General features: G+C 44.4%; 4 protein-coding genes across 9 annotated transcripts; 3 read left to right on the plus strand and 1 right to left on the minus strand.

Annotated features, from left to right (window-relative positions):
• The first annotated feature begins 3,345 nt into the window (after positions 1-3,345).
• LOC104378433 (ubiquitin-conjugating enzyme E2 E1) lies at positions 3,346-48,391 on the plus strand. 2 transcript variants are annotated; one of them, XM_086614483.1, is made up of 5 exons: positions 3,346-3,512; positions 5,662-5,712; positions 39,395-39,527; positions 47,058-47,205; positions 48,215-48,391. In XM_086614483.1, the coding sequence occupies exons 1-5, from the start codon at positions 3,361-3,363 to the stop codon at positions 48,310-48,312; spliced, it is 582 nt and encodes a 193-aa protein (XP_086470609.1). In that variant the 5' UTR covers positions 3,346-3,360; the 3' UTR covers positions 48,313-48,391. The 2 variants fall into 2 exon arrangements, with proteins under 2 accessions (XP_086470609.1, XP_086470610.1); XM_086614484.1 differs by lacking the exon at positions 5,662-5,712 and having other exon boundaries at positions 3,361-3,512.
• Positions 48,392-52,327: 3,936 nt separating this feature from the next.
• Positions 52,328-63,540, minus strand: NKIRAS1 (NFKB inhibitor interacting Ras like 1). Its single transcript, XM_009987428.2, has 3 exons — positions 63,406-63,540; positions 56,209-56,450; positions 52,328-53,407 (listed from the first exon to the last, which is right to left on the minus strand). The coding sequence occupies exons 1-3, from the start codon at positions 63,497-63,499 to the stop codon at positions 53,168-53,170; spliced, it is 576 nt and encodes a 191-aa protein (XP_009985730.1). The 5' UTR covers positions 63,500-63,540; the 3' UTR covers positions 52,328-53,167.
• A 1,874-nt stretch (positions 63,541-65,414) lies between these two features.
• RPL15 (ribosomal protein L15) lies at positions 65,415-70,280 on the plus strand. 2 transcript variants are annotated; one of them, XM_086614540.1, is made up of 4 exons: positions 65,415-65,451; positions 66,428-66,612; positions 67,647-67,783; positions 69,929-70,280. In XM_086614540.1, the coding sequence occupies exons 2-4, from the start codon at positions 66,441-66,443 to the stop codon at positions 70,232-70,234; spliced, it is 615 nt and encodes a 204-aa protein (XP_086470666.1). In that variant the 5' UTR covers positions 65,415-65,451; positions 66,428-66,440; the 3' UTR covers positions 70,235-70,280. The 2 variants fall into 2 exon arrangements, with proteins under 2 accessions (XP_086470666.1, XP_086470667.1); XM_086614541.1 differs by having other exon boundaries at positions 66,431-66,612.
• Positions 70,281-86,902: 16,622 nt separating this feature from the next.
• On the plus strand, positions 86,903-112,397 carry NR1D2 (nuclear receptor subfamily 1 group D member 2). Of its 4 annotated transcripts, none has more exons than XM_086614314.1 (8): positions 86,903-86,949; positions 90,097-90,357; positions 92,310-92,398; positions 93,345-93,489; positions 95,082-95,698; positions 99,253-99,438; positions 103,353-103,563; positions 112,364-112,397. In XM_086614314.1, exons 1-8 carry the CDS (start codon positions 86,934-86,936, stop codon positions 112,366-112,368), a joined length of 1,530 nt encoding a protein of 509 aa, XP_086470440.1. In that variant the 5' UTR covers positions 86,903-86,933; the 3' UTR covers positions 112,369-112,397. The 4 variants fall into 4 exon arrangements, with proteins under 4 accessions (XP_086470440.1, XP_086470437.1, XP_086470439.1 ...); XM_086614311.1 differs by lacking the exon at positions 112,364-112,397 and adding an exon at positions 108,005-111,039 and having other exon boundaries at positions 92,229-92,398; XM_086614313.1 differs by lacking the exon at positions 112,364-112,397 and adding an exon at positions 108,005-111,039.
• The last annotated feature ends 23,316 nt before the right edge of the window (positions 112,398-135,713 follow it).

Here is a 135,713-nt window from a genome sequence, read left to right on the forward strand (position 1 = left end):
GGGCAGGGGGCCGGGTGGGCCCACGAGAGCCCGAGGGCAGCACCCGGGCAAGGCTTCCCCCGGCCGGAGCCGGGCTCGCCGCCCGCCCAGCCCCTCGGGGCGCCCAGCCGCCCACCCTGCCGCCCGCTGGGGCCATGTCGGCGCGCGGGGCCGGAGGGAGCGCCCGCTCCAGGCCTCGCGGCGCCGCCCGGGAACGGGCAGCGCCCGGCAGCGTAGGGCGGGCAGCCGGGGCCTCGGGAGGAGCCAGGCTCGGCTGCCCCCCGCAGTCGCTACGGAGCGGAGGTGTCCAGCCCCGGGATGTGCCCCGGGGTGCGGGGCCGTGTCCCGCCTCCGTTCCCCGCCGCTCCGCCGGTCTCGGTTTTGTAGTTGAGCCCCCGGGACTCGCGGGGCGTCATGTCGCAACAGCGCTCTGTCGCGGCAGCTGCCGCGCGTGCCTGCGGACCACCTCGAGGTCCTCCCGCGGGAGGAAGGGTGACAATACAAACTCCTATTCATTATCGTGACGCGCGGTGGTGACAGTCATTGTATTTTCGGCCACTGAAGATGCCAAGTAACTCGATAGGCGATCCCTCGATAGGCTGTGGAAACTGGCGGCACCGAGCCAAATTCGCCTCGGGTGAGGTCGGTGGCAATGCTGGTCCCTATTGTCCCTTCACGAGTGGGTCCGGCACCTCCAGGAAGAGCCGCGGCAGCCCACGGGGACGGCGGGCTGCTCCCTGGGCTGGGGGCGGCGGGTCGCTCCAGCCAAATTACTTTTCTTCGTTGGGTGGACAGGGAGCGAAAGCAAAGATTTCGGGGAGATGAGTGAAACGCCTCGCAAATACAACACGCCAGCAGCCCAGGCGGCTGAACGCCGCTGCGCCTTTCCCGCAGACGGGCTCCCCATCAGGGCACTCGGGGAAGAAAAGAGGGGAAAAAAAAAAAAAGAAATCCCTAATACTTTTACCTTTGGAAAACTGAAGGGAGGTTTTTCGTGCTGTCGCTGCCAAGCCCAGGATTTTGTTTTCTCTCCCAGCATGCGTTGATGACATCACGAAGTGCCCCTTCTTTGTGTGTCAGTGATGTCACCAAGTGCAGTGTGGGGGACAATGGAATCCTGAACTCCGGGCGAGGGCGAGAGGGAAGCGGCTGCTCCTGCTGCTGGTTCGGGGCTGAGCCGGGGAGGGAAGGGAGGACACAGCTGCTGCTTTAGGGCTGAAACAGGTGAGAGACGGGAAAGCTGCCGGGGATCCCTTTTGGCTCGCTTGGGGGGGGGGGGGGACTTTGGGCTGGGCTCTTCCCCCCTTCTCCCCCCCCTTATTGCTTTACAACTGAGACAGGTGAGAAGTTGCTGCTGCTGCCGAAGGGACAAAGCAGGTGAGAAGCTTTGGGCTTGAAACAGTTGTAAGAATAGAAGGAAAGCAAGCAGCACACCCGCTAAGCCTAATAACCCCCTCTCAGCCTTAAAAAAACAGCCCCGGGAGCTTGCCCCCTCTCCCAGCCACCTGCCTCGACCGTGTCCCTGTGGGGCTCCGGCACGGAAGCAGAAGCGGAGCCGAGGAGGGCGTTTATCCCTCCCCCCCTTGACACCCCCGCAGAGTACTTTCCAGAGGGTCTCCATTAAAAACTCACGTTCCTCCCCGAGCGCCCCTTTCTTCCTTCCCCAGCTCCCGCCGGAGGCGGAGTGGGGGGACACGCGACACTGGGGACTGTGGCTGCCGGGATCCCCCCTCCAGCCCCGGAGCGGGGGCTCCGCCGCCCGCCCCCCACCCCCCCGGGCCCCGCTCCGCGCGAGGCGGCGGCGGCGGGTGGCGCACCGGCCCCGCCGCCCCCCAGCCCCGCTCGGCGGTGGGGGAGGCAGCCAGGGAAGCCATTGCCTGTTTAATAGTTGCTGTTGCAGCACTTCCGCTTCTCTCCCAGCGAGAGAGACACGAGTGGCCAGGCCCAGCCGCACCGAGGAGGAGCAGCCAGACACAAAGGGAGAGGTAGGGGGACGGGGCACCCCCCCCGCCGCCCTCCCCGCCGGCCCCGGGGGCAGGGGCGAGGGGCAGGGCCGGCCGCGGCCCGGCAGTGGGGCGGGAGGCGGCGGAGCCGGGGGGGCAGGGAGATCGCGCCCGGCGCTGTCAGGTACCGGCTGTCCCCCCGGCCCCTCGCCGCCCAGCCCTGCGGGCCCGCGGCCGGGGTAGCTCGGCCGGGCCCCCCTGCCGCTGGCTCCTGCCGGGCGGAGGGGTGGCGGCGGGGGTGGCCCGGCGGGGGCAGCGGAGCTCCCCGGGCGCCGGTGGCCCTGCGAGGGAGGCGGCCGTGTGCCGGCACCCCGGCCCGCTGCTGCCCGGCCGCCGCTCGCCCCGGCCCCGCGCTGCCCCCCTTGCTCCCACCCTGACTGCCCGGGGGTGCCCTGCCTGCCCTCCCGCCCCTCCCGACGGCTTCTCGCGCCTCTCGGGTGCGGACCTGCCCTCGGTAGCCCGCCGTGCTCGCCCTCCTGTCCCGTGCCCCCGAGGTGCCCGCACAGAAGCGGGCTGCCTCCCCCCAGCACCCTGCTGTGCCCCTCTCGCTTTCCCCGGCCTCCCCGGGCCCCTCCGCTCTCATCTCTTGTAGGCCGTGGCCCTTCTTCTTCTCTCTCCCCCCGCACCCCCCCAGCACAGCCCCTCTGTGCCCTGTCCCCTTTGCTGGCATGTCTCTCGGTACAGTGGGCCTCGGTGGGTCCCCTTCGTGCACCCCACTTCCCATTTAGCTGCTCCCCTTCATTCCCTCCCTCCTAACCCCCCCCCCCCCCCCCCCCCCCCCCCCCCCCCCCCTTCCCGCTCCCAACACCCGATCCAGCAGGCAGGGGTTTGCCCACCGCAGGTCACAGATCCTCCTTCGGGGCCTCCCCCCTGTTGCCAGTGATGCCCCACTTCCATTTTAGTGCTGGAGATGGTCATCCCCCCAGCCCTGTCCCTTCCTGCCTCCCCCACGTGCCTCCCGGGAACCCAAGGGACCCGAGTTGTTCCATTTTTATCTCCTACACCCCTAGGCTGGGTAGTGGTGGGTGGTGATGGCTCCTTCTATGTGTGCAGTTTGGGGGAGATTAGAAGGAATTGCTTTGAGCTTCCCTGATCCTTGCAGTCGTCCTCATTCCAGTCTCTTCTCTCGTTTCGCACTTGCTTTCTGAGAGGAAGCTTTAAAAGTCCCTTTTCCTCTGCTCCTTGGCATTACTAGTGCCTCGACTGTAGGGCCTGGAGAGGAAGGTGAGACACGAGGACCGTTTAAAAGGAACATGACCCAAACACAGAGCGAGATTGTCAGTGGCCTTTCTCTGTGTGTGTTTGTGTTCACTGTTTGTTCCCCACGCCCCCCATGGTGTCTCCTCTCCAGGTTGGGGTGTGTGGTGGGGGGGTCGCTATGTCGGATGACGATTCGAGGGCCAGCACCAGCTCCTCCTCATCTTCATCCTCCAACCAACAGACAGAAAAAGAGACAAGCACGCCTAAGAAGAAGGAGAGCAAAGTCAGCATGAGTAAAAACTCTAAGCTGCTATCTACCAGTGCCAAGAGGTGAGGCTGCAGTCCGTTTTCTCACTGATTCAATGCATCTTCTCTTCTTCCTCATTTTATTTTACTCTGTTCCTCCGCTGCTCTTCTGTTACTCCCATTCCTCATCTCTGGCCTTTATGCTCAACCTTTCCACGTGAAGCTGCCATTATCTCACTTTTTTCAGCGCCTCTGTGCAGCAAGTGTCTGCCCAACTTCACTGCGCTCTGCTATCCCTTCCTGCGTCTTCCTCTGTTCCATCCCAGATGTTTCCCTGCCTCTTCTTTCTTCGGGCTGTTATTCTGTTCCTCAGTTATTTCCACTGTCTTTTCCTTTTTCCTTATTAGCATCAGTTATAGGGATGGGGTAGAATGAGTATGTAGGACTTTAATTCTTTCTCTGCTACTGGAAGCTATATAGTCCTGAGTAAGGCATTCAATTTCAATGTCAGTTTCCCTCGCTGTAGGATGGGATTGATCTAGAGTGGCTTTTTTCTTTCCAGGACTGCTTTGGGGATTAATTAATGTTTGTGAAGAGTTTTGAGTTTGCTTGCACTGGGGGAGTGCGCTTCGTGCAAGTGGTGTGATATAGCCCCAAATCTTCTCCACCAAATGTATTACTGTTTTTTCTGTCTGCTCATCACTTACATTGAATTTACAGTGTATGGTTGGATATTGACTAGAATAAATAATCTTCAGCAGGTCCACTTGTGGATATTCTACTCTAAAATAGATTTTGCTCACAGCGGAGAGTGAGTTGGGTTTTTTGAGAGCGAAATTATTTTTATTCCATAACAATGTCTACATGGGGGAGGGATGCCTGCATAGAATAGTAATTCCAGAACAGCTACGTCAGTTAGTTTTCTTCACCTGGACAAACTCTCAGAGCCACTCAGCTTTACAAAAAAATTAAATAAATTGTTACCCTTTCTTACTTATTCTGTATTTCACCTAAATTCAGCACCATGCTGCTCCAGTGAGCTAAGCTGACAAGTGGAAGTTTTCAAGCAAACTTGCAGTACTTCCGTAAGAATAATAAACCATCTTGCTGAACAGCTTTGCCAGGCAGCGCAGAGAGGTTGTATCTGTAGGTGTCAAAAGTGACTGGGGTTTTATGCAAATGCCTTGTCATTGCAACTAAGTTCTCTGTGGCTTTGTAGAATTTAGGCATTTTGGTTATTCCAGATCTCCGCTCAGCAGGTTTCCATGGCGAACTGACATGGATAGTGGCGAGCGGTGCTTATGTGTCATGCCCTTAACTGTTTTAAAAAGGTTGTAGACAGCCTAATGTGAGAAGGCTGTGGTTCTCCTGTATGACAAGTGGAAGAGAGGCAGAAGGTGCTGGCTGAGTTTAAAGGAGAAGAGAGGCAGACTGAGTGCTGGGTGGGGAAATCTGGAGGGGAAGCCTGAGTGACAGCAATGGGACTCGAGGGAAGGGGATGATAGCTGGTTGGGCGTTTTGTGGCAAAAGCAGTGTGAGCCCAGAATAGTCTGGGCAGGGAGAACAGGGTGTTGTCTGAACATGGTGAAGAGAGGGAGCGTCTGGAGTCCTGAGGGAGGGGACATGGAGCTGTTGTGTGGCTCTTGGTGAAGAGAGGGGAGAATTGAAGGTGGCAGGAATGTGCAGGAGCCTTGGACATAGATATTCACCTTCCTTTAAGTGTCCTTGGGAATGGCGCAGTTACTCACTTCCTTGGCGCTGGTGTTTTTCCTCAGGCTGGTGATGGGAAGCTGGCGGGAGAGGTGGAGAGAGCCAATTTGGCAATGACTGTTTCTCTCAATCCAGCAAGACATTTCTTTTTCAGGCTGCAGTGTCCTCCCAGCACTTGGTGCATCACATTTGCAAAGGGTTTCCCTCGTTTCCAGGCTGGTTGGCAGAGTAAAGCGGACAGTCTTTTCCACAGCCCCTGTGTGGTTGGCATCTTTATGGGAGCATACAACAATGCACCTGTCTGGGTTCAGTGCATGGTGGCTGACTGCTTTTCTATCCATCCCTGTAACAGGGCACCTGTCCTGCTTAGCGTGCTTGGCCTGGGGGAAGGCGGCAGCTCAGAGTACCTTTCTCTTATGTAGTGCTGCAAACTCACGGTGACAGTACGTCTGTAAGGCATACATGTTGACTGCTATCCTGCACGGTGACTTACCTTTGTTCCTTCTTGCTTTTATTGCCACAGGATTCAGAAGGAATTGGCTGACATCACCTTAGATCCACCTCCCAACTGCAGGTTGGTGTCCGTTCCTTCCCTGAAGAGGGTGGGGGAAGGTGAGGGGCTGAAGCATGCCTGTGCGTGTTGTAGCTGTCCTCAGAGGCCCTGGACAGAGCAGAGAACTGGCTGTTTAGGTGGCCGACAGTGCTTTTGTGAATGCTTGGATGACATTAAATAGTTTCCAGGTATGGGGGCCTCCAGGGATTATATGCGTTTTGATACGAGTTTTCTGTTTGTCTTTGGGATTGTTCTGTTTTGGGGTTTTTTAACAATTGCATTTCAATCTGTTATACTGCTTTGTGTGTATGTTTCTGAAGCTGGCCTATAAAGAAGAGTGTGAAAACTTTCTTCTTGTTTGTTTTTTTTCTGGTTTATAAATCTATTGCCTGACTGCACTAATCTTATATAAACAAGAGTCCTGCCAAGGAAGCACAGAATAGTAAAACGCTACGAGGTTTTTAGCTCAGAGTTGTGTTGTGAACAGTAACAGTGGAAGAGAAGTGCGAATTCGTCACTCAGTGGGTGCCCAAGAGGAGCACACATGTCAGCTGATGAAATAACAAGCAGGGATATTCTGTTGCCCTTTATAGAGCAGCTTGTTTTTAAGTATGTTTTAGAAACTTGTACCGCTTATTTAAAACATCTAGCAGGTTGATTTGGTTCATTGCATGGTGGCCTGAGCCTCTTCGTGTTTGGAGAGGAGACTGTAGTAGTGTAACGTCTTTGTTTGTGCTTGTTCATTGGAGAGGAAAGTGGCCTTTGGTTTGGTCTGTGGTCACTGTAGTTGCCAAAGCACACCTGTGTTCCTGTCTTCTTGCTGTGGCTGAGGTTGGAGGCCTTTTGATATTGGCAATAGGAGCAATCAGAATTCCGTCTACAAATAATTGTTGAAGTTGGTCTTTTTAGTATTGGGTTGTCACCCACAAATGCACGTGAACCTTTTTATTGAAGCTTTTTGCTGCCGTTAGTCTGCAAGGAGGCATTAGCGGAAGAGTTAGCCTACCAGGTCCAGAGCTACTCTTTCAGTACCTGTACCAGTCTCAAGGATCATAATTAATGAAACAAGAGGTGGGAGGAGGCATGTGAGTAGAGGTCTAGGCTGATACTAAGATTTTTGTGCCGTTCAGAAGATAACCGATGAGCTTGGAAATCTTTAACTGTGACAATATTGTTTTAGTGACAATAATGACTATCTGAATATTATGAGAGCTTGCAGCTCTTGGGCTGGAGATTTCTGTCCTGTCTGCATCCTGGGTCTGTGTCACGATGCATCAAGTCCACATGCTTTCGCCTCCTCCTTCCGCTATAACCTGGTTTTCATGGGAAAGAAACCCAGAAGCACGGCTCACAAAGGCACTGTGGCTTGCTCTGTGTATAACTGAGTCTGGATGATCAAGGTGCTGGCACTGCAGTCTGAACTTTGCAAACCTATCCAAAAGTTGTGGTAGTATACGAGTATGTCAGATTGCAGGCTTCATGCGAAGGTTTGTGTAAACAATATTCGAACCCTGATTTGTCCTTATTTCAATTGGCATCATTCACAGGTAAAAGACAAGCTTGACTACGTGTCAAAATGGTATATGGTTGTGGGTATTTTTGTTGGTGTTTTTGCTGTTGTTTTTTTTTTTTTTTAAATACATAGACCACTGAGGATAATGCACTTCAAGGCCCACATAGTTAAGTTTGTGTTGTTTCAGACTTTATAAATATTTCTAATGGTAAAAATTAGTTCATAGAACAAGTAGTGATGATTAATCTTCACCCATAATGCAATTACAAGTATTCTGCAATCCTTCCGACCTTCAAATGAGTGACAGTGAAGGCTGGCAACTCTTGTAAATAATACATGAAACTGCTGTAATTGTTACTGTCGCTTAATATGTTGCTAGGTAGGAAAACGTGAATGGAGGGGTTTGTGTGTGTGTGGGGTGTGTGTGACCAAAGGAGTTTTGGTATTGCTCATTTTGGGGTGAAGTCATCCTACTGCAGTAAAGATAGGGCTGAGAGTGAAGGCACACAGCTCTGCTTATGGCTAACGAGGTTCCAGTTGCGGAGTCAAGCGCTGGGAGTTTGCCTCTGTAGCAGCTGGTTTGTAGCAGGGTAGGCAGGTGCCGATTGCCACAGCAGCCAGACGAGTTTCAGCTATCGGAGTTACGGGGAAAGTTCACCTCTTGTGGAAAAAGAAATAGTCAATTTGTGAGTGTGAGGAGATTAAGCAAGTGAGAAACTCATGATGTGCAAGGTTGCCAAAATTTGCTCTGGGGAAGCCTGCTAACAGTGTCACTGCTTTCCTTTATTTATTTTTTTTTCCCTTCGTACGAACGTTATTAGCATGCTGTGAGGGAGGTATTAAATGAACTATGAAATACATAGTTCCAGAACTTAGTTTCAATTTCCTGCCTTCATGACTTTGCTTATCCTCACCTTTCCTCTGACCTCCAGGCCCTCATCTCTCTGCTGCCTTTGTGGCTCTACAAACTTTTTTCAGGTGTCACTGGAGAGGAGGGCAGTCCTCTCCTTTTAGACATCTCACTCTCTCCTGCAAGACTAATCTCAAAACTTACGTATTCAGGGAGCTGTGTACGATACCAGATAGTACCTGTTCTGCTGTCAACTTTAGGTGTGCTGAAGTCTCACAAGTCACATTTGAAAATGTGTGTCTGAAACTGTATCCTGTGCTGTGTTGGAAACGTCATATTCTTTTTTTCCACTGGATGTTTGTTCTTCCACCCCTCACCATCATCTTTGTATTTTCCCCTGTTCTGTGCTGTGCCTGATGTTTGATAGCAGTTTGTTGTTGGCCATGCTTTAATTTTTGGCCGCATTGCAAGTGCTGTTCTTCTTCCAGTCTTATTACAGTAATGGGAGTTCAAGATATTTAACACATCCCAGAGCAGCCCTGCATATTGAAAGGAAAAGCTTTAGGTTGTAAATGATTTTTAGTAAGAACTGTTTTATTTTTCTTCTTATAAAACAGCACATATAAGATGCAATTACAAATAATGAAAACCATTTGATATTTCAAACAAAATAGCTTAAAACCAAATGAGTTTCATTTTTATTTTGTAGCTTGCAGTGATCGTATTTTCATGTGTGTAACCCACAGATCAGCTGTTTAAAAAAAAAAAGAACAAAAAATAAACAAAAAAAACCCAAACCCCAAACACACTCAACACCCTGTGATTGAGCAGCTGTGTGGGTTTTACACATGTGTAGGCAATAGGAAGGGAAGTTTATCCCAGAACTACTTCTCCCCTCAGTAGTTTCCTTATTTCTGTTTTTCCATAGCTTGCCTGTATCCCCAAAACGCTTACCTGTGCTCATCTCTCATTGACTGCTTCATCATCTTTTGTAGTCCCTTTGCTCCTCGTGTCTCCCTTCCCAGCCTGGGATTTTGATTTTAAGGCAGGATAGTATAGTTACTTGTACAGAGATGCAAAATATGTGCATGGAAATGCAGTGTATGTTTGGCCTGCATTCAAAAAATAGATTTTTGGATTTGAAGACATTTTCTAAAAAGACCTATTTAATACACTTTACAAATGTGTGGATTCCTGATGTAGTCAATGCTGTCCTCATAAGTGTCCTAATGTGGTATATGCGTAGCATTTGGCTACTTCTGAGTGGTTCTTACCCTCTTCATCCTTTTCGGTAGGCTGGTGCTCTATAGGTCTTTAACTTTCTGTTGTCTGCAAGGTGATTTGACTTCTGATATTAATACTGAATTATGAAAGTTAAAGTTAAAAAGTTTTCAAGTTCAAAAGGTGGTTAGTGTGAATTGGAAAATAACTTTTTGGACCTGAAGTATTTCACATCTTTTAAGAGCGTACCTGATGATTTCTTCTCGTACTTTCTATTATATTAGGAAGTTGTAACTCTTTGTTTTAGAACTCCAAGAAGATACCTAGAGACTTTGGACTTTTGGTCTTCTGTATATGTTGGTGATAGACGAGTGTGTCATGTCTGGGCATTGGAAGTCTGCATTCACAACTGCAGATGTTCAAAATACAGTTCCATCTTGCTACGTAGGCAGACCTGATCTTTGTTTGTAGATAACACTTTTATTGTGCCAAAGCTTTCCTTCTGTCACTGTGACAAGGTTTCTAAAGCTTTAACAGAAGTTAATTAAAGCTCTAAGTACTGTTCATTCTCTTTATGTCATTTTTTTGACCTCTGTATGTAAGCATCTCCTGATAGTAAATCTGCTAATTGCTGTGAGGTTATGAAAGAAATGTTTTTCCTCATTTTCAGGATGGGGAGTTGCAGCACACAAAAAACAAGTGACTTGTCCAAGGTCACTGAGGAAGTCTGTGGCAAAGTGGAGAAATGAATGTAAATCTCCTTTGTTTCAGGCTAACTTGCAGCTGAGCTGTTCTCCTGGAACTGAGTGCGTTGGGTGCATTATGAGCAGGGCTTTGAGTTTGTGCTTTATTGGGTGTCTGGTATTGACTGTATGTAAGCATGGTAATTTAATGTTATTTTTCCCATCTGTGTAGAGGGACCAAAATGGATATTAACTAGAATTAATGTTTTTTAATCTTTCTTACCCAAACTGAAACAAGTTTGTCTCCACATGGCTCATTTAAGTCCATATAGGCAAGACCAGCTGTTACTTAAACAAAAATAATGTTCAGATCTTTACTGAAGGAGGCATTTGCCTGCAAGGCTTACTGTTGCTTCAGAGTGAAATGCTATCGCAAATTCATTATTTAAATAATAATAAAATACAGTTGTGTTTCCTGGCTCCTTCAGCCCAGTTTTTGTAAATTCACAGAATAAGGACCAGATCTCCCTGAGAGTCTTGTGAAAGTTAACTGTCAGCACTTAATAAATACATGTCACAGTATAAATGGTGGAGAGAAGTGTTCTTCACTATAATGTGTGGAATATTCATAGTTCTCAAAACTTTGCAGTGTGGAATTAGGATTTCTTGGCTAGAGAGAAGTCTCCAGAAAATGTGTGGCTCAAAGGCAGTTTTGAACTCAATAGTTTCATATTATAATTAATATATTTCATCTACATACCAAGAAAGTCTGGCATTTGTTTTGATTACGTTTGGTTTTATGGTGCTTGTAATCTTTTGCAAATGTATTTTCTCAATAACTCCAACTCCAATAATGCTTTAAGTGCTTTGCTTTTAAATCTAGTGTATTATCTAAGGATGGATTTTCATTGCTAAATTATAATATCAGTGTTGGTTTTATTATTTTCATGCTTGGAATAGTCCTTCCTGAACATAGCCATATTCTTTCTGGTCTTACATTCTGTAACTAAAAATCTGCATTTCAGTGAGGCAGTTTTTTTAATGTGCACACTCCAATTATTAGATCAAGAATGACACAAATGCTGGGGTTTCCTTCATTGTGGAAAAAAAAAATTAAAAATTGCAGATCATGTTTATTGAAAATTATTGCTTGCAAAAGTGATTTTAACACTTTTTTTTTCTTTCCCCCCCTCCGCCCCCCCCGCCGTTGTTTCTCTGAAATGGGAATGTTTTCTGTGAGAAGTTTCCAGCCGTAGGATAGGAAGGACCTTCATAATTGGTACTGCGTGTAGTTGAAAAATATCTTTTGTCATATAAACTACCAGTGGTTCAGCATTCCCTCCCCCCTTTGTTTGGCACATGATCCCTGGAGAAATAACTCTTCCTTTTGAAACGGTGTATTAACTAATTTAGAGATCCTCCGCAGCTGTGTATGGTCTGGCTTGCAAACCGTAAAAATAATACCATTTCTACACTCGGTGAATTTGAAGTATGTGTAGGTAGCAGTCCTGCAGGCGAAGTCCTCTGCCTGACATACTCAGACAATAGCTGCACAGGAGCAGCTGCTTTACTGTGGATGGATTAGTTACTGTTACAGGAATTCACCTTTCTGAAGATACTCCTGGTTTTATTTATTGGCTCCCTGTAAAAATCAGAAACGTTTTGATGGCCAAGCTGCTCGGACGCTGTGGCAGGAGCTGGCTGATGCTGTGGTAGATTTTGTTTGGCACATTCTGGCTCAGTAATTCCCAAATGAACTGCATTCTGTGCTCTTGCATGCCAAACATCCAACCGATGAATCTTGAGAGCGGCTGTGAAATTGTATCATGGCTAAGAACAAAGAGGATTGAAATCCCTTCTGTGCACACTCTCTTGTATACCACTTAATTTTATTATTTGACTTTCAGCTTTGCTGCCCTTGGAGGGCACTGTGTAACTGTGTTTATGATGCTGCGTATATGTTTTATCTGACAAATTCTAATATTTCCTCTTGGTTATGCAGTCTTTAATTTGGTTTCGTTTCTGTTGTATTTCAGCTCTGCTTGCCTAGGTTTTTGTGTCGGATATGCGCATAGCAGCAGGTTGTACGTCTGGTTTTGTCTGGAGAAATATTCATGATATGTATATGGTACTTTATAGACATAAATAGGAAACACTGTGTGTGGAGTATTTATACTTGGAGGGCTTGAATCTATCTTGTCTTTTTATATGAAGACAAAATTATCCATGGAGTACTGGCTAGTCTAGGGGCCTGAGAAAATGATAGGAAGATGATAGGAGATGGTTTTGTGTTTGAGGATTTCAACAAGGGCAGGTCGCTAGTGACTGGGAACTTGGTGGTTTCTGAAGAATAGGTTGGTCTTGAGAGCTGATAAGATGCCATCTGACAAGATGTTAACTTTGGCCCTCGCTGTTGAAGAGTGTTGTGCTGGGAACGGAGACAGAGCTCACCTGCACCAGTACAAGTTATGTTGGTGGATTAAGGTTATTGATGAGCTTGTGTGTAACGAGACTTCTGCAGCCTCTGCCTGAACTCTTCTGTAATGGTACATGACAGACCAGCCTTCCACATAGCACCTCTTTACAAGTGTTTAATCTGCTAAAGAAAAAGAAGATATCGTTTTATGTGAATGGGTTAAGAGATTATTGCACACTTGTGCAGACTTGCACACCACATATAAAGTTAAGGGCAATGGTTTCTCCACCAAGGAAAGTGCTTTAAACTAAGTTAATGATGTGATTTAGTCATTATAGTAGCATCTTGCCAATCTGTACATTTATTTGAATGAAATAAGTTTATACTTATTTTTCCCTCTGAGGCTTAACACTGGAGGTCTAAATAGCATCTTCATTATTTTACAGAATGAACTAGAGAACGTGTATTGTCAAGTACTATAAATAAACTAAAACTGTCAGAATAAACACTGTACGCTCTGGAATTCAGAGGGGTTTTCTCGTTTCTCTTGCCAATTTGCAAATTTCAGTAACATGCAATTGGTCTTCCAAGGCATTTGTGGAAAGTATAATGGTTGCTACAGTGCATTTAATACATATTTTCTGTGCATGAGGGGCTAATTGACGTTACCAGGAGAACATATCGCAGATCTGTATGCTTAACTTGCAACGTCCAATATGCCATGTTCTTTTCTTTATAAACCTGGACTCCCTGGAATGGGAGGTGGGGGAGAAAAGGAGAGTGGGGCATGCAGATTGTAGCTCAGGGCAGATGTAGTGTTTGATTCCTCACACTCCCTCCAGTCTCTTCCGTGTTTCCACAACTGAAAATATAGATCAGGTAAGATTAGGTTGAGCTGTTCTGAGAACTGGGTCCGGGCCAAGTTTTTGCAGTTCAGTTGTTTAAGAGAAAACACAAAGTAATTGGATTAAAGAGACTGTGCAATTAATGATGTAGAGTCCTGTTAAATTTCTTTGCTTCTGTATTTCTGTGAATCAGTGCAGAATTGAGGGCTTGATTCCTCCAAGGGCTTCACCTTTTAGAGTCAAAAGTGAGTGTAAACCAAATCATCATCTTAGATGTATTTTGCACTTTCTTTGTGTTAGTGTAATGATTATTTAAGAGATTAGAGAACTGCATTTCTCATCTTTCCCTGAGTAGCTGCTGGACTTGCTGGAAGCACAGAGAATCTTGAACTGGTACTGAGAATTGTAAAGGCAGTAGTAAATGCTGTGGGCTAGAGAGGAGACTCTTCCTGAGGCAGGTGGACTTTAGTGCTACTTCTGCTATGGGTATCTGAGCAATAGTTTTTTGCCATTGAAGCTAATTCCAGTGTCTATTAAGGAGAAATCAGGAGAGGGGTCTTGGGGTGTTTTTTCTTTCCTTCTTTTGATGGCTAGGATCCTACGGAGAGTTGCACACAGAGGTGAAAAGATGCACAACATTAAAAATTAATTCTGAAGTTGAAGATGTCTTTTCACAATAAATGAATTGATGAAAAGAAAAATACTTCTGGTGAGGACTCAGAACTTTGTCAGAGTTTTTGGAGACAACAAACAGCAAAGCCTTAGGGCGGTAATGATCATTATACAAGGAATCCTGTCAAGGTAACCGTCTCAAAGGTTTTGCGTGCAGTTTGAATATCTTTGCTGAAACTTTAAGGTGCTAATTTAGATGATAACTGTTAAGGATATGTCATATGTTTGAAATTTTCAAGTGGACAACTACTAGAAAGTCTCAGTATGTTATTTAGTATTGTAAACAAGTGTATACTGCTCTGAGGAGTTGCTTATAAATGATGGAGGAAGTGTAATATATTTAATTAAAGCAGCATTTAACCATTGCAGATGGTTTTGAAAGATTGCTAAAATACACACTGATGCAGTAACATAATTTGGAAGCCATTATATCAATACCGTACTATACCACAAAAGGTCATTTCATCTGAAGTTTCTGATCAATCAAGCTGATTGTTGTAATACTGTATTTGCACTTTGTTTCCTGTATGTCTTTGTAACCTTTTTAAAGGAGATAAATTAGGTGATGCATGCAAGCATTTATAGTTGGTGTCCTCCTTGGCTTCTTTGTAAGTAGTTTATCAGTAAGAATTGTCTAGTTTGGGTTTTGATGGGGTAGTTCTCAGTTTGAGAATCTCAACATATTTTGTAGTACTTTGACTTCTGATAAAAGTATTTATGCCTACTTACACTTGGGGATCTGTGGGAGAGAGGGAGAAGACTGAAGGCTTTAAATAGCTGTGCCAAATAAAATCTCAAAATACCATGAATTGACTGGTGTTCTTCATTGCATTAAAGTTGTGGCTATACTTTCCTTCCCACTTCAAATCAAACTTCAATAGCACCGTCATGATCTAGGAAATTGGACAAGAATTTGTGTAGTAGCAACAAGATTAAGCTAGGAGACCTAGGTAACTAGTGTCAGGCCTTCAGCTGCCCTGCTGCTTGTCTCTTGGTTGCATCCCAGGACTGAAGCCTCTAATGAAATTTTAATACTTTCTTTAGAGTAGTGTTTTTTCCAATTTTTTCCATCCCCTCACTCTGATTATGAGGTTAATCAGATTGCAGGCATTGGTAAGACTGAGAGAATGAATGAGTTGCAGGTGAGGAATGGAAAAGGACATAAAACCTCTCAAGGCAGAAGGGTGTTGTGCTCTATGGAGAACAAGATCATGCAAGGCATTAACGGTGAACGTAAGGGGCAGCAGAGAGAGATGGCCCATCAGGGTGGCTGAGACAATTTTGCGCTGGGTGCTGAAACAGTTGCAGCCAAGGTGGAAGTGGAGACAGACTGATTCTTTGTCTGCTCCAGCAGTTTAACTCCACTTTCTTACTGCATTCTATATGGAGCAGAAGAAACGGGGCATCCTCCTGTTGAATGAAAGGAGAGGACCATCCGTGGGTTAACCTCTTCTTGAGCATGAGTGAATTTTTAAAACAGGCAAGCATGCAAGCTGCAACAATAGTTTTTTGGTGTGCTGCTTGTATTACTCTCCTCCTGGGAGGCAAAATAGTCATATAGCAATAAAGTCAACGTGTTTATACAGTCTTACACTGTTTATAATGCTCTGTAAATCAAAAAGGCACAACCTACTATACCTTGAAGAATACATGTAACAGATGCCCAACAGCATTTTTGCAGGTTTCCTTGAACCATTGCGTGAGCCTCATGCAGCTCTTGACCCATGGATTGTCCTCCTATATCTTTAGAAGTGCATGAGCAAGATGTGAAGAGTGGGAGAAGAAAATTGGGGAAGTGATAGCAAGAAAGGAGCAGAGGGAGAGAAAGGCAGAGGTGTAGAAAGGGAGGGAGGAGGCAGACAAGGGAGAGAGAAACAAGTAAGCAAATAAAAAAGGGTAGGAAAGTTCAAAAATCACTTGAAACTCAGTCAATCCCAATCAAGTAGACAGATATTAAAGATAGGAAGTTGCAAATTTAATTTGTTGAAGGCCCTGTGAACCTATGTTTTCCAAAGAAGCATGCTTTGCTTTTGTAGCAACTGGAAGAGAAGCATGAGAAGAACTGTTATTCAGTAAATTCCATAATACTAGAAACAGAAATATTCACTGAAACTGTTAAGAGAGTTTCTGAACAGATTAAGTCCTTCTACTCAGTATGCAGTGGAGTTCTGGAAGCTGCTCTTGCATGAGGTTGTGGAGGCAGATAGTATCAGCACACTCGAAAATGATCTGAACAAATTCATGGGTAACAGGTCTATAAACAGACTGCAAGAGAAAAGTCAGGGATGTACCTACCCTTTAGTGTCCCTAATCCAGTGTCTGTGAATGCTGAGGGAGTACAAGGGGAATGGATTGTTTCCTTGATCCATTTGACATCGCTTTTAGCCACATAAAATGTTCAATTTCTGCCCTTTATGGAACAGTTCTCACCTTTCTTCTTTTTATGCTTTGCCATTTAAAGCGAGCTCTTGTTTCCTGTCACTCAGCCACTTCTCCTTGCTTTTGTGAAGGGTTAATCTTCATGCGTTTGTCTTGCTGAATTTAGACTGTAAAATTTTGAGGGCAAAGGACTTTTCATTTTTGTCTGTGTTTGCAAAGTGGTATGTAAATTTCCAGCTATGTTTAAATAATAATAGAGTAGGTTTAGTCCTTGGACTTGTAGATGTCTCCTTATCCCCCCTTCCCCAAAAAATGAAGTTCTGCTTATGTTGTGACATTGCGTTATTTTTTTTTCTTATCTGATTGAGGTAAATAGCAAGTTGTTTTATTCAGCAGCTATTGTATTATCTTGAATATGTGATTTGGTTGTTTTCCGGTTTTATGCACATCAAGGTTATCACAGCTGTTACTTTGTGATACTACTACACTGTAATAGGATAATGTGTTTGGAGATATATTAGTGTCGGGTTGTAGGGTTTTTTTTCCTGGATAGTAGCAGAGAAATAATAAAGGTGTCCAACAGCTAATATCTTTGCTGTCTTTGTGCTCCTACTTCACCTTCCACCTCAATAACTAGGAGGACTGTAACTATTTGTTAGGGAAATATTAGTTAAATTGCAGAGCTATTACAGGTGCCGAGACATTCCAATTTAAAGTACTTAGTATTCAGTGTGTGTACTTAATTCCTAATGACTATAAATGTTATGTTACATTTGAGGTTTTGTAATGTACCAGGTATGTCTTGTACATTGTTTTTTCCACAGAAAATGCAAATTTTCTAACCCATAGATCGTGCAAGCTGTACTTTCTACATTGCTTTACAAGGATTTTTCCTTTACTTTTCATAGTAGTGTCTTATTTATGAGGAGATGTAAAGTTCAGACGAATAATTTAGCATCAAGATTGTTCAGGTTCATGCTTCTCTGCAGTGCTAAGTACTGAACTAGCCATTTAGGACATATTTAATAACTAGTTCTGCATTTTGTCAGGAAAGTCTGAAAACTAGGGATTGGATAGCAGAGCTGTTTTATGGTAACACTTTGCAGTGGGGGTGCGATGAACTGGCAGGGTCCAGCCGTACCCTGTAGCAGCAGAGTAAAGGGCTGGGATTAAGTGGGGATGTGCTGTGACCCCTCCTATGGCTGGCTGAACAGCTGGATGGGATATGTTAGTGGTTCACAGCTTGGCTTAAAGAGAGATAGGAAGGAGTGCTGATTGGGAAGGAGACTTGTCTGTTACCTAGTGAAGTTGGTTCTATTTGCAGTGGTCTTCATTGATTCAGAACGAATGGGGGGAAAAAGGATGGAGCTAGAATTGATGGCTGAACTATGACACACTAGGAAAGAGTGAAAATATAGGATGGGGTTAGATGTAACCCTTAAAAGCATAGAGCAACAGGGAAAAAAATGCATTTTGCCAGATCCCTTTCCAGTAGTAAACCTGTCAGTCTCTCGCACGATTCTCAGCTTCCTCTGCACTTCTTTTCCAGGCTTTCTCTCCATTACAGTCTAAGGCGTCCCAAGTCACTGATGTGGTGTAAGTTCTGCCAAAGAGACCTTGTCTGCCTTTTCTGGCCTGTGGAGCTGGGCCTCTTTCTGCAAAACACCACAGGCTTGTAGGGAACGGTGCTGGTGTCTTCTGCCTCCTTATCCTGCTGAGCTGAGCAGGTTCTGGCCCCTTCTCTTTCCTGATGACTGTACTGGTTCTTCAGCACTAAAAAAATTACATCTGTCAAAGTCTGCAGCCAGTGCCTGCAGGGAGCTGAAGAGGCAAGGTTGTCCTGTTGACAGAAAGAAGATATGTATGGGGAATTAAAAAATAAACAGACAAAACTGTTCTTGTTTTATTAATTTACTTGCAAGTGAAGTAGCAGTGATCAGCTAAACTACTGAATGTGTATATAGATATTTATTTTTTTATAACTGCTTAAGTATTCAGATCACAAATCAGAGCAGCTTCATGAAAGGGAAAGTGTTTTTAAAGTACTTAAGTGGGCAATTGGGATACTCCTGAGTGCAAGGCATACATAAGAATTAACGTTTGTCGTCTTTCTTTATGTGGTACTCTTTGGTCATTGGAAAAGTGTATTTCATTATTTCGAAAGGTTTCTAGTCAAGAGGATGCATCTAAACTTCACTTTGGGATTATGAGGGCATTTGACATGTGCAGTAGGTGAGCCTGTATCAGCGTTTACACAGGAGACAGCTGTACACCAGGCAAATGCAAGATTCTTTGGTCGGTATTTTTACTAATCTTTCTCTCGTGTACACATTGAGTGACGCATCTGGAAAGTCTTCTAGTTGCTGTTTTAGTAAATGGTTCCTTTTCAGAGGGAGAATCTCATTTTCTGGATATTAAAATAGTAATGGAACTGTGATGTTTGCTTAGTTTGGCTTTCCTGGAAGACAATGTGTCATATCCTAGTGACACACCAGGTGAAGTGCTAAATTTCAGACTTGCTGAAGACAGTGAATGAACTGTGTCCAGAAATAAGTGGTTTTGTATGTTCCTGTTCGTATTTCTAGAGTTCAAGGTCACTAGAAGAGTTGCGGATTTTAATGTACAATATGTAGTATTTACCCATTTTTTCTTAAAAAGTGTCAAACTTTTTACTGAACTACATGAGCACCTTACTGTTTCATGTATAGCCAGTGATTTGCTTTTTCTCAGCTTGTACAGAAAGAGAGTAAGCCTTTTTTATCCTTCCTTTTTCTGTTTATTAATTATGCTGAGGCGGCTGAATGGAAGAGCGCATCTTGCTTTTGGCTTCTGAAGGAAAGATCTCTCCTTTTTTTTTTGTTTAATGTGCTGGGGTTTATATAGGATTATTCTCTAGTAGGGATTATATAATATGATTATGCAGTTATTCTCTCTTCCAAAGAGTCGTATATGTGATCTCTGGTCAGTGGGGAGAAACTCACACTTTCAACCTTTCTATCTTTTTGGACCCATTAGCTCTTGGACATAGTGATGCTTCTAAAATTGCTCAGTTGTTCCAAAGAGATCATTTGTGCTTTCTCCATTATTGCCATTTGATGCTATGTCTCTACACACTGCCAAAACCCCATGGTATATTACATTTTTATTGTTATGTAAAGCAGCTGTAAAACAAACAGTGTGGTTGCGTAAGTGTATTTGAAATCTTTGCTATTGGCTACCTCATTTTTTCCCTTGATGTGTCTAACTTTTGTGTTTATAGTTTTACCACCACAGGGAGCTAATGAAAAGCAAACATATAGAGTGTTTGTTTAATAATAATAATGCAATGCACAGATTCATGATGCTTCCTTATTCATATTTATTATCTTTTTTCACCATATAAGAAAGGCTAGGGCATACTGTGCTGCTTTTTCTTTTTTTTTTTTTTCAGCAGGATTGTTTTTTTTTCTCTTTGTGCACTGGTTTCACTGTTACAGTCCTATGACTCTAAAACGTCGACAATTGTAAAGCAAGGGAACACAGAGCAAGCAAAGAAAGGAAAAAGATAAACGCCTGTGCGGTAAGACATCGATGTAGATGAGGGCAGGTCTGTTGAACTGTTTTGCATTTTTTAATACTTGCATGCCTGTAGGGAATCAGTCCCATGTGCATCCTTAGCACACTCACAGGATTATGAAAGGTGATTTGTTTTATGTGTTCAAGTTTCTCTTTACAAGTAGTACTGAAGAAAACAAGGGTTTAAATTATCCTATATTTTTGATTCTTTATGTACCTCTTTTGGTGTGTAGTAGAACTGCATGTCTTGGGAGTAAAATTATTAAATGCATGTATTTGTTAAAAGGTCTGACTTTCAACACTGGCTGTTTACAGTAAAAGTACTTGTTGAGATGATGAGTCTCTTGATCATTCTTCACCCTAGTGAGAAAAGTGTGTAAAAAGGCTGCCACTGGGCAGCCTCTCACAACTTTTCATCCCCGTTGGTCGCAGCTGCTAAGACATTTTTAATAGCTAGGTTTTTCTTAGTTTAAGCTATTTTTCTGATTTAATTGAAGCTTGCATAGCTTAGATCCTGCTTTCCACTCTATTCAGAACAATACCTGAACTCAGTCGCCACTGAGCCAGAGCTGCCTTCCTTCTGTAGCCTGTGCTGGGAGACACATGCACTTGTTGGGGGTCTGCTCTACTTGGATAAAAGAGCAGAAACAAACTATAAAGATTAAAAGATGCTCAGGAGGAGAGTGTGTACTTGGATTTTGCCAGCAGTTAAAGGTAAATCCTTTACAGTAAGGAAGGTTCTAAATAGCACCTCTTGATATGTGTTTTGCAGTAGGTGAATTGTTCAAGAAGAGTGAGAATATAATATAGCTGCCAGACTTCAAGTTTGAAATAAATGAAGTAAATTTTAGCTTGGCTTATATTTTGCCCACTATTTCATTTTGCAATTTATAAGGTAATTAATAATAATAATTTACAAATTTTAAAACCACTAGGTATTATCTGTACCACAGCTCTAAGGGAACCGTGTTTGCATCAGATCTGCTTTTTGTTAGTGGTGTGCTTAGAGCATGCGTGTGTGTGCAAATAGCCCTTTTGCATTCACCTACCAGAGTGCAGTTGTATTTCTAAGAACTAGTAAAGGGTTGTTTTCTCTACTTTTCGCATCCCAAATGCACAAATATAGCTGTATGGAAAAGAATTACTGTAAGATCAACTTTCCTTTTCTTCAGCATTTAACTTGACTTGCAAAAGTTGACCAAAATGCATATTTTCCTAAACTCTGAACATTGCATCACCCAGGAGAAGCACACACGGGAAAGTCTCTTAAGTGCAGGCAAAACAGACTGCAAAGATAACGCTGATTTGCCACAGTTAATCCCAGAGGTATAAAGGGTAAGGCCAAATTTCTTGTTGTGACTGAGCAAGAAAGGTGTTAGCTGCGGTCAGTGCTGCAATATTGTATTTTCTTGTCATCATTTTGTAGCAAAAACAATTTTCTACAAAATAATAATATAATTCTAGATCTGCCATTATGGAAGACTGTAAAAGTCTGTGTGATCTGAACCAATATCTAAGCAAAAGAGTTGAAGTGGGCTAATTCTATTTTATTAGTCCTAGTCTTTCTGCAGTTCTATAGTGTTATTATGGTAGCAGTAGCTATTTGTTTTAACCGCCACTGAACTGAGTTAGCACGCCTATGGAGACATACAGATTTTGTGTGTGTGTACACGTTTGCATGTTTATACACACATGCATATATACTCAGATTTGATATATGAAATAGTGTGCATATGATCAGAATTAGATATAACTGTACCTTTATCACCCATATTTGTTAAAAGATGTATGACATTTAAAAAAAAAATCGTATCTGAATGTCATCACACTCAGTTAGGGCACCTCATTTTGTACTTCGCCCACCTGGGTTTCCTTTTTCCATCCAAACATTCTGTCAGCAAGTAAGAACTAATTGTGCTCTTGTGCCCTTGCCTAATCATAGCAGACTGGTGGCTTTCTCCCAGTTTTGCAGGGCTTTGACTTGGAAAAATGAACAACTTCACTGTGTAAGAACACTTTATTTGTTTTGCAAACTGTTAAATTGTTGAAAATATACCATTAAAAAAAAATAATCTAATCCAAATTACGTGTATTGTCAACAAAAGTTTCTCTGCTCCAGAAATTTGTTTTCAAGTCCTGAAAGCTGGTGGCAGGTAGCTGATGCCTTTTCACATATAACTAATGTATATGAGTGATGCTGGTGCAAAGATCAAGGATCCTGTGATACTGCAAAATGAAGCATTGTGATGTAAGCATTTCCTCAAGTACAGCATTGTTTCCATTAAACGGAAGAACAACCAGATTCTTCAAAATGAAGAGACTGTAGTTCTCATTTAAGTAGCACAACATAAAAGGACTGTGATCTTGGACTTCTCAGATCTGTTGGGTTTGTATTTGTCCTTCTGAATTACTGTCGTCTTGCGATTTTCAGTGCCTAGCCTGGGAGAGAGCTTGAGCCAAAGTGATGCAAATATCTTTCAAGCATGCTCTATGCATACTTGACAGGTAGCTAGGATATCATACAGAAACTGCCAGACTTCTGAAGTCAATTTTTTCGTGCATTCTGTGGTTTTATTTGGATGATTTGACGCTAGTTTGGATGCAGCTATCTGCAGCAGTGTCTCAGTCATCAGAAGGTGAGGGAATTTGGAATTGTGCTCAGTAAGCCACAGTGCAGACTGGTGTTGGATCCGAGGGTAGGTAACCTTTATATTTAGGGATCAGTTCTATAGCCAAGATAATGCAAAAGCTCGGTAATATCTCCGAATTGTCCTTTTCTGCCCTGCAATAAATAAATCGAGCAAGGTTTCCACTGAAATTGTAACAGTCTGTAATCTGGTGAAGTCCCTCTGAAATCTACTTCCACTGCTTTTATAAATTTAATGCCTCTACATAGAGATCCCTATTTTATGAAATATCCCTGTTTTATGAAACGTATTGGTCGAAGTCATGCTTGTGTTAGGTGCAGCTTTCACCCGGACAATGGTAGTTACATACAAATACCCTTCTTACAAGCACCCAGAAACATCATTGCAAAACTGTGGCATCGATCCCTTTTAAGCCATTCATCCGTGACGCTGATGATGGTACCTGAGAACTTGCTTGTGTCCACAAAATAAGTTGGAACTGTTGGCTGTAACTGCTTCTACAATGAGGTTTAAAATGGCATGCTGAGTATGTGTGATATCAGAGGTTCAGGTGACATTACGTGGCAGGTTCTCTTCTTCTGCTTTTTTATTGTCACTCTCCCTCACTAGCGTCTTCAGGCATACTTGCTATGTTTCATTTGGTTACAGTTTGTGGTTTGTTTGGTGGGTTTCTTTCCTTCTTCAAATATAAGTGTACCGATATTGATTAGGGGATGAATTTTTAACGCTTGTAGTGTTTGTTTTCTCATTTCCCTCATAAGCCTCTTGCTCAAGAGTTCATAAGTTTCAGTTTCTTTACTTCCTTTACTTGTTCATCTTTCTCTGATTCTCCTAGTAGGCAGGCAAGTTTACTCTGTCTGTAAGAACACAGTCAGGATGAAATATTTCAGTCATTTATTTAACTGTTAACTTCATGCTGCACTAGTGTAAAAGAAAATAAATTGGAAACATCTGTTTTCTTTTTCTCATAACAGAAAAATGAAGAGATATGTTCTATTGAAATCAAAGGTGGCAAATAGAGGATTAATAAAAGGAAGGTATTATATGTGTCTTTCACATGTATAATTAGTCTATGGAACTTACTGTCACAGGAAATTATTGAAGCCAAGAACCTAACAGAATTTGAAATAGCCACATGCCTGCCCAATTTTATCATGAATGTTCAGAGTCAGTCTTATTAATTAGAGTGGGTTTGGGTTAATGTTAAACCCATGCTCCTAGGATTAAGCAAGTTTATCTTGAGATGTTGCATCAGAAGAGTGTGCTTTTTTCTGTTCTTTCAAATTAGACTTGCCTATAGACTAAAATTTACTGGAATTCCGAGCACTGCATGGAAACCCTGTTGTCTAATCCTGGCTTGTACATGTGCAAGCATTTTTCTCCCTCTCTGCTTCCACATATTAACGTACACACCTGTGTTATATCATTTGGGGACTGGATATCCTCCTCATGTATTTTCTTTGTCCCTTTACCTGTCCCTTTTCCACATCTCTTTGTATATCGTCTCATCCCAGGAATGACCGTGATGCATCATATCTGATCAGGTTGCACAGGAATGCCTACGGAATTGACCTACAAAGTGAGCAATAGAATCTGAAGACTTATGAATGATTAATACCTACACAGAGCAAGAGCTGCAACGTTGATTAAACTTGAGCGTGCTGTGATGAGTGAAATCACTGTATTTCTGTAAAGGAAGTGATGATGGTAGCAGGCTCTTTACCATGTCTTAGTTTTTTAATAAGTGGCACTTCAAGTTATGGAATTAATTCCACAGAGTGGAAAAATATCAGGAGTGAAGTAATAAATATGTTAAAAGGCTTGACTACTGTAGTTGACATTTGTGCCTGCAAATCTCAGCAGGACTTTTAACCACACAGTTCCTACACGCTGGGGCCAGGGAGGAGAAATATCTCCTTGATATGCTAAAGCTTTTTTTTTTTTTTAAACAAACCAATGAAACCAACCAAAAAAACAACAAACCCATGTCTGCAGTATCAGAAAGAAAAGAAAATAAAAAAGTAGTTGAGTAAAAGCATAATAGAAACAACAATTAGAAATCCCTGAGCATTAGCCAAAATATTCCTGGTCTTCATATTCTCTTATTGGGAATTCAGGAAAGGCAACTTGAATAAATCATGTGGCTTTAAAGGAAAGAACCTTAAAATGTCCCCTGTAGAGGAGTTCAGGTCTCTGTAGAGCTGCGTGTGTTCCTTTATAAGGTTGTATTCTTCTGTAATTATCTAAAAACTACAGGCAAATTAATGACAGAAGCAAAGGTTGTTGCTTATCTCTAAGATGCTCTGCAGCAGCATTGATTGGTAACAAACTCTCAGAGTTTATTCTTCCATAAGGAATACAATATTCTGTCTTTTTACAGGATGCAGAAGCAACAGAGATGCTTTTGAAAGTGTTCTTTGCTGACAATAAGTGTGAGAATGAGGAATGCCATAATTACTGGGCTACGTGTGATGAAGTAAACCCCTAATCAAAGTGCTTTAGAGCAATCTGGCTTTTGCAGTCACTACTGTTTTTTTCCAGGTTCCCAAAAGAGATTTCTCTGTCTTGCATTGCATATGAATTTGTTCTGATGAATTGGATAAAAGTTTTATCATTTACTTCAGCTGGCCCAGACTGGTACAGAAATACTGGCTTCCAGAAAGACAACTTGACAACTGTGTGTGCTAACAAGACAGAACTTTAGCAACACATGATCTGCTGCAAACTTCTTACTTTGAAAGTATGGGAGAAACTTACTCTTTACTGGCCTGGGGCTCATTAAGGTCTTACCTATGGTGATAAGTCTTCTCATTTTGAAAGAGGAAGGGCAGGAGGTTTTTCTGGCATGTGAAGGAGAAAAAGTCTTGATATAAATACGAAGGAATGTCTTGTCCATCAACTTGTGTGTAATGCAGTCCACTTTATCTCAAAAAGAATATTGAAAAAGTAGATGGATTTTGGACAGGGAAGATGGAAATTATTAAAAAAGAAACTGAAAGAGAACTCTTGTGAAGATGCTGGGATTGTTTCCTTCAGAAAATAGACTGAATATTTTCCTTATTTTTATTCTCTAGAGAAAATAGGCGGGAAGCTTATTTTCCTCTGTCTTCTAATACAAGAACAAAGACATATGGAATGAGATTAAAAGATAAATTTAATTTATTTAATTCTTACAGAATGAAATTAGACAGAGGGATTCCATGCTGTATTCCGTTGCTGAAGCCAGGAATTTAGCAAGCTTCAAAAAGACTCAGACTTCTATGGAGGGCAAGCCCAAACAGAATTACTGCAGCTTATTCATAATACTGATTTCAGAAGGCAACCATAGATGCCAGTTTTTGAGGCTCAATCAGTTAGCACTGAAGATGTTACCATGGTAGAGGAAAGCAGAAGACGTAGCAGTAGGCTTCCGATGCCCATTTCTGCCCCGTTTGACACTGGAAACCAGAGACAGGGCGTTGGAATAGGTGGCCTTCAGATCAGATTCAGCCTGGTGATTTCCTGTATTTCTTTTGATAAACTAGTAGAGGAACAAAGTTCTGTGACAAAATTTTCATTTGACCATTTGTCTTTGCAATAATACTACTTCTATTATGCTAATGGGTGGACTGAGCTTAATTTTAACATCCTTTTATAGGGGAACACTGTGTTTGAAAGAAAATCTTTGTAAGTGGTGTTATAGAAACGTTTATGTGTTATGAAACACACATCCCCCCCATATGTATCTATAGATATGTGTGTGACAAAAGCACCTCTAAGAGTAATTTCCAAAAGTATTTCCCATAATGTTTTTGTCAAATTAATATCTCTCTCAGAGAACTGAGTCTTAAAGCTGAAAATGGGTGCACACATACTGTGATGTCTTACTGCAATACTTAATCTTACTTAATCTTGACTTTGCCTGGTCAAATTTCAAGTTTGTTGTAATGGCTTGAAAGTTACATGTGTGACATGTAGTTTTATGTATATTTATACAAAGTGAATTAAAAAAATAATTTTAGTATTAGTTAGTTTGATCCTCTATTAATGATAACTACCATTGGGATGATTTTCTGTTTTGCTCTTCTGTAGCAGGCACAAGCTCAGCAGAAGAGAATTACTTTCAGTTAGTTTGCCTTAGTTGAAAAAAAGGAGTCTCATCATAACTTTTAGTTACATTTGATTAAAAACCCAGTATAAAATAAAAAAATATTAGAAGTCTTTTTTAATGATGGAGTGTCAGCTGCCTTTAGAATTTGTCTATTCTTACTGATTTATAAGATGATGATTTGTGTGTACTCTAGGGCTTTTATTTACTGGCCTTTCTGAACTGAGATCTTGACACAGAACCTTAAATGAAAAAATATCTCTTCATTATTTTATCTTGAAATTTCAGATGGGATTGCCTAGACTGGCTGAGGAATTTTCTAACATAGTGTAAATAGTGTAAATGTATTTACATTGCAAACATATTGCTGTTTGAACATCTTTATTTCACTTAAAGGAGTATTTGAAATGCCTTTTAGTGAGAAAATCAAGTGAATGAAGCTGTAGTGACTGAAAACAAGTGATTTTTCTTGGTTCTTACAGTGCTTTTCCCTACCTTCATACCCCACATCCCTGCGATTTGTAACTAATGATAGATGTATCTCTCTTCTTATGTTGATATGTTTGTAAAATTACATCAAGCATGGGTATTAAGGCTGTCAGTTCTTCCAGGTGTTCTGCCATACTAATGTAAGCTATTACGCCAATTTCATATTTGTGCCTAATTATACGTAATGTGTTCAGTTTTTCTTCGGCAAATTAATGGTGTAAAATGAGGTGCAAACTGTACATCTGTCTGTGTCAGTGTTACGGTTTTGTAGGCGTGCCTCTGTGTTGCCATCGCTGTCTCCCTGGAATTGGTTACAGCGTAACAAAACCGCTGCACAGCTCTGCAAACGGACCCAGGAACTCTCTTCTCATCTCCTCACTCTTGCTGTGAGGTGTTACTTGTAGCAACGCTCAGGTTAAAAGGTTGGAAAATGTAACCCGTTGTCTCTATGGCACTTGCGTGTGTCTGTGCAGTGCGCTTTCCTCCTCCTGCCTGTGTTCTTGAAATGCAGCAGAAAATGTCATGCTAGCGTTACTACCAGTTATTAACACTATCCAATAACGAAATGTCAATTTGTACTAAATGCCACTAAAGGTCCTTCTCTGGGAACTTCATGAGTTGCATGGGAAATTTGAGGAAAATATGTCTTCTTTTTGATGACTATGAAAGCCTTCGGATCGTGGGAACATAGCTGAAGTATTATTTAACATCAGTGTTTTCATCTAAATACAGTGTCAACTTAGCATGATTTTTTTTTTTTTCAACACAGCGAAAGTTCGAAACGTAGTTTAATCTGTTAGTGATCAGCTGAAGAAGCAAAGTTTCTGAGATGTATGAGACCAGGAGTGGTGATGAGGTGGACGCCTGGACTACTTGTGCTCTCTGTCAATGAATGACTACCTACCTGCTGCAGACCTCTGTCAGCAGAACCTAACTGCTACCCGTGGGTGTTGTCTTTCCACCTTATTAAATGGTTGCTAAGTCTTCTGTCTTTGGTGGAAATCAGGGAAGAGCAGACAGCCGTGCTGGCTTTTATGTGTGTGAATGTGATGTGCTTTTCATAAAAGGTGTAAGTGATGTAATGCCGTAAGTTGAAACTCTTATTGCATGGCACTTCATTGTCTTTAAGGTTTCCTTACGTTCAAGAGGTGCTTCCAGACAAAAATGTCATGAAGTAAAAGCATTGGGAAGTTTGAAAGTCAATGATGTAGATTTTTTTTTTGCTTTGGGGGAAAGTTATTTAACTTCAATTGCCAAATAGGGTTCTGGAGAAGAAAGATAATTTGTGAAGGACTGTATCTGTCCAATTTAAGGCATGCAAGTTGGCCTTGAAACTGTATACATTATTTAAGAGCACTGCTTAGTCCTCTTGTGGCTCCTAATGTGGATTAAATTTAATGTTCCTAATATTTGGAAAACAAAAAAATAAACAAAACTTTAGAAAGCTACCACAAATGCCTATTCAGGCTATCCTTATGCATGTGAATATGCTATAAAAAAATCAAAAGCCTGTTCCTGTTTGTAAATCCCATGAAAGATTTTTATTTTTATTTTTCAAGCTTTTGCCCTCATGTCAGCTTCAGAACCATATTTATGTCTGCATCTGCTACAATAAATTGTGACTGGCTTGTGTTTGCAACTGTTATTAATGAGAACAACTTGCAGTGGTATATAAACACTTTTTAGTGACTGCTATGTAATTGGCTGGCAGCTGTGCTGTGTTGAGGTGTAGGTATAATCTTGTTTTACTTAAAAAATAGTAAACTCTCATCTTAGATCTCAGATAAAATTTCTAGACTGTGCACATCAGTTTCAAAACTCTGAGGCAGTGTTTTCAAATGACTTTTCTGCTAGGCAACTTTGATGGTACTTTAGAGTTGTGAAAATCAGCAAAAAGATGCTCTGGGTAGTGAAGCATAATTGAAAATATTTTGTTGTTGTTTTGAGAAGAGTAGCCAAATTTTGTTTTGATATTGAGTGGCTTGTGTAATTTTGCTGTTATCACCTGCAGTGAAATAAGTTAATCCAAATGCAGTGATCTTGATTTATTTAGTGATTGGCAAGGAAAGAAATTTAATGTAGAGTTTGATGTAGGTAAAGGAGAAGGGGAAGATATCGAAATTAGATTTTTTTTTTTTCTTTTCGGGTTTCAAGTATCATGAAGATACGTCCTTCAAAACATAAGATATTTTGATTAGCAACATAATGTTATCCATATCAGCCTTGGTGTGCTGATGGGAAGCAATATAATGATGTAAAGCCAAGATAATGAGATGACCTGGTTCTTTAGTTAAGTGATGTTGACTTTACCTATCCTTGATCTGATGGGAAAGGTACTCAGTTTGTGTTAATTGACTGATGGATTTGTTTTAATTTGTAGCATGTTTTTAGGGCAAGTTGGTAGGTAGGTAGGTGGTGGGACAGGCAGATCAGTTTTGGAGCATGTGATACATGAGCAGATTTTTTTTCTTAGGTTGTGTTCTCTTGATAACTTAAAGTGGCATATAAACTAGCAGTCTTAAAATACTGCATCATCTGTTCCGAGCACAGACTTTAAACAGAATTCCCGTAGTTCAGTGCAGGAGGGATGGTAGTGTAGCTCTAGTCTGGCAATGCATTGACTGCCCTCTTTAAAGCAGCCCTTTTCCTCCCCATGGAAGTGAGAGAGCTAGCTCAAGGAGACAGTTGGGTGAAGCCACGAGAACCATGTCCTTATTAGTTTGAGGAAGTTTAAGAGTCTTGTCTGCTTTCAATTTTCAGCATAGCAGGGACGTCTTGCCAAGTGTTACACATAATTTTTAACTTTAAATTCTGTTTAATATCTTTGTCAATTATCTGGATGAGGGGATTGAGTGCACCATCAGTAAGTTTGCAGTCTACAAAGTTTGCCCGCACGTTGGGCAGGACCATTGATCTACTTGAGGGTAGGAAGGCTCTACAGAGGGATCTGATCAGTCTGGATCCATGGGTCGATTGTATGACATTCAAAAAGGCTGAGTGTCAGGTCCTGCACTTGAGTCACAACAACCCCATACAATGCTGCTGACATGTAGAAGAGCATCTGGAAAGCTGCCTGGTGGAAAAGGACCTGGGGGTGTTGGTCGACAGCCAGCTGAATATGAGCCGGTAGTGTGCCCAGGTGGCCAAGAAGGCCAATAGCACCCTGGTCTATATCAGAAATAGTGTGACCAGCAGGACTTGGGAAGTGATTTTCCCCCTGAACTCAGCACTGGTGAGGCTGCACCTGGAATATTGTGTTCAGTTTTGGGCCCCTCACTACAAGTAAGACGTTGAGATGCTGGAGCATGTCCAAAGAAAAGCTACAAAGCTGGTGAAGGGTCTGGAGAACAAGTCTTATGTGGAGTGGCTGAGGGACCTGGGGTTCTTGAGCCTGAAGAAAGGGAGGCTGAGAAGAGACCTTATCGCTCTCTACAACTGCCTTAAAGGAGGTTGTAGTGAGATGGGTGTCGGTCTCTTCTCCCAAGTAACAAGCAACAGAACAAGAGGAAACAGCCTCAAGTCATGCCAGGAGAGGTTTAGATTGGATATTAGGAAAAATTTCCTCACTGAAAGGGTTGTCAAGCACTGGAACAGGCTGCCCAGGGAAGTGGTTGAATCACTATCCCTGGAGGTATTTAAAAACGCGTATAGATGCAGTGCTTAGGGACACGGTTTAGTGGTGACCTTAGCAGTGTTATGTTAATGGTTGGACTCGATGATCATAGAATCATGGAATGGTTTGGGTTGGAAGGGACCATAGAGATCATCTAGTTCCAAACCCCATGCCATGGGCAGGGAAATCTTCCACTACACCAGGTTATCCAACCTGGCTTTAAACACTTTCAGAGATGAGGCATCCACAACTTCTCTGGGCGACCTGTTCCAATGCCTCACTACCCTTCAAGGTCCCTTCCAATCTAAACGATTCTGTGATTCTGGGGCAAGTTTTTCCAAGCCGGTTTGTAGCTGCTGTTGCCCTTTTGATCTCAGGTGTGGAGCATAAGCATTTCTTGATTTACAGAATTACTAGTTATAATGAAATCAGTAGAGCAGACTGATGATAAAGTCCAAGGTAACTTGTCCACTATGTTATTTCAATGCTGGATAGGTAGACTCATGAAATAGGAGGGATCCTTTCCCCCACTCCCTGCCCTCTCAGGCAGGGCAAGTGACTTTTGAAGAGACAGAAACCGCCAGATCATGTGGGTCAAAACTTAGCAGTTTTAAAATTGATGTACTACAGGGTGCCTAAATATTTATGATGTGCTGGGGTTTTTTAATCCGTTTATTGAGACCACCTTTCATATTCCCGCACTGATACAGACAGAACAGGAGATAGGCATGGAGGACAGAAACACAGATGTGGGCCCCAGCTTGATTCTGGAATGGCAGGTTAATTGTAGTGGATAAAACATGGTATTGAGGGGAGAGCCATCTGATCATTTTAATGTAGCACAGTTAGGGCTGCTTATGGGGGAAAAGGGGACATTACTGAACTGTTTTCTTGTCAGAGGGGGTAGTTTCTTTTCTATGTGTGAAGAACCTACTGTATCCCAATAAGTGCCAGGAGGCAGCAGAGCTTTTATTTTCTTTGAAGATCAGTGACACAAGAACTTTCATGTTTATTAATAGTATTGATTCTCTTTTATTGTCTTTAAATACAGAACTCCCAATTTGATCAATTTGATGCTGGGCAACCGCTTTAAGAGTATGTTTGCTTTACAAAAGCATTAAAGTTACAGAAACAAATAGATTTACTAGTTGTATTTCTATACCAACTTCCAAAAACCTGTTGGAACATGAGGAAGCTCAGACCAAATGGCATAGCTGCAAAAATGCTGCATTTGTGAAAATGCCTAGTTTTGCTTACCAATTGTAAATTACACATCTGTGTCATAAATACTAAATTTGGAAATGAGGTCTGATGATGTGAAGGAATTTCTGTCCCCATGTTGGCAGCTAATAGTCCGGTTGACAAATGGCAGGAAGTAAACTGATGTAAAAATAACACAAGGTTAAGTTGGCAGAGCACAGTTTCTACCATCACATCTTCTTGTCATTTTAAATAAGCCATTGCTAATTGTTAGGCAAGTCAGATTCTCTTCTACTCTTTCCCAATTTGTTTTATTGTTTCTTGTGTGGGGTATAATTTAATGGGAGATGCAAGGTCAAACGTAAGCCAGTACATTTTAATTTATTTAATTTTTGGCCACAGTGTCAAGCTATAACTATGAGGAGAAAAGGAAAACAGATTTGCATACAATGAGAATAATTTCATCGGCTACTTAGTTTGGCATTTTCTGTGTTTGCGTACTGTACACACTAACACCACAGACCTGCAGAACAGCCTCTCTGCAGTCATGTTGGACACTGAAAATGGTGCCACATGTAGTGGGACAAACTTCCAGTGCTTTGAGATGGAGAAGGCTAGCAAGAAGCCGCTGCAAAGGAAAATGGAAGCCCTTGAGAGCTGAGCAGGCTGGATTTATTTTCAATTTTGGAACCAAAGCTAAATGGATTAATTTCTCTTGAACCTTTTTATGAGGACTTGCTCCTAAGTTGAAGTGATTATTGTTAAACTAAATAGAGCTGCAGCACACTCCTGAGAGTATCGTAAGTCTCCTTTTGACCTCCCTGTTAACAGAGATTTTATTTTAAATCTTTGAAGCCTGGTTTAAAAATCAAACTCTGCAGTGAAATTATTCAAGAGGGTTGGCCTTTTCACCAAGTAGTTTAGTAGTATCGTCACAGTAATATTTTGCAGAGATTGAAATATTTCAGGTAAAGGTCCTAAATTTGCAAGTACTCCTGGGCATTTCTCTTCCCATTGTAATTGAAAAGAGTGAGATCTTGACAACGATAAAGCTCGTGGTTGTTGTATGATCTTATTGCCAAGTATTTTTTTATATAAACTGGAAAACCTGGTCCTCTTTTTTTTTTTTCTTCCCACAAAGAAATCCTCCTGAAACAGTTTTCCTTGAAGTCTCATAAATCCCTGCATAACACCTTATCAGCTCCATTATCAGAGCTATTTAGTTCCTTTTTTAACCTCGTAAGAATGTAATTCGCTGCACCGTTTATCCTCCAGTTTAAGCCTTGTGCAATTTATGTGCAATTTTTCAACCCCCTCCCCGATTTTACATTAGTCGGATACTTAAGGGAAAAGCTTTCCCAGATGCTAAAACAGAAATTTTGTGCATGCTCTTCTCTGTTAGAAGTGTGGTGGGATTTCGAAGGTACTTACCCTTATGCAATAATATTGTGACTGCCATTTTAAATTTAAGGCAGAAAATACAGTACCTTCAATGAGTTACAAGAAAAATAATAGTATTTACTGCTTTGTACTTGAAAACCATGCCCCTGAACATGTGTTAGAAGGAGAATTAAGTTTTGTTATCACAATTTTATGACTTGGATTGCTGCAGCAATATAATGTTCCATCTTTGCTCCCTTACCTCTCCTTTCCCTCCTTTGCTCCCTTCTTATTTTTAATTAAAGCTAGCTGCAACTTTTTCCTATTGCTGTCTTTTTCCCTGTGTCTCTCATTGAGCTCGCAGGCATTTCACCCAGGGTCAATCCATCATTTTTAGCTAATGTTAACACAGAGGAGCAGCTTGGCTGTGTATAATGACAGCGGGCAAAAAATATTACTCTGATTCACATAGTCACGTGGTAATCCAGTATGCTACCTTTAACTTTCCATGGTTGCCCAGGAGGGGTTTTGTTGTGTTGTGATTTATTTATTTTTTTTTAACTTTCTTTTCCTTTCATTTCTGTTCCTTGACTAAAAATGGGAGGAAAAAAAATTATATCCCACTTTTAAACTACTTGAACAAAAAATGGTAATTAAATGGGTGGCCCAGGGTATCCTTTTAACTACTTCTGTCTTGCCTGGTTGAATTTCTTCCTAATAGCTGTGTAATGTTGTAACTCAAAAACCTGTGTGTGTCAGTTGTGCACACGAGTCTTTGGATTGCATCGTAGCATGCTTAGCATAGCGGGGTCCTGTCTGTGAATGGAATGTCTCGATGCTATAGTAATAAAAATAATAATACATTTTGGTAGCGGCAGCATGTGCAGAAGGTGACAATTTATTTCTAAAATTAGAGCTGTGCATTAATACCAAGTTTTTGAAGTGACATTGTGGCCAAAGGATTAGCTGCTTTTTTGTTTGGTTAACACTGTTCTTTGACATTCCCATTTTTAACACAGCTTGCTTAAAGATCTGTAGAGCAGAATTTATTTGTATAAGGGATTTTGTAAGTGTGTGGTTTTGAATGGCTAAGCTAGATGAGCTGTCCTGCTTCTTTGTAGACCCTGCGCCTACCTCCCCCAGTGATTTAGGACTTCTGGGGTACTTTTGCAACTTCTGCACCAGATTAAGCCTAACAATGTGGGTGAGCAAGTTCAGCGTGGACCCACTTGGTGGACTACCAGAAAAGAAAGATATTTACCCTGAGGTCAGGAATGGGGTGGATTAGGAGGGAAAATGAATGTGCACCAGAAATTCATATGAGAATGATATGCTGCTTCTCTGTCAGTCAAAATTTCTAATGCATTTTGGCCTTGCATCTTTAAAAAAAAAAAATAAAAAAGGAAAGAAAAAGGGAGAAAAAAGAAACCTCCTAATAGTCAACTAAATATTTCTTAAAGCTGCATAGTAAGGTGATGTGTACATGTCCAAGACGCAATTCCATGTTCAGTCATTCACTGTTTCTTACTAAAAAATAAAGAAACAAAAAATTGACATTGCTATCAGTTTGTAATGGTGAGGCTTTATACTGGAGATCACTAGATTCTCTGCCACCTTGGAATTCCCATGTGCCGTTGGTATGTTGTTGCTTTCCGATTTGAGCTATGTCCCTTGGAAAAGGTCATGTCTACAGTGTTTTTGGAAATGATATTTGTTTTCCACAAGTGTGCAACTTTAAAACAGCTTAGCTACTTGCATCAAACTCTTCCTGTGCAGGGCAAAATAGCCTCAAAAATAGAATCTAGGGATATGGAGTAGTTGGAGTATGAGTTCATGGCTTTGTTACTTGAGGTTTTAACTGAAACATACTGTAGTTTTTCATTAGCTGTTATTTACTTCAACATACCATGAAATTGCCCTTCTTCTCACCACCCTGGCAGATAGCCATCTCTGGCATTTTTCAACTACTCTGCTAAATTAGTTAGCTTTTGATAGGAATAATATGCCTTTTTGGTATAGCTGGGTATTAACCTAGTGTCTGTAGCATCAACTAATTCTTGATTCATTTATCACTGCAGTGACCTGCTATCGCATCCTTTCCATATCTCAAAGAAGAGGAACTGAAGTATTCACTGGGCTATATTTTCACTAGAGGAAATGCTTATGTTATCATTTGGTCAACTCCTAGAAAGGACCAGGTAGTTTCCAAATGTACTAGCAGTGGACTCTGAGTCATTCTCCTGGAAAGTACCAGCAGTGTGTTCCCAGGGATTTTCATATGTTAGCTCTATGTGGTGAATGCCAAAAAATCCTGCCTTCCCTCTGTGGCACAGGCATACTTTGAGTGATTTGCCCAGGGGTGCCCGGGCAGAAGAGGGAACTGAGTTTGTGCACCAAAACTATCAGAGTGGTACCACGTAACGTATGCCTGAGGTGGAGGTTGTGTCTGGCTGGCTTAAAATGAAAAAGCCACAGGCTGGCATGGCTGTTCTTGCAGACTGTCTGTCATTTCAGCCTTTTCAATACATGAAAAGGGGTGTGTGTGTCTTCTGTATGAACACTTAATCTCTCAGACAGTCCTACGTTTACAATTGCTCAGTACTGCAAAGCATCTGAGCATGCAGGGGGTTTACCTGGGCATCACTCTGCTCCCCAGCCTCTGCTGCGGGTGTTTCTAATTTACCAATTTGACTTTTAAATCGAGAAAGAATTTGACGCCTTCCAGTAAAGAGAGGCAGGACAAGATGAGGTTTTCCAAAGCAACACTAAGCTGGTTGGGACTTGGCCCAGGCAGAACTTTGAGCTTGGTCTCGCCTGTGCTCAGACTTTCTCTCTGCCTTGCCTTTGCCAGCACGATTCTGACTGCTGCTTCTAGACTGGGAAAGGTAGGGAGCCTGTGAACTAAACTGCCTTGGTACTGGGTGTTACTGTCATAACATCTGCCCAGAGGATAAGCTAGCAGCAACTTGGGAGTTATCAGAAGCAGTTATTACAGTGAGTGCAATGCATCTTCACTGAGTATAGCACTCTTTTTCCAGAGAAGAGAGATCTCAGTTGGCACTGCTGTGTAACACATGCAGCCTGATGTGATAATGATGGGTTGGGTTTTCTTTTGGTTTCAGTTTTCTTTTGGATGTCATCTTTCACTCTGCATTACTGGTCTTTTGTCTCATTTCTTTCTTTGGAAGTGAAGAGAATGTGGGCTATTGAGTTCAATACAGAAAGCTGTTACTCTCATACTCTTGTCTTGCAGTGGAAACAATTTCTATTTAATTGGTTAAAATTGTCTTCCCAGTGGTCATATATTGCTTGAAAATGTTGTGTTAGTAGATCTAGATACTGTGAGCAGTGGTGACACACATCAGGCAAGGTGGCAACTGTGCCTGTGAGCCCTGTGTCTCTGAATCAATGAATTTCTTTTTGAAGCAGATAATTGCAAGGATTTAAAACAAATAGTGAACGTTTAACCTTTGACAGTTTTTGTATCTCCACCAAAAGTTCATGCTGCTGCACTTACGCTGTCGTCTAGTATCGTCGCTTTTCTATTAAGCGCTAGGTCTTCTTGAGCTGCTTGATATTACCTAATCCTAATTTAAATCTGAGCGATATTGCATTCTGAAGCTGGCTTGCATCTTCCTCTTCCGGTCTTTCCTTTATAAGAAATCAATGTTAATGTGTAAACATTGGACATCTGCATTTATTTCACTGTTAATTGAACTATGGAAAGCTTAAAAGGTAAGCTAGTGCATCACTGTTAAAGTCTACTGACATCTTACAAAGATATTGCACTCTTTTAATATAGAGGTCTAGCAGTATATTATTTGCATGCAGTGATAGCTCTAATTGGAAACCTAATAGGATACAAGAGATTTCTAAGACTATTACAAATAATAATATATTGGTTTTTAAGTCTGTGGGATTTTTTTATTGTCAGTCCTTTGGGTTGAAGCTGGAAATAAAATGCAAAATGTTGAAATATTTCTCGTTGGTTCAGAGGGCTGTATTCAGTGCTAATCGCACATCACATTTCTTGAGTGCTGAAGTGCTCCCAGTGGGCAGTTCTCTTGATATAAATTCCAACAGTAAATCGGTGCTAACAAAGCTCAAGTACCTGTTCCATTCAGTAGCTCCATCTTTAGGGGAGGATGATCGCCAGTGCACCTTGCAGTAATGACAGTGTGTCAGTAGGTTGCTAATACGTACATAAAGAGGCGATTCCTTGGAGTGGTGGCTAAGGGTGCCCCAGAGAGTCCTTTTCAGTAAGTTTGCACAGTTAAGCTGGTGTCTTTCAAGAGGTAGAGCTTCCTGTCGAAATATAGCGCTCTTCCAGTCTAGTGCACAAGCGGTAGCTGGAGACTACTGAGTGCCCAAATATATAGACCTGCATAGGACAGGGACAAGTCATTAAGGTGGAGCGGGATGCCAGGAGTGTTCAGGATGGAATGGCTTTTACTTTAATTTAATACTGATCTTGAGCTGTGTGGGCTTTTGTGTTCTGAGGAGAGAAATCTTTCCCTGGTGGCTGGTGCATGGCTTTGCAGAGAACCCGTCTCCCTTTACTACCTTCTTACATGCTTTCCTTCCCCTGGAAGCAGGCTTTTAGTCATAGCTTTGCTATTGTTGAGCTATTTGGCACCAATATACTGTGAACTTTTTATTTTTAGTTTAATCTGAAAATAAAATTTTAGATTTGATAACAGAACTAACTCCTTTCTCTCTCCTGATTCCTCTGCTGTCACCAGTTCTACCTGTTCACCAGTACTACAGAGCAGGGGAAAAAATCATGTCTCTGATCACTGTTGTTACGTTGAGAATTTATATTTTCATAATTGTATTTCTATTTGTAACACCATTACTAACACCTAGCAATTGCCCTGATTCCCTTCACATTCATCAAATGCATATAGTCATGCATATATTAAATTTATTGTATTGCCTTCCCTCTCAAGTAATACTGCTCCACAATTGTTATAATATGAAAAGAGCCTTTTTTTATCTTTGTTTTATATTAGCCTTGTTAAAACAATGGGGAAAGAAGAGTAAGGCTGGTTTTCATTGTATTAGGAATGTTAACATCCAGCCCCTTACGGAACAAGGGAAGAAGAGATTTTCAAAGTCATGGCACATCCATGATGGAAAAAGCTGTGTCAGCACCTCCCTTTATGCAAAGGGAATTTTCAGCTCTGGTCTTACAGATAAAATGCTACCATAGCAGCACAGAAAGAGAGAGGTAGCAATGGAATCCTGAACCATTAATGGCTTTATAGGTTGAGCTGCACTTAGAAACACTCAGTAACATATGGCACGCTACAGAATACAAGTGTCTAAGGATCTCAGTAGAACTACTTTTCAGCAAGCAGACATTTGTGTTCTCCAACACCTTTAGTTTGTACTGCTCTTGGTGAGCTGCTGGCAGGTCAGGGAGAATCCAGAATTAGACAAAGCTGATTTGAGAAAGCATTGTTTTAATTTGACGCAGTGACTTTAGTTCCCTTTATGAAAGCAGTTCCACAATACAAACGATATCGATGAGATGAGTTCATGCGGCTTTGTTGTAGAAATCAGTGTAGCAAAATTATGAAAGTGTAGAAAATCTTCACATCTAAGAATATCATCGTGTATTTGACTTCCTTCGATTATACCATGAGCCTTGGTTTAGCAATAGTACAGGAATATATTTTAATTTTAAAGAACATACAAGATTAATAAAATCAACGTAAGTCAATTTATTTAGTATGGTCTTTGGTGTGGTACAGTTTTATTAAGGCTGAGTTGGAAGAGCCATTTTTTAAATACAGTAGGCATTTGTTCTTTGAAACTTCAATTTTCTGTTGCGTTGAGATCGTGTAGCATGTTTAGGAGTAGCTCTGGGCAATGCTGCTCCTATAAACATCAGGAGAGGGAAGCTGAAAACCATACGCCACCTCTAGTTTCTCAGCTTTGCTAAGCAGTCTGGAACACTGATAAGTCTGAGTAAGATCTCTGAGATTTTGGAAGCACTCGATTTGTTATTAATCCCTGTCTTTACTTCAGGTGTTATAAGAAGTATAACACTGGGAAATTTATTCCATATCATACTCGAAGAATGTAAGAGGTCGTATTTATTTGAACTGTGGTAATATTCCTAAACCAGTTGTTTTCTTATCTCTTAGTGCTGGCCCCAAAGGTGATAATATCTATGAATGGAGATCAACCATTCTAGGACCTCCAGGCTCGGTCTATGAGGGAGGTGTTTTCTTCCTTGACATCACATTTACACCAGAATATCCTTTCAAGCCTCCAAAGGTAAGAGACCTGTAGCTGATGTCTTAAGTCACGATTGCTCAACAACCATCAAGTAACAAGCAATGTTAATGGTATGCAGCCCATTTGAAAGCCATTCCCTTTAAGAACAAGCTTAGGCTCCTTTCAGACGTTACATTGGTTTCTATTAGTTAATGTTAGCAGCTTTTCCAATCCTCTTGCTACTTTTAGAGTTTGTTTTCTTTTTCCCTGCTTCTGTTTATAAGAGGTCCTAAGCAATTAGTGGGAGCACCGGCACAGGACTGAGAAACTGAAAAGTAAATAAACTTGGGGAGGGGAGAAAGGATACAAATACTTATTTCCCAAACCACTCAGTTTACCATAAGCATGACAGTTATGTGTGTTTTGGCCACTAAAATACTATTTAATTTTTCAGTTTTGTTGGATATGTTGTGATGTTCCCTTACTTGTACACTAACAAACTTTTCTGTAGGTGTGTTATATTTGTGAAGCTCTCACCCCGCCAGGGTGGTTGTGTTCCAATGCTACAAGGCAAATACCAGTGCAAGTGAATGTTATCTTGTGGTTCACATATTTGGCCAGAGGAAGAGAGTTGGGTTAGAAGAGGTGGTTATATATACACTTCCTGTTTGCCTTGTATCTGAAAGCATTTCTGTGCATGTTTAACCTTCTAGTTAAAAGTTATTGCATTGATGAGATAAATGCCAATGACTGCCCCATCTTTAGACTTTAGTCTAGTCCGCAGTAGAAAGGACTAGTTGCCATAGTTGAGGCCATCAGTCCATCTCAGAGGAGACAATGCTAATTGGTCATACCAGACAAATTAATACAAGCTTCCCAAATTAAGGAAACTGTTTGACTGTTCTTGCTAGCATAATTTCAGGGTTTCTGGTTGTCGTGGTTTAGCCCAGTTGGCAGCTAAGCTACCAGGCGGTCGCTCACTCACTCCTCCCCCTTGGCGAGGTGGAGAAAATTGTCACAGAAGGCCTGAGGGTAAAGGTGAGAACAGGGAGGGATCACCCACCAGCCATGGCCCCAGGCAAAACAGACTTGTCTTGGGGACAAATCAATTTGATTCATTAACAGTTCATTCAGAGAGGATAACAAAGCCAGATCTTAAAAACACCTCCACCCCATCCCTCCCTTCTTCCCAGCTCTACCTCCTCCCCCAGCAGCAGGGGGACAGGGAATGGGGAGGGGTTCCAATCAGTTCGTCACATGTTATTGCTGCTGATCCTTTCCTAAAGGGAGAGGGCTTCTTGCACTCTTTCCGCTGCTACCATTGTAGTCTCTCATCACGGGACATAGCCCACAGACTTCTCCAATGTGAGTCCTTCCTGCAGGATGCAATTCTTACCCATCAGATTGCTCCAGCACGGGCTTTTTGCACAGAGTCATGGCTTCTTAGGGCACAGCCACCCGTTCTGGCATGGGGTCCCCCACTGACTTAAGATACCTCTCTGCCTTGTCATCAGTATCCAGCAGCATGGGGTCGTTCCCACGGAGACAATCTACGACTTCCCTTAGGCACAGGCATCTCTGCTCTAGTGTGGGCTTCTCCACGGGCTCTGGGTGGGTCTCTGCTTCACCATTAATCTCCACGGGCAGCAGGGGGGCCGCCTGCCATCTCACCATGGGCTGTAGGGGAATCTCAGCTCCGGCACACCTCCTCTCGCTCTATCTTCACTGTCCTCAGTGTCCGTGTAGCCATTTCTCTCACGTCTCAGTCCTCTCTGCTGCAGCCGTGCTGGGCCCGACAAACCTCGGCAGTCCCGGCAGGATGAACTCTGCCTAGTGGGTGCCCCGGGAGCGAAGTGCTTCGGAGCTCTCCAAGCTGCACTGCCATGGCCATCTCCAGTTGAGTGGCAGCAGCCCAGTGGGGGCAGCCACCTGTCCGGAAGGCCAAGTGGCCAGCCCCCTGCCTCCTGCCTCTCCCTTCTCTTCACTGCAGGTCCAGCCTCAGTTCAGGCTCCTTTGAAAATATGGCATTTGCAGAGGTGCTGACTGGCTCATCCCTGGCCAGAGGGAGGTGTGGCCCGGCCTGGCCAGAGGCCCATCCGACTGATTTTGGAGTCAGGGAAGCTTCTCACAGCTTCTTATAGTGGCTATCTCTGTAGCCTCTCCCCTGCTACCAAAACCCCATCACATATCCCAGCACACTGGTAGTATCAACAGGACCTTAAATTCTACCCCTAAGCTGGGGCTGCAATTCACAAGGAGCATGGTCTACCTTGGGACATCTCTAGTGATTTCTTGCTGACACCTGTCCATCCCTCTTTGGAGGTTCTCTGGCAGCACAGATGGTTCTCTTGTGTCTCGTGTTAGAGTTTAACTCAGTTCAGAATAGTTTTTCATTATTTTGGTTTAATTAGTTTGCATTGTATAATTTATTATCCAACTGGCGCTATGCAATATCTTGTGTCCTGGACCCAGTAAGCATTTAAAGGCGGAGCTTTTACCTTCCCATATGTTCTTTACTACACCTTTCTATGCTATGGGTCAGAAGCATTTATCATCCCAGGCTTATGCAGGCTGATCCCTTACAAGACCATGTTATAACTACCAGTGGTATTGAGACAGCCCTGTATGCCAAGTTCTCTGATGCAGAACCAAAGATAAAGTTTTGACATTCCAGCTCAGCCCTGCTTTCTACTTTGGGCTTCTAACAGGGATCTCTTTGCCTTTATCTTTGGATCTAAACTCTCTCTCTTGGATGAGAAGAAGGGTGGGATTAAAACAAACAGGCCCTGAAAGTCTAGTTTAGTGGAGATTCACTGTCTTGTGGCAGAGCTGCATTTAAATGGAGTCTTCCATCTATCAGAGTCCAAGTTGGCTTACAAACCACATATATGTGTGGAAATAAAATACGTACAGCTTCAGTCACATTGAGATGGGATATAAGAGAAGGTGTAGCAGTGCTCTAATAGAACATACTTGTGCTGCTTCAGTACTTCAGGTTTAAATGAAGATCCTTTCTTTTGCTGAGAACCAAAGACTCTCACAGCGGCGCCTGTGTTAACACGCTACTGTTAATCAATGACAACGTGGAATATAGAATTATCATATTGGTCCTGCTTTATTCCCACAAATTTGTTGATTTCAGGTTACCCAACTACTTACAGCAACTGACAAATATTGTTTATGGGTTATCGGGAAGCAGTAGGACTAATGTAATTACCATAGCCTTTCTGTATTTGTCTTTTAGGGCAAGAAGTAAACAACTACTTGAAACAAAACTCAGTGTGTCATTTTGAGGATAAGCACTAGTAGAGCAGTTGAATGGTTGAGAGTCATTTCAAAAGCCTTGACATCTGAAAAGATTAAGCTCTCTAGAGTGAAAGGACTAGTTTCCCTTGAGTCTTTCTTGGTAACCCTTGCAAGACCAGTGGAAGAAAACTTCTACTGCCTCTTTGAGTCCTGGGTAGCTTTTATGAGGTCGGTTCCTGATGTGGGCTGCCCTGTGACGAAGTAGTAGAACACATTTCATAACTTGAAGTGTTATTAAACGATTTACCTTCTTAAATAAAGTGAGGTGAAACTGATCATCCTGGCAGGCTTCCAAGCCCTTAGGAATATGTGTGAGAGAAGGTGTTGAGGCTCAACCACTACTGACAAATGCTGCATGGCTGATGAGCATCCTAGAGATGTGTGATGAAGGATATACAGGTGCAGCCTTTGAGGACTGGGTCTAGCTCCAGTTGAGGATTTGATTCAGTATGTTGGAGCAAACGTTTGCAGGGAGGATGTTGCTATAGGAGAGCCAGAGGACTGTGCTGGAGTTGGTGTTAACAAGTTCCTGGAAGGATATAAAGAGGGACTGCTCTACTGTGCTTGAGGCTGGAGAAATTAAAGGTCTTAAATTTTCACTTGGAAATGCATTGCACAGTGCAAGGAACTTCAGTGGGAGAAATCTGATAGAGGGACAGATATTCTCTCTCCTGTCCTCAATATATATAATGGAGTTCTTTTGCATTTATTGAGCATTCCATACAACGCTTTGAAGACGTTAGTGTTAATCTGTTCTCTGCTTTTATGTTTTCTCATTTTGTGCGATATTCTGGTTTTGCCTTTGTTTCAGATAGCAATTGAGTCAGGCACATGCTGGGTGGGCCTGGATTCAGGAGACTCTAATAAACAAGTATAATTAGAATTCAAGAGTTCAGTTCTTAGTCCTTAAGACAATTGCTATTCTTTTGTACTATTACAGTGGGCGTTTTCCCAAGAGTTACATTATAGTTGGGTTAGATTTCATTTATTGAGGTGAAAACAGTAGCTTGTGTTGACCTAGTGTGTACTTTGATCATTTGTATTAATAACCTCTAACCACTTCCTTCCCCCTACTCCTATTTTGCTGCTTGTTTAAATTAACCTCTGCTATCACTTAAGGGTAAGATTGAGATTAGTTTCTTTTATGTCTTTTCAAAAGCTGTGCTTCACTCTGTGTATTTACTGCATTAATGTAATCTCAGGTGGGACATTTCCAAAGGATTGTTCGGTTACGCTTTATTTTTCTGCTATTCTGCGTGCTGTTCTCTTGACCCTGAGTATGTTGTACTACCTCCTGAGTAACTTGGTTTCTCTTGGTTTTGGTGTGAATCTGCTAGGTTTATGTGATTATTTTTTTTTTCCCTCTTTAAAGTGTAATGAATGTTTACTTTAAATAGTTTTGTTTGGTTTTAAGTACACTTTCAATTCCTCCCCCTCTCTCAGCTTCATTTGGGTTCCCTGCACAGCTGGCTTTTGTACCATCAGCAAAGATTGTAAATGGCAAGCAGCTGGACTACATGTGTCTTAACACCATCCCAGTTCTGACTTGCTGTTTAAGTAAAAACAAATTTAGATTTTTTTCCTACTGTGCTTTGGTTAGGTAGAGCTCCTCTAATGAGAGAAAACTGATTTTGGTTCATGGGTATAACCCTTAAGGGGTTCCTTAAGGTTTCTTAAGGAAGCAGGCTGTTCTGCAAATATATGGAAGTTGGAAGTTTTCTTTCTCTCTTTCCCTTCCTTCACAAATAATAATTAAAATGTAAGTCTTACTCTTAAAGGCAAACAGGATTCATGCTTTGTTATCAGTTATTAGTCAACTGGACTGAGAGACTGCCTACGGAGTATTTAGCTTTTGTGCTCAGAATCAGGATTAACAAGTTTCTGTCTTTACAAATCAGAACTCTTGACCTCTCTGTTAATTTGGTCCTTATTGTATCAACTTGGAAATACTCCACTCTTCCCCTTCTGGAAGTGTTTAATCTGTTCAAATTATTACCTCACCTACATTTAGAAGCCTTCTTGGAAGGAGACCAAAGCTGCAGGTCAAATAGAGAAATACTGAGCCAGCAGTGGGGCTGGGCTGACCAAGGCAGAGCCATTGCCAGCAACCCTGAATGCCACAAACTTCTGTTTTGCCCAAAACAGTGTGGGTTGGGGCAGGTACGGCAGAGTCAGATCCACCCTCTGCTCAGGCTGAGGTGCGTGGACTTCCACATGACTGCAGGGAGTCATTGCTGCTTTTCCTCTGAGGATTAGATAATTTGGGAGACAAAGGTCATCTGGGTTTCTTACCTGCTATACTTCCAAGGTTCCCTAGGTAGAAGGCAGCAGGAGGTCTTGGTTTTGGAGTTGCAGCTTGTTGCAGAAAAGGAGTAAGAGGGGGACACATCTCTGCTGTCTTGCAGATGTTTTGCTATTTCCACCCATAACATGCAAAAGTGTAGGGATTTGGTGGTTTGTTTTTTTTTTCTGTTTGCTTCCTGGTTTAATCTAAAATCCAAGCAGTTTACAAGGAACAAAGCAGAAAGTCTCCCCAAGCCTGCAGTGTGGGTGTCTCCTGTGCGACAAGTAACTGATTCTGCAAGTCTGAAAATAGCCCGTGTGCTCCGTGCATCGGGAACGTTCTTGGGAACACTGCTCGGATGCAGTGCAAAGGGACACGGCAGGCACCAGGGTTGTGTAGCTGTGTCACGCCACCCCATGCCTGCGAGTGGGAGGGTCACGGGCAAAATTTTTGCATCAGAAAGACAGCAGAAAAAACGAGGGTTGGCTGGCGAGTTTTGTGTGGGCTGGTCTCATCTCGAGAGAAAGCACCAGTGTGTTCTGGTCATACCGCACGCTTATCGAGTGTGTTTCGCAAATACCCCCGTGACCTATAAACAGGCAATAAAATCTGTGGGTGTGGATAGCTGACAAATTCTGAGGATTTAGGGCATGAACCCGCCAACTTTTATTCACGCAGATAATCCTAATCCATGCAAGTTCCACCGAATTTGTAGTTGCTCCTCATCCAGTGAGTCAGTTAGGCCTTTCTGCAGGTGACGTTGTATTCTCCCGCGAACGGCTTGTGGTGCTTTTATTTCCCTCTTGGATAACTTCTGTGGCAAGCTGCCCAGCTCATTCGCATCTCCTAAATTTGAAAATAATAAAATCCAACCAACTCCTCTGGTTGCTGAGCACTTAGAAATGATGGGAGCCGCGACTCCAAGTGCCCTGGCCTATCTGGGGGATTTTACAAGTCCTTGGGAGCCCAGTGGGAGAAAAACGCTGGTGTTAAAGCCCCAGGCCCCTCTGCTGCTGTGAGCAAAAAGACAGAAGGTAATAATAGTAATAATAATACCCCCACAAGCTGGGTTTCACGGTGACGATGAGCAGGCAGGGTTGGACGGCTGGCCGTTGTTTTGCGGGGAGGTGGCGGAGGCATTGTCAGCCGTGAGCCCGCAGGGATTCACCCCTGGGGCTCTGCCGGGCCACCCACGTCCCATCCCGTTCCGCCATGCGGTCCCCTTCCCCTTCCCCTTCCCCTTCCCCTTCGGACGGGGACTGTGCTGTCGCCCGTCACGGCGCGTTTAGCGCTGCTCGGGGTACTGGGAGGGGCCAGGAACGGGACTGCCAGCCCCGCGCCCGGGAGGCTTCTTTCTTTTGAATCGGCTCTTTTCGGTTCGACTCTGGCATCAAGATGTACTCGGGCCGGATCTCTTATTTTTCCCTGGAGCTGCCTGTGGGAAATGCCTTTTTGGAGCGAGGCGGCTGCAGTCGGCCGAGGTGGGGGTGCCGGGAACCCACCGAGGAGCCCGGCCGTTCCCTGCCGCCGGAGAGCGGCCCGGCCCGGCCCGGCGGCGGGGGGCGGGTGCGCTCCCGGCAACGGCCGCGAGAGGGCGGCGGCGGCCCGGGGAGCCCGCCCGGCCCGGCCCGGCCCCGGCTCGGCCCGGCCGGTCACCCTGAGCCCGGGGCGAAGGGCCGCCCTTCGCGCCCTCTTCTCCGCCAGCGTGCATGGGTCCCTCTCCCTCTCCCTCTCCCTCTCCCTCTCCCTCTCCCTCTCCCTCTCCCTCTCCCTCTCCCTCTCCCTCTCCCTCTCCCTCTCCCTCTCCCTCTCCCTCTCCCTCTCCCTCTCCCTCTCCCTCTCCCTCTCCCTCTCCCTCTCCCTCTCCCTCTCCCTCTCCCTCTCCCTCTCCCTCTCCCTCTCCCTCTCCCTCTCCCTCTCCCCTCCTCTCCCTTCGTTTCTACCGCCCGTCGCCTTACCAGGTTGCGTGTGGTGCCCCAGCTCAAGTCTGTTTCTTGCAGGTAACGTTTCGGACAAGAATCTACCACTGTAATATCAACAGCCAAGGCGTCATCTGCCTGGACATTTTAAAAGACAACTGGAGCCCAGCATTAACCATTTCTAAAGTTCTCCTCTCCATCTGCTCCCTCCTCACAGACTGCAACCCCGGTAAGTGCCCTGCGCAGCCCCGCAGGCCGCCTGCCGCCTTGCACCCCACCCGGCACCCAAATAACGTGGCCCTCATCTCATCCTGCTGGCCTCGGCCAGCGCGGTGCCAGCCTCCAGCGCAGCACGTTTCCCTCTCCAGAGCAGCCGGAGAGGTGGTGGAGGTGATACACCCTACCTGCCTGCTGTTCACCACTCCTCAGGCTGACCCTCGAGGAAAGCGGCCGTTCTCCTCCTGCACATGAAAACTCCTTCCCCTTCCAAACCAACTCTGGTTTTGGGTAAGGGTTAAACACTCTTCGCTGGTCTGTAGGACTGTAGTAATTCAGTAACGGAGCTAGAAGAGCCGTGAACGCAATTCTCAAAACAAGGGGATTAGCCTTTTACTTTCCATCATCCATTTAACACCAGTGACCCACTATGCCACAAGTAGTCCTCACTGCTTCTCTAACCCACCCGTTATCCATGCCAGTTAAGATGAATATGTCTTGGTTTACAAAGCCAATTTTACAGGTTGTATTTCTATATGCATCTAAAGATGAGAGAAACACCAGATTTCACACTATATTATGTATAATAAAAAAAAAAAAACTTGTTGGAAAAATAAAACCTCTCCTTGAGATGTGATCTTTCCTAGAAGGCAGATTTATATTGATACAAGTACACTTAGCAATAAGTATGTACCAGGCACTTCTAGAATGGGTGAAATAAACCTGAAATGCATGAATCAGTGAAAGTTCTCAGTAATGCAAAATATGACAACTGGCTTGTTGTCTTTTAAACTCCTTAAAACTTTAATTGGCATTTTGCTCTTTATTAAGTAATAGATTAGTACGTCACCATCATAAATACACAGAAATCACTGAAGATACAGATCATTAATTCAGTATGTTTAGATTGTTGCAGTGTACCTCACCTGTGTGATTCCCTTGTATTAAATTCACACTTCAGCTTTATTTTTAAGCTTTTATTCAGTAACTTGTCTGAACTAAGTGGTTTGTTTTCTTTTCAGCTGACCCCCTGGTTGGAAGTATTGCCACTCAGTACATGACTAACAGAGCAGAGCATGACAGAATGGCCAGACAATGGACCAAAAGATATGCTACATAAGTTGGATTTTTGTCAAACTCTTACATTATTTGTCTGTGATGGAAAGAGCTGCTTATGATTTTGAAGGGGTGGGGGAGGGAGGGTGCTGGTAAAGAGTAGGGTATTTCTATAACAGATTTTATTCAGTCTTTTATTTCCTAAAATTTTGTTGTTGTAACTTAAGGTATCTTGCTACAGTAGACAGCTAGGATTTGGAATAGCATATTTTAAGACTGTAATTAGTTCAGCAATATTAGCTCACATATAGTACCGAGAAGAATGTAAACTTCTTAAGACTTCTTTGGTTTTCAGTTTGCTTGCATTATGTAAAAGATTAAACCAGCTTAATTTTGTACAGGTACATTTATGTAAAAGTCCTTTCAAGACTCTACACACTGTTTTTTGCTTTTTGTTTTGTTTTAGTTTTGGGGGGTTTATTTTGTTCTGGGTTGGGTTTGGGTTTTTTGGGGGGTTTTTTTTGTAAAAAGATGTCGAGATTGTTTTCCCCTATGGAAGGCACATTGGTATTTAACAAATCCTTTTTAAAGACTGTCATCTCATGATCTGTGATACAAAGAGGTGGATATATGGCCTCATATATGAAATGAGAAGTAGTTAATGTATTATTTTATAAGCCAATCTATCTTTGTGAAAAGAATAAAGGGTTTAATCAGGACTTACGGTAACCTGTAGTGAAATACCTTAAGCTGTTTAACTGTAAGGCGTGGAATAGGAGTCACTCAGTGGATTGGTTGTATGTTGTGGGCTACTTAAGTCTGCATTTGTTACTGTGCTAATAAAAAGATGTTTAAAAAAAAAAGAAGAAGAAAAGATTTCTGCTTAGTGCCTTGCTTTGTCATCTTGCTGGAACAGTGTCTCCCAGTACGCTTTGAGGATTACAGTGTGGATAAGGACAACGGCGGTCTGAAGGTGAGTGCACTGACTGCTGCTGTTTTGGGAATACACTTCTAGGCAAGCGTACAATGAATGACAACGTAAGACTTTTTCAGCTCTTCACTGTGTAAGTGTTGCACAGGCTGGCATGGCCCATGGGGAGGTAACTTGCCACAGAGTCCATGCTAGTTACTTTTAAGCTGAAGTTTTCACAGCATTGGCTTTTCAGGAGTGGCACGTTATTTCAAAGTACGACTGGAAAAGCGTAAGAGATCTGGAAGGGAAACAGGCAGAGGTAAAAGGAAGATGAGAATATCTTCGTGGTTTTCTGATGGAGTGGTCTATTCCCACCTGGAAGAGGAGAAGGCATCATGTCCTGGTAAGCTAGCAGAAGACACCTTAAAGGAGAGTAAAGGAGACTTAATCTGTAGATCCTTTAACTACCTACAAAGATTATCTCCTAGAGACATGGTGTTTACATTGAGGTGTGTAGCAACAGGGCAGTTAGTTGTGGATATGGCATTTCTGACCACTCCCTTAAGGTACAGGCCGGAAGTACAGATTCGTTTTCACACAGCAAGTACTTCACCTTGCGACATTCTTCTGAGTGCTATGTGGTCGTCTGTGCTCTTGGGTTTGTTTTGGTGCTTTAGAATCAATTCCTTATATTTTATTTATGTGCTTCTCTTCCTATCCCTATACAGATCAAATTGAACTTGGTCCAAAGTAATCTGTTAATCGGAAGTATACCTCCTTTGCTGGGTGGTTGTGGGTAGCAGAACATTAGCCTCATTTGCTGAACTGCCTTCTTTTGACAGAACGTGTGTTTTGGTGTATGAGCTCCCTCAGCCGTTTGGCTTAGCCCAGGAAAATTATTGGTATATAGTTACATCACACCAAGAGCATCTCTAGTAGTCGTTTCCTCCTCTCCTTCTACTGAGTGAGGAGGTAAATGGTTTAATCTCAGTAGGTTTTTGTCAGCTCCTTGCTTCGTGCTACCAGAACATGCGAATTTAACTGTTGTAGCTGGTGGGGGAGAGGGAGCTGATTTGGGGTGACTGATTTGCACAGTGTTTATTCAGCAGGACAGAAGTTCAAGAGGAACAGAGAAAGATGGTTTAATTTACTAATTTATTTTTCTTTTTTGTAATAATTTTTCTCCATTATCTTACGAAGGGACTGTCTAGCTTTGTAGTAAGTAAGTGATCCCAGTGACCTAGGACAGGTTTTGAGTCAGTGGAACAGTAAGAACAAAACACATGTTTTGCCCTTTAGCTACTACATTATACTCTGTACTTTGCTCATTAACCCTATGTAAAACTGTACTACAGTGAGTTTCATTTTTACTCAGTATCAGCCACTGCGTGTAGATTGTTTGCAGAAGAGACACGACATTTTCCATCATTTGTCAATAAAATACTATGGCATTTAGAAAAGACAATTCATTTGAGTGCTTAAAAAGCATCAGAATAAGCTTATGAAAGAAGACAGAGGGGGGTGGGTGTGGTTTATGCAAATACCCAAAATAACATAAACTTGTTTCTAATGAACTTAACCAAATCAAAGACAACATGTTTGCCTTTATGTATGTAACCTGTTTGGGAAAATGGCCTCAGTCATTCAGAAGATCCCTTTTCCTCTTGCCTTTCTTAAAACATTGTCAAGTCCTGAGTGTCCCAGGGAGTGGTGAGCAAGCTGATCTCGCACACTACGGCTCTGGCAGCCTACAGGTGACATCAGTCTTGGCAGGGAATGGCACTGAGTCTGCAGGGTGCAGAACCGGACAGGAACCAGTAATCTCCATTCCTTCCACCTCCACACGTTTTAAGTTAATTCTGACTTGTCAACCTGCGTTCCCTTGGCTCAAGGGTCAGCTTCAGTGACGATGTGCGGTTAGCAGAGATCTTTGCTTATTTTGATTGATCCAAAGCTGAATCATGTCCCTTCTAGAAGAAGGGTTCTGCAGAGCTGAAGAGGAGGAATGTAACCAATTCCTTGGTGAGAGGTTGCAGCAAGGAGGTGAACCGCTGCTGCTCTGAGGTCACCCCCACTTCCCAAGCACGCAGGCAGATGCGAAGTCTTCTGGGTAGGGAGAAGCTTTGAGTACACGTGTGTTTGGTAGGAAATGAGTGAGGAGGGAGTGTTGTCCTGCAGCGTCGCTGGGGACAATGACTATTACCAGCCAGGTTGGGGGAGGTCGTGCTGTAGTGCTTACTCAGCTGCAGTGTTGCAATGGAAACAATTGTATGTTTCTAGCAGGGCTTTACAAGAGCTTGCTCATTCATAATTGCTCTCTTATCTTACTCCTTGGCCACAGCAATCCCAACTATATTGAGCAAAGTGCATAAACAGTTTCGTCTACCTTCATTATAAAGGTAGGAATACCTGCTTGATTTTTAGTGAATTGTACTGCTGCTCTGACATTAGTAATGCAGACGGACTTTATTTGTCAGTATTCAAGAAGAGCAATGCTATAAGCACACAGCTTAATTGTGATCATTAAGCACACTTACTATTTAGCAGTTATGGTATGACAGTGCAAATACTGCTCATGGTTTTGCTGACTCACAGTGAAATTCTCAATATTTGTTCAAAACATTAATTTAGTGGAAAATGAGGAAACTGGGTACTTCAGTTCACTCCCTCTCCCCATTTGTGTCTTCAAATATAAAGAAAAGCTAGTATTGAGTAGTATAAGAGGTTGTTAGAGGCCAAAAGCTGGCCACTCTCTCTGGTAACAGTTGCTCATGCTGCGCTTCTATATCCAATTTTGTTTAGTTTACTGAAGGCTGACCTGGGACAGCAGATTCCTGCAGCACAGGTTTACCAGCGTGGAGAGTTAAACACAACATGTACAGTCGTTGTGTACAACATGTACAGTACTCCTGCTGCTGGACAAATGTGTGGCGTATTAAGACCAAGGCCATTGTCCAGGTACTTCTGGGCATTTGCCATGGGGACATTCCCAAAAGGCAGCCTCCTACACTCCCTAGCCCCCTCTCACAAAGCAGTACAGCACTTTGTGCTGGTTGTTATCTGGCCCGTAGCTTTGTACAGAGGGTGGATGGCTACAGCTTGGCTGATCTGCTGGGTAGGAGTGTTACGCAATGCATTAAGCAGAGCCTGGGCAGTACCTCCTGCATACAAAATTGCTCTGTGTAATTTCTCAGTAAAATTATCACGTGTGTGAGCGTGACTGATTTGTACTGGATATGCTGGAACAAAACCACATAGAGCTATGTTGTCCTTCAGGTCGCAGTTAAATTAATGAGTGCTCTGAGAGCTTTCTTGGTTTGTACAAATAAATTCCTGAGCTGAAAGCACTACTTGCCAGATTTTGCTGACAAGCTTCATGTTGGGGTAGACCTGTTCTAGTATCTCCCACAAGATTTGGGTGTTTTGGGTTTTTTTTCCTTCCAGACACTAGCAGAACTTCAGTGGCTAAATCTGCTGGTAGTCGTTCCTCCTGCCCCAAACTCTACTCCTGCAACAACACACTGACCTCAGCCTCCTGCAGCATCAAAAAAGCCCTGTGGCCCTGTTTAAGGTCAAGGTAAAAGGACTGTTGCCGTTTCAAACATATCCTCTCTCCAAATTGAATGCTTTATTGAAGCTAGTACTACTTGTGACTAGAGGCTATAAATCTGCAGGGGGATTGCTTCATGATAAGCTTGTTGATTTGTCCCTCAACATGGCTGTATACAGGCATAGTCAGAGCCTTTGCTAGAGAGGCATCCAGCTGTCCCTCCCTCCTCCATAAGCCTTGTTGCAAGATTACTCTTCTCATGAAGTGCTTGTTAAGGCTTTTGCCACCAGTGACTTTTTCAAGCCAAGTCTGTGGGAAGGAAGGATACCTCTTAGCCATAAGCTTGTTGATTTTATTGCTGAATGAGATTATTGCTTTAAGTGAAACTGTGAGAAGCAAATGGCACAGAAAGGACTTAGGCTGTGACCTGGCAGCAGCAGACAATGCTAAGGTAGCTTAGTTATCACAGTTATTCCCTTTGCTCTTCCTTCCAGGCAAGGGAAATGTTGACTTGTTCTGGGACTGGGAGAGTTTGCTAGCTAAGAAGGTGAAGGGTTCAAGTAGTGTTTTCCGATCTGTCACAGTCACTTCCCACAGTCTCACTTTCTCGGCCCTTGCCCATTGCTGTGCTGCTTCTGTTTCCACTTGCCTTTGGTCCAGGAGGTCAGTTTTGTTTCCCAAGACAATAACTGTTACCTACAAATAAAACAAAAGGGTGAACTTTATACAAAAAGCATCCACCACTCACAGTGCTTTTAAACAGCAGGCAAGTAGCAACGCAGTTCAGACCTGTTCTTTAACTTCGCAGCGGCACAAGGTAAGCTGTGTGTAGTTTGGAGGATCAGAGTCTGGGATCTGAATTAGCCTCATCTATTTGTGGGCTGGAAGCTAGTTTTAATCCTAGGATATGCAGGACTTCCCTTTCTCCCCTCGATTTCTTAAAGGGAAACAATGCCCAAAATAGCCAAAGTTAAACAGCCCTATTCTCCATTTACTTGGCAATTGAGCTGCCCTAGGCAAGTGACATGACATCTGAGCAGGTCAGAGCAGTGGATGCTTGAGAGATGAAAAAATGCATGCAGCAGAGAAAGCCTGGACCCCACAGCTGTGGATTTTGCCCAGCTTGTTTTTTCCCCCAGCCCACAATGTAACTAAAGCCAACGCTGCCACAAGGCAGCCTGTGCAAGCAGCCTGGGCAGGCTGAGCTGTTAAGCCCCTCTCCCAGCCCAGCTGGCTGCCTGTTCCCACATGCATATTAAGCCACTGGAAGGACTTAAGTGGTAAGTGGACAGTCTTCTGTCGCTGAAAGGGTCAGGCAAGCACCAGCACCATCTTCGGAAGCGGTTTTAAGAGCAGCTGGTTAGCTAACCAGAGCAGCACGGCTGTATCAAGTCAGATCTTTAGTTGTAAGGATCAATCAAGTGACTTCTGTATCACCAAGACAGTACAGTGTGGCTGAGCTCAGTGCCCTGCCTGGTACTGCAGTTCTAGGAAGTGCTGAAGGTAGTGCTGCCCACTTAAAGTTACTGTTCCCGCTTATTTTAAGTTTACTATTTTCTAAGAGCGTCAGCTCTTAAGGGAAACCAGGTCTATATTTATAGTTCAAGGCCCTCAGTCAAACTCGGGTCTCATCTCTACACTAGTGGTTTGACAAAGATCCTCTCTTGCTGATGATCTGGGGTTTTTGCTGTGGCCACACCTGCTTGCTCCTTCCTGTTCATCAGGCTAACACCAGGATGTCTTCTGCTCCTTTCCAGCTAGAGATAGATGTCTGTCCTGTTCCTGTGAGGTCTGAGGCTTCCTTTCTTTTCTATAGCAGCCCATCCATGATGTTTGGAAAAAAATATTTTTCCCCCCCTCTGTGAAGGCTTTGAAAGATGCTATAATCTTCACATGCATTTACCACATGCTTCTACTGAATTTTACCTGTGGTTAAGCTTTGTCAGTGTGAGAGAACACAAGCTCTACTTAGTGCAAAATCTGGCCAGGCTTTAAGGTGCATGCTGGAGAGCCCCCTCAGCCAGCAGAGGCAAGGAACCAGCCATCAGTGCTTTCTGTCATCTGCTACACAACAGGGGACTGTGCCGCTCAGCAAGGTGAAGTTCTGCCAGCTCAGAAGAACCATGTGTGGCGGTACATCCCTAATTCAGTTAAGGATGCGTTCTAGCAGAGCCCAAACTTCAAGCCTCCTTATAGTATCTTAAGGTAGGACTCCTGACCTCACCTTCTACCTGCCTCAAAGCATATTTTATATGGACTAGAAATCACAGGAATAAAACGAATTTATCCAGCTTATTGTGGGCGCTGCTTTTTTGACTATATTATCCTCAGTCAAGATCACAACTTTAAACTCTCCCAGAGGGTAAGCAAACTGGCTGTTCTCTAAAATACCTGCATGCAATGAGAGAGAAGAGTTCTGGCAGGTAACAGAGAGAGGGACGCCGCTCCTGTTGGGGCTGTGACTCCCTCTCTGCACTACAACAAATCAGGGCCTTCACAAAACGCAGTACTAGGGAAAAATTTCCTGCTCATCCACCTTTCCTTGACTTGCAAGGGAGTTATGTTTGACTCCCATATCCCTGAGATACGTGCCAGTCTGCAGCTCACACCAGCCCTTCCAGCTAACATGCCTCTCCCGTGAATGCACATTCAGCTGCTGTCGAACTTGGAGCCTGCCTTCCTCCACCACCCTATGTGCTGTCAGTACTAAACAAGTTAGATTTTTGGAAAGTCTATCCCTACCATTATCCAATTAATTCTTCATGCATTTTTATTTTATTTTTTTTTAACAGCATAAACCAGACATTTGGAAAGCTGTAGGCTAAGGACATTTAACAGGGAAAACTACTCAAGAATATAAAGATACTGTAAGAAAAGCCGTAATGCTAATGCCACATGCAAGTTATATTTGTTTAGCTAAGCTGGAACACTGTCAGCTGAAAACACTAGCTGCTTTCTAAAGGAAAATAGAGCAGTCATTTCACACAATTGAATTGATTCAATATGGTTGTTAAAATACATTAAAGCCGCTTTGCCAATTGACTAATGTCTGGGAGACCCACTGTCAATTACACCACTTTGTAGGCCATCAAGTACATGAATACAAAACAAACACAGATAATGCCCTTCGTTATATTTTTCTATGCACTTGACTTCCCGTGTACAATATCTAAAAAAACACACGAACTGTACTGCTGTAGACCATATGTTTTATGAGTCATAAGTCTCCTGGCTGGTGTGTTCAGCTAACTGAATTTTAGCTGTAGTAGAGGAGGTAAGGAGACTAAAAAACGCATTCTTTTGCATGACCTGCATGGCATGTGAATCAGGCTTCCCCAGCACGAGAAAGCTTCCTTTTGCTGGATTGCCCAAGGCTGTGGGTATACATGTTTTCCTTTGTTTACGAGTTTTACAGAAACAAAATCTATACTTTGCAACATTAACTTCGTATCGCTGATATACCGATAACCCAAGCAGTTAAGACACTGTGCATTTACCTCCTTTTTGTCCCTAAAGACATCAATCTCCTTTTTGAGCAGTTCAACTCTTTGGAAAGCTTCGAGGCTGGTCACGGCATACACAAGAACGAAGCCATCAGCAACAGAGAAATAGTGTTTTGGCAATTCTACACCCTCCTGCAGACCCCTGGTGTCATAAAGCCGTAACTGTTCCTTCACGCCTCGATCCGTCTCCACCGACGCCAAATACACATCTTCCATTGTGGCACCCTCTTCTAAGCCTGTTTTAAAACAAGCAGGAAAGTTCAACTGGTGTAAGTACAGCACCACGATAAGAATTACTTGCAGTACAGCAGAGTTTCACCCCACAATACCCCTGCTTTCCAGAGTGACTTGACCTGGACTCAACCTTGCCTGACATCCCCATGGAGGGCTGTATTCATAGATCACCGCACCAGCTATTTACAACAGTGACAGTGTGTAAATACGGCCATCTAATATATGAGCACACGATTATTCCTGTAAAATTAATCTATACAACATGCACATTCAGGATAGGATAAGATACACAGTTCTTCCCCCAGGTTTTCCAAACTCCGGCCACCCAGTATACCAATTCTATGCCAAACGTGCTGCAAGTGGGCCTGCCCAAACATACCCTTTTGGAAAAACTGCCAGGAAACACCAAATAGTCGAGTACTAACATCTTGAGCCTTCTTCTTTGCCTCATACTGAGCTGGATCATACAGCAGAAGCAGTAGCCAAAGGAATAATTCTGGAAATGGATGTGTATTGGTGGTAGAACTAACCAACAAGTGAAATTAAGCCAGAAAGGGAAGAGGATATTTGCATGCAAGCAACGTTGCATGCTTTATTTACTCAAATACACAATGAGCTTTTTTCATCTCTTAGGGATTTAAAATGACTCAGATTTGCTAACAGGAGCAAGCTCATTTACTGCAAGGTAAGAGCATGCACAAGGTAACAAGCTCTCCTATGTATATATCTCTCACCTGCTCCATGGTAACTATCTACATACTGGCTCTCCTTCCTTCCTCTCCCCATGGTAAACGTGAGGTAATTCAAGGCGGCTTACTTTGAACTAATTAAAACATTTTTTTTCCAAGCAAACCTGAAAACACACAGATCACCTTAGCTTTGTGGTCCCCGGATGCAGATGCATAAGGTTACAGGTCCCAACAAACTCTGTGTAGCGTAGCTGGGCCACTTTCAGAGCTAGTTTTAAGTATTCTTATGAACCCTCTGCAATCTGCGATTTTGCCTCTACTGCACTCCTATATACATGAGTTGTTTGCCGTTGCAGGGCTACAAGAATGAGCACCCCATTATTCTCTTTGTCTGCCAAAAAGGGACCATATTAGTGCATTGTTTAAGAAAACGTGGGATTATCTGGCCTGTGAAAATAAGGATTTTGCCATACTCAATGACACTATTCAAAATACTTCACATCGACAAACAAGCTAAAGCATTCCACCCACACTGATGGTTTCCCGTGATGTATGCAGCATTCCTCTGCAGGAAAGTGGCACAAGCTGTTCTTTTTGCCCCTCTCTGTGCAGTCTTCATAGATCAAACTTTTATTAAGTTTGCAACAAATTAATTTGTCTTGCCTCCAAATATAGCCATGCTAACGTGCAGGAGCAAAACTAAGAGCAGAAGGACAAAACAAAGGTTAGGAAGCGCAAAGGCATTCTGTGTGATTGGAGAATGTGTTACGAGGGCATTTTTAAAGACTGAAGTAGCTAAGAGCTACTGCTATCTCTGGATATAGCACTATATTGTTTTCTTGCTCTGCCTCGTTGCATTGTACAGACAGGTCAAGGAAATATCTAGCATCAGTAAACATTACCTTGGCAAGAAGGAATGAACTGTAAGTATCTATGTTTTCTTTTTAGAAAGCAGCAAATAATGTTGTACAGGTTTTATGCTGCACTGTAATGCAACAGTCTTTAATATATACAGATTCTCCTCTGACAGTCTCTTCTGAATGGCATTAAAAGCAGCAGTGAAAATTACGTCTTTTAACATCCTACTTGAAAACTAAGACCTGGGAGGTAAGTCAGCAGAACAGAGCAACAGATTTTGATGTGAAATGGGGGGCACTTTGGAGGGAGCTGGAATTTATGCATCGGTATCAGATTCCAGAGGTGACATTTCACCTATGTACACAGAGAGGGAGTATAGGCAAGCAGATTCCTAGGCAAACACAGATAATTTTCAGACATACCTGTGTCACCTTATTCTAGGCTCTGCTTCCAAAGCCCAGGCCGTTTGCTAGCCACATCTTGCTGACAGCGATATCTACGCTGCTTGTTAGTATTATCCCATTCATGTGCTTTCCCGGTCTCCGATCAGACAAGTTGTTGTACCAGCAGCAGAACTAATCAGGAAAGCCCAGCGTCCTCGGAGGGTGTCTGGCACCATCCCATCCTCTCTGTCACAAGGACCCCAGTTCTCCTTTCCTTCACTGGCATCCTCAGGCGTCCTCCCACCTTCACTACCCGGGTGGGCGAGGGCAGCTTGTGCTGAGGAGTTGCTGCCCTGCAGACTGCTGCCAGCTCGAGTAGGTTTTCCTTGGAGGAGAGCATTATCATGGGCCTTTTCTCTCTTTCCTGCTACTTAGTTTTTCTAAATTTACAGAAATGCATTTTGAGATATCTACTGCTGTGACACAGATGAAGAGGCAGATGGAACCAGCTTTCAGGTTCAGAAGCTACGGAGAGTAGTTTCTTTGGAAATTAAAGATGAAAAAAAGGTTAAGGAGGGAAAGGAGGAACAGACAGGAGATTGATACCATTCTCTTGTGCCTACTTAGCTGGTGCAAGTCTTGGGAGAGGCAGAAAGGTCTTCATTTATGATACCGACTGCTGCCACAGAGGAACGGCAAGGGGAAGCCTCAGTCATAAATTGGGTGGTGTTTCAATCCCTGGTGGTTTCCCAGTGAGGAAAAGAAAAGGTTCAATATACTAATGAATACTGCACACTCAGGCTAGACAAGGCAGAGAGATTGCAAATACCAAAATAAAGCAAAATTTCATGGATGGAATTTTAGGAGTTATCAAATGACTCTCGAACATAAATGCAGTGGAATTTTGTGTCTCCTTGAGTACTTTTGAAGATCTCATATGTAATCTCTTCCTCCCTCTTTCCAGCAGGAATTTAGCAAAGAGCTCCTAAAGACTGCTATTACTTGCTTTTCTACAGCTCCTGGATAACAGGCTTTGCTCACTTAGATCTCAAACAACAGTATATCAGAGGATCTCTGACTTGGAGAAGAGCTGAACAGGACTCAACAGGAGCTTTATTTAGATTTGGCTGCCAGTTAAGTACTGGTCCCACCAACCAGTAGCCACAGTTGTGACCCTCAATTGCATACATTCAGCTCCGTTTTCATCCATTTCTAAAATACAAAGCTGACTGCTGCTCTGCCAGGAGGTAGTTTTGATTTAAGAAACAAAGATGTAAGAATGCATGATTTCATTAATTAGCCTCCACATCTTCAGAGCTGTGAAACTTAAAACCCCAAATCCCTCCAGCTCAGACCAAGCAAGGCACATTCTCTCTCATTATGGGTTCTACCACAGCAATATATGGTGTTTTCATTCCCAGCTAGTAATATGATTTGAAGAAGCTGCGTATCAATAACCTGACCATACCAGCTATTTATGCACCCAGAAGGCAGAGATAAGGAAAATAATATTTTCTACAGGAAAAGTTCTCATCTTCTCCTGCTTAGCTGATAAGCTTTACTGCCAGTTGAGGAGCCGGAGATATTTTAAAGGCAGAAGGAAGACTCTGTGCAATCACTGAACAGGAGCACTGTTGAAGGAAAAACACCTATCCTCTTTACAGACACGTCCTGTGCCAAAGTTAAGCCAGCACCTCTCCTGTTAGCCCTCTCAAGAGAGCTCAGGCCAAACAGTGCCAGGTACCACAGGTATTTAGTGGGACAAACTTCTGCTGCCAGCCAAGGACCCATCTCATGACTGAAGAGAAAAGACTGGCCCCTCTTTCTTCAGGAGTGCAACAGAAGGTGGAGGATTTGGACAAACACAACATTTAAGCCACAAAAAGAGAGATCGTCCCAGGTACCAGGCAACCATATACATACATGCAAGCCTTAACACCCATTTGGCCTGACATATTGCAATACAGTCCCTGGGTGACTCAAGGTAAATCTGCACCCATTTCAAACATCTCCTTCCAGGTTTTGTTTGATTCCTTGTCTCAGTTTAGCCAGAGGCTGCCACGCAATACATATGTTACTTTACATGGCTTCGACAGCACCTTTTATCTTCTTGCCCTCTCTTTTCTCATCCTAGGGCCCAAGCCAAACAGCCTCTCTTACAGTTTTAAAGCCCAGCACAAAGCCTAGTACAACACATTGTTGATTACATGCTGCAGGGACACAGATATTCCTTTTTCGGGGGTATTCCTCCCTCCCTAATAATTTTTCCTCTGACAAGCGATCTTAGTGCCTTTGCAAGACTGCTAGCTGCTGACCATGTAAGCAACTGCAGCACTTGGAGACTTCATCCATGACAAGCCAGGGAAAGCTGAAGGTACTTCTAGGAAGACAAACGCAGCACAACTAGGTTTACAGCACCATCACCAAGCACATAGGCAGGAGCATGGGCTCAAAGCCAAGGGCTTTATATAGCAGCGTGAAACCTCCAAGGACACTAATCACTTCCCTGATAGCAGCTGTGCCACCACTCCTTCTCACAGGAAAGTCAGCAGGAGGCACGTTAGCACTGACCTAGACTCACGGCTGATTTACAGCCAGGAGGAGACCCCCTCCACTGAGTGGCTGGGACACCTCAGAGGATGGCACCAGACCTTGTGCTCAGATTGCAACCAAGTTCAAGCACGTCTCTTGTCACTCAGAGGAGGAGGCGGATGCTGTCAGGAACAGAGAGACTCAGTTGGCTCAGCAGTGCTCCCCACGGCTCCCCGACCCCTCTCCCTGTCCTGCGGGCCAGCCTCAGAGCTGCTCCTGACGTCAGTCAGGAAGCACAGGTTTTGAAACAGCTTGTGCCCATGTTGCCATCCCGGGTGAGCTGCCTTGCCGGTTGGCTCTGAACAGACGGGCTTCAGTGAACACACTAGTCCTTTTCACCTCCTGCCAACAAGGTCAGCAGCCAAGAGGTATGTGTCAGCTTTCTGGAGCTCGCAAGCTTTAGGAAACAAGGATCGAGATTCAGTAACCATGTTTTAAGCATGGAGGGCCACCCTTGCAACGGCAGCACCAGCAACAGGTCTGTGCAGTTTAAGCCAGCTCAGCTAAGGAGCAATCAAAGACTCGGCGGCCCTCAAACTCTGTCCTTGTCCAGTGAGACCCTCGCAGTGGTGTCCTACCTCCATAGTTCAAGGGTTAAATCAATACAGATTGGAGCAGTAGCTAAAGATCTTCTGGGAACCATCTTCACAGAGGCCATAATTCAGGCACCCTCTGCCAGAACTGCCTGCGGGCTGAGGAAGAGGCAGGGGGGAGGGTGACCACTCAGCGGGACTTCCAGAAACACCAACATATCGGACCACTCCCCAAAACGTGCCTCATGGCACACACGGGTCATATCAAAAGCACTGGGCCGTGGCCACTCGTCCCTTGGGGCTGCAGTGGCTCCATATAAGCCCTCTCCTTACTCTGATCTTGACTCTGCTACTTGTCCTCTTTCTCCGAATGTGCTGGGAATAAGATTTGACCCAAAACATAAAAAACAGGATACCTTCTTCTTCCTCCCCTTGCACCCCTCCTCTGCTGCTGGCTGCTCCCTCCCTTACTGTTAACTCCAAAAAATAAGAGCAGAGCTGCAGGCAAGGAGAACAAATCTTTTAGAGAGAGGAGGGGAGAGTCTGTGTTGCGCAACAGCCGAGATGGAGCAGAGCGTTCGGGAGAGACGGAGGGACACCCACAGCCAAACCCTGGGCACGAGGCCTCCCTCTGCTTATGTCAGCGAGTAACCATGACGTTGTACAATTGTGTACATGACTGGCTCCATAAATAGCTCCTCTGATCAGCGACACCCGAATATCCGCCCTGCCCAGGTTGCTAACAGGAGCTCGGGGCAGGAAGCAATGCCAGGCAATACGATTTCAGCAGCGTGGCCTTGCTCACGCTGCTCAGGTGTCCCTGACAATCACCCGCAAAGAGGTGAGGCAGGTCCATAGCAAAGGGAAAAACCTTCAGCCTGCAGGTTTTGCAACCTTCACACTGAAAGCTACACGGGGCTACGTGCATTGGGCTCAGTAGGATGCTGGAAACAGATGTTGCTGCAACATTAGAGGAAATCCTCCTTTTAAATAAGGGTATTAGCACGCAGTTCTGTATCACGCTTTGCCAGCAAATTCCTCCCATCCACGCATTTTAAAGGCACAGTGCCCGCAAAGCACCGTTCTAGAAATCCTAGTGTCTATCCAGTAACTTACCCCAACATATAATTTGCCAGCCCAATGAAAAGATACAGATGGACTAGGCATCTTCTGTCAAAGCCCTGAGATTCACCCCTGGTGCCACCCCTTGTTTCTGAGTGAGGCAGGAATAATTCATCAACCTGCTGATGGTTGCCCTTCCTCTCAAAGCCAAGTCAAGTGGAAACAGAGGGAAACAAGCCAGCTTTTCCTTCATTCCCTTTCTTTTGTGCACAGCAAGTCTCGGACATCCCATGCTCCTCTCTCAAGTTCGTTTTCCACAGGACGATTTCTTTGAGAGCTGAGCAGTTTGGCCCTTGAAGTTCAGCACAGAACGTGGGACCTAAAGCAGAGCTGTTTTCCTTTTCAGTGCTTTGATTAAATATTAGCCAAAACCAAGCAAAATAAAGCTTTAAGAAGACAGAACAAAAGTCTAAGTCTCTCCGCTCATCATGTGATATCTATTTATTTTTCAGGCATCTACAGCATCCTTCAGGGAACCAGATATTATGTAAACAGGCAGCAAGCACATTGCCTACTTTCTGTGTTTGTTCCTTTTTAAACATTCATGTATTTTATAACTGGGAACATCATGGAAAGGGTTCTTTTCCAAGCGTCTTTTAAAAATCTGTAAGCAAGGAAGTATGAATTTCAAGAACTGCCCAGAGATGCAACAAAACCACATTATTTCCTTCCTTCACCTCAGTGCAGTTTCGCAGTCCTTTTTGGGGGCCCACACAGAACAAGACTCTGGAAAAGGAAACGATCCCCCCTCAAAAAAAAAAAAAGGTAAAAATATCTCACCAACAGTATGCTTTCCATAGAGAAGCTGCTCCAAAATCGCAGTCTTTCCCACCGAGGCCATTCCACAAACCACCACCTTGTAGCCCTTTCCCATTGCTCTTGGAGGGCAGAGTCAGCAGGCGAGCCCTGGGCAGGCACGGCAGCAGCTCAGCCCGGCGCAGCGGCAGAGCTCGGCACCGGGCAGCAGCAAAGCCCCCGAAAAGGCGAGAGGCGAAACACAAAGCAGCGGGCGACTGGGAGGCACAGCTCCCTCTCAGGCGCTCACCAGAGACTGATATTTTTAGGACTAGAGTTTCCTCCCACACCGTTTTTGAAGGTTTTAGGCTGCTGCCATGGGTGCCGACGCTTGCCCGCAGCCTCGACGCTCGTCCCGTTGGGCTCGGGGGGGCTGTCTGCCAGCGCGGAGCTGCGCGAGCCCCCAGGGGCAGGGGCTCTGCTCGTCGGCGTGTGTGTGTACACGGCGAGATTTGCGTTATCGGGCTGCGTGGTTTTGCTGTGGGCCTGATGGTGTCTGGCGGTATCAGGATGGCTTCTGGAAACGCTTCAAAACGGCGGTTCCTTCCCTTTCATTTCATGCACAGAAAGTTTCTAGCTTTTGCAGATCAGGAGCTAGGAAATAGGAGCGTTAAAGGCAGAAGCACAGGAAAGCATATGCAAAAGCAGGTTTTTTGGTCTGTTTTAAATCGGTTTGGACAGGTGGGGGCTGGTTTTGGCAGGAGGCTCCAGAAGCCAGGGACAGTTCCCTCTGCAAGCGAGCCATGGCAGGGCAGCGGGCCCTAACTCTCAGGTGGCTGTTCGGAGCAGTTTGCCTCAGAGAGAGCTGAGGAGTACCTTTTTAGGACCAGGAGGGGCTGGCATTTCCCTGTTTCCATTCCAGTTTAACTGGGTAATGCTTTACAAGCCGGGGTACTGTGCAAAGCCCACGTAGAAAAACAGGAAGGTCACCCCGCAGCTGCAGGGAGGCAGGGGAGAATTTCAGGCAGGGGAAAGCCTATTTCCCATTTTGATTCCTCCGCAGGGCCAGACGCCTCCACAGCAGCACGATCAGGACATTGCTGGGAGCCAGAGCGGGGGACAAAAGCCTCCTGGGCACCAGGCCCCTTCCCTGCTCCTGCAGACTCACCTCCATGGGCACGGAGGAGGCACGGAAATGCTCGGGCACCTGTGCAGCGCCGTACGCAGGAGGGACGTGAGCAGATCGGGCTGGGGGACCTGCCGGCACCAGCAGCAATGGGCAAAGCTGCGCCTCGGCCTCAGCTCCGGCTGCTCATGCTCGCCTTGTTGGGGAGCCCCGCTCCGGGGAGCCCCGCCAGGCCTGCGGCACCGCGGATCCCTGGCATCAGCCAAGGGCACCGCACTGCTCCCCTTGCTCTGAACAGGCCTGAAGATTGTTTTTAGGGATTTTTCTCCCCCTCTTAGGATTTACGATTTCATGTTACGACTCTTTTTTAACTATTATTTTTTAAGGTTTTTTTTAAGGGTTCTTTTCAGGATTTCATTTCGAGTACTTTTTTTATTTAGGTCACTCCGCCTCGTCCCGTCCCAATCCCTCGCTAGTTTGGGGCTCCCACGGCGAGGAGGCGATGTTTCAGAGGATGCCCCAGCTTGAAAAGCCCCTGCCCCAAGGCCAGCCCCCCACCTCCGCAGGCCCCCGGCCGTGCCGTGCCGCGCCGTGCCGAGCCGTGCCGTGCCGCGCCGCGCCGCGCCGGGCCGTGCTGTGCTGTGCTGTGCTGTGCCGGGTGGTGCCGCGCCGTGCCCCGGGGCGCGCCCCCGCCTGCCGCCCCCCGCGCCCCTCGCCCCCGCGCGCACCTGGGCCGACCTTCCCGCGGCGCCCCGTGGACCCGCGCCGGCCGGCCGGGCCGAGCCCCGCCCCCTGCCTCCCATTGGCGGGCGCGGGGGCCGGGGCGGGGCGGGGCCAGGAGGGCGGCCAGGCTCCCGCAGGACTACATGACCCATGAGGCGTCGCTGCCGCCGCCGGAAGCGTGATGTCGCCGCAAGGGGTTGTGGGAAGCAGGGCTCTTCCTTTCCGGTGCTGGGCGCCATCAGGTGAGGGCCTGTCTGTGCTCGGCCGTTCTCGCAATCCGGTTCCATCGAGGGCCCGAGGTGGCCGTTCGCCCGCCCCGCTGCCGCCTCCGCCCGCCGTCACCCCGGCGGGGTGGGACCAGGCGGCTCCCGCGGTGCGGAGGCTCTGCCGAGAGCAGGGACGGGGCGGGCCGCGGGAAAGGCGGGCGGGGGGCCCGTGGGCAGCGCCTCGTCGGGGTCGCCTGGCTGCGCGGGGTGCGGGACGGAGAGGGGAGGAGGGCGCCCGGTCGGAGCCGGGGCTGCTGGTGTGCGCGGGAGGCCGCGCACCGCAGCGGAGTGGGTGCAGGTTGGTTACAGGCCGCACGTCTTGATTTCACTCGGGGTTTGCGGCTCGTTTGTGGTGTTCTACGCCATAATGTCATCATAAATAGCTTGGCATAGCAGGAGCCCTGCCGTGGCTAGGCAGAGAGGGGCATGGAAAATCACACGTGAACAGGGGTTTTTATGCAAATAAAATGAGCTGCGTTTTTCTGATGGTGATTTGGGTGTTGGCTTGATGGAGTTCGTGTACATCTTCTAGTTGCTGCAGATGTGTAAGCTCAAAGATTTTTAAAGGTAATTAAACCACATTAAAAATAAAGACCACACCACTCAGTCACATACTTCTTTACAGATTGATATTTACACCTTGGTTCAGATGTTAACTATCGATTTTGGTAGTAGCTGACATACACATTGGAAGAATTGTCAGCTGAGGCGTTCAACATTTAAGAACATAAGAAAAGGACGAATGTTGCTGAAAATGGTAACTGCTGTGTGTCCTGTTGGAGGCTGCCAAGTGTGAGCCATGTTACCAGATGTGCCAGGGGTGTTAAGAAGCGTGAGAGCGTCCTGTGTGTCAATGGTGTTATGTGTGTGGTTTCATGTAGTGTCTGTGTTGGAAGCTGTTCAAATCTGGAATCGTATTTGGTGCGCTTTTTTCATTGACCTCTCAATTCAGCAGGTAGACAAACATGGGTGCCTACAAGTACATCCAGGAGCTATGGAGGAAGAAGCAGTCGGATGTGATGCGATTCCTCCTCCGTGTCCGCTGTTGGCAGTATCGCCAGCTGTCTGCCTTGCACCGAGCTCCTCGGCCAACCAGACCAGACAAAGCTCGCAGGCTGGGATATAAAGCAAAGCAAGGTAATGAGACGTGCAGGTGAAGTCCACGTGCGTCATGATGGAGTGACCAAGTTTTATCAGCTTCCTTAAGTGATAGTAGAATAACAAAATCTGAAACTTAAGTATTCCCCAAGAACCTGCAGTGTCCTGCATGAAGTGAACTTAGTATTATAAATACGTTAAATTGGTAGCAGCGCCCACAGCTTAAAACTGTACTTGGTGTAATTTTGAGTTCACGCCTTTGGTGGCCGTTTCGACAGGTGGAGATGAAGTGGGCTTTGGCTTTAATCCTTGTGCTATGTTACTACTGCAGAGTTGACCAATGCTGTTAGTGCGCTAGGTTTGGGGAGGGTCCTTTTTCTGCTCAGATTTTATCATGCGTTTCTGTGACTGTTATTAGAGCTGTATGTGCTTGAGTAAGCAAGGTGACGTAGTTTGTGCTGTCATTAGAAAACAGTTACTGGTCAGTGAAAGAAACTTGGGGAAAGTGGCTGTCCATCTGCAACTTGAGCAAGTCCTTGAAACAATATGTTTGTTTACTATGAAAACAAAAAGCTGAGAGTCGATGCTTCTCTTACCGTGTGTGAAGTTTGTCTAGTTTTCTCATATTCAAGTGGTGAGATTTCAGCAGGGTTTACGGATGGCTTGTGCTTCAGTGCTTTATGACTGCCACAATCAAAACATGGGATTTTAGTTTTGGGATGATTGTTTTACTGGGTGTTTCAGGGTGGGAGTTTTTTGTGTTACGATGTAGCTGTAGCTGTTCTTGGTGTATTTGGAACTACCTAGTGGAAAGGTGCCATAAACTCTGGGTTGGAAGTAAAAAATGGTCCTGACAGGACATTGCTTCCTGTGCTCAGTTGTAATGGAAGTAACAAAAACATCTTGTGCTAGTCACCTCCAGTTGTCATTTTTGAGGAAGACTGGTATAGTGACCTAATTTTCATGTGAAGCTTTTGGGGTTGGAAATGTAGTATGGGCATCAAAATTGCCTTGCTGTGATTTCAACTTGCTACACTACAGAATTCTAGTTCCTAAGTCGACATTTCTTTTAGGTTACGTTATCTACCGTGTCCGTGTTCGCCGTGGTGGTCGTAAACGCCCAGTCCCGAAAGGCGCTACCTATGGTAAACCTGTGCATCATGGTGTTAACCAGCTGAAGTTTGCCCGGAGCCTTCAGTCTGTAGCAGAGGTGACTATTTTGGTTATTGCTTGGAAACTCGGCAGTAGGAAAGGTCTTACTTAGTCTGTAAAAGCTGAAAATACTCGGAGACAAAAAAAACTCCAAACAACTGTTTTGTTAACGTGTTGGGTAAAAGATCTCGAATGCCGATGGCAGGAAAGCACCAGAATGTCTTGAAAGCTGTAAGTATTAAGACAAATGAAAAAAATATTCACGCTTTACAAATGGGGCCTGGGGAAAGTATGCTTAGGTGGTTTACTGACATTCATGGTATGCACGTGTTTCTAAAGCATGCCACAATATTTGTAATGAAAAATAGATTTACAACTAGCATAAACCCCAGTAAAATTAAAGGGTTAAGCATGAGAAATAAAAATTGAAATATGCTAAGGTGCCTGACTTCGGTCATCACTATCCCACCTCTATGTTCCCTGCCATGTCGTGTGTGATACCAGCTTTAGGTAACGGTCCTTTCTCAAAGCACAGGCGAGTTCCTGTCCGTAGCACCTACTTGGGCCGTAGTAGTGCCGCACAACGTACTTAGCTGTTTCATAGGGTCTGAAAGCAGCATGCCAGAGACCTCTGGTTCTTCATAAAATACGTTGTACCTCACAGGCACAAAGTGGTTAACTTGTTTTCAGGTGAGATGTTGTTACCTGCTGAAATTCTCAAAATGGAAACTTTGATTAGATGAAATCTTTTAAGTTTCATAATGTCACAGTAGTAGTGTTAAAGAGATTTAATTCTCACCTTTAGAAAAAACTCTTTCAGTGGGTTAGAATTAATACTAGTCTGCACTCTCAAAAAAGAGACATTGTGAAAGAACGGAGACTGCTCGTTGCCTTTCCATCTTGAAGCAGAAGACTTTCCTGTTCTCAGGAGTTCAAAAATATTCATAAGTGACTTCAGCAAGATGAATATGGTGGGGCTTTTGAAAAGGGGAAAAAAAACCCCAACAAACCCATAAACGGGACATGCTTATTTAAAAGAAACACAGATGATGAGTTTAAATTAATGCAATTCTGTGTTTTTAGTGCTCGTGGCACACTCTTCTATGACCAGGTATCTAATGGCTAATCACATGCTCACTTGTGGTGGCAGCTCATGGAAGAGATTATTTGCACTCAGGTTTAGTTCTGAATTTTCTGAATCTGATACACACTTTCCTGGAAGACTTACATTTTTCAGATAGAAACACTATAGAAATATAAAACCTCCATTGTAGTTACCATCCCCACATAGAAGCTGGTTGACGGTGGTTTGTGTTTTAGTGTTTAATATAGGTATTGCTCTCATGTGCTAGAATAAAACAACAACTCAAAATAATTTTATTACGTATGCAGAAAATAGTCAAGTGCTGTTTAGTGGAATATTGTAGTAATAGGTTGGGATCACATTGGGATAGAAGATGAGTGGGCTCTATTGGTTCATACTTCCCAAAGTGATGATACAGTCCTAGGATTAAACACACTTTTAGTGTTTTAAATAAGGAGAATTCTTGACAGGAGAGGCAGATGGAGTTGCATAATTGATATTTTCTGCTTTGTTTTGTTTTCTAATATTAAGACTGCTTCTTCCCAACCACAAGTGGGGAGGAATAGCAAGCACTAATACACCAGCAGTGGAACAAAGGCTTGTTACATCAGCTCTTTCTTTTCTCCTATCAGTACGAGCTTATTCTCTGCAGAAATGTCTTTCTCCCCTGTAGCTTTGGATGTGCAAATTGATCAGTCTTTCATAACTTCCCACAAAAGATTTTTCCATGGCCCCAAGCGCAGCTTGTGCTCTTCATCTTCATGTTAAAGTTGTTTTTAACTCTGTGTGTTTACTTACTGGGTGCTTCTCTGTACAGAGTAGTTCTTTGTAAACCAAGCACCTTCCTCCTTACATTCTTTAAAACCTGTTTCCTGCAGGAATCCCAGCAGCCTTTTTTTTTTTTTAAATACAGGATTCCTTTCATCTATGACTTTTTTTTTCATCTTTTTAACTGAAAGGGGAGCAGTTCATTTAGGAAGGGAGGGTATCTCAGGACAAATTGAAATTTCTAACACCTACAAAATTTTAGTTTGAGTTACTCGTTTTTTTTTTTTTCTGCATGAAGAGTGCCCCGCACACATGGTTTTACAGCATTTTGCATTTATTTTTCTCCTCTAGGAACGTGCTGGCCGTCACTGTGGGGCTCTGAGAGTCTTGAACTCTTACTGGGTTGGTGAAGATTCCACTTACAAGTTTTTCGAAGTGATCCTGATTGATCCCTTCCATAAGACCATCAGGCGCAACCCTGATACCCAATGGATCACCAAGCCCGTCCACAAGCACAGGGAGATGCGCGGGCTGACATCGGCCGGGCGGAAGAGTCGTGGTCTTGGCAAAGGCCACAAATTCCACCACACCATTGGTGGCTCACGTCGTGCTGCCTGGAGAAGACGCAATACCCTGCAGCTGCACCGTTACCGTTAATTCTTGTAAATGTAACGATCTAATAAAGGTGATGCAGGTGGTTGAATTTAACAAGTGCTTCTGCTGCTTCTTGGTTTATGTGGAGAAGTGTAGAATTCTCCAGCAGTTCAGTTGTTTCCATATTTTGAAAGGTTTTTGAAAATGTAATTTGATATTTGTGAAGATTGTAGGCCCTAAGCATAGAGTTCTATGATGGGTTTTACTTTTGATAAGACTGAAACGTGCAGTGTGAATCGAAATTGAAAGCTTCATGGCTAGTCCATATTCTTTTTTATGAGTGTGCTTCTTCACTGTCTGTAGGTTGAGGTCTCTGTGTCCTGTGCTTAGACTGAAGGCCAGCTTTGATCTTGTGCAATGAGATGTAAACTGAAAGTGCCAGTTTATTTTTTATAGATGATTAAATACTAATGGCAATTTTATTTTTCAAGTTCTGGTTTTTTGTATGTCTTCACTGTGAAACCAGCTGTTGAGCCTGTGATATCTGCAAACATAGGCTAAATCAACTAAGCACAGAATACCAAGGTAAGGCTCGCTCTGTTCATTAAAGCGCACAGTATTTTAAATGCAGACCCTTCGCAAAAAGCTATGCAATGTTTTAGGTTGACTAATAAAATACTGACTGTAGAGTAGGTATTGCTTTGTTTGTGCAACATTCCAAGCTGTTCATTTTACATTTTTCAGTGGAGGCTGTTTCTTAGATCTGCCTTTTGATACCAGAACAGGAAACACTTCTCTGATGTTAGAGAGCTGCATTCTGATTTACTCTGCGTGGTCAGGTGGTAGAAATAATCACATGTGGATGACAGACAGTTACAATCATAGATGAATGTGTTTTAGGCCGCATTTTGTGAAATTACAGTGTGACCTTCCAGCATGAAGTCAGCTTGCGCACATAAAGGCTGAGAGGAGAATAGCTGTACTTTGTATTAAATTAGCTTCATGGCTGTCCTCGTTCCCACAGATTTCATACCACATCCATTGGGTAGTGATAGGAAAAGGGTTGGGATCAATAGAAGGCACAAAAAGTGGTTGTGTCTCTTGCAGCTTCAGCTTGGGATGTGGAAAGGTTTTTAAACAACAGAAGACTAATGCTGAGACAAATGCCCAAGATTTGCCCTTCAACTGTGAAATTAACTTTGCAATTTTAAGTTCTTGCAGGAGGACTGTAATCTGAAGAAGAGACTCTTTGTCAGCATGTTCTTAAAGCCAGGAGGAACAGCTCAAGAGGGCGATCCTTCCATGCCGTGTTTTGTTCGGCTCAAGTGAAAAAATTAAAAAGGACTGTTTTGTAGGTATGTTAAAAAAAAAAAAAAGTGTTATTCACTCCCCTGAAGAAGGAAGGAGTTTTTTAACCTTTCTTGTGAGGGAGGAACTAGTATTAGGGAGAAGAGCATTCTTGAAAGCAGCTCTTGGGATGGTGTAGGACAGGAAATGGAAGTTCCTAAGAGCATACTCCTAGGAGTCTGATGATACTGTAGTAGAGCTTGCCAAGCTGTTTAGGACTGTTGCCATTGGTGGTGAAAGGTGTCTCGGCACTTGGGACTAATGCTCTGTCACTTGCCAGCGTTCAAAACTTCGAGTGCATGGGGGATATCTTCAGTAAGACGTGCCTGGCGTCTTCCCTCACGGTCCTGTAGCTTTTTTGAACTTTAAAATAGCAGGGAAATACTGTCGCCTCCAAAGGTTGTTGAAATCTGATGAAAGTGTACGTAAGAGGATATGGTATTGGTCAGAATAGGTAGCAAAGGAATTTGGAATCGATGGTGCTGTTCAGCAGGAGCTCTGGGTACGTACAGCTCATCCCAAGTCTTCAGGAAATTGGATCACCTTAGTGTCTTCTCACACTGGAAGTGTCTTAGGCTCTGTTAAAGTGTGTTTCGGGTTGGAAGGAGGGTAAATTGCAGTGCAGTATTTGTGTGAAGAGGAAAGGCAAATTACCTGTATTAAAATCTATTTTAAAAAAGAAGATTTAGGAAAAACTTGTTTGGGGTTATTGGAGGTTGTGTGATCTCTGCCTTTCCTACTTGATTTTGTACCTGTTATGCATGTTCAACAGAGATTGCAAGTCTGTGTTCCTTATGAGTTTGGTGAAAACCAGTTGTCTGAGTAGTCTTGGTAGGGCTGTTAATGGAGTTAAACCCTCCTTATGCACCAAGAGTCTGCCTGAAACACAGGTACTGAGTTGTAGCTGAAAGGGAGCAGGGGGAGGGCAGAGGAAGCATTGGGAATTTCACTGGTGAATTTTTTTAAGGCACGGAGGAATCCAATAATTGGCTTCTAAGCCGTCCGCTTGGCTTTGCTTGCAGGACTGCTGGTTTCTAAGTCTGAACAGGCATGTTTTAGAGATCATTAAAAGCTGTCTGGTTTCTAGGCAAGACCAAACAAGCACCACGGCTAAACTGGAGAGAAATGGGGCTCTACAGTGCCGGCCTGTTTCAGCCTGGTGTCAGGTGCTGTTGAAAATAGTTGACTAAGCTTTTATTAGGCTGGATTTCACTTTTGTGTAAGCCGCCTAGGTTAACAAATGGCTTAGCCTTTTGTGGAAGGTGAGGGCCTGGCGAGTAATTCAGCTCCTGTTAGAAACCAGCCCTGTCCTCTCGAAGGGTGGGTGTGTGAAAACAGATTGTGTGACTTCGCGTGTTCTTTAAATAAGCAAGTAGTAAACTCCCTTCCGCGCAGCCAATAGAAGTGCTCATTACTTGGCAGCGCCAGCCGAGTTGAAAAGTACAGACCACGCTAATCAACAGCGAGTGTAATTGTTTCCTTACGTTGTCTCCGAAGCGTTGGGAGTCTCTGCAAGGCAGCTGTGTGCTGCTGGGCGAGGGACGCCGGCGCGCTGCCTGCGGTACGCGTGGATGCTGATGGAGTTGGCTTTTTCCTTGCAGCGGAAGGTCACTGAATGTCACTGGTGATTTTGTGGGGGTCTTAAACTGAAGTAATTAGCGATGGAGAAGAGTAATATCTGGGCTTGCTCACTTATCTCTGTCCTTGTATTGCAGCAGTTGTTCACTCGCCTTGACCCAGTCAGAAAAGTGACTGTCAACAGTCCCGTCCAGCTAATGAATTAAAAAGCTAAAGTCTAAAAATAGAGCCTGATTCCTACTCTTTTATCTACTCACTCTCCAAGATGGCAAAAACCACGTCTTTTTTGCCCTTGTCCAGCTCTTTTCTTTTGCGGAACACGCAAGTCTAGCTCTGAGAGTATTAAGCCAAAATAGCCAGAGCGATGGAAACACTGCTTCAGCCACAAAAAAAGCAATTTGGATTTGAATTGAACACTTTTCTGGGGCTTTGAGCAAACACCAACTTTTTGATCCAATCCTTTTCAAGTAATTGCTTGAAATGTAAAGCTGTATAAAAGGATGGAGAGCCTGTGGATTCTTCTTCTCTTCATGTGTCAAGGTTCTGAATCAGCCTCAATTTAATAATTAACACGCAAAGTGTTTAGGTTGCAGAGTCTACCTCCCTGAAGTTAGGAAGTGCCTGAGCTACACCACTTACGCAACCTTTAATTTGGTGGCTATCCTGCTCGTACCTAATGTGCCAGAAGAGGCTTCTGGCAAAGCCAGGACTGGAACCCGGTTCTTCTGGGCCCTGTGTCACCACCTGAGATGTAAGGGAGCATGCTTTTCTTCAGTATCAAATGATGTTCAATGATATCATATAATTAAACGCTCTTACGTAATGAAGATGACATTTAATCTCATTAAATACTGTCAACTCTCCATCATTCAGGGAAATGGAGAGCTGGGGTATCCTGGAGATCAGGAAGCTCAGCGGGAGCAGATGAGTGATTAAATTAAGCCTGGCTCTGTTAAGATCAATGCTGGCTGAGAGTGCTCTCTCCTGTGGAAGATAGCCCCTCTCTGAGCTTGCTCAGGTCTCCCTGCATTGCCTTCCTGGTACCAGGCTTTAGAAAAACCCTTCCTAGTTCATGTTCTGGACCCTAGCTGGCTCCTTAGGGGAAAAGCCTGTATCTTGTCGTGAAAGGGCCGTAGAGGCATACCTCTGGACCCAAGTTGACCATCCACGTTCAAGTTGAGAAGTTCCCTTGGAAACACAAGGATCAGGCGCATTGAAGGAAAAATAGGAGAAGAAAACAGAAGAGGACAAGTCACCTGGCTTCCAGCTGGGCTTGTTAGTACCCTGGTGCTGTCCAGTGATAAGAACGTGTTGCAGAGGAAGCTGCAGCTAGCCAGGGTCCATCATGGTTCATCAGCCAAGTTTGCATGGTGCAGTCCTCGGGGTATGAACCTGGCTGGACCCAAGTCTCCTCAGCACAGAAGTAGCTCAGGGTGCCTGTGTCTTTGGTGTTACTCTGCAACCCCAACAGACCAGGCAGCAGCTGCGCTTCAGAGAACCTAGAGCAGAAGGAGGGTTCTTGGTTGGTGCCGCAAACCATAGGCTGTGAAAGGCACTACATCCAACACTCAAACCTCTGTTTTCCAGGTCTCATCACCGGGCTGTGTGTTGACACATGTCAATAGCCAGAAGAGCAAGCAGAAACCAAGACCCTATTACTCTCCATGTTGTGTTCACACATGTATCGAAAACGAGTTGCCATCCCCAGAGAGCTCATATGCCACGTGGAGGAAGTAGCTCATTAGTCCAGTGCTCACTCATTCATTTATTCATACATTTTTCTTCCAGCATTGTTTTTCTGTGACTAACAAGCAATTATTCAAACCTTTTCCTTGTATGATAATCGCAGCCCTTCAACTCATCCACTGTTAGGATCCACTTGCCTCTCTCACGGGTTTCGTGATTAGTCAGATGAGTTTAGATAGCGAGTTTTGCAACCTTTATAAATAACGTGTTCTGAGCTTTGTATTTCAGTTCGTTCAGAGCTGCATATAAAAATGATGTCTTACAAGGTGCTATGTTGTTTGCAACTACTTAGCAGTTTTGTCAATGCACGGTTAAACAAAGTCATAGTAAAGCTTTTAAGTAAAGTAGAACATTTTGTATTATTTTCACTTTGTTTACAAGTTATTGCTACAGATGTCGATGGAGAACATCTGCTTACGGTCTATTTTACAGAAAAAATCACGAAGTAAGATTCAGCAACACAATAAAAATCAACGACAGATATAAACCAGTTAATATTTATAAATTTAGGAAAAGAGATAGAAGTAAAAGGAACTTTCTTGATTTTTTAAAATAGATTTATACATACATCATTTATACAAAATACATGATTCAATTGGTTCTACTGAATCTGGAGAACCTAGTTCCCAATCTTAATGTCGGTAGTTTTATTCCTGATAGATGACTGGTTCCCCATTCTTAATAAGCAGAGAGTAAAAACTCATATGAACTGATAGTGAGATGGTAAGTTTTTCCATGTTAAGGCTAATGATTTCTACTGGGAAGATGGTAACTGCCCTTTTTGTGTGATACACATTGTAGATTATACTTGCTGCTTGGATTTTGGACCCTGTTTCACCTAAACAGCAATTTTAAAGCAACAGTTATATGATATCCATGGGAAACACAAAATAAATTAATTACTATGATGGGTTACACTGGAACCCCAATTCTTAGATTTTTGATTTATGTTGATGAGAAGGTAAAAAGGAGAAAAGTAAACAACTTACTGTGAACAACTGAATCACTGTTCTGAATCCTGAGGCTAAATGAAAAACTTCACTATAGTTATTATTTTCATTGGCTAGTTTAATAAACATGCAAGAATCATAAAACTGTGGAAAACATATGGTGTACACGAGTTTTCTCCAGTGATGGTTCCGTCCGTTTAGGACTGAAAACTTTCAAATACCTCTCTAATAGATGATCCGGCCATTCTGGCAACACTCCAAAGTTTTAATTTATTTTTAGAAAAATAATTTTAGAATAAGGAAATAGATTTGTTTTGAGCCTGAATAATTATTTTAGCCAAATTATTAGTGTGTGGAAACGAACTGCAGAACTGAAATTTTGTCCAGATCGTAATGAACACTGAAACTTGATGGTTTTTGCAGATTTTGTAAATTGTCCTAAAATCATATTAATTGCCATACAGTTTGAATATTGACCTGTATGGCCCTTTCATAGGAACTTTGTAATAGCAGTAAAGCTTGAAGCAATTTCATCATATGCAGAGGTGTGAGAGGAAGAACCAGGGAAGCGATTACCTTCCATCTTTACCCCCCTTTGGCCCCTGAAGTGGTAACCATGGTCCAGCTCTTTCGGCACCTACCAGCCAACCCAACCTGACCCATCTCGTTTCTCCTGGGTTTATGACAGCCCTGTGCAACAGGCTACTGCTTGCTGCTGACTCCGTTCTTTTTGTCGTCGTTCGGTATCAGTGACATTGCCAAAGTTGTAGTCGTTTGGGTTTGTTAAAAATGAGCTTCGCAGCTTTGCGTGCCAGCACCATTGTCTGAAGAGCTGATTCCAGCTGTCTGTCAGGCACAGCGGGGAGAAGAGGTGGGAGATCAGTAGGTCTAAGCTGGCCAGCTCTGGGGCAGGAGACTTCCTAATCCAAAAATAGACCCAGTGTAATGTGTCCCACTGAGATCTGTGACCCAGGACCGGATTAAGGCTTGGCATTGCCTCAAAGGGCAAAAAAAAAAAGTGTGAACTAATCTACCCCCTGGCTCTGGTGACAGGAACAGGGATATGGCATTTGGCAGCGCCCAGCCTCCTGCCAACCTGAACGGCCATGCAGGGCTAGTCCAAGAGGTCTAATGGGCATGGTGTCCACTTTCAACAGGGACCAGCGATGCATGTTTGGAGAAAGGCTGATGAGCATGGAGCGAGTCCAGCCGCGCATGTAGCATCTGGGGTTCTCTGAAGAGCATGGTGAGGATCTCCTTGTGCCGTGGTTGCCCTCGGACTGTCCTGCGCCGTAACTGCAGCAGGACTAGCATGCCAACAGCCACTCAGGGCAGCTGCGAGCTGCAACATCCAGCACTAGCTGGGAACTCCCAAGGGCTTCTGGCTCAGCGCAAGCCGGCTCTGTACGCAGGATGACATCTCAAGGTAGGTAAAGAGAAAATGATTGCCTTGACTCAGAGGTGCCTCCTGTAATTTGAAATGGGAAGTGGAAACATAACCTGTTTTGATGGTCTGCTCCTGGAAGCTCACTGAACCGGAGACTTTCCAGATGACTCAGAGCAAGACGGTTGTTGGCTGAGAACTGCTGTATCAAGGGTTTGGCAGGATTATGTAACAAGCAGCCGTCCTTCACCCCCAGTAACATGCCTCCTCTGTGAGATTTATGCTTACAATTGACCAGTTTTGAGGAACTGCAATAAAACAAAATGGCAAGTGCCTGGAGGCATTTTCAGGATGCAGCTGAGCTCCCGCCCGGAACAGACCTATTATTCGTTTCTGGGCATTGTGCTACAGCTGTTCAGGAAAAGAAGATAGAAATTCACTGCTAACCTCATCATGCCTCCCATTCTTTTGCAGTGATCCCGTTTAAGTTATGCTTAGCATGGCGTACCTCGCTCTATTTAGTACAAGTGCTAAAACTAGTTGTGGAGAATGTTCCTGTTTCTTCGCAGTTGGAATGGCCAAGGTTCTGAGAGTAACGTTTTGCTTTTTGGGAGCCGGAGCAAAGCTGGCTTCTTTTGTGTGCTTGAATTTTGCCATGTCTCTTTCAGTACCCCTCCTGGAAAAGTTCATATGGGATTAAGCATTGGTGAAGATTGTCTGTGTTTGTAGTTGGAGGTTAAGACGACCCTTTCTATCCTCAAAAAAAGTGTTTGCATTCTCTCAGTTCAGAAAAAAAAATAAAACGGAAGAAACAGGAACGCTCCTTTTTCTTAATATCTGATGCGTCGTTCAGTATCGCCTTTTGGAGAAGATAATTGATTGTGGCAGGGAGTTCCAAGAGTATTTTCAGTCCTTGGAGCTGTATTTGAGACTCTAGCTGGGAACCAACCGCATGTACTCACTGATGTTCACGTGAAAATAGATGAAGTGACCATGATGATTTTACTAAAACTGTAGGTGCCTCACCAGGAGGTTTCGTTGGTTCGCCCATGACCACTTGAAGGAATGAACGAATTTGGTTCGTTCCTTCTTATTCATAATGGTTTAGACCAGAAAGCTCTGACTTACTGTAGAGAGCCAGTTTTGCCACGCATGAAGCTGGTAGCTGAGTCCAATGAAATGCATGTCTGTCTGTATTCACGAAGCTGATAATACCCAGCTTTGTTTCCATCACATCAAATAGGAATGATCCCTTAATAGGCCTATCATTGTGTCAGGAGTAATCTGGGCAAGTTGCTGAGGTGTAATGCAGGCAGGCCCAAGGTTCAGGACAGCCAGAGAGGTCAGCATTTCCACTGCTTGTACAAGTGCCAAAATTACAAGTGTAGATTAGTTTGGACACACAGCAGTGTTTGTATCCAGAGATATCCCACAAACATATTTATAAGACCCACAAACATATTTCTATGACCCTACAAACATAATTTGGATCGTACACTGGCATTACAGGATTATAACCCTTTTGCTTTCAAGAGGTATTCCAGATTTATCTGGAATCTGAGTTATTTTAAGAAGCGTTTTATATTTGCAAAATAGTTTGAATACCTCAGGTTTGTTTCTAGTAAGCTTTCACTCTTGCTACCAATGCCTTGTGTAGGATTTTATGAGAGAAACTACATTTGTTTTAACAGTTAAGTTTTTATAGCTGGAAGCAATTTTCTTTAGTGTAACATTTCAGAAGCCCTTTATGGCTAGCGATATTTCATTGAATGCCTGAAGATTGAGACCTACTGCACAACTTTATCATGTATAAAGCTTATTATCTGACATAATTTGGTGCATAGCAGGCTTATTTATTTAAAAGGTCATGCAATCATATTTCACCACTGGTAATGGCATTTTTATCCATTTAATAGGTTTATCCTAAAGCATATTTATTCCTAATGCATTTTATTCTAAAGCCAGTTAATAACTTTAACTCTTCAGACTCTTAGCAGAATAGAGAAGCCGGCATTTTGGAAGAGGAATTTGACCAGCTGCACCTAATCCAGGAGGACACAAGGTCTGATACGGCATCCCGTGAATCATCTCCTGACACAACTCAGCACCTTGAAGCATTAGGCCTTAAATCATCTTTTGACCTCCGAGTTAGCCAAGGTGAGACAAAGACTGGGGAAAAAACACTGCGCTATATAGAGCTGCTGAAAGTCTGTCCTGGCCCTTAGACTGCCAGCTATGCTTTGGGTAGTTACAGGTCATAATTCTTGGGGCCAAAATATGTTTTGGTTTATTGCCCAGAGAAATTTTACTTATTTGAATATAGTTGCCTTGGTTTTGCCTTGATGTAAAAAGGCAGTCCTCTCTCTTGGGGCAAATGCACAGGGACCAATGGCATCTGTAATAAACGGCTGTTTGTTTTCTCCAGTCTTGGGCTATTTAGGGCCCAGATGTAGGTAGCATTTGCCTCTCCTCATGACCAAGCTGAGTTTTCTGTGGGATTTTCCTTGTAAAATATGCCAGTAATCACAATAAGCTCGCGCTGCTCCAGAGGAACTGTGGGTGACGTTTCTGACTTTGTGTCCCCTCCGTATGACCTGCAGAGTTTTCCCAGGATGAGGAGAAGGCATCATTTGCTTCTCTGCTCTGCCCAAGACTGAGCTTTATGTTTGTGTTACACCACATCCCTCCAAGGATTAAAGTAGTTGACAAAGAGAAAAAGCAAACTGGATTTATGTTTTGGTGGCACGGAGAATTCAGAAGGGAAATGGTGGAGCCATGCTACATGACTTCTGAAGGAACGGTTGTGATCCAGTGACAGCAATGTCACCACACTGGGAACATCCTGACCTGTGCTGGTGTCACGCAGTGCCAACGTGATCGCTGGCAGCCTGCAGCCCAGGTTAACTTCCTAGTGAGCATCGTTGCTTTGAAATAAGATGCCTTGCAGGACATTGTGATAATAAGAGAGTTTGAAAAAGGCAGAAGGAAATCCAGTCTTAGAAAGATGTTTATTACAAAAGTTGCCAGAGGGAGAGATGCAGCTGACCCTGGAGAGGACTGGGGGGATGGGGGGGAAGGGACTGAGCACTGTCACGGCTCCTCTAAGTGAGAGGCAGCAGTTGTCTGCTGACTGTGATGTCTTCAATATAACACTGCTGATGTCTTCTCCGAGACAGTACAATGTGCCATTAGAAATCACCTGTAGTTGGGTCTCATGAGTCTCGGTGTTTCAGTGAAAGTAAAGGGTAGCTCTATGTGCATCCTGTGCACAATCCAGTCTGCTTCTCTCCCAAAAATCACGACTAGTCCAATCAAGCAATAAATACTGTCATCTTTGTTTCATTAGCTGATGATTTCATTTCCAGATCAATAGATGATGTACCAGCAGATTAAGTAATTTATAGCACAAAAAAGCAGTGATATTACTGCTGTATAATATAGGCCTAATTAATGCAAAATTCGTGTTTCGTCTTTCTGGCCTAAAGGTCCAAGTCCTCGTCCTCCATTAAAATCTGCAGGGCAACTGTGACTAGCTGTAATATACCACTGTTGCATGAGGTTATTTCCCATCATTTTGACCAGCCTTGAAGGCCACTTGTATTATCAATTTATGTGAATAAAAAGCACACCTGCAATAACACTCGGTAAGAGAGAAAAGCAGAAGTGTTACGTGCTTCAGGCCATAAACCGACTGCTAAAGAGCTGAATCAGAAAGAAAGTTACCCTATGGGCACGTTAGTACATAACTGTCTATTATGAGCTTTTATATCTTCCTCCAAGGCTCTGCCACTTGGCACTGAGAGACAGGATGTGAGCGTGGGGGTACGGTTTGTGAGCCAGTGCCTCTGTTTTGGTTATACTTAGCTCCGTGACTACACCATTCCCGGTACCTAAGCTAGTTGCATTCGTGTCATGTAGGCATACCCTTAATGGGTCGGCTCTAAATGATTCTATATTTAGCTTTTGCTTCTTCCTAAAGCATTCTGCATGCTTTTGGCCTATGAAGGGATATGATGACAAGTTAAAGACCTTTGGGACCTCCTTATCAGGATTTCTCTTCAACAGAGAGGGAAAAAAAAGGCAACAGTCTGAAGAGTTAGATATATTTGTGAAATAGAAACAGAGAATAAGTAGGACAAAGGGTCAGAAAACACTGTGTAGGGCTTGACCCAAGCTGACTCTAATCGATAGAAAAATTTCCACTGGCTTCCAGAGGCTGAGATTAGTTAGATGAGTTATTGCTATTTACATCATTAATGTAGGAAAGAAGTCACGGTTATAGCTATCATTATAATGACTTTTAAAAGGCAATATTTAAGCTGGTAACTGAAGATAGTGAGTAAATATTTGCCTTAAAGAAGCTGGAAATGCGAGGATAGGTTTGGTATCTGTTTCCTCACCTAAGAGAACTGTACTTGTATGAACTAGTTCCACTTGCAGCTGTGGAGCACAAATTATTCAGGACAGACATATTACTGAGGGTTTCAGAAGGATCTCGCCAAACAGACTGACTGGGCAGAAAAACGATGATAAAGTATTTTATATGGGGAAAAATAACTTTCATTAAATGTAAACCATCATAAGCTCTAAATGATCAGGGAAGAGAACTTGGTCTCACTGTAGATCTGTGCAAATGTCAGCATTGTTCTGAGCATCAGTCAAAAAGACAAATAAGAGGTTAGGAATTTTTTTCCTGAGGTAATAAGGAATAAAGGAACAGAAAACATCAGGAGCTGTTATGGCATGAAAAGATGCTGCTTCTTGGCACTCTTCATGTAAACAAATTTTTTTTCTTTGCAAAGTATATGTTTGGAGATCAAATTAATATTATTGTAAATGTGCCAGGCACTGAAGAAATCCAACTCGTCTAAAAGCAGACAAATGCCTGCTGATGGAAACTCCTACACTCCTGGCTGGTGTGTGGATGTTTACTGGGATTAGGAGGGCCTCTCCACAGGGACAGAAAGGTGCAGGCATTCTGTCCTGACCTAAGCAACCACCAGCATTTCAGGCCTGAGGAAAAAGAGTCATCAGCCTCCACATACCTCTGGTGAGGTGGCCAAAGTGCATCCTGTCCCACCATCCAGCTATCAACTGCACTTAACAGTCAAGTCAGCATTAGTTGACACAACACTGTTGTGCCATCTCCCATCCAGATGTAGGAGAGTAGTAGCACAGGTGGGAGTCACTCTGCCACCTCTGGAATTTAAACATGCAGTTTTAGCTGCTCCACATGCGGGATTGGGGGCAAGAGGAGGAAATGTTTGTGTTCCTTCCCAGGGGTGGGAAGAGGGTTGTAGAAGCTTTCTGCCCCACCTTCTGTGCTTTTTTACCCTCTTCTGCCCCTTCACATGTCAATGTCTCACTTCAGTCTCTTCCAAGAACCACAGGACTTCTGCAGAGAGTGGCACGTTCAGCAAATGGAGGGTGAAGGATTCAGAGGACTGACCAAACACAAGGACTCCCAGTCACTCTTCAGGTGGTCATCCTAGAGCCCACTCATCTTTCGGGTTGGAGAGGTGCCACGCCACTGTGAATGCCAGCAGTACACTGCCTCTCCATAATGCCAGGATTTGTTTTGCCCTTCTCAGAAAGGTAAACAACACGGAGGGAATCACGTGTCCTCCTGGGGATCAGGGAATATCCACTGAGGGTCACATCTTGAAGCGAAATGGCAGCTCAGGAAGTAACACTAGAGCTTTAGGGGCCAAGCTAGGATCAAAGAGAAGCCCCTCAAGAAGAAGCCCAGGCACCACAACTAGGTCAGCACCCAGAGCCACAGGTTATTATGGCAGGTGTTTGTGTGGGGTTTTGAAGAGGTAAGTGGAAAGAGGCTTCAAGAAAACTTTGGTTCCCATATTGCGACCTATTGACAGAGCATTGTCCTCCACTGGGTTATAGGGCAGAATAAAAACCTTGATGCTAAGACAATTTTCTCATCCAAACACTGAAGTCCCTCTCGTGGAATACTGTGGCAGTCTGTACCTTTGTGCTGACCAGCAGACTTATAGCACAGGAGTGGACAGGGACATTTCTGAGACCTTCTCCATTAGGAACTTCAGGATGGCAGTTAAACCGGTTGCACCATCCTGTGGCTACCCACAGCCAGCTCTACCTGCTGGACCTTCTCAGGAAACACACCTTTTGGCTTCCTCTGATGTTATGGACAAGGACTTTGAGTGGAAGGCCTGGAGGTGGGCCTATATCTTGCTTTTGCTATACTCTGTCCCTAAGAGAAGCGCTTGGCTCTTGCAACTCACATGTGTGTGGGGAGCCACCTCAAGGAAGGAACTGGAGAGGATGTTGTATGGGAGCACAGGGAGCAGTCCAACGTCATTAAGGAAGAGACTGATCTGAGACATGAGAGAAAAAAAACAGAGGCGTTCTTGAAGACGGATGGGGAGTGGCTCCAGGGCTGTGAAGTGCAGGGCCAGAGCAAGAACAAGCTGAAACTGCTATAATGATCCCTGAGAGTGTCAAAAGCTGATGGTAGAAGATACTAAAGGCTGGAATCCCTTTGGGAGGGATGAAGTCCTGTCCTAGTGCTAAATAGGAGAGACTGAGATTGGGAACAATGGTGTGATGACCTCTCCCTACGTCATCCTACGAAGCTGTGTACGTTGCCTTTCCTACTTGTCCCACCAGGCAGGAGCAGCAACATTTGTCCTTGCCCATAAAGGAAGTGGAGGAGCAGTCCTTCCCTTTATTGGCCATTCTCAGGAATGGAGTCCATGGACCCGAAAAACTTGGAACCTCCCTTGAGCACCACAGACTGCCTGCAGGCCAGGTGGACCTTTGGTCTGAGTGCCAGTGTCTGCATACTCACCTCTGAGTGCACCACTTCCACCCCTGCCTGCAAATTGAAGTCTCCTGCCTTATCCAACAGCAAGAGCTGAAGTTCTGTAGTTTTTTTAGCAGTCTCAGTGAACATCTAGGGTTGGTAACCCACTGGTTAGTAAATAGAATACCAGTATCTGCTTTGCTAAAATCCAAAAATAACAAAAAACATCCCAGAGACACGGGCAGAGAGTATTTGCTTGGTGTTGTTCCTGGTGTTCAGCTTGGTTTCCTAAGAGAATTTGATTTATAGACTATCTTCTCCTTTGAGTTTGTTGGCCAATTTCAGCTGCTGAGTGGTTTGACATGTGTCCTGGTTTCAGCTGGGACAGAGTTAGCTCTTCTTTTCAGTAGCTAGAAGAGCTCTGTGTTTTGGTTTTAGTCTGAGACTTGCTCTGAGAAGAGCGCTGATAGCGCACTGATGTTTATAGTTGGCACTGAGGTCTCAAGGACTTCTCAGCTGCCATGTTCTTGCCAGTGTGCAGGAGCACAACAGGATAGGGGGGAGCATAGCTGAGACGGAAGGACCACAACTCTCCTTATAATTTCTACTTAGATTTAGGATTGAGGGCTAAATTGGCCAATTAGTATTCCATATCATGCAGTGTCATGTCCAGTATAAAAGTGAGGGACAGATGGAAGGAAGGGCCTTTGCCCTTCCGGGACTCTCACTTCTGGACTCTCAGAGTGCTCTCTCTGTCTCGCTCTCTATTTTCGGGCCTCTCGCTCGTCCAGGATTGCAGTATCAGGATTTATCTGTTTTGGGATCATTAGTTTGGGACGAGATGGGCCTCGGTCAAGGGGTGGTGAGCAATTACACCATACATCACTTGTTTGTGTATATTTATCATTGTACATATCTGTACATATAGATATTGGTAGCAGCAGTAGTAAATTGTTCTTATCTCAACCCACGGGTGTCTTTTTCTTTTTCTTCAATTCTCTTCCTCATCCCTGGCGGGTGGGGGAGGGTGAGTGAGCGGCTGTGAGGAGTTTAGCTGCTGGCGCGGCCTAAACCATGACAACATGGCAGGATGGGCTAATCTCAAATACATTAAATTTGTTCTCGGTCCACAAAGACCAGCATCCAGGTGGAGGAGCGAGACAGAGAACCAGCCAGGTGCCCTTAGCATGGGAAGGGAGGATGGGACATTGTAGCCCATACCCGGCCGTGCCCAGAGCAGGCAGCACTGCTTGGCGGCCAGCTGAGCAGGCAGGGGCTGTGTGAGAGAGCCAGAGGGCAACGTGGCAAGGCTCGGGAAACGTGGTTTGGAGTCAGTATGAGGAGGAGAACCAGAAACATGAGGAGGAGAAGAAGCTTTTGCTGTAGAAAATCAGGGCTGGGGGATGGAGGGCCTGGAGACGGCAGTGGGTGCTGTGTGTGGACCAAGAGGAAAGCTGGATGCCTCCCAGGCGCATGGCCACAGGCAGAAAAACAGGAAAACTCACCCGTTTACCTTGTTCGAGAAGTGAGGAAGCTCGCCCAAACTGACCGGTTTACCTCATTCGAGAGGAAAGGAAACTCACCCAAATTAGGAGGCGGTAAACTACATTTAGCTGCGTTTAACCTCCGCTTGTTAACCTCATGTGACCCGCTGCCTCGCTCTCAGTCTGGAGGTCAAAATACACCATGAAACACCGCATCTTCCTCTGCCTCCCGCGGGGCGAGGAAGGACAGAGCTTCATTTTGGGCTCTGCGTTCATTTAACGGAGAGCCTTCTCTCCCCCCTCCCCCGCCATCCCCATTGTTGCGCTGGGTTTTCTTTGTGGGTTCTCTTCTGGGAGCGGGAGATGGGGGAGAGTGCGGCCACCCCCGGTGGGGACATCCCTGCTTTAACACCCAGGTGCAGTCCCTGAGGGTGCATCCCTCCGGTTTTTTTGGAGGGGGAGGGAAGCGGGGACGCTGCGCCCGGAGACTTTACTGCATTTATTTCGGGTGAGGTGGTGCTGCGCGGTAGCGAAGGGGTCTCTCCCGGATGTTCCTTGTCCCCTGCAGTGAGAAAATAAGCGGCTCACGGGGACAGTTCCGAGCACGGGTGCTCTGTCAGATGCTCTGGTGGGGACTGGAGAGAGCTAATTAGCTGCGGCAATCAGAGCAGAGGCATTTCCTGCCGGCGCCCGCTGGCGGAGCAGCCCGCCGGCGGATGCTGACAGCGCCGGCCGTCACCGTGCCCCGCGGCGCCGCGGGCGCGGGCGCATACTTGCGCTGCAGCCGCGGTGGGCGAGCGCCGCGCCGGTTGCAGCACCGGCGCGCCCGGCCGAGGGAGGTGACTTCAGCGGGGCTCCCCCGCACCCCGCAGCGCCCGGCTAGGCGGGGGTGACGCCGCGGCGGGGGGGGCCTCCGCGCACACTCCGTTGCGAGCAGGTCCCGCCGCCCCGCTCCCGCGCTCCCCCGTTCCGCGCGAGCCCCGCCGCCGCCGCAGTGCCTGCGCGAGCCCCGCCGCCGCCGCAGTGCCCGCGCGAGCCCCGCCGCCGCGGCAATCCCTGCCGCCGCAGTGCCCCCGCGCCGCCCGCACGCGCCCGCCGCACGTGAGCGCTCCCGCCCGCGGCCCGGGCGGCGCGGAAAGTGTGTCACTGGGTGAGGGGGGCGGTCGGGGGCGGGGCGGGCCGGCGGGGCGGGGCGGGAGGCCGGCGGTGCCGCACTCTGCGCGGCTGCCGATCGCTTTTGTTGTAAAGGGGAGGGTGCCGCGGCGGGGACGGGCAGCCGCTGCTCTGACAGGCGACAGCGCGGCCGCCTTCTGCCCGCCCTCCCTCCCTCTCTCCGTCCCGCCGGCTGCATGTAGAGCTGCGGCGGGGACGGAGCTGGGGAGACAGTGAGCGAGCGGAGCCGTGCCGAGCAGCACCGAGCCCAGCCGTGCCGGGCCCGGCGGAGCCCAGCGCGGCGTCGCCTCTGCCCCTGCCCCTGCGGGAGGAGGCCGCCATGGAAGTCAGCGCGGGTAAGCGGTGGGGCGGCCGCTGCGGGCCGGGGGGCTCTGCGGGGTCGTCCCGACGGGCCGAGGGGGTGGGGGGATACGGGCAGGGACCGGCCGGGGCGCCGCGGGGCTGGGGGGCGCCGCGGGCGGCGGCGCTGCCCGGCCCCGGCCCCACTGGTGGCCGGGACGGCCGCGCGCTGCCTCACATGGACCCGCCGGGCGAGCCATGTGCGCCCTGTGTTTACGTTCCGCGCGGCGTGCCCGCTCATTGGCCATGCGGGGCGGTGACGCGCGGATTGCATAATAGTGCCGGGGCGGCGGCGCGCGGCGGCTGGCGGCGCGGACACGTGAGGCGGGCGGGCGGCCGCTGTTTTGATGACCTACATTCGGGGCGGCGGCGGAGGGGCGCGCCGGGGACACGTGGGGCCGCGCCGCTGCGGCGCCGGCGGCCCCGCCCCCGCGGCGCCCGGCTCCGCCCACGCTGCGCGAGGCCGCGGAGGCGCGTGGGGAGGGGGGAGCGGGGAGCGGGTAGCCGGCGGCGCGGCGCGGGGCGGGGTGGAGGGGAGACGCGCTGCGGCGGGGGCGCGGGGCCCGCACGCGCGCGGCCGTGTGCGGCGGCGAGGCTGCCCGCGCACCCCGCACGTGGACCGGCCCGGTGCGCGGAGGCGGCGTTGTGTAACGGGGAGGGGGCAGCCGGGGGCAGGGCAGAGCAGAGCCGAGCAGGGCCGGGCCGGGCCTTTCCGAGCCGGCTCCGCGTGACGGCGGCGAGAGCCGCAGCCCCGGCCCCGCGGTGCGGTGCGGTGGGCAGCTGCCCGCACGGCGGCGGGAGGCGGGCAGGATGACCTTTGTTAACGGGAGTGATGAGTGATGTCAGGGGTGGGTACTGGCCGGGGGAGCCCCTGCGGCAGCAGTATCTTCGGGGTCCGGTGAAACCGTTAATAACGTAGCCAGGTCGCCGCCTCCTTCGTGCCTCTGCATCGTTACAACTTCCTAAATCTCTGTGTAAATGGAATACCTGCGCGTTACGGTGGCCCCCCCCCCCCTTAGGTAATTCCCTGCCAGGTCGGACCCGGAGGGCCGGGGGTCCTCGTACTTCTGCCTAACGTGCCTCCACAGCAGCGCGTAGCCAAAAAGGCTGTTTTACCACCTCCACTGGGTCCCCCAGGCAAAGCCCCCCGTGTTTATAGACCCGGGGCTGCCTTATCTACCGAGCGTCGGGGTGCCGTGGTGTGTACGTGTGCGTGTGTGCAAGCACCTGCACAGAGGTTGTTGTGTCTGTGCCCTTTTTGTGAGGCAGGGTTTAAAGATAGAGAGCGGGGTGAGGCGGCGGCGTGGAGAAACGTGGAGTTCCCTGCAGGGGACGTGTTTCCGTGCCCTGCTCTGCCCCTTCCAGATAAGGATGGCGCCTGCGGAGAAGCCCGGTGCCTCCCTTGGACCAGGTGGACTGTGAGCTTTGACCCAGCACCTGGCAGAGGCACGTGCAGCACCAGGGGGTAGCAGGACCTTTGTCAAATAGGTGGCGTCTTATGTGGCATGAGTGTTTGACAGAGTCTTTTTTGTCATGCCATTGTGGGACTTGCGTGTCTATTGCAACCCTGCTTTCTCCAAAATCCTGGTCCTCCATGCATGCTATGCTGCATGGAGGATTTCTTAAAAAAAAAAAAATCTGTGCAGGAACAGCTGCCGTGGTGGTGTGTAGGGGCACTGGTGCCCAGGAACGTGAGAAGCAGTCTGTGTGTAGTGCACGTGTCACACGGCCACTTGATCTGACTTCTGCTCCGTGGCAGCTGTGCTCGGGGCTCCCAGGCTGCGTGCTCTCCAGGGTGGTGGTGGCAGTGGTTTCCTTGGTAGAAAAAAATAAAACGTTAAAGAGGAAATGGGCCAGCAAAGTTGCTACAGAAATGCTAAGACGACCATTGTAGTTGATCAAAGTAATGAAAATCTGTTAAGTCAGAATTTCTAACTGCAAGCAGTGATGTTTCCAGGGTTGTGTAACACTGCTGCCTCATAGGCGTCTAACAGCCTGTATCTGTGAGGAGGCGATGGCTGATGTAAGGGGCTGCAGCCCCGACCTGCCGTGCCAACTCTGTTGATCAAGGACTCTACTGACACCGGTGCTCTTTTCCTCCAAAGGAAGCCGGTGCATGGCTGTTTCAAAGTTTTTAATTCTTACTGATGTGTGGAGTTCCTTGCTGGAATGTTCTTGAGTTGTCTGTGAAGAGACTTTGCAGAGCGATACAGGCATAAAACAGAGAAGATGCCGAGTGTAATTTATTTGAACAGCTGCATGGCTTTTGCTGTTGAAATCTGTGTGAAATATCAAATGTTTTTATATTGACTTTTGAAATGCTGAGTCTTGGAGACAAACTCAAATGAAGTGAAAACAATTTCTCTTGCTTACGAGCAAGAAAAAGGAGCCTGGGAACTGCTCCCAGGTCTGCCTGAGGACAAAAAGCTGTTTCATCTGAGGGATCCTCAAGTGTGTCAGATCGCAAGACGCGGCAGGACAGAGACTGTTTGCAAATAGCAGCCTGGCAGTCGGAGTTTAGCTGCTGCTAGGAAGGCTACAAAGGCTTGCAGTCGGACAAATGGCGTTCAGTAGGCTAACCAGACTGCAGCGCTATTTCTTTCCCTTGCCCCCTTCCTTTCTGCGTCGTGAGCACCTCCCAGACCTTCCATTCTGTGCCTCTGGCACGTAGCCTGCATGAAGTCTTTCTCTCTGCCCTATTTCTGTCCCTAACCCAGCTTGTTTGCATTCTGGCTCCACAGCACTGTAAGATCCTGTCTTCGCTGTGACTCCAGACGAGCTCTGCTCAGAGGGCAGCTGAGGAAACCCTCCCTGGGCCACCCCGTGCCCTCTCCCCGCTGCCCCGTCCTGCCAGCACCATGGCTTGTTGCTCTGTCTTTTGATTCTGCCTTCTCAGCTCTGCTTGGGTTGGAGGTGGCTGATAAGATGGGAGAAGGGGATGGGACAGATTGGGAGGTCAGCCGTTGAAAACAAGTGGAGAGAAGCAGGCTTGAGGGAGGGAGGGAGGGAGGGAGGGAAAGGAGTGCACCCAGGAACACGTGATGGCTGGGTCTGGTGGTGCTGGGTCACGGCCTGGCTCACATGGCAGCGGTGCATGTCTGCTTGTTATGTCACTACGTGCCGCCTTTTTTTTCTTGCCTTAGGGGGTGTGATAGCTTACATCAGCTCTTCAAGCTCGGCGTCTAGCCCAGCCTCATGTCACAGCGAGAGCTCAGACAGCGGTTTCCAGTCGTCCTCTTCGCCCGTACCATCTTCTCCGAACAGCTCCTCCTCCGAAAGCAGCTGCAACGGCCGGAGCAATGAGGGCTCTGACGGGGCACCGAAGAGCGATCGGCTGGAGGAGACTATTAAAACAAACCAGTCAAGTGTTGCTGGTTTGACAAAAGGCCATAATGGAGTCACAAGTATGTTTGGTGCCGGTTCCTGAAACCACCATTTTCCCCATTTGTGTTAGAACCCCATGTATTACAACCAGGACCTCCGTGTGGCTTGCTGTGAGGGCACGTAGCAAAAGCGACCGTTTTTATCTTTTTGCTTTATGTGCATGGTAATACATATGGTATTGCCATACAAACGATAATAGGTGGAGGTCCCATTGCTGCTAACTTCAAACAGTCCATAAATGCCGTCCAGCTTTACTTCAGATTTTCACTAGTAAAAACTGATCTTAATAAAAATCAAACACTTGGTTAAAAAGATGCAATGAAGTAAAGGTAATTGTAATCAGAAATTGCCTTCAGGAGTATTCGTGGAGCTGTCTTGCAAATCTAGTTTCTCTGTTTTTTTGTACTCCCTCCCTTGCTCCTTCACCTTCCTCCTCCCAAATTTCTTTGAGGAACAAAATAAATGAATTACCAAAACATTATGTTACATTTACATAGGTATAGCTGGGAACTTTATGTTTTTGATTCCAAGTCTTAATTTGTGGATGTAAAAACCGAAGTACTTGTAAGCTGGAACTAAAGGATAGCCTTTTAAAATGCATTTAGCAATCTAGCTCCAGCTATTTGCTTCACCCTTTTTTTTTGTAATCAGAGAAGACCTGTGATAAAGAACTGTGTTTGAACAGTTTTGGAAGGGCAGGAATCAAACTGAGTACTGGAATAAGTGTTTCAACAAACAGCCAGAACTTAGACTAGTCTTTTGAAGGCTGAATTATTTTATTGGCAGAATTGTTTTATCGTTTTGAATTGTTATGAAGCTAGAATAAGTATCTAACAGTTCTATCGTAAAAGTCTCTTTTTTTTTTTTTTCCGAGTGTTCCTACCTTAAGTTCTTAGTAAGAACCTTTACTTCCCCTGAAAAATTCACTAGCAACTAGGTTTCGGGTATCAGGGCAGAGGTTCCTGAAGATGAAACCTGTTGTAAACTGTTCAGATAGATAGATAGGTAACATTTTTAGCTCAATACTAGCTCTGTTTAAAAAAAAAAAATAATTTGTAGTCTTTTTCAAAACCTGAAAAAAAAGTTCTAGTTCCTCTTTACAAGTGAAATCCAAATGTCAAATAAATTGTTTTTTCTGGTAGAATATGGTTCTATGGGAGTATTTCCAGCTGTCTGCTGCTCACTCTTAAGGTTACTGTGGTTACTGAAGTTGCTGGTAAAATTCCTATTGGCTTCAGTGAAACCAATATTAGACCAGCACTTAGAACTTGCAAAAATCTTTATTGACAAGCTGAAATAAAATAGGTGGGGGAAAAACTTAAAAAACCTAAACCATGAACATATTACAGGGCTGAGAAGGTATTTTCAAATTCAAGCGTGCAAGCATGTCATTCTGGGTATGCACTCAAATGAGTAGTCTTTACATATGCAGATGTGGCTGAGTTACCGGTCCTAAATTGTTATCAAATAGGTAGAGAGTGTGGCTTGTTTGCAAAAGTGTCCCCTAATATTTCTATTTTTAAGAAAAGATGTTTATTCTCTACTGGGGAAACTGCAACCTTTATATGGGCTTACTTGTCCTGATGGAAAAACAGATTGAGCCTGAACTTTGGTGGCCTAGTTAACGAAACAAATGGTCCTTTTAAAAGTGCATAAATGTAAGCAGGTTTTCTTTTTTTACAGTTGAGTACAACAGTACTGTGGTTGAAGGTCTAGTGAATACGTGCTTTCTCCCTGTTCTGTTGAGTGCTTCGTGTTTGTCTTTTTTTTTCCCCCCCTCCCTTGTGCCAGTACCTTCTGAACTGTTCAGGGATTTTGTAAATTTTTGTTGTCTGTTCCTCTGCTGTATTTTTTTGGTATGTTGAACTGACCTGACATATTTTGCTTTTAGTCCAGGTTTTAAAAGCTAGAAACACGTTCCTGCAGTTGTCATTGGTTTTCTATATCCTTGACTTTTCTGTTCTGATTCTAGAATTTAATGGCATGGTTCTTCTTTGCAAAGTCTGTGGAGATGTCGCTTCAGGATTTCATTATGGTGTTCATGCCTGTGAGGGCTGCAAGGTGAGCTATATTTCTGCTCACCTTTCTGCTGGTGAAATGCTCAAGTTCTCCCCATAGGGGAAGAGGGATGATACTGCTGAAAAAATATTGGTATGCTTCTCTGTTAAACACCATCTGAAATTTCTTGGATTTATAAGTTGTAGGAAAAGGCAAACCACTTAGCAATACACAGCATTTTCCAAACTCTGCAGTACTTTCTATTCTCACCCCTTGTCCAACCCTGCCTGACCTGGAGCTCTTGGCGGAGAACAAGATCCGGACAAAGGACCATGTCATGCAAGACATGTGAATGTTAATTGCATTAAGAGATAGTGGGTGTGAGTTGTCACCTGGGCTGGAAGACAGAACAAACCAGCTTTGGAAAAGCAATTCTTTACCACGTGGAAAGCCAGAACAGGGTGCTTGCATCTTCATGCATCAGTAGATCTGTATTTTCTGTTACTGTAACACTGCAAGTGTTACATTCCATGAAGGAGTTTATCAGCTTAAGGGTTATGTGACAGAACCACCTTTGAAGGTCGTGTGGTACAACAGGATGGTTTTGTTTCCAGGCTATGGAGATTGAAGTCAAAAGATGAGATTTTGACTTTCATCTTTGCACTTGATGTCGTAGGAGATTCATGGCATATCTTATAAACTGCCAGTGCAGCGATAGAGGTAATACTGGAGATATTTTGCTCTTAGGTGCTGACTATGCAGGGAACAACTTAGCATCTTCTATAATTAGAAATCATAACTAGTTTGCTTTATGCACAGATCACACACAAAGGAGAGCTAAGTCATGAGGAGTAGCAAGTTCTTTAAAATCACTTGAGGCTGATGGCTCTGAAGCAGCTGATGAGATGCAGTGAGGTTTTCTGTACTTGCAGAGAGGTGAATCTTGGCAGGAGGATTTGATATGCGCTGTAATAATAGTTTTGGGTTTTTTTTGTTTGTTTGTTTACAGGGTTTTTTCAGAAGAAGCATTCAGCAAAACATCCAGTATAAGAAGTGCTTGAAGAATAACAACTGCTCTATAATGAGAATGAATAGGAACAGATGCCAGCAGTGTCGTTTCAAAAAATGCCTGTCTGTTGGGATGTCAAGAGATGGTATGTTCCTCTACTGAGCAGCGATCCTCTGAGAGGGAATCTGCCACCCACCTCAAAACCGATCACTAAGGGTCTGAATGGCAGAAAACGCAGCCAGCCCTGTTGTCAGGGACAGGTTGCCTGTCTGAGAGCGTTTAGATCAGCTTGCCTTTTTGCTCCGTGACTCTCCTGAACTGGTAACGTAGTATGGGCCGCAGAGCTGTCCTCCTGTCTCTGGAGGCCAACGCAAGTGGGATGCGCTGCAGTGGTCTGTTAGGGAGATACTTGTAATGAGTCTCAGTTTTGTTTCATTAAGTCAATATTTATAGCTGTATCCTGTCTGAATCTCAACAAGACCCTTTTTTGTTTTGTTTTGTTTCTTGTTTTGTTTTGTTACTGTTGGTTTTTCAAAGGGAATTCTGCCCAAGCTGATAGCCTTAGAGTAATCATTATAAAGCCTGAAGAGTTAGGTTTTGGTGTGTGGGACGAGCATGTAACTGCTCCTTTTTTTTTTTTTTTGTTTTTTTTTCCTCTCTTAGAGGGAGGGGGATGTCAAAGAGGAAAGGGTAATGTTGAGCTCTGTCTCTGACCACCTTGCTGGCTGTCCACTCCTTGTGACTTTTTAAAAAATGTAATGCTGATAGTGTAGTTCATTAGTCTGTTCCAACTTAATGTCACAAACCAGAACTCCTCCTTCTGTTTCACTTTTTAATTTTCTCTGGGTGTTTATTTCACAAGAACTAGGAATCTTGGGCTGTTAATAATTTAGTGGGTGGAGTGTTAAAACTTATTTTAAATAATTGTTCCGAGTTCTTGTCGTGCATGGGAGTTATTTCGTCCCCTAGGCGCTTGTTTGCGCATAAGGTTGCACCTGCTTTAATGAAAGAGATTTAGTTACATTAATGATGGACTGCTGCATGAACATAATTACATCAGTCGAAACTGGTTATAAGCCCTTGTAAGACTGTGGTTGGACAGGATGGTAGAGGCAGTTGTAGATTCTGTAGGAGAGGGTCAAAAGTGCTGCAGCCACGATGATGCCCATCCCCTTGCCAGCAGAAAATGTCCTTGTCAAGGCAAAGTTATCAGGAAAATTGACCAAGGTAAGCTTTGTTCAACATTGATTCTCTTAACTGTTTTGGTGAGTTATATAATTGGTCCATGAGGAGCTATCTTGTAGGACTTCTATTCAAATATGCTATGAACTCTGTTTACATTCAGCTAATTGTCAGCTTACAAAGTTGTACTGATTTAATTGATCCAATCTTAAAGCCCAGCACTTAATTAACTAACACAACTGTGCGTATAGTCCATAGGTTTGTAGCAAAAGGGGAAAGGTTGTATGCTTTAGAGCTGCCTTCTCTTTGTATGTAAACAGCAACATAGGTTTCATATTTCATGCCTGTCCTATGCCCTGGAAGCTCCTTGACTTCAGTAGTAATACCCCTGCTGTAATATTGATGAGAGCATTTAAAGTCTTCTCTGAAAAGGCAAGATTTTTGGTTGGGGTGTGTATTCTGTGTGTGTGCATGCTAACACTTTGAGGATTGACTTTTTTTTTTTTTTTTCCCCCCCTTTCTCTACCACCACTTTTAATTTCTCCACCTTGGTAGCGGTTCGATTTGGCCGTATTCCCAAACGTGAAAAACAGAGGATGCTGATTGAAATGCAGAGTGCCATGAAAACCATGATGAACAGTCAGTTCAGCGGTCACTTACCCAATGAAGCATTAACAGAACATCAAGATCAAGCACCTCAAGCAGACCTTTCCTCCAAGCCCAAACAAGAGCGGGAAACCATCAAAAGCCCTTCTCCCCCTCCTGGTGCTGATATGGCTAAGGAAGAAGTGATCGGTATGGTCACTAGGGCTCACAAAGACACTTTCATGTACAACCAAGAACAGTCTCAAAACCCAGCAGAGATGATGCAGTCCCAGAGCGGGGAGAGAGTGTCACAGAGTACTGAGCAGTACGTCTTGAGCAGCGAGCACTGTGTTAGTGGGCTCGGTGGCCCGCAGTACCCTGAAAGTGAGCAGCACTTTGGAGGACAGTACAAAGGGAGAAGTGCAATGCATTATCCAAGTGGACACGCCATGTGCTTCACAAATGGCCACTGTATGAACTTCACCAGTGGTTATACTCAGCGACTGTGTGATAGGATCCCAGAAGATGGCTTTTCTCCAAGCAAGAATACCACTTACTCTTGCAGCACTGCAGGAAGAATGCATCTGGTATATTGATATCAATTGTTTGATTTGACCTAGTGAAAGGCCTAGTGATGGGTGTGATGCAGCTGTGCCTCTCTATTCAGCAGAGCTGCACACAATTGGCAGAACTGCTGAAACTAAAATAGTGACACAAGTTTGATAGTGCGAATTGTGATGGAGAATAGTGTCTTGTGTGGAGGGTTTGAAATCATACAAGTGATGGGGTTTCTTGGATCAGTTTTTAACTGACTGAAAGTAGACTAATGTCAAAGAGCATTGGTTGAAGAAAACTCATGGGTTTTTTAACTGGCTTGACTTGAAAATGGATGTTAGGAGTTTGTAAATTCCCTTCTTCACTCAATCCTCTTGAAGACTTCACTTTAAAATAATCTGCACTCAGATATGCTGTGTTTTCCTTAAAGGTACTCAGCCAATTTCTGGGGTGAAACCTCAGGGCTAGGATTTTAAGCCAGTCTGTTTGCACACTTTGCTAGTGTGTTCTAAAATACTGCTTGCCAGGTAGGCTGGTTTTTGTGGTTTTTTTTTTTTTGTTTAGTTGGTGTTTGTTTTGTTTTAATGGGGATAGGCTTATTCTGTTACAGGCAACATAAAATAGCGGCTCAGTGGGACTCGCAGGCTATGCATCCTTCTCCCCTAGAACATCTTCAAATCTCAGCAGAGGCAGGAGGAAGATGCATGACTAAACCACTTGAGAGAAGTTCAGGGTCTTTTCTGTAGTACTTACACGAATGAGGCTCTGAACACGCTTCTAGGTACCTTAGATGACTTTGCTACAGCATTTTCTCACTGAATTCTTAACAAGGATTCCTCTTTTCTTGCATATGTTTTTTTTTTTTTTCCCCTTTCCTTAACAGGTCCCTCCCATTTGCCTTGCACCTGCTGTTTCTCTGCCATTCAGGCAACCGGTTCTGTAAGCCCCTTAAAATAGATTGTCCTTCTCTTTATTGCTGGAACCGCCTGGGATGAGAGAACATAACATCCTCGTTCTCATCCTGCACTCCTGTCGAGAAGCGCGAGCCCTGACCTTTCTGAAGTACTCGAGCTGCCAGTGTTTTTCTTCCTCCTGGTTTGTAAAGATTCTTTGCAGGTGCTTGAAGGCCCCTGAAAGTTTTCACACAGTGAAGGCTGCTTGTTTAGATGCTGGATTTCCTTTTTTGTCGTTTTTTGTTTGTTTGTCTTTCTTCTTTGGCTACTGCACATGTGGACCATACCATCCCTAGCAGGCCCTGACCTTAATTGCAGACTCTGGGCACTACACCATGGCAAATAGTAATCATTCCTAACCTTTCTTCCTTGCAGGGAAAGTATGTGGAGTCACTACAGCGGTGTTCTTGGCACTCCTGAGAAGCAGAGGTCAGACCTGTCAGTATGGGCAGGCAGGCAAGGAGTGGTGCTGCTTGCAGAGCCCCAACGAGTGGGTTTGACCCGTGCATAGCAGCTGCAGGGAGCTTTAACGCAGCCGAGAATGAGGAAACAAAACCCAGTCCCAACAGAGCACTGCAGGCCTCCCCGCACCCCTGGCATGAATGAGGTTTTTGCCAGAGAGTTGGACAAGAGCAGGATCTGACCAAAATGAGTCAGTAGCAGTAAGGGAGTGTAATTAGGCCTAAACCAATGTGGAGACAGGTGTTCAGGGGTTTGGTTTTTTTACTCAATACCCCCACAACCAGAAAAGCAGAACAGGTCATTCCTGAAGAGGTTCCTCTGAAGAGAACTAGTGACTGCACAGCTGACAGCTGACATAGGAAGCCTGTCAGAGTTCAAGGAGTGTCTGAATGATGCTCTTAGTCATGTGGTTTAGTTTTAGGTAGTCTTGCAAGGAGCATGGAGTTGGACTTGGGTGGTCCTTAGGGGTCCCTCCCCACTTGAGATATTCTGTGACTCTTGGGCAGAGATCTCTCAAGAGAGCTTAATACATGGGGAGGAAAGTGGCAGTTTCCCCTTGGGACCATGTGCCTGGGGATTAGGGTAAACTGTCATAGGATGAGAAGTTGAGGTGCATTTTGTGTCCAATTCAGAGCGGAATGCTGAACCAGAGATTCCTTATTTTCAGAGAGTACTGTATTTTTGACAGTACCTGTGTGAACCATTGCAGTATCACGGATGGAGCAGTGGTTAGTGTCTGCTGTGCTTCTGGTTGCATGCCTAGACCTTTCCTTTTGCCAAAGTATTTTGTGATTTTCAGTTTGTGGAAATGGTCCCCCTCTACCTTACAAATAATCATTTGGTTTTGGATGTTGTCCTCAGACACACAAATGATGCTGTGATTCGCAGCTGAACCAAGAAATCTGCAGTTCTGTTCCTTGTCTTTTCAGAAGAGCTTTCTGCATGTTGACCGCCAGTTAGTAACTGATATTTGAGTGGGGGGAACAACCCCCAAAAACAACCACCAAAAAATCCAAACCAGAAATGTGTATTTATCTTCTTCCATCTTGTTTTCCCTAGCTGTTGCCAAATACATACACGCACACACGCGCGCATGTATACTGGTTGATTATATTCTTGTAATGGATCTTAGGACCTTCCACGCAAAGAATTGCTAGGCAATTATCAGATTCAAGATGCCCTGCAAAAGCAGCATAGCTCCGAGGAATTGCTGATCTATTTCACTGTTTTCTATTTACTTTGCTGACATGTAGGATTACATACGTGGTTTAGTACACTTGCGAGCAATACTTAAAGGAATTCTCGTCCTGATAATGACAGGTGAAATGAATATTAAAAGGTTTAAACTTCATTAAAAGATGTAAATTTTAGAAAGCAGAACTGAAAGCATCTCAGAGCGTCTGGTTGAGTTTTACAGAGGGAATTTATTGGCAGTCAGCCTTGACTGATACGTCTGATCTCATCGTAATGGATTCAGACTTTCTTAACAAAAATTGCTATATCTTTGTGTAAACGAAGAAACATTTTGTCATCTTGTAACTGAGCAAAATTGGAATACCAGGGACCAAGGATTCCTCCTTAGGTGATACAAATAAAAGCAAACACGTAGGAGAGGAAGGTTGTTTTGGTAATGAGGGTGTAAACCTGTGACTCAGGAAAGCAAGGCTCGGTTCCTTGCTCTGGTGTTGACACCTTTTTCACTGGGACTGAATCACTTTAGTTGCCTGCAAAACAAGAAAGATATATGAGAATGAATATAGTAGTGACTGTGAGATTACAACTGATTGATTGTGAAATCGTGATTAATTGTGAGATTACAGGGATAGTAGAAGAGAAATCCAGATGTCAGGCATGAGTGACATCAGGGAAGAACAGCATAACCTGGGTTCTCTTGAGTCTTTCTCTATAAACAATGTTGGCATTTCCAAGGTCAGCAAATTTAGAAACAGACTGCTAGTGGACTGCTGTGGGTTTTTTATTGTTTGTTTAAATTAAGGAGGGAGGAGAAATCCAGTTGCTTTGGGAGCTGACCAAGGAATACTGAAATTTTTTCTCTATGCATCATTATTGCAAAGTTTTCTTAAAGAATAAACCTGCTCTTTCAAGTATTTGTCAGTATTTGGAATTAGATCTTTAAGAGTTGTTTTCTGTGTATGTTTTGTAAACATCAGGTCTGCCCAATGAGTAAGACTCCTCATGTGGACCCAAACAAGTCTGGCCATGAAGTCTGGGAAGAGTTCTCGCTGAGTTTTACCCCTGCGGTGAAGGAAGTGGTGGAGTTTGCCAAGCGCATCCCAGGTTTCCGAGATCTCTCCCAGCATGACCAGGTTAATCTTCTGAAGGCTGGGACCTTTGAGGTGAGACCACTGTGTGTATAGTGTGGACCTGACAAGCTGTGCATCTGTCTGAACCCCTTAAGAACAAAAACAAACAGAACTGGGTTATATTGGGCAGAACTGGCTTGTTTGTGGATACTAGCTCTGAGCTTTCTTTAAGCTGATGGTGTCCAGTGCTTCTGTTTGGCCAAGTCTTGGTGAGCTGTCCCTCTTCCAAGTAGCTCAAAAGTGCTCAGCCCTTTTACCCTTTCCCCTTCCCTGGGCATTAATAAATGACTAACGAGAAGTTTCTTGGTTTTATATAGCAGCGGTTGCTTTGATAGCTACCTTTGCTTAGGCTGGAGAGAAGCAGACTGCATCTGGAAGAGTGAATAGTTTAGAAAGCTATCTATTGACTTACCAGTTTTGTAGAGGAATGTGTTTATCACTCTGTATGTCCTTCCTTCTGCCACTGTGCTCCCTGCCAAAGCCAGAGCGTCCATCCTGACTGGTCACCACTAGCCTTTAGTTGCAACTGGGGGTTGCTGAAGCCTCCATCTCCAAAGCAGTAATGCTGATAACTAGCTATACAGCTGCAGCTCTGTGGATACCGTCTACCAGCTGCAGCCTGACTTACTCTGGACTAATCCCACCAGATCCTCATGGTTAGTTTCACTCACTTTCAAGCGTGACATATATGTGAATTAGTGGTGTTAAATTGGAAATGATACCAGAGAGCTCCGTGCTGTTTTATAATTAGTGACCTTCCCCAGAGGACCTTTTCTTAAGGTTTTAGTTGCTCTTCCAGACTCTTGTGTCTATCGGAGACCGTGCACATTTTATAATGTTTTATAATTCACTTCAGATGTGAAGTTTAAACGTAGAGGGCCAGAGGAGCTGAAGTCCCAAGTATTCAATGTTACTGTGCTTTTCTGGGGAGGGCAGGGTTGGTGATGCTTTTGCTCTTGTTTGCTTGATCTGCTCTTTCAAAGAGGGATGCTGGATTTCATATTTACCTGAATTGAAGACATTTCTTCTGTAATGTGTTGAGTCTTTTATCTGCATTTATGCAGCCTGGTTCTAAAATGGCTAATTGTTGGGTTGGAAGGTACAAGTTATACTGGAAGACTTGATCCCTGGAGCATATCAGTTTCTTTGTTTCTTGCATTTTGCTGTCATGTATTTTTTGTGGTTATACTTATTCTTGACCTTTTAATATTCATCTACATCTACAACTCCTGTAGCTAAGGGCTGTATTTTCACTTCAGCTACAGCCTCTTACGTTGCTGTTCACATTACCCAGAAATGTTGGTTGTTTCCTCTGCAAAGTGGTATACTGTCCAGTGCCCTCAAGGAGGGTGGAAAATCAGGCTTGAACTGTTCCTATAATGTAAAGCCAAACCTTCGTGTTTTGGAAGTAAAATGTTTTTCCTTGGCCTTTCTTCACCTCAAGCCTTTCTCAAGCCTCATTCATATGCCTTTTTGCCAGTTACAAGCACTGCTGATAAGAAAGTTTCTATATCCAGGGGAGCTAATAATAATGTATGGCTGCATGTTTATCTCTATTCACTTATTTATAAGAAACATTAATTATTTCTGTTATTGAGCTGGTACCTGTAGTTAAAGGCCTATGTGGCATCTTAGCAACAGGAAAAAAAAAAAACAAACAAAAAAAATAATGCTGCAGAGCGGTGGGAAAAAACCCACAAAACTGAGATTAATGAAATAATTGCAGTAGAGGCAAAAGCATCTTGAAAGCCTGGTGCATACAAGGTCATTTGTGTCTGCTGGGTAACTAAACTAGGATATCCCAACATCTGCATGTTAGTAGAAGAACCTGAGTACAAGTACTGCCTCCGAGCCTGTTTTTGGCTCCCTTGGGCACCAGTGTGTGGCTGTCATGGCACTGTGCTTACCAGCAGCTCGTATTCAATGAGTGCTTGTTCGTTTGCGGGTAAGATGATGTATGGAGACAATGTTGGTGCAGAAGCAGTAGCTATATATATATTCACACAAACGTAAGCTTAAAAAGCCGTGTTAGAACTGAGAGTACTGAAGAGCTTGGTATATTGTGGTGGCATTTGCATGGCTTTGTATGAGAACCAGCTCAGAAACAGCCATGAGCATAAAATAAGGAACTCAAATGGATTTGAGTGGGTCCTTCTCCACCTCCACAAGCCCCTACTCCAACTGTAGTTGATGGTAGAGCTCACAAGCCCATTGGATCCATTGAGGTAGTGACTCAGTTTCTCCACAGACTCATGAACTTGGTAATTTGGCTGCAGGTGGTAGGGAAGTGAGCAAGAACTTGCCTGTGTGGAGGTTTTTGTGTGCTTACATTGCTATGGTTAAGTGATAGAGTTGATCAGGTATGTCCTCAGCATGCACAAATAGGAGTCTGGCTGGAAGTGAAACGAGATGAATCGATCATGTGCTATACCATAGTCTAAACAGTTCTTCCTTGGGTTAAAACGGTGACACTGAAATATACAGGCAAAGCCTTTGCCTTGGTATTAAGTCAACATAGCTTTATGGGCTTTAGTTTTGAATACCAGCGTTAATACTGGTTGCTCGTTATTTAAAGTTTGTGTTTCTAAAGCCCAGTTCTTTAAGGGGAATACCGTTTTGAACGGAAAGGTTGTTGAGTACCTGGTGGGTCCCTGCTAATGCACAAGTTCAGCTGTGTCTGTCTGCCCTTTGTCTCCTTTTGTTGTATTCTGAGGGCTTCTGCACCTAGGTTTCTGCACTCTGTAGTTAATGTCGTCAAAGGACGTATAGCTTAGCTGACAAGGGTGAATAATGCATAGTGCTCATGTGTCCATCAAGATTTCTGCATGTCATTTGGCTGTTAAATTTAGGAGCAGGTCATGTAATGTGCATGGATGGTGCTTGAATCCTCAAACATTTTCATTTTGTTTTTTTTGAACCCTCATATTTTAAGCTTGTCAGAGGCACTAGTCTTTGGTAAAAACCTGGTTCTCCTCTCATATGTAGTAAACATTTAAATTAATGCAGTTATGTAGGGTAAGTGAGAAGAGGCGACTGTCACACCAAGAGATTACAGCAAGTCTGAAGTTTTAACCAATGCCAGTTGGTTCATTTTCTCCAAATAAGAAGGCTGTTCTGTGCAACTTAAACCTTGAAAATGTAAATAAGGTGGTTGAACATGAGCAAACGAAACTTTACAAGCCATTCCAGAGGGAAACATTTCACAGTACGACTGAAAAACCACAAGAGCAATTTCAGCCCAGAGGGGTAAGTTCAGCACACGTCAACTGCTCCAGCCCAGGTGCTTATACCAAAGGGGTATTCCCAGCTGCAGCTACAGACCAGGTGCCGTTTCAAGCCCTGCTTCCCTCGCCTTTTGAAGGCTGTACATGTGGCTCCTTTCTACCAGAGCTCATTAACATTCCTGTGGGTACAGCGATGCAGCATGATACTTTCCCAAAGAATGCCTAGTGGGCCAGATCATCAGGAGGTGTAAATCTGCATTGTTTCCATAGAGCTGCTCCAGTTTACGCCAAGCCAGAATCTGGTTCAATACCTTAATTTTGTTCCTCATAAGCGTGGCCAAGAAAACATTTCTTTTAACGCTCTGTATGCCTTTGGCTGTTCGGTGGCTTAAGCAAGTTGTCCTACTGGCATATTTATGAATGGCATTGTCTTTGTGGCTCAGGCTGAGGCTTAAATTTTGATTTTCCTCCCTTTCATGTGCTATGGCCCTTCCCCTGCACCCACTCGCCGTTTTTTTTTCACTTGTTTGTTTCTCTTAGACTACCGGGCCAGCGCTTGCACTGTTTTTTACAGCTCAGTAGCATGCTGACAGTTTCTGTATAAGATGCTTGTACAGAGGTTAATGAGAGAGTTTGAATGATGTTAAAAGGTTTAATTTTTTTCTCTGACTTTTCTAGAAATCCACCTATACTTATCTCCTTTTTTTTTTTTTCTTTTGTCAGGTTTTAATGGTACGGTTTGCATCTTTGTTTGATGCGAAGGAACGTACCGTCACCTTCCTGAGTGGAAAGAAGTACAGTGTGGATGACTTGCATTCCATGGGAGCTGGTGATCTGCTCAACTCAATGTTTGAATTTAGTGAGAAACTGAATGCCCTGCAGCTTAGCGATGAGGAAATGAGTTTGTTTACAGCGGTTGTCCTGGTATCTGCTGGTAAGGAGAGAAAGTTAACTTGCACCTTTGCCAAATTTTGAATATGGCTCTCTATTAAAAGATTTCTGTAAAATGTATACTCTGTTATTTCATGTCTAAGTGCAATTTAGTAGGTTTTAAGCTACTAGCAGCCTGTAATTTACTTTTTTACATACCTGCTCTTTCTAATCTTGCCTTTTGGAAGAATGTGACAATGAGCTTTTATTTTCCTGCTACTTTCTATAGAATGCAAAAATACATCTCATTACTTCTAAACAGCCATCGGGCAGCTATTTGAGTGACTCATCTAAGTTTCATAGGACAACATCAGGGAGATTACTCCTGACTTGCACAGCCTAAGTCCTGGGAGAAGGTGGTATTTTTACTTCTAAGTATCGTCATTGAAGTCTGTTGCGTATCTTACTTAAGTTTAAATCCAGCAGTTTGATCTCTGCCTATGTCAGCAAGAAAGCCCTATTCATCCGCATCGTGACTTCTTACCGCTAAAGGTCTGCCAATCCACTAACATCTTCACTGGCCTCATATCTGGTTTCAGTCCCTGGATATACAGAACACCCTGGCCCAGATTCAAAGAAGGATTAAGCACCTACTTCTGTAGTATTATCTAAAGCCTCAAATTAGGCACATTAGCTCTGCATATAATGCCTGGAATACAAGATGCAGAATCCCTGCTTGCTGGGTAAGGAGCTCTCTAGAGGCAGCTAGCAGGAATGCTAGTAGTGCCCCTTTGTACAACAAGCCAGCATTCGCGGGCCACTCACTTCTTGAACAAGAGTGACCTCTTGAACAAGAGTGACAAGGTTCAAGAGCACCTCTTCCATGTGAGTGGTTTAGACCCACATCTTTCTTGTCAGGGAGGAGCATCCCAGGCATGGTGCTGTAGGCACATGAAGCCTCTGTAAACAAGGTGGGACCGTTCAGTCTGACAGCTTTGTGCATGGCCTAACTGGAATGTGATAGCACAGGATGGGGCAGCTGTAGCCTCTTCAATTTGTAAGTGGTGGTAATGAGCAGAGGGTGGTACAGAGTTCACAAGCTTCAAAAGCCAGAACGAATGGCACTGTAGTCTGTTGCAGCAGAGAGAAACCTGGGGTTTTAATTGCTTTTCCAGACAGTGCTTTACATATTTTGTCTTTCAAAAACTAAATTGACGAGAACTGGAGACAACCTTTAAAATAAGGACTGAGAACCAGGCCTCTTCCCTCCTTGTGCAATGTTGTAACTAGGCTACAGCCCCTCTTCTTGCTTGCTCAGCTGCTAGGCGCTAGAATATCACAATCTCTGTGCCACCTGCTTTGAATGTAAGTGACTGTATGTGTTCTGTTAAATGTACTTCTAGCACAGAGCCAACCCCCCCCCCCCCCGGCCTCTTAAGCACTGCTCGATTGCTGACTTCCAGTAGGGTTTAGCTTAGGGATGGTATGTAACATGTACAGCACATAATGTCAGAGCCATGCAACAGGACAAAAGAGGTGGTGTTTGATATTCAGGCTTCTTGCAGCTGCTGAGGATTTTTCAGATCATAGCTTTGGACATTATTGCTGCCTGTCTTAGCTACCTCGTGATCTGTCTGCAGTCTGATCACTGACTTCCTCTACATCTTCACAAAATGTTTCTAGCATTTTATAAAGTACAGCTTCAGTAGTCTCTTAATGTTTGGGCCCAAACTTGCATTTGTACCGTATTCTAGACACAATAGTAATGGCGATGGTCACTGTAAGTCCAGCAATTTTCAGATCAACTTCACTCTGCACCTTGCAACTGAATTGATATGCTGCGTTTGTTACTTGCACAAGTAAGTGAGCAAGCTTCACGCTTGAGCAGGTACCTAAGAAGAACAGAAGTGCCCCCAACAGAGCTTCTGGGAAAGATGCTTGCAGTGTGAGAGCTTGCCAGGAGAAGGTGCCTGTAGAACTGAAGGATTGTGGACACCTGTCGATTAAACAGATCTTGAAAGACGCATCCACTGCACCCCACCCCTCAAGGGAGGAGTGTGACCTGGAGAGTCATTTCTCACAAGGCGGAGGTAGAGCTCAATTAGAGAAGGAGGAAGAGTTGAGGAACAGCTTCAGAAAGAATGACATGGAGATGCAGGCAAAGGCAAAAGATACTGTAGCTGGAAGAAGAACTGAAGATGGAAGAATAAGGCCATTAAGATTTCTTCATCTCAGAATGAAGGTTACTCAAGAGAAGTTTGAAAGGAGTGTGTGACTGTTGAATCCCGATTAAGTGGCTCAGAATATAAAATATCATGCTGCACTAGTTAAAAATCTTTTAAAAATACTTTCAGTTGTTTAAAATTTTTAGAAAAATGCTGGTTGGGGGAGAAAAAAAAAGAAATATTCATAAATCTCTAAATAGTGCTAGTGGGGAGAACAAGTGTCGGAAGCATCTCCACATAACACTGGATGAATAATCAAATGTGGGATGTTTAGAATGCACAGGAAGAAGAAGCAGGGGTAGTAGTAAGGAATCTGTGTACCTGTGTACATCCTCTTGTTTTGCTGTCATATGGCAAAGAAAGAAAAAGCAGGGCCATACAGTGAGGATGTGGGAGTGCTTCTGGTGGTGATAAGGAACTACCTTGGTACCATTCCAAAACTAAAAGAAAGCTTCACCTCTGGCTTCAGTTAGCTGGATGTGTTGAAGATAGAGGGAAGGTAGCAAGAGCGATCATGGGCACTGAATAAGGAAGAAGCAAGGTGGAAGCAAAGCTGAAAGAATGTGTTTTGTTCAGTTAAGAGACTATCTGGTCTCTAGACCTGTGGGTGATGCCTTGTGGTAGAAGATTATAAAATGCACACCCTCTATTATTCTCTCTTTTTGGGATAGTACTGACAAAAACTTCTGGCCATTGGAAGCAACTGGAAGTGGACTGAGAGGAAGAAGAAAGACTTGGACTAATTGAAGAGAGGAGGCTACAGTAACTCGCCTGAGGCAGCCAGGAAAGACTGGACTGCATTCTTCTGCCTTCAGAGGCAAGGCAGTAATGCTGTCACTGTACAGAGCTCTTGAGAAACCTCTTCTGGCATATTCTGTGCAAATGTCATCATCGCTGCTCAGGATAGAGCAAACCTAAAGGTTTTGTAAAGCGTTGGCAAGTGGGATAGATAGTTTAACGAATGAAGGTAGAGAGGAATCTTTTCACTCATGCTCTCTTGGAGAGCAGCTATCAAACCGAATGGGCAATCTTCACAGGAGAGTGGAATATGCTAATAAACATGGTTTGATATAACCAGGGTTCTTGATTGTTAGAGTAGAAGGTTCTGGAACAGTCTTTCTAAAGGAACAAAACACATTAACTGCTTCAAGGTGGATCCTAAGTGGATTATGTAATATTTTTCCCATATCGGTAGGGAACTGCACTGAATAGTCCAGGAGGACTTCCTAGGTTGTTCACCTGAGAAGTCCAATTGGATTGACAGTGTCAGCATAAGGAAGGGATTCCCACTCTGACTGTATGATCTGACTCAGTGCTACTCCAGAAAGCTGTTGTCATTCTGTGTCCCAGTTCTGCAAAGTGCTTAAGTACACGTACACATCAAAGCACCCTTCTGTTTGTGTCCGTCACTCCAGTATGTATGTGCCCTGCTGAAATTACATAGCCTTGAAGAAGAGAGGCTACAGCTTGCACGGTTATTAGGTGAGATGTTTTGCTTAAAAATTCATCCTTTTTAAGCTGCTTACTTAGGTTCCACCTAAGGACAACAGACGTTCTTAAATACAGCTCTCTCGAAAGAGGTGCTTCGGGTGTGGGGTGAGTGCAGTGTGTAAAAGCATAGTATTTCTCCTTATGTTGAAATTCTTCTTTTCTTCCTCAGCTGGGATTTTTTGAGTGCATCATGTTTCATTTTGTAAGTGCTTCAGAACACGCTCAGAAATAGTGCCCAGTCATGTCAAGGCTTGTAATCCCTTTGCCCCTGGGGATCCCATTGTGCAGATATGAGTGTGGCTTGTCCTGAGTGGGATTTCCTCCTCAAACATGAACTTCTGGTTTAAGTTTAGGGTTCCATGTGCAGCCTTGAGAAATGTTTGCAATTTTTACTGCCATGTGCCCTGTCTCTCTCCTTGTGTTGCAAGTTGTGATTCAGCAAAATATTTAAGCGTGCGCTTCAGTCTGTCCTTTTCTGGAAACATGGGTAAGGGGTAGCGGAAAAGGTGATTGAATGCTGCCAGTTTGGCACGAGTTTAATACTTTACAAAGTTGATGCTAAATAATGTTTGAAAGACTTTTGGTATGTGGGTTTGAAACTCCTGGCTTAAGTATTTAATATTTCTTGTACTTGTTATTTAATGAGTGATTCTCAAAGTGGCTTTATGTTGCAAACTACATCCATTCAGTCTCTTTTTTTCTCTCTTCCCCCTCCACTCCCCCTTTTTTTTCCTTTCTCTCTGCCCCCCCCCCCCTTTTCCTCCCCCTGACCCTGGCTGGTCTCTTTAGATCGCTCTGGAATAGAAAATGTCAATTCTGTGGAGGCACTTCAGGAAACACTAATCCGTGCATTAAGGACCTTAATAATGAAAAATCACCCAAATGAAGCCTCTATTTTCACAAAACTTCTTTTGAAATTACCTGACTTGCGTTCCTTAAACAACATGCACTCTGAAGAACTCTTGGCCTTCAAAGTTCACCCATAGGCCCTTAGGTCTCATTTGTACTTGGACTTGCCTCGTGTTAAACTGTTTTGTGCTAAAATATGTATTTATACAGTTGTACCACTTGTTGGAGAGAGAGTTCACGGACTGTGAACAATTGATAGCTGTCCCATAACCATGCAATAACGCTTCAGCAGGTGCTTTCAGCTAACGGTGGCACAGCGGTCAGAGTCCTGATGACATCCAGACCCAGCTGTGCTGCACTTCTGCAGAAGAGTTTGCAACGACCCTGAGTAAATATGGACTGTTCTTTCACTTAGAAAAAAGAACCACCACTGCCCTCTCATGTAAACTGAATGCAATATAGCTGTGTATGTGCATACGGAGCATGGAACGGGGTGGGAACAATCCTGCGCTAATAGGAAAATGGAAGAGCTGATTTAATTGGTCTTTCACTTATCTAGTAGATGTATGTCTGTGTCTCTTGATAACTCACTCATGGTTTCACTGTTGTTATTCCATTAAACCCGATGGAATGATTTCAGCCTGCACCAACTCTTCACTGAGCGTGTGTTCATGCCATGTGTATATAATATAAATAGTTAAGTAATGAGTGTTTATGGCTATATAAAGTACAGAGTTGTGTGTATATATGTGTATGTATATAAATAGTTCTATACATAAAGTATACATATAATTTCTTCACAATATTTTAAACTGTGAAGGAATTTAAACTTACAACAGAAGGTGATCTATGGAAAGAACCAAATAGATGCACTTTGCATATTGCTGAACTAATTATCTGAGCATTTCTAATTTTTAGAAAACATCAAATTTGCATTAATATGCTGTGTTTGTTAATTTAAAAAAAAACAACACAACAGAGTGGCACCAAAGGGACAGAATCAGATTCAACTTTGGAAGGGGTTCATAGAGAACCTCAAGTGGAGATGGTTGCTTGTAGCACTAATGAAATTGATTGAATGTCCATTGCCACTGAGGTTCTTACATTCTGCTAAAGGTTAAAGAAGCACCAGATGCTCGTCAAAAACTTCAGCACAGCCAGAAACTATCAGATGAATAGCAGCATCTATCAGGAAAAAAAATATGGGAAAAATGTATCCATGGTTGCGTCTGGGTGTATGTGTGTTCTGTGACTGTTTATTTCTTGCAATACATCATTTTGCTGCTTCATTGCTAAATGAGAATTGAACACAGAAATGTGAGATTCCCCATGTCTTTTCACGATTTGGGCTTTGTGGTTCCCATGCCTGTTTTTCTGGAGCTCTCTGTTGGTGCGTGTGCATGTGTGTGTATGTGCAAAGAAGGTGCACTGGATGGTCTGGATTTTTTTCTTAAAAAAAACACCACAAAAAACAACCAAACAAATGGGACTTATTTTGTTGTTTATGCCAGTAGCAAATTACAAAGCAGATCCTCAAGGCTTAAGATTCTGCTGCTTTTCCATCGAGGAAGGCGGTTCTCTATGGGTTTTCTCCATTTGTAGCAGGACCTGGCACCAGAAAAGAGAGATTACAAAAAGTCAAAGCAGTTGTGTTGATTAGTTATGTTTATGTTTTGCTCACAGGGGAAGAAGATGCTCCATTACCCTTGTGTCTAGTGAACTTACCTTAGAGGTAGCCCTCGGGGTCTCTCGTGTTTGGTAACACTACTCTGCGGAGGGAGATACCTCTCCTTTTTCGTTACTGCGTTTAGGTGTAGGCGATAGTTGAAGCCAGGAGGCAGAAAGCCACCAGGCTGCAGAGCTGCTCCCTGCTGTGCAGGATGGAGCCCTCATGCCGGATGTGGAGCTGGAGCAGAGGCAGACCTCTGTCTCTGGGCAGCAGGAGCCGGGCAGAGGAGGGGAGGCTCCCATCACCTTCGGGCTGGGACCTTTCCCATTGGGAAGTGGTAAGGAGCGCTGGCCAGGAGGCCAAGGGATGGAGGGCAGGTGCTCCAGTAAGAGCTGGGGAAAATTTGGCTTTAGCCTTGGCTAAGGAGCAGAAGAGCATCTCCTTTCCCCTCCTGCACAGCTGCTGCAGGGAGAGCTGTCCTCCCACTTGGAGCTACTTTAGCCGCTGGGTAGTGGCCCCTTAACACGTACAGTTTTGCTATCCAAATGTGCTATCGGGGCATATTGTCCTAATTTGTGTTAACAGTCTGCGTCCTACCAGTATTACTTGTTTGAGAGCTTCACCGAATTACGCATTGAACCCTTCACAATAGAAAGGACACAGTCACATGTTTTGTATCATTTAGGAGCTGAAATGACTTCTTTGTAGACCCCATTTCAAATGTGGAAAGTACAGTTAACCCTTGGTTGTTTTGGGAGGGAAGGAGACTTCTTACAGAGACTGCCACCCTACAACTGTGTTTTGTCGTGTTTTGGTTTTGGCTTTGTTTTTTTATTTTTTTTTTTTCTTCTTAAAACTGTATTATTAAGCCTTTAGGAATGTATAACCAGGACTGAGTAATTACTGCTTATTAAATTTTTAGTTAGATTGACCATGTATGCCTATAGATAGATAGATAATCTAACTTGTGCAATTTCATTTGAAATAATCTTCCTGTACATAATGGAAAAACTCGTATAACAGAAAAAAAAGCCCCAAACAGATCTGACTGAAGAAAAAAGTTGATTAAGTACTGCTCAAAAGTGACCCACGTATTACAAACCCTAGCTGGACTCTTAGAAGAAAATCTAAACTCATCGTGTTAGCTGTGTATTGTGAGCTCTTCTTTTACTGTGTCACTGGTTATACACTTGTTAAACGCTGAGATAATAGACTTCATGCCAGGCATTTGAGTACTGTAGATTGGGTCATTGCTGAAAGATTAATGTACTGTATGACTTAAATGAAATTTTTATTCTTGATTTTATTCCTGATTTTGTTCTTGTTTTAAAAGATTAAATATGGGCATTATGTCAGCAAGCTAAATTGTGTTTCTGTGTTCTTTGTACTTTTCTCTACGAAATTTGGAGGGGAGGACAACATGCTGAGATGAACAAAGCAGCAGGAATGGATGAGAACATCAGCTGCTGTGAGGTCACGGGGGCTGCGCTGGTGCACAGTGGCTGGGGGCCCCTGTCTCAGTCCGCCTGTGACTCTGGTCTGTCTCGCCAGGTGGTTGGATGGGGTGTTCTGGTGCACTTTGTTTGCTACACTTAATGGACTTTTCTGGGCAGCGTCATTAAAACAGTTATTTTAAACACCTTCATTACTTTCAGGAATATAACGTGTAACTGAAAAAAAGGATATGGTTTAGGTTTTGGTAAAGACAATCTTAAAGCTAGACTGTAAGAGAGCTGGATGGAAAATGGCATATGAAGGGCAAAGATCTGTTTGATTTTTCCAGCTTGACTTCCTAGTTTGAAGTCTTTCTTGTTTTAGGAGATAAAAGAAGCTGCTCCAGGAAATGTTGTATCTATGGTTTTTTATAAAAAACAAAAAAAGCAAAAAAAACACCCTCAAATTAAAACAGAAACAAAATTATGACTGCCAGTGCTGGAAAAATAACAGCACAAAACTGCCTTCTTTTTTCTTGGCATGTTTTCTCTGGTGGCATGTTTGCATATGGCTTCCCTTGTTGCTGCCAAGTCTGAGCACTGGTGAGCGGTGCCGTGAGCCGTGGCAGTCCCAGGGCTTGGGAGGTCCTTGGGAAGAGCTCTTTCCAGCTTTAACCAGGATGATCCCAATGGGCCACGAACAAGTTTTTCCTGCTTTGCCACAGCAAATGGGGGAACAGGGCAGGGAAGCTTCCCAGTAAAAGCACAATGCCTTTCCCCCCTCTCCCACCCTCCCAGTTTGGCAAGATGCTTGGGGATGGGGATGTGAAGCATTTGTGCCTGTTCACGGGACACTTGCTGGGCTCAGGGTTGAGGGCAGCGGCCTGCTCCATCTGTCGTCGCCCCACGAGTGAACTGTGAGTGTCACGAGGGAAACACAGGGATGACTCTCACTGTATGGAAGTATGAAGGGAGAGGGAACAGGCAGCCAGCTACCTGTGGCTCGGGCTGCGTGCGGGCTGGGAGGGGATCGGCGTTCGCAACTGAACCGTAGAGCGTTTTGATGACAGAAACAATTCGTACCGGAAAATAAGTGGTGCTTCCTTTTCTTTGATGAGTACAGCGAGGAGCTGCCAGAGCCTTCATCAGCAAATACCTTCTTTTTTTTTTGTGTGTCTTTTTTTTTTTTTTTTTAAGGTTGAAGTTTGGAATGGGGAGAGAGAGCCTGGAGACACCCACCCCTGACAGCCGACTGAGCCGCAATGGGCAGCTTGGAAAAAACATTGTGGAGGCTGAGCTCACTGGGCAGGAAAGTTGGTCAAGGACACAGCCGCGTCACCAGTGAGCGAGCGAGGAGCAGAGCAGGGCGTGCGTGGGGGCTGCAAGGCTGCACGTTCCCGGTTGGTTATCAGGAGTAAACAGGTCCATACATGCCGACAAAGCTTCCCCCCGTCCAGACACTGCTCTGCCACGCCAGGCCGCTTTGTGGAGCAGGTGATCCTTGCTGCAGCTGTACACCCGAGTGCTTCTGTTTTAAGGCAGAGCTTGCAATGATGGGGGCTGAGCTCTGCTGTCTGCTATAGCTATAGAAACAAACAGCTCCTGCCCAGCTGCAATTTTCAAGGCTGCGTGGTTACCTGTGACAGTTGCTCCCCTGTGTTGCTCTCCAGGAGAGCCTTTGCCTCCGGCTGGAGGAGGATCCTCAGGGGGTTACTTATAAAGTTACATGCTTGAAACCAGGGGGAGTATCTTCTCAAAGGACCCTTCTGTCTGCCCCCCCCCACCCCCCCCCGATACCGCAGCTTAGGAAGACTGTAGCTCGAATATTTAATGGAACAGCACCGGGTGCTACTTATAAGGTGGTACAAAGGCAGAGGCAAACACAACGTGGTAAAAGCCCATCTGGCCCTGAAGTTGCAGCTCAAGACAAAGCACGTCTAGAGTGGCCTGCTGGGTTACTGCTGTACAACAGCTCTTCTCCATCGTGTGTGATGCTCCATATAATTCATGCAGGCAGCCCTGCATTAGCTGCAAGGCTGGATAATTGCTGCCTTGGTTTTCATTTACTCAATGCAGATACTCGAAGTTGTGTGGTGCTTCAGCAGTGGTGATGATTTATAAAACTAGTCTGACACTAATGTTCCCTTTTACGCCACTTTGGCACGTTCAATCACCAACGCACAGCTGAAGATTGCCTCTGACCTAGGCTGGAGACTGACTCCATTCCTGTGCAGTCCCAGAATGTGGGAGGATCCCAAGGAGAACCTCAGGTACCCCTCTATCCCCTTCCCTCTGCTTCTTTGGCCCAAATGCAGTTGGAGAAGCAGTTGGAGTCGGATCTGTGCACAGATGGGACATCCTGATAGCTGAATTCTCTTCTGCACAGCAGTCCAGGATAGAAAAAACACCTGGATAAATGGCCACCTAACACGTGTGCCTGGGTCCCCAGTGGCAGATGACACAAATTATTTAACAGTGCTGCATTTTGACGATGTCTAAACTAGTACCTCTTAGGCTGACTGGCAGTGCAGAGATTGGTCCCTGCTGTGCAGAGGATTTTTTTCTTTTCACCCTTTTATCCTTGCCCAATAGCAACCTCTCTGGCCTCCTGTCATACTGCTTAATGGTGTGTGTGGCTTGGCAGCCCCGCTTCCTACTGTGCAGGCTTCCCTTGTTGCTAGTTTGGCGTGGGGCCAGACTGACCCCCCTGACAGCTGCAGGAGAACATCTGTCCTGTAGGTCCCTTTATAAGGGTATAAGCGAAAGTGCCAGGTTAACGCACCAGGACACAAACGCTGGTTCTTACATTTCACGAGGGGAATTCAGTCACAACCATTTACAGTCATTTGCCATGTGCCTCGCGGAGGAGCCCTGCTAAAATAATGACGTACCGGGAAACCCGGTTCTGTCACTCAGTGGCTGCTTTCTTTTCGTTGATCCACACACAGCGAATGCTGTGATAAACCTGGGCAGAAAAATACAGATTTTCTTATAGGTGCTTCACTGTAGGCGAGTTTCCTCTGTTGCTCCCTAAGACGAAGTGGGGTGTCACTTTTTAACTTCAGCGTAAATCAAAACTCTCTGGGTAGCCAACTCCACGTGAGCCCTGCATGGAGTTGTTCTTGCGCGGGAGCCTTGCGTGATCATGGGTGGGCTGAGCTAAAGTGCTGCTGTGAAGAGCCGGGAGGATCGCCTGCCAGTGATACCAGGAATTACCCGGCACCTGCAGCCCAAAATTCCTTGGCATAAAGGAGCAGGCCGCAGGGAGCTGCGCGGGCTCAGCCTTAGCTCTCACGCAGGAGAGGCCTCAGCCTCCCCTGGCTGCCCCCCGGCACCGCAGCTTCTGGGCCATGCTCACGACCTACGCCTGGCCCTGAAAAGCCTCCTAATGTGCTGGAGCCAGGATAAGAGAGTGTCACATTCGGAGGGTTGGAGGAGAAGCCGGACATGGTGGGGAGAATAAGGTTAGGTGACTGCATCCACAGCTAGTAATTATTTTCAAATGATGGAGAAGGTCCCTGTGTTGGCTTCTTCCCACCCACCAGGTTTCTGCAGGTCCACAAACAGGTGAGGATCTTTAAAAACAGTTCTGGAGCTGAAGACCAAAGTGCTGGCACGCTCTGATGGCCCTGCTGCGCTTGGCTGTGGTGTGGCTCTCCCGTTGTGGCTTGTCTTTCAGACATGCTTGGCACAAACCCCAGATGGCTGTTACGGTAAGCATTTGCTTCACCTCTTTACCCAGCTTAGCCCCAAACTGGCCAGAAACGGTGCTGTCACGGTTAGAACAGAGCTAAATTTGCCTTAGTGACACAGCAGTTTCCTTTTTTAGTCCTAGTATTTCACTGGGAAAAAAAATAAAATAAATTAAACTACAGGACCCTCAGAGCCAGGGCACAGCTTTGCCTGCCTGTTCCTGCATGTCTGCAGCCATCCATGTGTACCCTCGCTGTCCTGTGGTTACCGATAGCAGTGACTGCCCTTGGCCTGGAGACTGGTGTAATTTAGTCTCAGTTGCTAGTTCAGCCCAGTGACCCGACCACAATACTTCGCACTTCGCAAACCACCTGATGCCTACCAACTGCTGAGGTTTCCAGGGAGGAGGGATCAGCTTTAGCCTCATCCTGCTGGGCTGCAGCCGTGTTTCTGTGCCGCTGCTCTCCCAGCTCAGCCACGCTACCAACATGTGCGTTTGTCCACGCTTGGGCTCAGCTGGGAAGGTGCCAGAGAAGCGTGCATCCCCACCTGAGGCAGCATCCGCACCCCGGGGCCTGCTGTGTTGCCCTGGCTGGCTGGGATCCCGACGGAAAGACCTGAAGGAGGGTGAGCACACGATCGTGGGCCACGTTCCTTGTGTTGTTGCAGCTATGGTCTGAAATGATGAACTGTTATACTAAAGGCGAGACCTGGAGAGGAGCAGCTGGGGTTTAGTCTTTAGTCCGTCCTTCACTTGCTGTGTGCTCTTGGGCGCGTCACGTACCCTTGCTCTGCCTGAGCTTTCCTTGCTGCATGACGCGGCGCTTACCACGTGTGAATACCATGGGCTTTCATTCAACGGTGTCAGCTGACTGCTGGGAGAGCCTTGACAGGAGCTTTTGTGTTGCCTGAAGAGCTGCCATGTACTGGCAAGGGACCTTCCTGCGCTGGAACTTATAAACAAGCATCTGCCAGGGAGGATTTCTCTCCTCTGGAGGATGTTAAAAGACTTTAAGAAAGAGCAAGACTCCGGTGGCTCCACTCATTAATATGCTAATAAAGTCTAAAAGGAGTGCCTTGAAAGGAAATGGTGTTTCTCATATAAATAAGATACAATAAGAACAACATTTTAAAAGGATTGCATAATGTTGTTAACTTCACCTTGAACCTAGTGTTAGAGTTATCAGTGAACCGTATGGGTTCACACCTCCCTTGACTGAATCATGGACAGTGTGCTTCCTTCACACTTCCTCCTGGTTCAGGTATGACCACAGCCTCCCTTGTGCTGAGAATAGTTTTAACGTGAAGGTCTGGCTCAGCGTCCACGTTCTGGATTCAAATGGGTGATGTCTCCCGCGTGAGCACTTCAGAAAGGGCTGTATACACAGGACTGCTGGAGTGACTTCACACGTCAAACCACAGCTCAAAGTTTTAGTCATTTCTTCAGTATGGAAACCAAACTATTTGCGAGGGCCTTGCTTCAAGGAGTGCTGACAAGGTAAGCACTACTCAGCCCAAAAAAAGGGCAGGTTAAGAGATTGTTATACTCCTCTGTCCTCCTCTCCTCCCCATCCAGCAGCTATCCATCCTGTATCTCCCCCCGATGCTGCTGCCCCTGCAGCAGAGATCCTGAGCTCTGGCGCCTGGCTGTGCCCTCCCTGTTTCTGCACAAAGGTCGACAGCTCAGCCGAAACACATCTTCACAGACCCCCTTAAACTGAGCTGCCAGATGTTGTTCCACAGCAGCTGCAGCTGAGGCCCATGAGCTGCCCCACTCGTGATGCCCCACTCATGCCACCCGAATCATGCTGCCTCGCTTCTGTCACCCCACTTGTGCCGCTCTGCTTGTGCCACCCTGCTCGTGTCACCCCGCTCGTGCCACCCCACTTGTGCCACCCAGCTGATGCTGTGAGAGCGGCCAAAAGCAGGTGAACTGGCCAGCTCGGAGCAGTCTTCACCTGCAGAGCGAGATCACTCAGCGTCTGCCGCAGCCCAAAGTCTCGATTAAGCCGAAACTGGCTGCTTGGGGTGGATAAACTATTGCAAAGGAAAAAAAAAATGCTTTCCTGTTGGATACCCACCTCCCCACGCACAGTGAGGAGAATCCACTTCCCCAGCCCAGCGCAAGGCTTGCTGCCCAGGGATCCCTTCCCTGGGAGCTTTTAGCCGGCATGGGCAAAAAGGGAGCGCGACAGAGGAAAATGCAAGCACCTCGGTGAGAGAGAGACATGCAAAACTCAGCAGGCAAAGGTTTCAGGTTTTTCAACCTGAAAACGTAGAGTCCAAAAAAAACCCCCTCAATTCTTCACACACCATTTGCACCAGCATCCTCTCAGCTAGTCTCACCTGGATGTTAACCTAAGGCCAGAGGGTGAGCTGCACAGCCTGCTTCTTCCTCCTCTAGGGAAGAAGAGCTGTGTTATTCCCCAGGATTTCTGGAAGGGGGCACTCTGTCTCCAGGATTGCCAGAGCTGCTGTCTGCGGCGAGGCGGCTCTTTACTCCTCAGCCCAAAAGGGAAGCTGTTAGGAAAAAACAAACAGTTTCTATCCAGCTTGGAGACAGAGGCATTAGAAGAGAAGGATAAACTGCAGCTCTAGGGACGGAGATAATGTAGCAGTGAATTTATTGAAATGTCAGGGCAAATGGGAATGACATAACCAAATAATAGAAAGGGGAAAAGAAAAGAAAGTAACCGAGATGATAAAAAATTAAAATGGCAAACACAGCACGACAAGGAGCAATTACCCTGGGCTGGAAGCAAAGAAAATGTACAGCACAGAGATATACGGAGAGTGGTGGTAGAGCACAGCTCGAAATGAAAACAATAAAACAAAAATATAATTAAGAACAATTCGAGCCACCCAGATGCATTCATAGTTCAGCTCAATGCCAAATTTGGTTAATAACTGCTTCCAGCTGCTCAGCCATGCACAGCCGTGTCTCGCCGTGGCCGCTGCCTTGGAGCTGGGGCGGGAGACCTGCAGCCCTGCAAAAGGCACCATGCGGGTGGCACAGGGCCTGGGAGCAGGAGGGGGTGACACGAGGAAAAGAGCCCTAAATCACTGCTGAGCATAATCAGGACTGCAACATAGTCTCCTGGACCCCTCTGGAGGCTGGGCACTGGACGGAGGGAGGATGCTTCAGTTTCAGAGCCTGCGTGTCAAAGCGATGCCTCTGCATGGTCTCTGCCTTCACCCGCTGTTCCTGCCCTGCATCTCTCCTTGTGGACATGGTTTCTTCCAGTGAGAGGAAGATGAGGGCATAAGCCCTGAGAGCAAGCAGCCCTTTACAGAATAGGGCTCACCAGCAGCCTCTATGCTTGCTCTCAATCTGGGGCCTGGTAATAATACTGCCAGATACCTTTAATTTTTCTCCTTTTTTTATTGGTGATTTTTTTTTTTAGCTGTGCATTAGGATCTACTTTTTTCTGAGTATCTTTTTTTTTTTTTTTCTACTCAAACCAAGAGGGCTCATCATTTAACTTTTTCATGTTTAAACACAGAGATTCCCTAGCCACTGTGCAAGTGCGCGTACACAGCCCCGCTCACGAACACACACTCTAACACGGTTCCAACACCTGGAACTTAATGGAGACCATCAACTGTGGGCACGCAGGCATGAACTTGCAGCGCTAGCAGCTCCTAAGTTTCCCAGGGGATGGTGTTTGTCCTGTAAGACAAACCAGTCCTAATATATAACCTTTCTGTCACTGCTGGGAGGCAGTACTTGCTGTCAGCAAGAGAGTGAGAATAAAGCAAAGACAGAGAAGAGGCACTAGGGGGGAGCTGGATAACTTCTTTTTCCTTTCCATCCCCTTTTTTAATTAACAGCAAGACTAGTCTGTGATGCTAGAAATGGCCTGTGCTTGTTAATCACAGCTCATGCAGTTGTGTAGGAAGATATAAATAGAGCTTCATGTGCGACTGATCGGAGCTGCAGAGCCAGCCCCTGGATTATCTTTGCTGTTCCCATGAACAGCAGCTCTTAACGTGCTTATGCCAGGCCACAGCTCCAGAGGGTGCTGCTGGAGTCTCCTGTGGTTGGGCTTTAGCTGAGAGAAAAGAGGAAATTCAGCTATGCTGTGCCTGTCCTCAAGTCCCTGCTATGCTGTCCCACATCCAGCAATACCTCTCATCCTTGCCAAATGAGGTAACTGTGTTTGCATTGTATCTTCTACGGCTTGCATTGGTCCTGCTTTACCCACTTGCTGATCAAAGAGCAGAGACCTCTGCTCTGGACTTTCAGCACCTCTGGTCTTCTATCCACTCCTTCCCTGAGCAGCTCTGCACAGCCCCCTCCTTACTTGCCTGCCGAAAACCATCTAGGACCCAGCTGGCAGGTGTGCAAACCGGCTTCAGCCCTCCCATCCTGTTACATCCTACCTGTCTGGCACCTTCTTCAGTTCATGCTGCCTGATTTGGGGCTGTTGGAGCTTTTTCCCTCCTACTCACACTTGCCTGCTTGTTGCTCATTGGCTCCACTTCCCTCTCCTTAATGAACACGTTCTGCTGCAGCCTCTCTCATCCCACCACCCCCACCACCCCATTAAGAGTTAGGAATAGAGGCAGCTCTTGTGTTTACACTAAGAGTCCAACTTGTGTCTGGAAGCCCCATAGCAACTGATAGTATTTTATTAAAGACAAAGTGATCAAGGAGGGGAAAAGAATCAAGGTTTGACGTATGACAAGATCAAGAAAAACGGTATTCCAAGAGCTGAACAGCATATATGACTGACAGGTCTGTAGTGCCATAGATCCAGCTGTTTCAGGTACAGCTTTTAAGCTGTTTAAGCTGAGTTAATTGTTTGAAGTATCTTGATTTCTCTACCTGTTGACTCAACACCAGACTTAACCGTACTAAAGATCTCTGAGATCATCCGTTCAGGTGGGAGGACAAGAATCCAGTTTTGCTCCATGTAACCCATGCCAAGACAGCAGCTCTGAACGATGGCAGACTTTTAAAGAAAGTTTCTAAATGGTTCTTCAGGACCAGTCTTACATTTAAAATCTTTAGACTACATTGATCTTTTGCTGCTGGGGAAACTCAGTTTACTTTCCTTCTTGTTTACATATAATCCTGATTCATCTCTGAGATGAATAATAGTAGTGTGTAGGAAAGTCTGTCCTTCAGACACCTGTGACTCCAATGTTGTCCCCTGATCTGCAGTTCAGAAATGGCTTCCATGGCAATACATCATGTGTCTGTCACAGGGCTGTGCTGGTGCTGCTGAACAACCACAGCCTTTTCCTTCAGCTGGAAAAGAAAGTACGCCAAGAGAGGCTTTCAGACTAGACCTCTCTGAGACCCTGCCATAGTTTCTGCCCACCTTCACTCCATGTACAGGGATTTGCTGCCATCTCCTCCTACTTCTAGCTCTCTATGGTCTGTGTTACATCTCCTGTGGCTCTTGGCCATCCAAAGAGTGTTGGTGTATATGTCACAAGATTAAGCAGATTGATCCCCAGCCTTCCCATCCTTGGGCATTCAGAGGGCAATTCCTGGCTGCATATAAAGATGTTTCAAAAGCTCCAAGAGGATTTGCAAAGATTTGAAAAGTTAATACTTACCTAGTTTGGTCTAAATCACCTTAATGACCCCACATCTCTGCAACAGGTGGTTTATTCAGGAGATATAAGAATCATCTTATTCTCATGAGAACAATTGTGCGTCCCTGCTAAGCCAGCTGCATCGCTTTGCTGCTGCTGGTGAGTGAGCCAGATACAACGTTTTCGTCATCTCTCAGAAGGAACTGAACAAACTCTTGTGGTAAGTTTTCTATTTCTCTTTCACTATCAGATCTGAGCCCACAAGAAAACATTTGGCTGGTAGGGGAGAGTTGAGAAGCAACCACTGAATGACCAATAGGTTACGAATTTAATGAAATACAGGGCAGTCTTCATTGAGAGCTTTGCTAGTTGCTCACTTCTCTGCTGAGGGGCATGTGCTGCACTGGTGTCTACTTGTGACTGAGGAAGACTCACAGTCTCTTGGAACACAGCTGCTGGTGTGTGGCCAGGGGAACAGTATCCCACAGTGAGCAGTATGAGTTCTTATCTAAGGTGAGAAAGAGGGTTATTTAAATTCATGCTCATTGGGTGATTGCAGATGAGTGTGAGAAGTCAACAAAGGTTTTTAACATATGGGTTCTCCAGCTGTGTTGTGGTGGTTCACAGCATCATACCCTAATTCCATGCCTGACAGAGATTTTACATTAACAGGAAAGGGTTTTTGTCCATCATGCTAAAGTTATTGTGGACTACCTTAGACATTTCAACGCCCTCAATTATAGATGGTCAAGTCAAGCAGATGATGTGTGGCTATTTAGCAATATGTGTATGTGGCAATGTAGTCGTACAAGGCTAAGAATTTCTGCCATGTACTTTTCATCAGAAAGAAAGATCAAGTCAATCAAGTCTAATAATGATTATGCATCTAATTTTTGTTCAGCCAAAACAACATCAAGGACAAGTTTTTCAAGAGCTCTTGACTATGGCAAAGAAGTGCTAGTTCCTTGGTTTTTTTGGCTGCTGCTCTCATTAATTAACATGATTTGTGCTTCCATTGTGATAAGAAGCACTTCAGAAAGATGTCAAATATAAATATAAAAATTAACAACAAAGTGAGATCAAACCAGAAGATGCTGGCTGAGGGAGACACAGGTAAGCTTTCCTACACCAACTCTTTTTTGTATGCCTTTCTTTTGCTGTCCCTTGTCTAAAGAGATCATAAATCTCTGAGAGAAGAGGAAGCCTTACTTTTGAGGCTGCTAATATAAATAAAGATTGCTGAATCATCCTCCTGACCTTCTTACCTATCTGCAGAATATCTAGGACACTTTGAGGACTGAGGTAAGTTATGAAAAAAAATACACCTGACATTTGGTTTTAAAGCTCTTCAAAGGTAAACCGTTTCTCTGAACTTTCTGAAACCACAAAACTGTGCAGAAATAATATTTAGATACAGTTCAAAAGCATCCAAATCGCTCTTCAAACTCCAAAGTCAACTACTTGGAGGCTACACATCCCTCAAACCACTACACAGCTGTATGGGCCCTTAGATCACATGCCCCATAGCATACCCTACAGCTAATAGTTTGAAACTTTGGAGTTGTAGTTCATCCATGAAGCCTTCTTTTTCTAAACCTTCCTGGCAGCCCTTGTAACACTGGGGTGTGGCACCCCTAAGTAATGTAAACAGCTCACATCATCCTTATCAAGAAAGAACATAAATAACAAATTTAATATGAGCTATAAAGTCTTAAAATAACTTATTAACCTCATTTTCCTCTCCACATTCTCTTCCCCCTCTAGAGGCCTTAAGCTTGTCAGTCCAACAACCTTAGAACTAAATTATGTACCTTTTATCTGACATTATTAATTGCGCTAAAGAGTATATTCCATACTTGCTAGTAGGAATATATCATGGGCTGCAGAAAGTGTTGAACATATTGATAATAATCAGCTGTGACTTCATGTAATCTTTAACCGAAGCACTTCCACAATCCAGGCATTCATCCACTCTCTCCCTTTTTCTCTCCCTCCTACATGGAAGCCTTTCTGTTGAATAAGCTCTGAGTTCATCTTTTACCATAGTAAGGGGCCTCTCCTTTATCTTGAAGCCTCTTGACAGACACTCTTGAGATCTCAAATCCTCTAGAAAACACCAAGAGTCAAAAGTTATTGATGGAAGAGAAGAGTAAAATCAACAGAGGTACACAAAAATAGAGACAGAGAAAGAGAGTGAGAGCACATGACTGCAGACTTCTTAAGAAACTGTAGGGCAGCATTAATTTTGCTGTCCTTTGCAGGACACTAGTAGAGATCAGAGAACTGCTCCATACTGTCACACGTTCAATTCTTGACACTTGACCTGTGGTATTTTTGTCTTCCTCCAACTCCATGGGTTATGTCTCACATCAAGCACTATGATGCTGCCAGTCTTTTGAGGAGGCTAATCTTTTCCTGAGCTAAAAACAGTGACAACAATTTATCCAAGCTTCTGAAGGGCAGAATAATGAACTCATTCTGACACTGAACTGTAGACCTTATTCTGCCAATACCGTCAGCCATGAACTACTATAAGGAGAAGTACATCCTGAACCTAAACCTTGTACTATGAAGATGTCTTCCTCAGCATTCATACATGCTCATTAATGCAGAGGGACTTTTTACAAGGGCATGTAGTGATAGGACAAGGGTCAATGGCTTTAAACTGAAAGAGGGTAGATTTAGATTAGATATAAGGAAGAAATTCTTCACTCTGGGGGGTGGTGAGGCACTAGAATAGGTTGCCCAGAGAAGCTGTGGATGCTCCATCCCTGGAAGTGTTCAAGGATGGTGCTTTGGGCAACCTGATCTAGTGGAAGGTGTCCTCGCCCATGGCAGGGGGTTTGGAACTAGATGATCTTTAAGGTCCCTTCCAACACAAACCATTCTTGATTCTATGATTCTATAATCACAGGGGAAATATCAATGGAATTTACGTTACTTGACCTGTGAAAGAAAATCACCAAGTGTAGCAGAGGCAGGAGCAAACTCTCTGTTCCACATGGCTCATTCCTGGCAGTAAAACCTGCCAGTGAGACTGGAACATACTGAGATGGGAGAGCTGGAAGGGTTCAAGAAACTTCTGTCTGCTGCAAACATGACTATGTGGCTGGAGAAAAAGGACCAGACCATTCTCTGCCTGGAAACCAACAGCTTTTTTTACTTCCTTGCTCCTGTTTCTCTGCCAGAACAGCACATCTCACTTGCAGAATACCTGTATTTGCCAGAAGGAAAGGTCTTGCCCTCCCTGAGATTCTATTCACTCGGCTCAATTAATTTTATTAACACCCTATAGACTGAGTCCTCAGGTCTCCAGATGAAAATGTTTCATCATTACAATTGTTTTACAATAAGAGTCATGCAAAACCTAGTAATGTTTTGTGTGTGCTGCTATTAATTATCCTGTCAGAAAGCCTAGGAAAACCTGATAAAATGCCTGTATTTAATTCACCATCCAGAGGAATTCATTCAAACAAGCCAAGCTGACTCAGATGATTGCAGGGAGTTTTGCTAACAGTGTTGTATCCAAAGGGTGACATTCAGTGTGACACATATGGAAGAGACCAGGCTGTCCTAAACTGCTCTTAAAGGTGTAAATATGACTTTCATTATTGTTCTCTTGCTATATCATCAGTGCTCCAGGAAGGCAGGGATATGTTACTTCCATTTTGCAGACTGTTTAGTTTAAGACTCGTGCCCAAGATCACATAAAAAATCCCTGGCTAAGATGAGAATGTACTTTGGACCTCCTGAATTCCAGTTCCCATCATCATCAACCTCTTTCTTATCTCAGTCTCAATTAATGCTGAACAGGGTCTATGATGAAATGGCAACCATAGTGCCCTACATAACCCAGGCTGGAGCTCACAGGGAGCCAAGGGACAAGTGGGTAGGACATGGTGCAGACTTCACCTTCTGATGTGCCTCAAGAACTGTAGGCAGAGCAGCTGGAGCTCTGGGAACAGAATTCACTTAGGCTGGTTGAGGCCCAGGAATTGAACGCAAAACACATGAAGAAACCCCTATTCAGGAAATCTCTCATGAACTACACTCCTAGATTCTCATTTACAGACAATATATTTGAGACAAGACAGCCCCATCCTCCCCCTTCAATACTCATTTTGTATCAAGCAGGTAAGCAAGGCAATGGACAAGATCGACAATCCAGACATGGAGTGCTAGAAGGAGAATGCATGATACCTGGTACGGTAACAAACACGTACCAAGCACATCATATGCTATATGACCAAAGTGCTCAGCTGAAGTTCAAAATCTTTATGGTGTAGGACTTTGAATATTTTATAGCTCTCTAGTACTTTTTTCTACTGGCTTAGGCAAAACTTCTCTATTTAAACTAGCAAAACTTGTGAAATCAAGAGAGTGCTGGGAAGAAGTAGAAAGGTAAATGTGAATGGGTAATTTCTGAATCCTGTTCATCATATAGTCTGGAAGGCTCCTTGTCCTGGGGTTTGCTGCAGTTTAGATTAACTGGAGTTATAAATGAAGATCCAAAGAAAACAATATAAAAACTATCTGAGCTTCTCAGTTAATTTCTGTGTCTAGAGTCCTCCAAGGGACAACTAAAAGTTGCATCCTATAGTCCCTATCTGGAAACTGTCATTGCTCTCCCCATTATATCTTGGATCAGTAATAAGAAGCTTTCCAAGATGAGTCAGTAGAACACACGCAGCATTTTCAAGCAAGGCAATCAACCTGTTGTGAAGTACGTAATCACCATTGGTACCGAGAATACCGATGTTAGGCTGATAGGGAGCTGTTGATACCATCAGGCCTGGAACAGATACCAACATGGTGATGCTGGGATGCTTGATTTGTCCATCCTGTGTTCTCTTGCTGGCAACTGAATGCACGCTGGGCCTCCTGAGTCTGGAAACAAGTTAGACATGTGTCATATGATCAGAACAACAGGTTTGGCTAATTGTCCTGCTCCAGGTTGTAGGGATAAGGGGCAGGTATCCATGGACAGCTATGATTACGTCATTTACATCTATTAGCTCTTTCCCCATGTTTCGATCCTCCTTTCTCCACCCTAGTCTCCTCCCAAATAAACAAGCCACCCCTAATTACTTTTTCCTCCTCAATCCAAATTTGGCTACATCCATACCAAAATTCTGTACTTCTGATAATGATATGTAGATAATTTTGACCTTACATGACATTACTGATGCTCTTACATTGGCACTGTAGGCCTTGTGTCCTGGCTTCAGCTGGGACAGAGATTTTAGCAGCTAGAGGTGAGTTATCAACATTCTTCTCATAACAAATCCCAGACTAAAACCAAAACAGAGAGATCTTCTAGCTGCTAAAAAGAACTAACTCTATCCGAGCTGAAACCAGGACACCTTCCAAGATTCCACCCACCAAGAAGGTCTCCAACCCTCCCTTAAAATTATCTGTGAAGTCTGGTTGTTCCTCACATAATTCACTTTTAACTGTCTGTGAAATCCATCCATTCCTCACTATGCTATACATAACCTTTGTTGGCTTCTCACATGGTAGCTGTCACATCTGGAAATTGCTCATGTCATGCCCACCAGTTTCTTATGTCCCGTTCAGTTAGCTCAAAGGCAGGTCAGGGCATAGTCATCTGCCTGCAGCATTAAAAAATACTACATGATTTTCACATGTCCACACGATGTCCATACCATCTGTGTGCTGCAAGAACCATGGAACAATATGAGAAAGTCTGGACAGAATTAGACTAAAATCACGCTGGACCTTGCAGAAGCTCTGACAGGAACCCAGGTGCATCAGGACTCACAGTCAGGCTGTATTGCTCAGCAGGGAGATTTTAGATGATAAATGGTTCCCTACATCAATGTATCGGTATGTCTGTGACAAAAGCTATTGTTTATGCTAACATAGATGCACAACCAATATCCACATCATAATAAACAACCATTTCATGTGAGAAGAACATTTTGAACAGCTGAGGTGCAAATGCTCTGCCACACAGCTGCCATGGTCTGATCAAGCACCCAGCTTCATAGTCAAGAATCACAGCTTTGTGTCAAGAGCAAAGTCAGGCTTCACTAACATCCGTACTTGTACTTCCTTTGGCTTTTTGCAAAAGCAACAGACAAACTACACTTGTCTGACAAAGAACATACATTTTTGCAAGTGCAACACTTTTAGAGTGAGGATGGTTTCCATTCTATAGAGAACACTGGCATACACACAGAATGGTCCTCTCTCTTATAAAACCTTGGCACCTGATCTCCAATCCAAATAAGCGAGCTACTGCCCCTCACCAAGAAAGAAAATGCCCAGGAGTCAGGGTATGCATATATGTAAGATGTAGAAAAAAATGTTAAATTGTCAGTGCAGAAAAGTATCTCCCCTATAGATAAATTTCCACGTAACATCCATACTAGACAGGAGGAGAGCGTTTCCTCTATGACAGACACACCACAAAAAGAGATTACTCCCTTCCCAGTGCTGACTGTTACAAACCTCAAGAGCTGAGAAGGGCTCACCAGTGGAAGTCAAACATCTTCTAAATCCCTTCTGAAGCCCAGAAAAAAAGGGAAAAGAAAATCTTTACTTCCTTAGTAAAATCAGGGGAATTGCAAAAGTAGTCCCGAAATAATTCCTAGGCTTGGCTTGTTGCATTAGTTGAGCAGAAGTGCAGCACTACAGTCGCTGGCTCATGAAAGTGATTCTGAAACATGGCTTCTTAGTCCAGCCTCTTGTCCTGTCCTAGGCACCTATCTTGTCTTGACATCTTATTACCACCTTCTTTTCCACCATAAAAGAGAAATGGAGATGGTGAGCTTTGTTTTGAAGTTGAAACACTGCAATCATCCCCGGTTCAGGAAAAAAACACATGCGTGGGACTAACAGCATGTAGGTGCGTTCAACTGTGTGAAGCCAAGGCTAGAGGCAAATCAGATCAGATCAGCACCACTAGAAATGTAACAAGGTATAATTAACATTAGATGATTACTTCATTTCACTATTGATTTTTTTAATAGAACCTTAAATAAAAATGAAATTAAGAACCCCACACCTTGCACCCTGAGTGGTCTCCGTGTGCCCTTTCAGACCAGCGGCCAAGCCCTGGTGCCAGCACCGGAGCGCAGCTCTAAGGGCTCCAGGCTCTCCGGGCTGCATGCCCATGGGCTGCTTGAGGCACATGGTGATTTCACCACGGATATTCCCAGCCCAGTGTGTTCCCTTGCCCTCAGTGCAGGGTAGCCCGGGGCTTGAAGTTGTCCTTGGCTCTCAAAATGAGCAGTCAGTCCCAGAGACCTTTAATTCAAAGGGCAATAAGAAAATTCTGGGGAATGTTAGCCACTGCTAGCCAAACCACCAGTGGGTCATTAGCTGCCCACTGTGTCCCTCTGCTCCACTTACCAACCCAGGTTTCAAAATATCCCAAGCATCACATCCCTTGCTGATGTTTCAGATCAAAGCATTACCAAGTACTTTAGGTTCCCTGGGAAGCTCGGCAATGCATGTGCCCTGCACAGCCTCGAGGCCAAAGTGCATTTGGTGAGGGGGACTTGGGTCACAGGGAGGAAATGCCCAGACTTATAGATGAAAAACAGAACCAGGCTTCAGCTGGGGCTACCAGAGTCATCCAGGGTGCAGTGAAGGACTTCACTCTTTGCCCTGAAGTGATGGCATCAGCCCCCCGTGCCTCTGGACGTGACTGTGCAGAGACGGCTCACACAGCACCTGTGCCTGGGGAACATGGGTCTCTTCCCATTGGCACCAAGTGCCACCACAGAGCAGTGTACTGGCACTTCCAGCACCAGCTTTCACGTTTGAAAGACAACTTGAGCATCACAGCGACAAGAAAATGACATTTGGCAGTGGTAGCAGGAGCCTCCAGAACACAACCAGCCCATTCTGCTGGACAGCAGCGCCTGCAGCTTGGCCAGAGCAGCTCTTGCCCTTGTGGTCCGCAGCATCGAGGCTGGGACAGGGCTGTGTGACTCCGCTGCACAAACTCGATATGCACAACCCATGTGCTGGCTGTGGTCCTTTCCCCACGCTGCTTGCCCTCCATCTCAGGTGCCTTTTTTGCTGCATGTTGGTCTTGCAGCCCTGCTCTGACACCTCCTGGAAGCCCCTGTAAACATTCTCACACTAATTTTTGAAAAACACAGACTTCACCACTACAAAGGAAGCTGAAAACATCACAGCCAATGCACTGGGGTCTGTGGGAGCCCAATGACTTCTTTACATTGAGAAAACAAGTTGTTAACGCAGCAAATCAGTTCCTCGCTCCGGAGCTGGTCCTGGAGGGTGTGAGCAGCCCACATCGCTGCTCATTCAGCACAACCTCACCAGAAGCTTTGGCAAGACTTCCTCCCTCAAGTGCCTGAACTGAAGTACTTGAAGGGATTTAATTCAAGGGAGAGCACAGATTTCATGCCTTCCCTCAGGCTCTTCAGATGCAGCTTGTGCCTTTGAAGGCAGGTCCTATTCCCATGGGCAACAGGGGGAACAAACCCTCCAGTGCTAGCACGGCGCTCCACAGGGACACCAAGCCCAGCGTGGGGAAGGCTCTCCCACCGACACCAGGTAGAGGGAGGTCAGGGAGCTCAGCATCCGTCTGCAGGCTTCCAGCGCCTTATTTGGAAGGGGACCAGGAATAGGATCTGGCAGTCAGTCAGTAAATGCCTGTGGAAATCACCATGAAGCAACAGCCTTAAATAGTTTTCCCATGTGGGGCAGGCCAAGAAGTGATTTTGGATCCAGGCTCTAGGTCTGGCTTTTCTTCCTGAGGGAGATGAAAGGAGTGGAGGAGAAATCAAAACTGCAAAGGAAGGATTAGAACAGAGATAACATCTTAAAGAACAGACCTTCTCCAAGAGGTAGTAGACCATGAAACACAACATTTGGCAATACAGAAAGTCTGTTTCTACTTGAACTCTTTTGTATTGCTATTACCCAGTCCTTCTGTAAATGTTTTAATTAAGAATGTATTTTTCATATTTAAATAGCTCTTCCTCCAAGCCTGTGTTTAAAGATAACTTGATGCACTTACCTTTCAGCTTAATTTCACTAGGATAGCTTTCTTTCAATACTTGCCTCTTGAGAGACAGTAAAGGCAGAACTCACATGCCTTTTGGAGATGCTGGGTCTTCACTTTCTGGGACAGTTATGTACATGCATAGTGCTGCAGTGATGAAGCACTTTTGAAAACATCAGACAAGGGCTCAGAAGTTTCTCCCATAGGAGACCTTCTAGAAGCCTTCCAGTACCTTAAGGGGGCTTACAAGAAAGCTGGAGAGGGACTTTTTACAAGGGCATGTAGTGGTAGGACAAGGGGAAATGACTTTAAACTGAAAGAGAGGAGATTTCTATTAGATCTAAGGAAGAAAGTTTTTACATTGAGGGTGGTGAGGCACTGGATCAGGTTGACCAGAGAAGTTGTGGATGCCCCATCTCTGGAAGTGTTCAAGGCCAGGTTGGTTGGGGCTTTGAGCAACCTGATCTAGTGGAAGGTGTCCCTGTCCATGGCAGGGGGTTTGGAACTAGATGATGTTTAAGGTCCCTTCCAACCCAAACCGTTCTATGATTCTAAGATTATGCACTTAGGATGACTGAGGCAAATGCAGATCTTAAAAGACAATGTCTGTGAAGGTATCAGACAGGAACTCCTAGCTGTACGTCATAGAGACAACTTTAAAGTAAGATTAAATAAATATTTACACCAATCCTCTCAATCCATCTCTCAATCCATACTTCCGATTGCATCATCCTGGATATATCTTGGAAAAATACTGGAATTCTGTTTCCCACAGTGCACTTCTCTAGACTTCAAGTCCAATTACCCCCCAGTTAGAAAACTCTCTTGTTGAATCAGGTGTCTCTGAATGGTCCAAGTCAAACGTCCAAAGTACATCCTGAGCCCTCGTCTGTGAACAGTAATGCCCAGTGAACATACTTTTTCATGACATACTTTTTGGTAACATACTGTAAAAAGGCCTCTCCATTTGAAAAAAAGCATCTTCCAACTCTGACACTACTTTGTCCAAACAAAAATCTGATGCATGCCTTTATAATAAAAAAAAATACGAAGTTTTGTTCATATTTTGAACCTGTAAACATTCAGACTGATAGGAATTCTCCAGAAAGACTTGTATGACACAGTGAGTAGTAACCAAAATAATCTTTGTTTAAGACATCCTCCAGAAGGCAACTCATAAGTGGAATACTGATTGAGAATTCCTCCAAACTACTGCAGTTTGGGAATTTTAGCTGCAGGCCACAACTGTTTTTCTAAATAGGTTTTCTGAATCTTTTACTTTGTAACAGCTGTTGATTACATAAATACTAATTGCACCACTGAACAATAGTTGTCTCTATTGAACTGCTCGGTAGATAATGAAAATTGACTGCAGATATAAGAAAGCCTGTCTTCAAGTTCTTTTATTCTGCTAGGCATCTCCATTCAAAAGGTTTATCCTTTACTGACATTAATGTATTCTTTTTATGATAATAAGTGAAAATTACTTCACAATTACTTCAAAAGCAGTAATTATGTTTTAGAAACAATGCCTAATCTCTACTTAGATTTGTTTACCTTTGTCTGGAGCCATTTTCATTAAGGAAATAGCATTATCAGACTGCTGGCAGACCTCTGAAAGAAAATGAGAAGGCTCATTTCTGTTGCTAACAACCTCCATTTCACTTCCGAGTATTTCACCATCTCCAGCAGCACATTCTGGAAGTCCTTCAAGGAAAAAAGGTAGAATTCAATGAATAACAACATTTTTAGTACAGCAAACAATTTCGACTGCATTGGTTCCTCCTCTTTTCCATTTAGAAAAACAAGTGTACTGTATAGAGTTTTCAAATGTAAATACAGGTTAATAAAACGTACTTTCCCAGAACATAGGTTCATGGAATCATAGAATAGTTTAAGTTGGAAGGGACCTTTAAAGATCATCAAGTCCAGCCCCCTACCATGCGCAGGGACATATTTCAAACTGGAAAAGCCTTTTATGGATGAAGAATGGAAATTGTGGTCATGCTACATATCCATTTATACATACCCATTCTGTGGAAAATTCTGTATTTTTTGATTCTTCAGCTCAAAATCACTGGATTTGTCTGCATGGCTTTCACAGTGGTGTAAATCTGTTTATTTTATTTAACTTCTTCTTGACGTACATGAAAAAGTGGGGATTCACTTTCCTTCTATCAATAAGTTGCCATGGGAACACGTTTCATTCTCCAGTGTAAAGATCTCTTTTTGAGATATGAGATGGTACCACAAAGAGTCATAATCTCTTAGGCTTCAAGATGAGAAATGATGCACAAATTAGATAATTAAAGTCTCTGTTTTAATTCATAATGTCACGGAAAGTCAAAACAGCATTGGAGTTTCTCTTCACTTCCTCCCTGCCTGTTCTTTCTGTTCCCCTGCCCATCCTTCCCAGCTCCTACAAACATCTACAAACCTCCTTCCAAACAAATCTCAAAAATCCCCAAAGACCCTGAAGCTTGAGGGAAACAACTGACTCTGCTGGATGTTAAGGGACAAGTGCTCAACATAGTGCCAGTTTTATGATATTGTACAATTATCTTCATCCTAACACCCTGTGAACCTTCCACTCTTTTTTACCCCAACAGTTAGGCATACCCCTCCATACAACAGGCACTAACATCTTTACATGTCCCCTGGCAAACAGTTGCCTCTGAAATTATCTAATTGATTAATAACTCAGTTAGACTAAGCTTTCTAGTTTTTCCAGCCAAACAGCTGGATCTAACCAAAATAATACTTTTCTCTGTACACTTTGCCTCACTTATGGCTAACACATTTTGCATTTGATCAGCTAGCAATTAGTGGTTTCTAGCAATGCTGATAAGGTCTTTTAGCCATTAGTCATCCATTTGCTTGATATGAATACACTGAGTAGGATTAAATGAACTGTTTGCTTTCCTCTTGGCTATCCAAAGGCAGTTCTAGTTACTCGCTCCTTTTTTTCCCCAAAGTATACTTATCAAGACAAAAAAATATTCTCATCATTTTTTTTCTTACTTCTAGTATTAATGGTACTGACAAACTGTTACCAAATTATGCTCATTTCTAGATTACTCGTATCTTAAAACATTTGTATTTCTTTCTTACTCTATTAGCTAATCCACAAGCTACCTCGTCTGTATTATTTGGTACTCTCATAATGAATGTTCCCAAGTAGCCAATAGTTCTAGCTCAAGTGACTCTCTACTGTAAGAAGATTAATGTTTTTCTCTAGGAAGATGATGCTGTATTGTGTCTGGATTAGTTTATTGCAGTGTGGTGGTTTAACCCAGCTGGCAGCTAAATGCCACAAAGCCACTCACTCACCCACCGCCCTCCCCCCTGGGAATGGGGAAGAGAATTAAAGGAGAAAAGGGAAGGACACATGTAGGTTGAGATAAGAACAATTTCATAACACTACTGCTAATAATAAAATAATAAATTAAAAGTAATAATGATGTAATAATAATATTATATAAATATCTATAAAAAATGATATATACAAACAAGTGATGTACAGTATAGTTGCTCACCACCCAGTGACCAATGCCTGTCCCATCCTGGCAAGTGATCCTGAAACAGGTAGGTCCTGACACCACAATCCTCAACCAGCTAGAGACTCAAAAAGAGAGCAAGAAAGAGATAGAACTCCTAAAGACTGAGAGTCTGAGAGAGCCCTCGGAAGAGAAAGAGCCCTCTGAAGAGCAAGAGAGCTTCTTTCCAATCAATCCTCATCCAAATACCGAGCATGCTGCTGCATGATATAGAATACTTCATTGGCCAGTTTAGCCCTCAATCCTAAATCTGAGTTCAAAACATAAGGGGAGTTGTGGGCCCTTTATCCCAGCCATGCTCCCCTCAGCCTGTTGTGCTCCTACACACAGGAAAAACGTGGAAAGCTGAAAGGCCCTTGATGCCTCAGCATCAGCTATAAACATCAGTGTGCTATCAACATTCTTTTCATAACAAATTCCAGGCTAAATCCAAATCACAGAGCTTTTCTAGCTGCTGAAAAAATAAAACCTAACTCTATCCCAGTCAAAACCAGGACATGCAGGTAGGTGTATTCATATGGCAAAAGAGTTGTTACAGTGACGGGAGTTGGTGGAGGATTAAAAGATATAACCTCAGCACAGGTTTGATCTCACTTTACTGAGTCATGTGGATAGACTTACATCATATAGTTACGTTAAATTAAAGGAATCAGAGCTGTGATTCTAGGACCATTCCAGACACTTCTCATCAGAGTTCAAATCTGACGCTACCCGCTGTTGTCCAACACATGCTGCTAGAGACCTTAGTAAAGTGCTTTTAAGTCAGAAAGTTGCTTTTCCCATCTAAGCAAGAAGTTGTATCTGAAACCTCCCATGCAATGTTAATTAGTTGCTTTGTTTGCTTCCATGATCAAAGTCTTCAAACAAGTGGAATTCTAACATTTCTATTGGATGTTTGTAAGAGAAATTGGTAATACAATCCTCTGTAAAAAATGATTTAAAGATTTCTACTGATTTCAATAACAGGAGCAACTTCAATGGCTTTGTCAGGTCAGATGATCAGACCCACCGTATTTGGTTTTGTCAATTCATTTTTGGTGATGCCATTGATCATGAAGGGAATGACTAGGGCAGAAGGGCCACTATGCATGGGTGACTTACAGCAAGCTTTTGTTGATGCAGATGGCGGGGTATCCTCCAGAAACTCAGCTGAGACACCGTGCCCATGACTGTAGCTGCGTCATGCCCTGCGTCAGACGACGGCAATGATGGTGTAAAACTGTCAGGGTAGCTCAGCTTGGACAGGATTGTAGATATGATCCATTTGTCATCGTTTTATCAGAGCAAGAGAGGGGACAAAAACTGTGATAGATACAAGAAGGTGCAAACTGTAAAGACCGAGCAAAAAGTAAATATAGTATGTTTAATACACTGTTGTGTGTATTATCAAAAGTAATTTTACTGCAAAGTCTTCTCTGCATTGCTCTCCTTAGTTTGAAGGGCACTTACATATTTCTCATGTCTGGATGGAAGGAGAGACTGGTTAGTAAATGCAGCAGGACTGTGGTGCCATCAGCTACCTCTGAAGTTACAGAACAAAATTTTAATTTCTATGCCTGATTTTTTTCTGTTTTTTTTTTTTAATTTTTATGTTTTTCTTTCAGTGATATACTTCTGCATATTCACAGCTGAAACAGCACACACACAATAAAAGCAAACAAGCAAGAGTTAATCTAATATGAGACAACATATGTCTCATTAAGGTAAAATGCATATGCTCTAAAGCACCATAGTTACATTAATTGTATCACTGTCTTGGTGATGTACAGATTTATTATAAAATGTTTTCAGTTATTCACCAGTTTAGTGTAAATAAGTAAGCAGAAGATGAATAAACATTTTGATCTATTTATGAGAGAATTCCAAAGAACAAAATATATACAAGAGTTAATATATAGGTCAGATACAGTTGTTTCTTCTGTTACAGATGTGCTTTATTATTAATATATATATACTTTAACATATACTGGTCTAAGTTCAGATAAAATCTAGAAAGCCAAAAGGGATATCCTTATCCCATGGCACTGTTACAAAAATAGATATACCAATTAGTAATATTGATATTGTTAGTAATACAGTAGTAACATGTATAATGTTAGCATACATAATGAGCAAAGAGGGAAACAGAAGTCAATAAAATGCATATTAGCACTTCACTTTTCTGAATTCCTCCACTGAGTGTATACCTTTAAATCATCCATCAGTTCACTGGATCCCTAACTTTCTCCATTACAGAGCAGTAATAAAACACACAGCCAGAAGCAAGCAAATGCAAAATTCCCAGTACCTTCAACTAAAAGCATGCCTCAAGCACACCTCCCACACACATCCACACATAAAGGTAAACACACTCTACCCAGCACTACCAAACCAAGACTTCAGTAAGTAAATGGTCAAAAGGCTTGTATTATATCTTCCCCCTATGCCCCAGTAACTATTGAACAGGATATTAATTATCAAAACTTTTTTCTTTATAGTGTTTTAAAAATATTTTTCTAAAAAGGTTTTTGAATTTTAGAAAAATTACATGTATGTGGCCGTCCACTAATTATTCCCCATTTTTTCCTGATGATCAAGTAAGTTAAAGTAGAACACTGGCATAATGAGATAAAAATGTCTCTGATCTGTACAGTGGATCTTGGTGATGGTGATATGTGACATGACAGAAAGCAACTCAGCCATAGGTAAAACAGAATATCCTAGTGTACAGCTGTTGTTGTAATACCTGTCAGGATCTTGGCACTGA

The sequence above is a fragment of the Tauraco erythrolophus genome, chromosome 7 (genome assembly GCF_009769465.1).
Source record: "Tauraco erythrolophus isolate bTauEry1 chromosome 7, bTauEry1.pri, whole genome shotgun sequence".
NCBI lineage: Eukaryota > Metazoa > Chordata > Aves > Musophagiformes > Musophagidae > Tauraco > Tauraco erythrolophus.

Excerpts from the sequence above, each read along its gene's own strand:
- NKIRAS1 (XM_009987428.2), bottom strand. The coding sequence starts at position 63,499 with ATGGGAAAGGGCTACAAGGTGGTGGTTTGTGGAATGGCCTCGGTGGGA. Across the intron at positions 56,451-63,405 it reads CTATGGAAAGCATACTGTTG|GCTTAGAAGAGGGTGCCACA; the intron begins GTGAGATATTTT and ends GTTTTAAAACAG. Across the intron at positions 53,408-56,208 it reads TCTTTAGGGACAAAAAGGAG|GTAACAGTTATTGTCTTGGG; the intron begins GTAAATGCACAG and ends TTTTATTTGTAG.
- LOC104378433 (XM_086614483.1), top strand. The coding sequence starts at position 3,361 with ATGTCGGATGACGATTCGAGGGCCAGCACCAGCTCCTCCTCATCTTCA. Across the intron at positions 3,513-5,661 it reads CTATCTACCAGTGCCAAGAG|GATTCAGAAGGAATTGGCTG; the intron begins GTGAGGCTGCAG and ends TTATTGCCACAG. Across the intron at positions 47,206-48,214 it reads CCTCACAGACTGCAACCCCG|CTGACCCCCTGGTTGGAAGT; the intron begins GTAAGTGCCCTG and ends TTTTCTTTTCAG.
- RPL15 (XM_086614540.1), top strand. The coding sequence starts at position 66,441 with ATGGGTGCCTACAAGTACATCCAGGAGCTATGGAGGAAGAAGCAGTCG. Across the intron at positions 66,613-67,646 it reads GGGATATAAAGCAAAGCAAG|GTTACGTTATCTACCGTGTC; the intron begins GTAATGAGACGT and ends CATTTCTTTTAG. Across the intron at positions 67,784-69,928 it reads GCCTTCAGTCTGTAGCAGAG|GAACGTGCTGGCCGTCACTG; the intron begins GTGACTATTTTG and ends TTTCTCCTCTAG.
- NR1D2 (XM_086614310.1), top strand. The coding sequence starts at position 87,132 with ATGGACCCGCCGGGCGAGCCATGTGCGCCCTGTGTTTACGTTCCGCGC. Across the intron at positions 87,300-90,095 it reads GGGCGGGCGGCCGCTGTTTT|GGGGGTGTGATAGCTTACAT; the intron begins GATGACCTACAT and ends TTTCTTGCCTTA. Across the intron at positions 92,399-93,344 it reads ATGCCTGTGAGGGCTGCAAG|GGTTTTTTCAGAAGAAGCAT; the intron begins GTGAGCTATATT and ends GTTTGTTTACAG.